The sequence below is a fragment of the Medicago sativa genome, chromosome 4 (genome assembly GCF_051527215.1).
Source record: "Medicago sativa cultivar Bolivia chromosome 4, Bolivia_mono, whole genome shotgun sequence".
NCBI lineage: Eukaryota > Viridiplantae > Streptophyta > Magnoliopsida > Fabales > Fabaceae > Medicago > Medicago sativa.
Window position 1 is genome coordinate 84,519,912 of NC_140752.1, and position 143,297 is coordinate 84,663,208.

General features: G+C 34.1%; 14 protein-coding genes and 2 long non-coding RNA genes across 21 annotated transcripts; 11 read left to right on the plus strand and 5 right to left on the minus strand.

Annotated features, from left to right (window-relative positions):
• Positions 1–346: 346 nt before the first annotated feature.
• LOC146932949 (glutamate decarboxylase 1-like) lies at positions 347–14,648 on the minus strand. 4 transcript variants are annotated; one of them, XM_085704677.1, is made up of 9 exons: positions 13,433–14,648; positions 10,936–11,856; positions 10,799–10,860; positions 2,691–2,895; positions 2,059–2,259; positions 1,700–1,914; positions 1,360–1,613; positions 1,202–1,254; positions 347–1,102 (listed from the first exon to the last, which is right to left on the minus strand). In XM_085704677.1, exons 4-9 carry the CDS (start codon positions 2,886–2,888, stop codon positions 668–670), a joined length of 1,356 nt encoding a protein of 451 aa, XP_085560803.1. In that variant the 5' UTR covers positions 2,889–2,895; positions 10,799–10,860; positions 10,936–11,856; positions 13,433–14,648; the 3' UTR covers positions 347–667. The 4 variants fall into 4 exon arrangements, with proteins under 4 accessions (XP_085560803.1, XP_085560802.1, XP_085560804.1 ...); XM_085704676.1 differs by having other exon boundaries at positions 10,799–11,856; XM_085704678.1 differs by lacking the exon at positions 10,936–11,856 and having other exon boundaries at positions 13,433–14,272.
• Positions 9,202–10,253, minus strand: LOC146932950 (protein FAR-RED IMPAIRED RESPONSE 1-like). Its single transcript, XM_085707793.1, has 2 exons — positions 9,712–10,253; positions 9,202–9,619 (listed from the first exon to the last, which is right to left on the minus strand). Exons 1-2 carry the CDS (start codon positions 10,251–10,253, stop codon positions 9,202–9,204), a joined length of 960 nt encoding a protein of 319 aa, XP_085563919.1.
• Positions 10,264–14,531, minus strand: LOC146932951 (pentatricopeptide repeat-containing protein At5g25630-like). Its single transcript, XM_085707794.1, has 3 exons — positions 14,357–14,531; positions 13,433–14,310; positions 10,264–10,476 (listed from the first exon to the last, which is right to left on the minus strand). Exons 1-3 carry the CDS (start codon positions 14,529–14,531, stop codon positions 10,264–10,266), a joined length of 1,266 nt encoding a protein of 421 aa, XP_085563920.1.
• Positions 14,649–16,277: 1,629 nt separating the features above from the next.
• On the plus strand, positions 16,278–21,652 carry LOC146932952 (protein NRT1/ PTR FAMILY 8.3-like). The gene is made up of 5 exons (XM_085704674.1): positions 16,278–16,560; positions 17,672–17,777; positions 17,857–18,074; positions 18,655–19,211; positions 20,644–21,652. Exons 1-5 carry the CDS (start codon positions 16,504–16,506, stop codon positions 21,464–21,466), a joined length of 1,761 nt encoding a protein of 586 aa, XP_085560800.1. The 5' UTR covers positions 16,278–16,503; the 3' UTR covers positions 21,467–21,652.
• A 6,189-nt stretch (positions 21,653–27,841) lies between these two features.
• Positions 27,842–31,680, plus strand: LOC146932953 (protein NRT1/ PTR FAMILY 8.3-like). Its single transcript, XM_085704673.1, has 5 exons — positions 27,842–27,911; positions 28,049–28,157; positions 28,373–28,590; positions 28,684–29,240; positions 30,384–31,680. Exons 1-5 carry the CDS (start codon positions 27,852–27,854, stop codon positions 31,204–31,206), a joined length of 1,767 nt encoding a protein of 588 aa, XP_085560799.1. The 5' UTR covers positions 27,842–27,851; the 3' UTR covers positions 31,207–31,680.
• A 1,825-nt stretch (positions 31,681–33,505) lies between these two features.
• On the plus strand, positions 33,506–37,606 carry LOC146932954 (protein NRT1/ PTR FAMILY 8.3-like). 2 transcript variants are annotated; one of them, XM_085704680.1, is made up of 5 exons: positions 33,517–33,778; positions 34,156–34,264; positions 34,478–34,695; positions 34,789–35,345; positions 36,488–37,606. In XM_085704680.1, exons 1-5 carry the CDS (start codon positions 33,776–33,778, stop codon positions 37,308–37,310), a joined length of 1,710 nt encoding a protein of 569 aa, XP_085560806.1. In that variant the 5' UTR covers positions 33,517–33,775; the 3' UTR covers positions 37,311–37,606. The 2 variants fall into 2 exon arrangements, with proteins under 2 accessions (XP_085560807.1, XP_085560806.1); XM_085704681.1 differs by lacking the exon at positions 34,478–34,695 and having other exon boundaries at positions 33,506–33,778.
• A 1,567-nt stretch (positions 37,607–39,173) lies between these two features.
• LOC146932955 (protein NRT1/ PTR FAMILY 8.3-like) lies at positions 39,174–43,270 on the plus strand. Its single transcript, XM_085704679.1, has 5 exons — positions 39,174–39,234; positions 39,931–40,036; positions 40,109–40,326; positions 40,416–40,972; positions 41,821–43,270. The coding sequence occupies exons 1-5, from the start codon at positions 39,181–39,183 to the stop codon at positions 42,641–42,643; spliced, it is 1,758 nt and encodes a 585-aa protein (XP_085560805.1). The 5' UTR covers positions 39,174–39,180; the 3' UTR covers positions 42,644–43,270.
• Positions 43,271–43,915: 645 nt separating this feature from the next.
• LOC146932956 (uncharacterized) lies at positions 43,916–44,771 on the plus strand. Its single transcript, XR_015007294.1, has 2 exons — positions 43,916–44,262; positions 44,362–44,771. It is a non-coding gene; the product is annotated as an uncharacterized LOC146932956 (long non-coding RNA).
• Positions 44,772–46,805: 2,034 nt separating this feature from the next.
• Positions 46,806–48,843, minus strand: LOC146932957 (uncharacterized). Its single transcript, XR_015008410.1, has 2 exons — positions 48,483–48,843; positions 46,806–47,084 (listed from the first exon to the last, which is right to left on the minus strand). It is a non-coding gene; the product is annotated as an uncharacterized LOC146932957 (long non-coding RNA).
• Positions 48,844–53,794: 4,951 nt separating this feature from the next.
• Positions 53,795–61,518, plus strand: LOC146932958 (protein NRT1/ PTR FAMILY 8.3-like). Its single transcript, XM_085704685.1, has 6 exons — positions 53,795–54,104; positions 54,834–54,939; positions 55,017–55,234; positions 55,335–55,891; positions 56,483–57,996; positions 61,404–61,518. The coding sequence occupies exons 1-5, from the start codon at positions 54,048–54,050 to the stop codon at positions 57,303–57,305; spliced, it is 1,761 nt and encodes a 586-aa protein (XP_085560811.1). The 5' UTR covers positions 53,795–54,047; the 3' UTR covers positions 57,306–57,996; positions 61,404–61,518.
• LOC146932959 (uncharacterized) lies at positions 60,508–61,230 on the plus strand. Its single transcript, XM_085707795.1, has one exon. It carries the CDS (start codon positions 60,508–60,510, stop codon positions 61,228–61,230), a length of 723 nt encoding a protein of 240 aa, XP_085563921.1.
• Positions 61,487–64,872, plus strand: LOC146932960 (protein NRT1/ PTR FAMILY 8.3-like). 2 transcript variants are annotated; one of them, XM_085704683.1, is made up of 6 exons: positions 61,975–62,095; positions 62,232–62,375; positions 62,497–62,599; positions 62,687–62,904; positions 62,995–63,650; positions 63,897–64,872. In XM_085704683.1, the coding sequence occupies exons 2-6, from the start codon at positions 62,322–62,324 to the stop codon at positions 64,726–64,728; spliced, it is 1,863 nt and encodes a 620-aa protein (XP_085560809.1). In that variant the 5' UTR covers positions 61,975–62,095; positions 62,232–62,321; the 3' UTR covers positions 64,729–64,872. The 2 variants fall into 2 exon arrangements, with proteins under 2 accessions (XP_085560810.1, XP_085560809.1); XM_085704684.1 differs by having other exon boundaries at positions 61,487–62,375; positions 62,995–63,551.
• A 476-nt stretch (positions 64,873–65,348) lies between these two features.
• On the plus strand, positions 65,349–68,837 carry LOC146932961 (histone-lysine N-methyltransferase ASHR2-like). Its single transcript, XM_085704686.1, has 2 exons — positions 65,349–66,921; positions 68,510–68,837. The coding sequence occupies exon 1, from the start codon at positions 65,684–65,686 to the stop codon at positions 66,899–66,901; it is 1,218 nt and encodes a 405-aa protein (XP_085560812.1). The 5' UTR covers positions 65,349–65,683; the 3' UTR covers positions 66,902–66,921; positions 68,510–68,837.
• A 3,646-nt stretch (positions 68,838–72,483) lies between these two features.
• On the plus strand, positions 72,484–74,515 carry LOC146932962 (XRI1-like protein). The gene is made up of 5 exons (XM_085704656.1): positions 72,484–72,708; positions 72,826–72,989; positions 73,091–73,175; positions 73,482–73,658; positions 73,889–74,515. Exons 1-5 carry the CDS (start codon positions 72,600–72,602, stop codon positions 74,203–74,205), a joined length of 852 nt encoding a protein of 283 aa, XP_085560782.1. The 5' UTR covers positions 72,484–72,599; the 3' UTR covers positions 74,206–74,515.
• A 41,517-nt stretch (positions 74,516–116,032) lies between these two features.
• LOC146932963 (uncharacterized) lies at positions 116,033–117,703 on the plus strand. The gene has a single exon (XM_085707796.1). It carries the CDS (start codon positions 116,033–116,035, stop codon positions 117,701–117,703), a length of 1,671 nt encoding a protein of 556 aa, XP_085563922.1.
• A 14,183-nt stretch (positions 117,704–131,886) lies between these two features.
• Positions 131,887–132,321, minus strand: LOC146932964 (uncharacterized). Its single transcript, XM_085707797.1, has one exon. It carries the CDS (start codon positions 132,319–132,321, stop codon positions 131,887–131,889), a length of 435 nt encoding a protein of 144 aa, XP_085563923.1.
• Positions 132,322–143,297: the final 10,976 nt, after the last annotated feature.

The following is a 143,297-nucleotide window of genomic DNA, read 5'->3' on the forward strand; positions in this document are numbered from 1 at the left end:
CTTCTTAAGATTTTTCAGGCATTGATTAAGAGTGTGGAACCACATTTTGGTGTTTCCTTCTGTTGTCATTGTCCTGATTGTTCTTTATATAACATATGAATATTCTGTAATTATGCACTTTCTTTCACTTGCAAAAGAAAAATCTGTGTTATCCCTTGTTCAAAACAGTCCATTCCTCATCTCGTGATTGGGAAATTGCAAGATTGCTTGCTACTTATTTATGTAGATTGACGCAGCTAATGCTCGCTTTCTCCACATTAGGAGAGTCACATTTGTAACTCTCAATGCTTGGCGAAAAAAGTATTCTAAGTAACAAAATTATGAATATTACAATAATGCATCAAACTAGATATATTTCTCTTCGTAATTTTTTTTTAATTTTAAATATCATCAAACAACTTCGTGAACATCAAACACAAATTGTTTGACACAAGAAGACAAAAAAATACAGATACAAATTAGATACTTACAAAATTTCATCAAACTTGTTACATAAAAAATCTACGAACACAAAACAATAATGAAATAACTCAATAAGGTTACTAATCTGAAAAAATGAAGCAAATATAGTTAAAGGTTTGACTGTTGATAGAGTTATAACAAAAACTAGTTAATTAAGGCTCTTTATTTAGTTGCCAAAGAGAACTAGATAACCGACAATATATATCTAGACAGCCATGATTTTCTGACGCTTGTTGGATTCTTGAGCAATGATTTCTCTGTGTTCATCCAATGCAGTGTCAACCAAGGACTTCTCATTGTTAATGTTGAGGGAAGGTTTATGAAGCTCATGCAGCACATTTTTTATGTCAAGCGCAAGGCGTTCAACAAGTGTGCGTGAAAAATCAGCTCTGATGACTGCACGAAGCACTTTGATGTGGTGAGCACCAGGTGGCATTGGATATGCCGGTACAACCCAACCATGGCGCCGCAACATCTTTGATATCTTGAATTCATCGTACTGGCTACTGTCCTTGAGAGAAAATGCTACCATAGGAACACCGTTGTCTTTTGAGAGTATGTTAAAGTATCCAGTTTCTTCCAAGTGTTCCTTCAGCACCATTGCATTTTCTCTGCAGTCCTCCATTATACTCCGGTAACCCTAGTGAATCAAATAAGAGCATATGCATACACAGTTTAGCGATTAATAAGAGAATGTGAAAAGTTTTAAGTCAAAATAAAATAGATTCCCTAGGCTCACCTCTTGACCTAGGCGAATTAGCTGATAATATTGAGCAATTATCTGACTAGAACCTGCAAATGGAAGGAAGGTCAATTTTAGGCTATGTGATAAAAAAGCTTACTGTATATGGTGTATGCAAAAGTAACCAAAGATCAAGAGACATGTTTTTTATTCACCTTTTGAAAAATTTAGGGTGAATGTGGGTTGGTCTGCTCCAAGGTAATTAATATGAAAGACAAGGTCTTCAGGCAAGTCTTCTTTGGTCCTCCATATTACCCAGCCAATTCCAGCATAAACAAGACCATACTTGTGGCCACTAACATTTATGCTCTTCACTAATGGGAGTCTGAAATCCCACTCTAGTTCTGGATATAGAAAAGGAGCTATAAATCCACCACTTGCAGCATCAACATGAATAGGTGTATCCCATCTACAAATTGATAAGTGTAGCAAATCAATATATTGATATTTGAATAGATGAAGAGACTGATATTTAGTGACTTGTGTAATTCTTACCCAGTTTGCTTGTTTTTTTCTAACAAGAGATCATTCAAGAGTTTGACATCTTCAAATTCTCCATTATAAGTTGAACCTAAGATTGCAGCCACACAAATTGTGTTCTCATCTACCATCTCAACAGCCTTGGCAGGGTCCATCACATAGTAGTCTTCTCTCACCTTCACTTCTCTTAATTCCACTTCGAAGTACCTAGCAAATTTCTCCCAACATACCTATATATAAATATACGAATTTCATGTCAGTAATTTTATATAAGTAGTTCAATCCACTGCCATTAATATTCCACTAAAATCTCACAAAATCAAGGAACCCTTTTAATGCCAAATTGATTATCATATATGTATGAAAGTGAATACCTGCACATTGGCACCAGTGACCATGTTAGGCTTATCATAAGGTTTACCCTCAGCCTTGCGTTTGTTCTGCCACTTCTTTTTGAATGCAAGCCCTGCCAACATTATGGCCTCTGATGATCCAACAGTTCCTGCACCAACTGCGCTCTCATTTTCTCCAATCTCAGCATTGAACAAACGCGCTATCATGTTCACACATCGATTCTGTTTTCAAACCAGTAAAACAAAACATAGATGAGATATGATTGATCACCTTTCATATTACAAAAGGAAATTTCTTCTTCAGTTTGGGCTCCTAGCTTTAATTTCCAACTAAATACTACTAAACCATACATATTTTATAAGAGTTTAGTTTATACGCGTGTAAAAATATTTCACACATGCATTCACCAAAGTGTTGCGACATGTTTAATGAGAATGACAAACATTGTGTTTGTAAACTCGTCAAATGATGTTGCAACACATCATAGGACGCATGCATACAATATTATTACACTAGTAATGTATATATAATATATTCATTTAAGAATTTCATTAAGAAAAAAAAAATAGTAATTAAAGATGGTCATTGAAAAACACATTTTGTCCAATATATAGCTAGCTATAACTAGAAGAATGGAAAAGAGGTGAAGTACATGAAGATCAGTGGTTGCTGGATACTCATCCATATCGACATAGTTCTTGTTGATAGATTCCATAATAAGCTTGTTGCATTCTTCCTCCATAGAAGTGGTCACAAAAGAAGCCAAATTGAGCTTTGGATTAGCATCCAACTGCAACTCATCGTGTATGTTCTGATATGCAACTTCCTTTGGCATTGAGTTCTCTGGCATGCTAAATCTGCAACAACACCAAAACTCTTCGTTCATTCCTTCCCCACCAAAATTTATTATATAGAGAATAAATTTAAAAAGTTGCACTTTAATAAAGACTAAAATTATATATTTAACTCAAACAAATGAAGTAATTTATATATTACCTAGGAAGAGAGTCCTTAGCATAACGAGAGGTAAAGTTAGAGTGAAGAATAAGGTCAGATTCAGAAGCTGGCTTTGGAAAAACCATGATGAAGTGTATAATATAATATGTTAGGAATTAATTATATGCAAAGATAGAAAAATGTGTTGTGTAAGGTGCTTATTTTCTTTTGGCCTTTTCTGTATGTTTGATTTGATGAAGAATGAAGAGGGTTGGAACCAACCTTGTGGTATTTATACACGTTCTTGGCTTTGAAAGTTTAAAGAAATTTTATTCAAACTTCATTTTTTTTCTCTTTTTTTTTTATTACTTGAATTTTCTAGAAGATAAAAAGAATGTAGGAAAAATCTTTAGTTTTATTTTTACAGTGGGTAAGGTGCCCCTCCAATTTTTACATGTACAGTAACACAATTTATTTATTTTTTCTTTCAGATTTTGGCACTTTAATTTGAGCAAAATATATGTCAAATACATGAATTTTGTTTAAGAGAATACATGGTAGAATAAAAATTCTATTGGCCAAAGAGTACTAATAAAGTACGGTGGGATTGATCTCATTTGATGGCCATATTTAATTTGCTACATCTTTGACTTGACTCTTATATGTCAAATTCTATTTATGTAGACCGATCATTTGAGAACATGTCAAATAGAAAAATATAGGGCAGGGGAAAGGGGGAACATGTATGATGTGTGTGTGCAAATTGAACATTGAGTAATAAATAAAAAGTCAATACAAAAAAATGTCCATATTTTGGGTTTAATATACACACACATCAATAAACTCCCCTAAAAAAAAACATCAATAAACTGTATTTAAAAAAATATTTACATGACGAATATTAGTAGTTAGTTTCCTTAAAAAAATTAGTTCTTAGATTACAATTTTACTCCTTATTTAGATTTGAAGTCAGATCCTACAACTCATTTATCCTTAGCTCAAACCATATTCATACATATAATTTGATTGCAATTTATCGACATTATAAAACATTTTTACATGTGTATAAACATCTTATTTTTTGACAAAATGTATATAAACAAAAGTCTTGAAAATTAATTCAAAAAGAGTTTAATCTATTTTTTATTTCGGTATTGTTGGTGATAAATTCTATTTCTTGCAGTACAGGGGGCTTATGCTTGTTTTGACTATTGTAGCGGGGTAGCTTTGATATGGTGCCATATGTTTTCCTCATATATCATGTGTATTCTGATGTTACTGTGGTGGCCATTGTGTTTTCTTTGTTGTACGATGTTACTAGAGTTGGTGTGCACATCTTGTGCTAGTTGCTCATTATCAATAAAAGTTTAACTTATAAAAAAACGAGTTAAATTTTGATATTTGCACATAGAAAGTTAATAAAATCTTGCATAAGATTTATCATATGTTATGGATCATATTAGTAGTAAGATGTTCAATATTAGCTGTAAGTAAGGATCAATTTGACATTGAGTTGTTAAATCTAAGGAGCAATTTGACAATTTACGTACGCTAACATGCATGGTATTTAAATATGGACATGTCACCAAGTGAAACATTGTTAATGAACAAAAGTGATATAAGTAGCGTTTGACATAGTTAGGGGCGTATTTAAAATATTCATAAATTTGAGAGTGCCTTGAACGGTCAAGAGGTGAATTTGATAATTTGTTCATGTTCATATTATGCAATTGTTCATCATCTTTAGCGTTGAAGTACGTACAAGTGCCCCCACTACCACATTATCACTTTAGATCTTTATTTTATTCATCTAATTAACTCCCTATTCGCTATGATTGAGGTCTAATTCAGATTATCATTCATATTTTGAAATCATTTTTATCTTTTAAAATTTGTGTGTTATGAATACTTTTATCTGAAATAAGTCATCTTTAATTTAGATTACTATGGTTGTAAATTCTCACTATCTCCTTTATACGACTTCTTTAATATTTATTCATTCTGACTTCTTTTTTTGAAAGGGATTCATTCTGACTTATTTTAACTTTTAAATTTTAATATTGATCACACGGTTTATAATATATTGAAATACACGTTACCAAAAAAGATACCGAAATATTGTAAAAAAAAAAAACCAAAATAAACACCTTTGCAAAAAAAAAAAAAACAAATTTATTGAAAAAGAAACATTCCAAGCTAAATGGTCCTCCCTAATTTAACACCGGTTAAAGTTTCATTAGTTTGGATGATTTGCCCACAAGTCAATTAGAGTAATCGTACTCGTAGACGTAAAATCCATGGCTATTGTGTCAAACATAAGAAACATTTATAATTCTGTCAAAAAAAAAAAAACATATATAACTTGTTCTTTGGTTACTAGGTGGTACTGACATATGCACTAAACTTTAGTATTTGTATGATGATGCTATGTAAAGAAAACTTCTGATCTTGGATATGGACCAAGTCCTAATAAGAATTTAATACCAGTCCGTGTTGTTAGGTAGTAAATTCTTCTAACATCTTATTTCTAATGACTTCGATATAAAAATATTTTCTTTTAGAGGAACAATATAAAAATACATATTTCGTGTGCTTTACTATGGTTTAATAACTGAGTCAAAAAAATAAATTATGGTTAATACTGCAAGAATGGTTATGCAATGTCCACTCAACAAAAATAAATAGCAATGCAGCAAGTAAATGTATATTCTTTGCGTTGATCAATTTGCCTAAGTCAACCAGAATATGGTAAGCTTGGATAATTTCTTCATGAGTTCAACAAAAGAACGTTGAAAAGGTCAATCAATTCACACGCCACAACCTTAGTATGAAATGGTGTTAATTAACACGGTTCTAAAGAGTTCAACAAAAATGTGCAAAAAGAAAAGTCCCCAAAAAACTTCCATCATGATTTTGAATTGAATTAAGTAGGGCCATTTCTTTTGGTTTTCGATATATTTTGTTTATTTTAATCAATTTTCCATTTTTATTAGATTGAACGATTTTTTTGACACCTCATATTGGGAAAATCAAGTGGTTTTCTTATATTTGCATGGTAGTATATTTGTAATATGAACTAAAACTTATGAATATTTTGATCTAATACATGCTTTTTGTGTTGTCAACCTAACCACCTCTTCTGTTGTTCAACTTCATGTTGGAATTTTATAAATCTTGTTTTTCATTTTCTATGCTTTTATTTAATCACTGATTTTCTCTACTTTTTTCTTTTTATCAATTTTCTTTACTTTTTCTTGTTTTCATTTTTTATTGAATTGGTCCGAGTCAAAATGTTCACTTTTTATTGCTCCAATTAATTCTCTTTGCTCTTTAATCTTTATAACTAGTCAGATTTAGATATATGTCAAAATTTTATTCTTTTGAACTTCAATTTTCAATTTTTTTGTTTTTGTTTTTTAGTATATAATATTCTCCCTTAGTTTCAATTTCTTCATTTCTAAAAAAAGTTTTATTTACTCATATGCTTATTTTCACGTTTGATTCAGGTAATCAAATTTGTGTTGTTCAGCTTAAGAACTGTACTATAGTTTTGTCAAACACAACATGGTTGATCCAAATGGTAGTTCGTCATGGTTAAAAAGTATAAATATTTGAGACACATTTGGGTTGAAAGATCATGGAGAATATGGAATTGTGTGAGCTATAGTCATAATATATAACAATGTATAATTGAAATATAATTCGGCATTTATCTCTCTGTATAACTATAAAAACAACATTATTTTATGCTATGATTAGATATATGTAAGGATTACTTATTTATTAGTCTAATTGGCTCTAAGTCATCACCCTATATGACTTGTATTATTTTTCACAATGATTAACTAATCTTCACTATAATGTTTTTTTTAGGTTATAATTTTAAAATGTTTACATATAGTGAAGCAATGTCGCCTCTTGATGTACATAGTGATACAGATAAGGTGGAATTTAATAGTGTTAATGATGTTGACACTAATAGTGATAGTGAAGATATAGAAGTCAACAGGGGCAACAATGTTCGTACTAATAGAGATGCAGACGGTGTGGAATTCAACCATGGTAATGGTGTTTGCAGTGAGCAAGGGAAAGAGAACTCCGATGGTTACAAATGCATCAATGATGTGACAGATGATGATGATGATGTAAGGGATATGGAATTCAACACAGAGGAAGAAGCTACAGAGTTTTATGTAATGTTTGCGAGATGCCACGGGTTTGCCGTAAGAAAGGATGAAGTGAAACGTGATTCTAATGAGAACATTATTATGCGTCAACTAGTATGCAATAAAGAGGGTGTTAATTATGAAAAAAAAAGAATGGCAGCCGATCTAGGACAACCATTCGAACTAACTGTTGTGCGAAACTTCGAGTAGTCTACAACTTTCTTTGTAAGAATTGGAGAGTTTCTATTTCAAACACTCTCACAACCATGAATTAGCTCTAGCGCATTTTGTTCATTTGATTCCTAATTACCGGAAATTGAGTGAAGTTGATAAACAAGTTGTTAGTGGCCTGCATTCACAAGGTGTCAGAGCATGTCATATCTTGGGTTTTTTTATCGGTGAAAAGGGTGGCCATGAAGGGCTTGGGTTTATCAGAAAGGACTTGTATAATTTCACGGATCATCAAGCAAGGGTTAAAATAAAAGATGGGGATACTTTTTCTACTTTGAGTTTCTTCCAGGGTTAGGTTGATACTGATAAATGATTCTTTTCAGAGTGTACATTTACAAATGATGGACGCCTAGAAATTTTTTTTGGGCAGATTCTTTTCAGAGTGTACATTTACAAATGATTCTTTTGACTATGAGTTTTTGGCGATATTGTTGCATTTGACACTGCCTATAGAAATAACAGGTATGGAAAACTTATTGTCATTTTTAGTGGATATAACCACCATGGAGAAACAACCATTTTTACCAATGCTTTAATTTATGATGAACCAATAGAGACATACAAGTGGGTTTTGAATTTGTTTTCAAAGACCATGTATGACAAACATCCAAAAGTGATGATTACTGATGGGGATAAATCAATGAGAGTAGATATCAGAGTTGTGTTTCCAAATACAAGGCATCACCTTTGCGCCTGACATTTGCATTGAAATGTTGGTCAACATGTGAAGAATTCAAATTTTTTAGAAGAGTTTAAGTCACTGATGTATTCTTCTTATACACCTGAAAAGGCTGAATATAAGTGAAGAGGGTTGTTGACAATTCTGATGTATCAAACAATAGGTGACTAAATAAAACTTATCAGTTGAAGAGAATGTGGGCAAGTGCATACATACGAGACCATTTTTGTGTGTGGTGTTAGAACGACATCATTCTGTAAAGGAGTGAATTCATTTATCAAAAAGTATATTTGACACAAAAACAACCCTGTGGATTTCTTGCATAATTTTGAAAGAGCTCTCAAAGAATAAAGACATAACGAATTATTATCTGATTTTAAGTCGTTCTATTATCATCCTATGTTGACAACTGCCTAGCCTATACCAAAATCTGGGGTGTTCCACCCTTTGTCTCCGTTGTTTTTACATCTCAATGAATTAGTGTATTTGCAAACATTTATTCGGTATGGGTAACAAAAGAAAACGAACACAAAATGACGGTGAATAAATATCAATCGATTCTGTTACATATCTATTGTCAAAACAAAATGATGATAAAAAGCCTTTGGATGAAGAAAATAACTTTTTTGTAATAGTGATATCAGACAAACAAAATTTATTTCTTTATTTCATCAAATTGTTTGATAAAGTGCTTATATCATTTTTGTATAGGCAATGAAGTTTACGAATTTATTTCATCAAATTGTTTGATAAAGTGCTTATATCATTTTGGTAATAGTGAAATAAAGAGATAAATTGTGTACCTGTCTGATATTACTATTACAAAAAAATTATTTTCTTCATCTAAAGGCTTTTTATTATCATTTTGTTTTAACAATGGAGATGTAACAGAATCGGTTGATCTTTCTTCACCGTCATTTTGTGCTCGTTTTCTTTTGTTGTCCATACCGAATAATGGTTTGCAAATACACTAATTCACTGTGATAAAGGGTGGAACGCCCCAGATTTTGGTATAGGCAAGACAGTTGTCAACATAGGATGATAATATGTCGATAATAGAACGACTTGAAATCAGACAATAGTTCATTATGTATGTATTCTTTGAGAACTCTTTCAAAATTATGCAAGAAATCCATAAGGTTGTTTTTGTGTCAGACATACTTATTGATAAATGAATCCACTCCTTCACAGATTGATGTCGTTCTAACACCACACAAAAAATGTTTTCGCATGTATGCACTTGCCCACATTCCCGTCAACCGATAAGTTTCATTTACCCACCTATTATTTAATACATCATAATTGCCAACAACCCTCTTCCATTCAAATTCAAACTTTTCAGGTGTATAAGGAGAATTTATCAGTGACTTAAACTCTTCTAAAAAAATTGAATTCTTCACACACTGAACAATATTTCGATGCAAATTCCAGGCGCAAAGGTGATGCCTTGTATATGGAAACACAACTTTGATAGCTTTTGTCATTGATTTATCCCCATCAGTAACCACCGCTTTTGGATGTTTGTCATAAATGGCCTTTGAAAACAAATTTAAAACCACGTGTATGTCTCTATTGTTTCATCACAAATTAAAGCACAAACAAAAATAATTGTTTCTCCATGGAGGTTATATCCACTAAAAATGACACGGGATTTTCCATACCTGTTATTTCTATAGGTGGTGTCAAATGCATAAACATCGTCAAAACACTCATAGTCAAACCTACCAGTAGAATCTGCCCAAAAAATATTGTTTGGGCGTCCATCATTTGTAAATGTAAACTTTGAAAAGAATGATGTATCAGTGTAAGCTTTACCCTGGAAGTAACTCAGAGTAGCAAAAGTATCCGAATCTTTTATTTTCACCCTTGCTTGATGATCCTTGAAATTTTGCAGGTCCTTTTTGATAAACCCAAGTCCTTCATGGCCACCCTTTTGACCCATCAAAAAACCGAAGATATGACATGTTGTGACACCTTGTGAATGTAGACCACTAGCAACTTGTTTATCAGCTTCCCTCAATTTACGATAAATAGGAATCAAATGAACAAAACGTGCAGGAGCTAATTCATGGTTGTGAGAGGGTTTGAAAACAGAAACTCTCCAATTCTTACGAACAAAGTCGTAGACTACTCGAAGTTTGGCACAACAATTATTTCGAATGGTTGTCCTAGATTGGTTGTCATTCTTCTTATTTTTTTCCATCATTAACACCCTATGTATTGCATACTAATTGACGCATAATGTTCTCATTAGAATCACGCTTCACTTCATTCTTTCTTACGATAAACTCATAGTATTTCGCAAACATTACATAAGACTTTGTGGCTTCTTCCTTTGTGTTGAATTCCATTTCCCTTACATCATCATCATCATCTGTCACATCACTATGCATTTGTAACCATTGGAGTTCTCTTTCCCTTGTTCGCTGCAAACACCATTACCATGGTTGAATTCCACACATCTACATCTCTATCAGTACGAACATTGTTGTCGCTATTGACTTCTATAGCTTCAGTATCACCATATATCAGTGTCAACATCATTAACACTACTAATTTCCACCTCAGTGTCAACATCATTAACACTACTAATTTCCACCTCATATGTATCACTATATACATCAAGAGGCTATGTTGCTTCACTATATGTAGACATTTTAAAATTATATATATGATGACTTAGAGTAAGTTAGACTATAAAAAATTAAAAAATAAGTAATCCTTAGAGAGAGAGAGAGAGAGACTCACAATTACGAAGGAGCGAAAACAAACTGATGCGATTCTGGAAACAACTATGATTCTCACGATACCTGGAATCAAACGGATGTCAGTGACGGGATGCAATTCTCAAATCAAACGGAAAAGACATTGATCCTAACACATACCTGAAATCAGAGATGCAATTGGAATGAAGGAGATGACTTTGAAATAACAGTAACAATTGATTGCAATCGCAAGAAGAAAGAAGAAGAAGAAAGTGGTAAAACAAGTATATAAAGAAATTGGAATGAATGGAATATGTTTGGACTCACACGCTCTGGAATTTAAGAAACATATCAATTTTTTTCTGAATGTAACCGATGGATTTAAGGATATTCAGATGAAAGAAACATTGATGTAAATTTTTAATTAATATAAGCTCTACAATGTAAATTCATTAAAATTGAACACTTAAAATACAATTAATTAAAAGTGTTAAAAAAAAGTAGGATTAAAATTGTCTCACATGTTTGACTATGAGGGTTGATTTCATGTCCTACAATTTGATTGGTTAAAATCATGAGGGATAAATTACACCCAAATCATGAGGGGGTAATGTAGGCCTCACCCTGATATACTAGTGTTGCATATACCCTTATAAGTTTTTTCTTGTATACTGAATTTCTATCATAAGTACAAAACATACATATAGGGAATTGAGACCACATGTCGTGAGTTGTGAACAATTTTTTTTGTAAATATTGAATTATTAGTATATAGGATAGAAAAAAATTCTTCCGAAAAACAACCCATTTAGTTATGAATTTAAAGATTTGGTGTATGGTACACTCGAGTTTTCGAGGGTACCATAGAATTTACCATAATACACAGGTTCATGATAAATATATTCTAGCAACTGTGATACCAAAATTAAATTTATGCACCATCTGTTATGACCAGATTTCACCATAAAACTCATTGTTTTAGGACAATTTGGTTGTTCTGAAGTGTGAATAGATGCATCAAATTACTGAGCAAATTTGGAGTCAAATAATCAAGAAATGTTGATAACAGTGAGTGTAACTATTTTGTCCATACAAAGCTATCTGCATAACATGATAATAATGTTATTTAGTTTGCCGCCCAGCTAGTAACTTGTGACAGAAACTTAAATTTAATCTCAATTTCCAATAACTGGTCTAATACATCATTCAGAAACATGATAAATGTAAAAGTGAATAAGTTTATTTCATAAATAAAATTACAGCAATGTTGGAATGACAACTAGCATACATAAAAGAAAGCCAGTCCCAAGAAATCAGAATCAGAAATGATACACAAGCTTCTATAGTGAAAACAATATGAGACAGTTTCAAGTAGCTTGTAGGAACTAAACTAATTCAAGGCAATCTCTAGGTTTATAATACTGCAGCAAACTTATATGATTGGACCCGCTATTCTACAGGTTTAGGAAATAAAAAGGCATGAAACAAATGTTGGTGACAGCTAGCATACATACAAGAGAAACAGTCCTGGGAAAGATATTTCAGAAACTGGAACCATATTTGAGCATCTGCGGTGAAAAGCAATATCAGAGCCCTCTATGGCTGGGATGCATCTCAAATGCTTAAAGGAACTACTGTTACATCAAATCAATGGTGGAATACATCAATAGAATGAGTCAAGAAATGGACTCTAATCTAGTTAAGGCACACAATCAAATAAGATTTTATGCTAACAACGGTGGAATACATATGCAGTAGGCGATTCAGCGATTGGGTCTACATGAAATTGCAGTCATGCAGACCAAAATCATTAGCCAAAAGGATGAATGAGAAACTCAATCCTAGATTGAATAGTCTATCGCCAAATCAATAAGATCATAGGACAAGTGGCTTATCAACTTAATCGTCCACCTAAGAGTGAGATTCGTCTCGTCCCTATCGAAGAAAACTGTCACACAAGTGGTGAATCCTCAATCTCTACTAAGCATGCCACTTAAACCTTTGATCATGTAGCCGACCCCATTTAGTGGGATAAGACTTGGTGGTTGTTGTTGTTGTTTGGGGGGACATTGTTAGTTGCAGACATACAATACTGCTGCTAGTGCTTGTAATAAATTTTGTATCAACCCCATTGCAAACTAAAATGCTATAATTGGCCGAAAGAAAATGTGACAAGGCAAGACAATCATAAGCATAATCGAAGAGCATATATAAAACAAGAAACATAGGCAACTATCTGCTTGAAGGACATATATTAGCCAAAACAAAGACATGATCAAATTGGAATACACTTATTAAACATTAATATTGTTCACACACTTGGAAGCTAACCAATAGAAGTGTGTACATAAAACAAAAAACATAGGCAACTATCTGCTTGAAAGATATATATAAGCCAACAAGAGACATGATCAAATTGGAATAAATTCATTGAACATTATTATGGTCCGCACGGTTGGAAGATTACCAATAGAGGTGCAACTGAAAGCAGAAGCATAGTGCATAAATTAGAAAACTAGAAAACATGGTAATCTACATTCAGGGAGAAGGAGTTCCTTCCTTCTTTTGCAGCATTCTTATTTTTTTATCTTACAGCATAATTATGAGGAATGCTAACGTCGAACAAGGCCACTCTAAATAATAATAATTATAACTGTGCAGAAAGTGCCAAGCTCACCTGTTCCACCTTTCTTGCAATCTTAACTCTTCCACCTTTGAATAGTCCACCAATCACAGACTGACAACTAGCAAGATTAGGTTTGACACCGCGTTTAATCAGCACAGCTATTGCTCTTTTAGCAGATTTCACCTCTTGTTCTGTAACTATAGTAGGAACACCGTAAGTATTTGGTTCAATGCATTTGGATGGCTTCAACTTGGTAACTAAACTAGGAAGAGGGGTACTTGGCTTCATGTCTCCCGATGGCTCCAATTCTTTAAACAAGGCAATTGCTTGTTTAAATTGACCAGTGATGCAATGGACATAGATTAGATGCGGATATGTGACAAGATCAGGCATAATGTTCCTAACAAACATTTCATAACATAAAGCATAGGCTTGGTTTACAAGTTTATCATTGCACATTCTGTGTATGACTGAGTTATGCAAGTCTGTGACAGTGTAAATGTCAAAATCATATGGCAACTGTCTCAACAAGGGTATGGCTAATTGAGTATGATCTCCTGTCTTACATAAACCAATGATTAGGATATAATAACTATCACTGTTCAACTGAAAGCCCTTTAATGTGATGTAATTGTAAAACACAAGTGCCTTACGAATCTGGCCTCTGTAACGTAAAGCGCTTAAGAGATCATTCAAAATGGAAGTACTAGGACGATGGCCGGTGTTGATGATTTTACGAAATAGAGAGAAAGCTGATGAGATGTTACCACCTTCGACACAATGAGATTGAAGGAGGATTGTCCAAGTATCAATGTTTTGAACAACATGAGTATGGGAATCCAATTGTTGAGCAAGTGAAAATAAAAGGGAGTAATCACCAGTATCGTAAAGGTAAAGATAAAATGGAGTTATGATAGGATATGGGAAAGCTATCAATAGAGAGCAACATATCGAACACAGTAGAAGCAGAAATGCCAGATTTGCATGCTTCAACAAATTTGCATGCTTCAACAATTCCAGGATGAATGTAAGAGGATGCTGTCATTGAGGAGAAGGAACGAAGGTATGAAACAAAAGGGCGAGGAGGAATAACAATGGAAGAAACAGAAACAGAGGTGGCACCAACATATCTTATTAACCTTGACAGCATTAGATTAAAAAGAAAAGAAAAGAAATATTAACAGAAATTCATGTCTGGCCGCCGATTGTTTCAGTGAACACTTTTGTCGATGGAGGAAGTTTTGAGAGGTGGCTAGGGTTTTGTGATGGAGTGTGATTTGTTCAGAGCAAGGCTTTATAACATCCACAGCGGAGACAATAGTTTATTTTACTCATTTATAATTTTTTTAATTTTTTTTTTTAGGAAATTTATAATTTTTAAATATTATTAACTAATAAGCCTTGACAAAAAAAAAATTAATAAGTATAAGTATACCTGAGTTGACTCTCGGATATATGTAGATGACTTTGACATCCTCTTAAAAGGTGAATTCTACCCTCTATTGTGGATCATTTTATGGTCGACCTATAAAATATGGATCTATGTAGATGACTTTGACATCCTCTCGGATATATGTAGATGACTTTGACATCCCCTATTATGGATCATTCTTTACCAATAAATCCATATTTTATTTTTACCTACTAACAAAAAATTCATAGTTTTTTTTATACATTCTCTCTTTCAATAATAAATTTGATGTATCATTTTTTTATAATAACAAACAATTGCGACCCCAATAAATTCATAACTTTTTGAACAAACAATATCTTTCCGATAAAATAGGTCCTCTCTATCATAACAAACCATTGTCAATTAACAAATTGTATGCAAACGAAATAAAATATTTTGTTTCGCCGGTTCTATTTTGCATTTAAAACGTTTAACAATATTTTTTTAAGGAAATTCAAAAATATCACTGACATTGTTTATAATTCTTCAATTGATTTACACATGAAATCGTTATTATAGGAAAATATAATTAAGTTTAAGCTTGTACATAACAAAAATAAATTTTTAGTTTCATTTGTTTTAGGGGAAATTTTTAGTTTTATTGAAAATAGTATGAATAATTGTCTTGGTGAGTTTAATTCAGTTGGTAGGGACAAAACATAATATATGCAAGCAGGGATGGAAATGGGTTAGGTTGGGCCGAACTTTGCAAGGTCTAAGACTGACCTACTTCAAAAAATATAGGTCTGAGTCTGACCTATTACCCGTCATAGGCTTATTTTCAAGGTCTAATCTAACATTTTTAAAGATCTGATAAAGCCTGGAAGCCTATTTAAAGGCATATTTTACACTAAGGCATATCAACACTTATAAGCCTACTACTAAATAGACCAAAACTTATGAAGGTCTAAAACACACGAATATGCTATTAAATAACAAAATCTTACGAATGTCTTTTTTTTTTGGTGGTGGCTTATAAGAGATGGAAAATTTGTTGCGTTAGTAAGTTATTGCTAGACTTTCGTTAATGAAATTGTTTTTAACGTCAAAAAGAAGAAGAAAAAAAAGAGTTGTAGATCCAATGGGTGTCATAAAAAAAGGAATATACTGTACGGTTGAGATGGCGTGCGTGCAGTTTTATAGGTAAAAAAGAGCAATGATATTCTAACAACCAAAAATCAACAACTTTTGTGACAACCACCAATTTTCAAAGGAAAAGTAGATAGTGACACGGAAACCAAAACAATAGAGAGAGAAAGTAAAAAGATAATGTGAGTATGAGAGATAAAGTTGTCACATAGGTTGTCACAAAATGGTTGTTAGAATATCATTTCTCGGTAAAAAAACAAGAAGAAGTGAAGAGGATGGGGTTTGCTTCGTTGGCCATGTTTCTAGACCGGATTCCAATATTTATTCAACTTGCATCTCTATCTATCTCTCTCTACACGCAACGCAACGCAACATTGTCGTTGGTTTTGTTGCTTATGCTTACGTTAAACAACAACAAACTAAGAAAGAATTGCGGCGTACTAGTTGAGACCCAAAATTGAGCATTCCAAGATTTTTATTTATTTTAATTAATCTATTTTCATTATCCAATTCCATCCATAACCATAAATAAATTGCAACCTCCTCCCTCAATTTAGAAGCTGAGCCAGGGAGGGAGAAAATGGGTTCCGTAGAGGAAGATTCATCGCGTACTTTGGAAGAAGCTCTTGTTGTTCAGGTTCAATTCTCTTTTTTCATTTTTCGCTTTTTTTCGTTGAGTCAACCCTCTATTTTTTTCTTTTCTTTCTATTGATTTGTTATTTATCACAATATTAACTATTCATTCGCTCAGTATGAATCTTCCAATTACTATACTTATTATTATTAGGATTAGGATTAGGATTAGGACTCCATTCTTCAATTAATAAAATTAACTTATATAACTGGAAGCTTCAATTGTGTGTTTAAATAAAACACACCTTATTCAACTCTTGATCATAACATAACAATCATTAAATAATCAAACACACAAATGGTGTTTTAATGTAACAGATAGGGTCTATTCAAAGTTAACATCCTAATATAGTGTGGACAATGAATAGGTCAAACTGTTGAGCTGTGTGAGCATGTAAAATTTGAACAAATCATTATTGTTTTCCGATGCGTCATTTATTACAAAGGTGTCGTCAAATTGCGGATATAGCACTTGAATGGACAGTTGTTTTCAGCGATCTGCAGTTTAAAACACTTAAAACACTGTCTTGTATTTGTTCTTTTTGAGATAGTGTTGCTGGGGTTTGTACCAATTCATGGACTCTCTGCTGCTTATGTGGATTGGTTTCCGCAGGATTCAATAACACATCTCCCACATGACAATACTATACCTTCTACTTTTGTCCAATCGACTTCATTTCCATACAATTATTATTAGGTTATTACAGCTGTAACTCATCCTAATCATAGTCACTATCTGATCTTCTCGTATGAACTGTTTTCAGTCATGTATATTGTGGTTGTAAGTTAGACATGATAGTAGATTTATTTCAATGTTTTTATTACTATTTGGGGACTACGATTGTTGGTCGATTTGGTGGATAGAATATCACTCATAACCAGATATGGAAATTACTCAAGTATCAACTACAGTACTTTGTTGTTCAAATCTACTTTATATTTAGTTAATTGTCAATACCCTGTTTTCCCTTTTCATATGCCCTTGATAGTTAAATGTCAAATAATTTTTTAATTTCAAATTGTGAAATAGCGAAATTGTTTTCTATAATCAGCATTATTTTTTTTTTTTTTTTACTCTTCCCTATGATGAACTATTGGTTATTTTTCATCTGAAGGATGAAGAGAGTAAGCTTTACACAGGAGATGGCTCGGTTGACTTTAAAGGGAGACCCGTGCTTAAGCAGAATACTGGCAACTGGAAAGCTTGTCCATTTATCCTAGGTAAGCCTTTTCATTTCACTTATGTAACAAATATTTATTTATTTTCTAAAGTTGAACTCATGTGTGATATGAAACACAGGAAATGAGTGCTGTGAACGTTTGGCATACTACGGCATTGCAACAAATCTTGTTACCTATCTTACTCGCAAGCTACATGAAGGAAATGTCTCTGCGGCAAGACACGTCACTACTTGGCAAGGCACTTGTTACCTTGCACCTCTCATTGGAGCAGTTCTAGCAGATTCTTACTGGGGACGATACTGGACAATTGCCATTTTCTCCATGATTTACTTCATTGTAATTATAAACCAAGATATTTTTATTCTCCTATTTATAAAATTCTCTACACACATTTCTCCTATGATATACTGCTGGCTATGCATTATATAGTATCCTACATAATGTAATTTGTGATGGTAATAGGATGTCATCAAACCATTTCTAAATCTTCTTTATATGGGGAAGTTAAATTCTTATAGTATCCTACATAATGTAATTTGTGATGGTAATAGGATGTCATCAAACCATTTCTAAATCTTCTTTATATGGGGAAGTTAAATTCTTTTATACATTTTATAGTTATAAGAAACAAATATTATGGTGCTGAAGAAAAATGGAAATGGGAGAATCCAAAAACCAGTTTTGAGTGTACTATGATCCAAACTTATTCCTTCTCGAGCACCGACTATAATACTCAAATTCATTCCCACATTTGAAAAGTTATAGGGTTAATATTAGGAACAGTAGGGGTCTGTATCTGCTTGATGGTATAATTGTATTCTCATCATTTTGTTTTTATGTGCATCATTTTCATCTACATGCTTTATATTCAAATGTCTTTACATGTTTTAATATGTAAAATTGTTGTCTCGTGCAGGGAATGGGTACATTAACTCTTTCTGCATCTATTCCAGCATTGAAGCCTGCTGAGTGTTTGGGTGCTGCATGCCCTCCAGCTACTCCTGCACAATATGCTGTGTTTTTCATTGGTCTCTACCTGATTGCGCTTGGGACTGGTGGCATTAAACCATGTGTGTCCTCTTTTGGGGCAGATCAGTTTGATGATACTGATCCCCGGGAAAGGGTTAAGAAGGGATCATTTTTCAACTGGTTTTACTTTTCTATCAACATAGGAGCCCTTGTATCAAGCAGTTTTATTGTGTGGATTCAAGAAAATGCAGGCTGGGGTCTTGGATTTGGCATTCCTGCTTTATTTATGGGATTAGCCATCGGAAGTTTCTTTTTAGGCACACCCCTCTATAGGTTTCAAAAACCAGGGGGAAGCCCTCTTACAAGAATGTGCCAGGTTGTGGCAGCATCTTTTCGGAAGCGGAATCTGGATGTCCCTGAGGATAGTAGTCTCTTGTACGAAACGGAAGACAAGAGCTCTGCAATTGAAGGAAGTCGGAAATTAGAGCATAGTGATGAACTGAGGTGATTATTCCCTTACTTTAAATTTAATGTTGTAATGTTCTCAACCTTGGTCACACTTGCAAAAAACAAGGGAGTATGTTCTGTGAAAAATAACTTATTCCCAATATTCCTGTTTAAGTGTTGCACGCCTTCCCACCAAATTCGTAGTTTATTGATTTAGAGTAATGTAATTTCAAATGTAAGCCCTACTCTAATGTTAAAAAAATGGAAGTTGTATATGTAAGGGTCCAGTTGGTCTTTAAAAAGCCTTGTCTGTCCCACCTGACAATGACTGATAGGATAGGATACCTAATATCATCTAACTTACTCTAGTGTTTGAAGTTCATAAACAGATAGCTGAACACTAACTATCCGACCATGCACTCTCATCAGATGATATCCGTATTGCACACTATTGAGCAATCATACCCTTTTATAACCCTTCCGGCGTCTCTTTTTCTTCTAAAGGGCACTCGCCATTATTGTTCCCCATAGGCTGATATCCCCTCGTTAAACTCTAGATCTGTCACAATCATCAAAGTTGGAGTACTATTTAGAGAGAACATGCAATTTGGTTTTACACATCTTTAGCCAAAATTTCAATGGTGCAGGTATTTCCCTAGTTTTTTGACACAAGGTTTTCACTGATTAAACTATCACCATTTTTGATTTTTTTTGGCTAATACCAGCAACCTACTGTTTCAAAATTTCACGGGGAACCCTGGATGGGATAATAACCTTTGGATGGTATAAATGTTGCTAGATTTATGATATTTCTTTCATTCACACATTCTGTATGAATTGCGTTGCTTTTGAGATCTATGATTTATTGGGAAAAAATTTCTTCTTTGCACTTATATTTGCCAGTGTGTTGCCGTATTTGCATTTTATATGAAAGCATATTTTTTTTATCCTGAAGACTGATCACTTGTTCCCTATATCAAGTTATTGTGTCCCCTAATTTTCTTGCCTAAACGATCACAATTAGACATTTATGTTGAACATTTTAGATTTTTCCTTTATCGAGCAACTTTGCACATAATCTACCTATCTGGATTGTGAGAATTTACTTTACAAGCTTTATTTACTTTCTCTCAAAAAGAAAAAAAGCTTTATTTACTTCGGACTTGCTATCTTTAATTACTAGACTGTTGTCAGGTTTTCTCTTTTGAGTTGGCTAATGGCTGATTCATTGTTTTCTTGCTTCTCTTTTTCCGTTTTCAAGGAATGTTATTGTCATGGACAGTTCTGTAGGATAGACTGCATGTAAACAATTTTCTCTTTGGAAGTCTTTAATAGGTTGAGAAATCCTCTGGTAAAAAATTTCTAATATTTAGCTTGTGTCCTAATAATAATTTGTGTTGATATCAATAAAGGCTTAAGTATGCTTACTTGCTTCAGAAGATTTCACACTCATTAACAGGGCTTTCTACTTTCCTTTGTTTTAATGAAGGTGTCTTGACAGAGCAGCTGTAGTCTCTGATGCTGAGAGGAAAAGTGGTGACTATTCTAACCTTTGGAGACTTTGCACTGTGACACAGGTGGAGGAATTGAAAATCTTGATCCGCATGTTTCCAGTTTGGGCTACTGGCATTATTTTTTCTGCTGTCTATGCCCAGATGTCAACATTGTTTGTGGAACAAGGAACTATGATGAACACTAGTATCGGTTCTTTCAAAATCCCACCAGCTTCCCTCTCAACTTTTGATGTAATTAGCGTTATTTTCTGGGTCCCTGTCTATGACAGGTTTATAGTTCCAATTGCAAGGAAATTTACTGGCAAAGAAAGGGGCTTTTCGGAGTTGCAAAGAATGGGAATTGGCCTTTTTATTTCTATCTTGTGCATGTCAGCAGCTGCTGTTTTGGAGATTAAACGTCTGCAGATTGCGAACGAGCTTGGGCTTGTGGATGAACCTGTCCCTGTACCCCTTACTATACTATGGCAAATCCCTCAGTATTTCTTATTGGGAGCAGCAGAAGTATTCACATTCGTGGGGCAGCTTGAGTTCTTCTATGACCAATCTCCAGATGCCATGCGAAGTTTATGCAGTGCTTTGTCACTTCTGACTACTTCACTGGGAAATTACTTGAGTTCTTTCATTCTCACTGTGGTAACTTACTTCTCTACACGAGGGGGAAATCCTGGATGGATTCCAGATAATTTGAATGGAGGTCATCTCGATTACTTTTTCTGGCTTTTAGCTGGACTTAGCTTCTTAAATATGTTGATGTACACAGTTGTTGCCAAAAGATACAAGAAAAAGAAGGCTTCTTAAGGCATTTGTTAGTAGAGGAACCTCGTTTTCATGTTTCTTCATGTCATTGTCATCATTGTTCTGTATGTGATATAATGAAATTGTGCAATTACGTAATTTTCATCACTTGTAAAGGAAAATTTGTGTTAAGCCCTTGTTCAAAGAATCAAAACAGTCCCTGCCCCATCTTGTGATGGCAGTTTACGATTCCTCTATACATTATTTATTACTTCTCACGACAAATGGTAACATCGTCAATACTATAAAAAGTTGTGCCAAATGTAGTGCATCCAATGTGGTGTGAACAACTAGTATATGAACTTAATACTCCCTCCATTTCAAAATGAGTGTCGTTTAAGGTAGGGCTGGGCAAAAACGGGTCGATCCGAATTAACCCGACGAACCCAACCCTAGTTTACACATTCGGTTCGGGTTAAAACAGGTTACGGGTTAGACGGGTAAATTTTACGGGTTAATATGGGTATATTCGGTTCGGTTCGGTTCGATGTTTTAGGCCCGTCGGAACCCGAAGGAACCCAACCAAACCGATATTATTATTAATTTAATAATTATATTATTAGTTTTCAGCTTAACTCTTACCCCCCTCAAATAAGTTTTCAGATCTAGATCTTTCTTTTTCCATTTGTTTCTCTCTCCACGATCTTTTTCTTCTCAGTGTTCCTTATTTCTTTCTTCTTCCTTCCTTAGCTTCCACCATTCTTCCTTCTTCCTTCTCTAATTTCTTGTTTAGGTTGTCACAGTTTTAAGTGAGGGTTTACAAATGCTTGTGTTGATCTAAAAGTGAATAAATGATTATGAAATCTCTGTTTGGACCTTTTTCTCTTTATTACTTGTGTCAATCTCTAGATTTGGTTCTCTTCTCTTGTTTTTGTTGATGCTGGATTGCTGGTTGTACAGAGGGGATATTTGAGGAGTGGTCATTTTTTTTTGAAGGATGAGGAGTGGTCATTGTCATGTTGTTTTTTTGGATCTATGGCTGCTACTGGAATTTTTATTAGCTTCATCAACCCGTTGATCCGAACCGAACCAACCCGGAACCCGATATACCCGAACCCGAAGTACCCGATTTGAAATTAAGGTGTAATGGGGTTGTTCCTCTCAACCCGTGGGTTGGCTCGGTTTTGGGGTTTGGGCCCGAACCCGAACCGATGCCCACCCCTAGTTTAAGGTGTTTACACACATATTAAGAAATGCAATGATTAAAAGAAAGAGAATGATTATTTTACCAAATTATCTTTATTAACTATTGGTTAGTTTTAAAATTAATACACCCTCCGGTCACTATTATAAGCAAAATTTCACTTTTTAGGTTCATTCATTAAATGATGTATGTGGTCTATTTAATGGACCACATACATCATTTATTGAATGAACCTAAAAAGTAGATTTTTGCTTATAATAGTGACTGGAGGGTGTACTTTAGAAGTAGTGTGCAGAATATTAATTGGAGGGCATACATCATTTATTGAATGAACCTAAAAAGTAGATTTTTGCTTATAATAGTGACCGGAGGGTGTACTTTAGAAGTAGTGTGCAGAATATTAATTGGAGGGTACAATTGAAAAGAAAAAATTATTATTGCATTGGAAACTGAAAGAGACACTCGTTTTGAAACAATTTTTTTTTTGCTAAAGCGACACTTATTTTGAAACGGAGGGAGTGCATTTATTTTATCTAAGTTAATAAAAAGACGGGACTTTTACAAATTGATTTGGAAGTTTGTTCTTGAATATTTGTTTACGTTAATCACATTATATCTATACTACATATCAAGAAAATAGCATGTTTCGACTCTTTTGAGTCGACTTTTTCTCTTTCTAAAATTACCATTCAATTTTCAATACAAATAGAAATTCAAATACTAAAAACTAAAGTGTAAGTTTTATTTTCTTAATTATTTAAAACGCGTAACGAACTAGATGAGTATATCTATATTTACCTTTTCATTATTCTAATTATACCCTTAAACAACTTTTTCCATAATAAATTGTTGTTGGTGTCATTAAAAAAATAAGAATTTAGATTATATTTTTATTATATTGTTGATGTCATTGAAATAGATAATCATAGTTTGATTTGTTACAATTTGAAAGCAAAAAACATTTATTTTTACTTTTAATCAAAATTAAAATTTCATAAAAATCACTATTTGTAATTTTCAAACATTAGCGCAATAAAAAGAGCGGAAAGACGGACACGTCTTTTCACTAGTTATGAATAAAAAAAGAAGGTTGATCTTCTTGAATATTTTTATGCAATCGATTTCATTCAACATTTCTGTTTTAATCAATAATAAGATTAATCCATTTAATTTTTATTGAGATAATACTAGTTAAAAATAAGATTTATTAATACATGAGACTTTTAAGCTTTGTTTGCGAGTTTGGAGGGGGATGTGGCAGAGGGATTTGGAAATAAAGGAATGAGCAAGTGAAAGAAATAGAGGACAATGTGAGGGGAGAGTTTTGGGGGAAATTGTTTTTTCATAACACAACTCTCCTCATTTAGGAGAATTCAAACATTATATTGGAGTAAGGTTTTGAAGGGTTTATATAAATTCTTCAAAATTTAATTTATACTGTTATAATATTATTAAAATTTAAAATATAGTAATCATAAGCATTAATTTATCATTATATATTAAACAACTTTTTTTGAAAAATGTGAAAAACAATCTTAATTTTTCTCTATATTTCTCACCCTCTAAAGTCTTCCATTCCCCTCCCCTCAAATCTCTCAAACAAAGCCTTAACGCGAAAAAGTTATAACATTTTTATTAATCCTTACATATATACCATATTTTATGTGAGATCGATGAGTTTGCGATCTCAAGTGGAGCTTCATGTCGATCTGCTCATGTCTTTGGAGCGTTTAAAATTCATATATAATTTATATATTTTGTTGAAATTTCAAAAAATTTGTGGGACAAATTGTTATAACATTCTAAATATTTATGAAAAAAATTTATTAAAAAATGCGAAGGGTGCATATCAGTTGACTTAAAAATAAAGATTAAAAGTCGTGACAAAAAAACTAAAGATAAAATTTATGCCAATTATAGGGATAAAAACATATTTAATCATTTATATCTATATTTAGTCTTTATCATTAAAACAAAAATACCAGTTTTTCATTTTTTATTCTTATCGTTTTGTTCTAGTCCATGCAAAATTTTGTCATATTAGAATTGATCACATAGAATAATTGATTTTATTCTTTCAATTAAGGATTAAAATAAATATAACATTGATTAATTTCTGTATGAACACGTTTCACAAGGACTAAAACAAAATAGCAATGATTAAAAACAATAATGTGTATGTTTTTTTTTTGACAAAAAAAACTTGAATATTTGAAAATGAAAGGACCAAAACAAAACATTTTTTTTTCAGGCGTTGGATTAAAAATTAAAATAATGGTGTATTTACGGTATAATAATGGTGTATTTACGGTATATTAAAATAATGGTGTATTTACAGTATCTTTGGTGGTGTTCGGGATTCGAATCCAGGACCTTGCATATTTTATGCATTATCCATACCAACTGAGCTAAGCTCACGAGGACCTATTTACAGTATCTAAAAACATTATTAAAGCAAAAGTTGATTATAAAAATAAAAAAATGTTTAAAGGCTAGAGCGATTGCCTATTTGCTTCGTTGGCCTTATTCTTTGAGGTACCGTTTGACCTGACTTTTTTTCAGCTTCTCTACGTTTTTAAGGAGAATCTAGACCAAACACAATATCAATTAAGTTACTTATTAAAAAAGTACTTTTTTTATGCATAAAATTGAATGGAATGAGCTTTAGCCAAAGTTGTTGAATTTTACTTCAAAAAACTACTTCTCGACAATTTATTTCACAAGCACCTCTTTTCAACCTACACTGGGAACATTTTTTTAATTTTTTAATATTTATATTTCAATATGCTTTTATCTTTCATTTAATATTAATTTTTGGACCGGTCCATTTAATTATTTTTTTTGAAGTATGGTCCATTTAAGTTTATTATCTTTTTTTTGAAGGAATTATATTATCTTTTTATCACTTATATATTTAATTTCAATATCGTTTAATCATCAAAACTTCGCTCATATTTTTATTCACGCTGTTATTGAATGACACCAAATATTTTTATTCCCTTTCTTCAACCTCGCAAATATACACACACACATTAGAGTTTAGAATAATACTTTATGTTCGTTTGTCTATTTTTTTGTTACGCTAATGCATATAATTTTTTTTAGTGTTGCATAATATGTTCGTCTGCCTCAGTGAAAGAATTGTGGTGCTGAAGAATATATCTGTAATACGTATATGGTGTGTGTATATATAAAGAGAATAGTTGGTTTTTTCTTTTCCAATTATACTCTATAACAAATTTGGTTATAAGAATACCATATTGTTGGTGTCATTCAAAAGATAAGAATTCATATTATATGATATTATATTTGTTACAATGTTGGTGTCATTGAAACAGATATGTTTAGTTTTTTTAATAAGAAAAAGATATGCATAGTTTGTTACAATATAAATGTGCAAAATATATATAAGTATAATTTTTTTGGGCATCTATACCTGTACTTTTAATTAAAATCAAAATTTTATAAAAATAATTATACGTAATACACAACACTAAAAAAAATTATAAGCATTAGCGTAACAAAAAAAAAAACAGACAGACGGACATAGAGTATTACTCTTATCGCTAATATGTGTGTATATATTTTTCAGGAATAAAAATATTTGGTGTCTTCAATGACAACGTGAATAAAAATATTTGATAGGTTGTGATAATTAAACGATATTAAAATTAAATATATAAGTGATAAAAAGATAATAAATTCCTTCAAAAATAGATAATAAAATTAAATGGACCCTCTTTAAAAAAAAATTAAATGGACCGGTTCAAAAAAAATTAAATGGAAGAAAAAAACATATTGAAATATGAATAGTAAAAAAAAAAGTTCCCAGTGTGATTTGAAGAGAGGTGCTTGTGAAATAAATTGTCGAAAAGTAAGTTTTGTACAATATTTTGCCAAACAACTTTTAACTTAAAAATAACTTTAAAACTAAAAAAAATAGCGAAACCAAACAGCTTTAGCTTCTTTCTTAAAGGACTTTATTTTAACTTTGTTTTAAAGGAGCTTTTAGACCGTAAAAAAGCCTGACCAAAACTATACCTGAGTCAGTGATTTTTTTGTTTGACGAGTAATGTCTTATCGTGATAAAATAAAGGAATGGTATATTCTTTTTCTAACAGTATCTTTATACTAGCTCTTTCATTAAATGATATTAATGTTGGTTCACATTTGGGAATGAATTTTTTATTTTTTTTTGGTACAATTTGGGAATGAATCTTATATGGTAAAACGATAAAAATCCATATTGATTTCACCTAATCGAAAATTTAATGTTAGAGTTGAAAAGAGAATGTTGAAAACATTTTTCATACATATAAATTATATTTTATGAATTAGTATAATATTTTTTTGTCCAAAAAGTTCTTTGATTGAGATCAATTACTACAGATTTTGTATCCATAATATCTTATCTTATTAAGAAAAACTATATTAACTTTAAACTACTACTAAATATATTTGTTTATTTGTTTAGATGATAAGGTTGGAAGCACATGAGAATGGAAAGTGACAAATGTTTGAATTAAAAGGGGTATGAAATGAAGTTAAAAGTTAAAGTTTATCTTCAGAGTAATAAATTATTGAACGAAGACTCATCGTATTTCATAATTTTCGCGCCGATCAATTTAGTCATTAAAATAAATTTTTAGATTAGAACCTTGACCCGTGATTTTTTTTTTTTAGATTAGAATCTTGACCCGTGCTTAAAAACAATAGTTAAATATCAATAAACAAAAATTTTATTTTAAAATATAAGTTTTAACTTTTAAGTATTTGTAAAAATTGTCACAAAAATTGTCATAAAATGGATGTTCAAATATCATTTCTCTTTAATTAAACTTGGTTATTTTGGTTATTTAACTTGGGAACAAAAGACACCGTTTAAACATTCACGTTGATTATGTCGGCTATATCACATGTAGGGGTGGCATATGAACAAAACAAAAATGATTTGTTATTCCCTTAAGAAAGAAAATAAGTTATTGTGAGCCACGTAAAGGCTCTCAAGTCTCATCTAAACCACAAATGATAAAAATCTCAACTGATAAAGACCCACGAACCGGTGTGAGACCGACGCGAGTCCCAAGGCTTTTGTTGTTTCATATAACATTGGTGGGGCCCGCATCATCAATATAATCTTCTTCGTACGCATTGATAGAATAGAACAAAATGAAATAATTCTTTATTTTCCATCCATCCAATCCATATACATCGCTTAATTGAAAATAATACTCACATAATATCATGGGTTCCGTTCACGACGACCACATTCCGGTACACGATCACGAACAACCTCTTCTTCAGGTTCTCTTCTCCTTCCTTATTCTTTATCATTTCTTCGCTTAATTTATTACCTTCATATCATATTAGTAATAATAATTTCATTTCATCTCTTTCTCACGTATTTATATATTTATTTATTTATATTTATATTTTCAAAGGATGAAACGAACGAACAAGAATACACAGGAGATGGTTCAGTTGACCATAAACAAAGGCCTGCTCTTAAAGCCAATACTGGCAATTGGAGAGCTTGTCCATTTATTCTAGGTATCTTTTATTTTATTTTTTACATAAACTGCCCTTATATTTCTGTTATGTTTTAGATTTATTTTTCATTTTTATTCGTATCTTAGAATTTGTGGCTGGGCCCCACAAAACCCCCCGCTTGTAAGGTGATGAAGAGTGTTCAGGCAATCTCTCATCAAATTTGGGACTCTTTTAACATAGTGTCATGCTATCGCGTTTATGTATGTAAATTACAGGCAATGAATGTTGCGAACGTTTGGCTTTCTTTGGTATTGCAACAAACCTTGTTACCTATCTTACCACAAAATTACACGAAAGTAACGCGTCTGCTGCAAGAAATGTCAGCATCTGGCAAGGAACTTGTTATCTTACACCTCTCATTGCAGCTATTCTGGCCGATGGTTACTTGGGAAGATACTGGACAATCGCTGTTTTCTCCATGATTTACTTTGTTGTAATGCACCTAAGATACATACATTTCTTCTCCTGGTCAATAATAGTCTTTACATGTTTTAATATGTGATACTGATATGGTTGTTTCTTGCAGGGGATGAGTATTTTGACTCTTTCGGTATCTATTCCACTGTTGAAGCCAGATGAGTGTTTGGGTTCAATGTGTCCTCCGGCAGCTCCTATGCAATATTTTGTGTTCTACTTGGGTCTCTATGTAATTGCACTAGGGACTGGTGGTGTGAAAGCGTGTGTGCTATCTTTTGGGGCAGATCAGTTTGATGATACTGATTCCAAGGAAAGTGCCAAGAAGGCTTCCTATTTCAATTGGTATTACTTTTCTATATACCTAGGTGCCATTGCATCCTGCAGCCTCATTGTGTGGATTCAAGACAATGCAGGATGGGGCCTTGGATTTGGAATTCCTGCTTTATTTATGGGATTATCCGTTGGAAGTTTCATTTTAGGCACCCCTCTCTACAGGTTTCAGAAACCAAAGGGTAGCCCTATTACAAGATTGTGCCAGGTTTTGTTAGCATCTGTCCGGAAGCAGAATCTGGTTCTGCCTGAGGATAGTAGTCTCCTGTATGAGACGCCTGACAAGAGATCCGGAGTTGAAAAAAGTCGCAAACTGAAGCATCATGATGATCTCAGGTAATGTTTTTACTTTGAGCTTTCGTTTCTGCCTTAATGTCATTGGATTTATCCATTGTTCCAATATAGACAAAGGAGTATCTTGTATATGTTGGATTTCTATCTGATATTCTTGTTGATGTGTCATTTGTCTGATATCAAATGTGGAATTGTTTGTTTATGAGAAAATGTGTGATACGAACCCTGCAAAATGTTATAGGAGTTATTTATGTTTGGGTCTAATTTGGCAGCTACAGATTAGTCATACTTTTAGTTTTAGGACCTGTTCGGAACATCGAAATAGGGCTAAAAAATAGGATCAAGGTAGTCAAATAATATATACCAATGTATGTATGTGTGTGTTTGTTTGTGGTGTTTGGAACATAATGGATTGCAGGGCATTTGCCAGTTGCCTCCTTTTAATGATATAATTGAACCCTAATTTATGTATGATGTATACTAATTTTGAGATCTACATGGATACAGAGACTCTTGTGCTTTTCACTTTGTCCGTAAGTTTACATTACTTGTTACTTATAATCATTTGATGAGGAAGGAAGTATGTATTTTAATTCCGATGACTGGTTGCCAGTTGTGTATCATGTATTGTATCACATATTTTTAGAAGTCATGATTAAGACAAGAGTTTGAGTAAAATAATTTTTTCCTTTAATGACTCAATTTTTCATATAATTGACTCCTAATCTGGACTGTTTGAAATGATTGTACAATCTTTACTATCTTGTTTACTGCATATAATCTGTCCATGAACTAGTTTTATTCAATCAATTTTTTCCAAGGGTGAAAATTATTTGAGATTTATGGCAAGATTGATCCTTCCAGTATACTAAAATCAGATTTTTTTGTTTCTTGTTTCTCCTCTCCTCCACTGAACGAATATTGTCATCTTTGACAGTTTTGTAGGGTAGATTGCATGTCAAATTATTTCTAGTAGACTGTCGTTATTGCACTGAGAAATTGTATTCTAAAATTTGAAGTGTTGACATTCTTTATAGAAAAAGTTTTCCTACTAATAATAATGTATTGTTGATAATGATTTAAGTATCCTCCCTAGCGTAAGAACACTTTTAACTACAACAGGGCTTCCTATTAACGACCTTCTAAACCTCCTTTTTTGTCTTTTCTTGGTGTTTTGAAATAAAGGTTTTTTGATAGAGCAGCTGTAGTATCCGATTCGGAGAGAAGAAGCGGTGACTATTCTAATCCATGGAGGCTTTGCACCGTGACACAGGTGGAGGAATTGAAAATCTTGATTCGCATGTTTCCAATTTGGGCTACTGGCATCATTTTTTCTTCTGTCTACGCCCAGATGTCAACATTGTTTGTGGAGCAAGGAACTATGATGGACACAAACATCAGTTCCTTCAAATTATCCCCTGCTTCCCTCTCAACCTTTGAGGTGGCAAGTGTTGTTTTGTGGGTCCCCGTCTACGACAAGATACTTGTTCCTATTGTAAAGAAATTTACAGGCAAGAAAAGGGGCATTTCTGTGTTTCAAAGAATAGGAATTGGCCTTTTTATTTCTGGGCTTTGCATGTTAGCAGCTGCTGTTGTGGAGATTAAGCGTCTGCAGCTTGCAAGAGAGCTTGACCTTGTTGATAAACCTGTGGCTGTACCCCTTAGTGTGTTATGGCAAATCCCTCAGTATTTAATATTAGGAGCAGCAGAAATATTCACATTTGTTGGGCAGCTTGAGTTTTTCTACGAAGAATCACCAGATGCTATGCGGACTATATGTGGTGCATTGCCGCTTCTTAATTTTTCATTGGGGAATTACTTGAGCTCTTTCATTCTTACTATAGTAACTTACTTCACAACAAAAGGAGGAAGGCTTGGATGGATTCCAGATAACTTGAACAAAGGACATCTTGATTATTATTTTCTGCTTTTATCTGGACTTAGCTTATTGAATATGTTAGTGTTCATAATTGCAGCCAAAATATACAAACCAAAGAAGGCTTCTTAAGATTTTTCAAAAATTTTGTTGATCTTAGGAGTGGAGGCATTTTCTGATATTTCCTTCTTTCATTGTGGATATTTTGGATTTCGAAAAGTAGATGAAAATGTGGATAGTATGGGTTTTTTTTTAAACTTACCATGTTATAGATAATTATTTTAATGGGAGAAATTCTTAGTGAGCAATATACTTTGTACTCTCAACTGTGAAAGCTGAATCGCTGGCATTGAAAGGCATATTCTTTCGAATAAAATCTACTTATAAGATCATTCAATGGCATGATGATCAAGCAGATAGGAAGTCAACAACTTATGGTTCATTTAGCTTCTCAAAAGCTCAATGCTTTTGGTTGGAAAGTAATCATTGAGAAATCTTCGCTCAAAATGTTCAACTAATGTGTACTCCCTTTGTCCTTTATTAAGCGAGTCTTTTTGTAATAAATATTGTTTTTAAATTAATTGATCTATTTCACTTCCAATTCAATATATTTCATTTTGCATTTATGATAATGGTAAATGAATCAATATTTGACAAGAGCATTTAAAACTAAGGGCAGAGTCCTTCATGGGATGGGGTGGGTATTAAAAAATTAATGATTGTATGTCTATTTTGCGTGATTTTAAACAATTTTACGGCGGTTTTAGTGTTCGACGGACCTAAATCTCCACTAATTGGTGTAGTGACCCACCTATAAAATAAAAAAATTAAAAATCATGGGTCTATTTTACGAGTTTTTAAACAATTTTTCAACTGTTCTAAAAGTGACATGTGATTTTTGTCGTGCTTATACTTGGTTAAGTAGCGGAGGTTTACAAACCTTCTATTTTTTTGGGTTTCAAAACTCCTTTATAATGTTTTGTCAATTGAAAATTTCTTCAATTAATAGTTGTATTACATAGCCGACCCCACTTAGTGGGATAAGGCGTTGTTGTTGTTGTTGTTGTAATAGTTGTATTACAAAAAAAAAAGATTTATAATTTATAGTAGTAGTAAACTATGTAATTTATTTTTTAAAGTATAGTGCTTTTTAGTCACACTTTTATTGGCTCACCCAAACTATTTTTTCTGGTTCCGCAACAGTTTAAAACCATTTTTTTTAAAGGAGTTTAAAACCATTTTTGTCTCTCCTCACTAATACATTTTTTTAATAAGTGTGAAATCAACAAAAGACTCATTTAAAATGTGTTAAATTTAGACGGGAGGGAGCATTTTGCAAGAGCGTGTATCCAAGTATAATTTATGGAGAAATGATAATTGTACAACTATTTTGCAAAAATACATTGAAGGTCTTTTATCTTATAAATTTGTAACACCTTGATCTTTTATCTATTTGTTTTTTCGTTTAAGTCTTTTATCTCTCATAAAAACACGTAAATCTTTTTTCTCATTTTTTAAAAAAAAAATCCATAATTTTATTTTTTAAAATATATTTTTATTAAAATTAAAAAAAAAAAAATTCCAGAAATAAGATGAACATATTCATCAACTTCATCTTCTTCCTTTGAATCTTCATCTTCTTCATTTGAATCTTCATCATTTTTCTTAAATCAAATTTAATTTTACACAAATATATCTCCAAATATCATCAAACTTATATTTACCTCAAATCTTCTTAGCCGCAGGTGCATTTACAAAAGCCGATTTTGAACAACCAAAACCAAGTAGAAAGACTTGACACAAATGAAAATTACAATGAACCATAACAATAGCAAAATCTGCAAATGCAGCACTTCGATCCACATAGCAAACTAGCAAAGCATAGAATGACAGTCCCTACGGAAGCAAAATTATGCCTTCACACGCGAGAATTCCAGAAGAAAAAGACAATCATGAATTTGAATCATCCGGTTGAGAATTTGAGGTTCTGAGATCCATTAATAATATTTTCTCTTTTTTAAAAATCAAAACAACCAAATTTGAGGGTTTTAATTTTTGTGTTTAGAAGAAGATTTGAAGTAAACATAACATAAATTCATGTATTTGGAGATATATTTGTGTGAAAAAATTTTGAATCAAGAAAAATGACGAAAATTCAAACGAAGAAGATGAAGATTTAAAGGAAGAAGATGAAGATTCATCTTATTTCTGGAATTTTTTTATTTTTATTAAAAATATATTTAAAAAAACAAGATTATGTATTTTTTTAATAAAAATGAGATAAAAGATTTATGTGTGCTTTTATTAGAGATAAATGATTTAAACGGAAAAAAATAGATAAAGAGTGTTACAAATAAATAAATAAAAAACCTCTAATGTAATTTTTATTTTTACTTGTAATGTAACATGTCATTACACCCGGAAAAATGTTAGTTGTAGTTGGGTGTAAACAAGTACGGTTACGCCACCTAATGGTAGAACTTGTTTCTGGTCTACTTTAAAGAAAATGTATACCGGGAATTCTGGAAAATCACGACTGCATTATATGGTCCATATGTATGAGTCACCATACAATTTTAATCAAGTTTTCCTATATTGTAGCCACTAACAAGTACATATACTATCGATTCTTCTAATTCTAATTTTAGGCCATAAAATCTGAAGTGAAAAAACAGTTACAACTCCTTTTCAATCTCGCAAAATGGTACTGGGGATCACTCACTCTTTTACCTACCACTCTTTCGTCTGTTCTATTCCATTGTCCTTTCACGTCTTACTGAGATTTGTTTTAACAAGTGACGTCTTTGTCTTTGATAAAATAATACAACAAATAAACTCAATTTCAAGAATAAAAACAAAAACATATATATATATATATCTATTCCTTCTATGTTCTATCATTTTATTTTATTCATATGCTTTTTTTGTCTTCGCCTCGATGGCTGATTCTGCAGCTATTTGTTTCCCCATGGGCCTTTAGTTGTCTTTTCCCTTGAGCTTTTGCCCTGTAATTTCATCTCCTTTTCACGTATTTTGCTTTGTCATATTATTTATTTATTTATTTATTTATATATTTCTAAGGATGAATCGAACGAACAACAATACACAGGAGATGGTTCAGTTGATCATAAACATAGGCCTGCTCTTAAGGCCAATACTGGCAAATGGAGAGCTTGTCCATTTATTCTAGGTATCTTTTATTTTTTACATAAACTGCCCTTATATTTCTGTTATGTTTTAGATTTTTCATTTTTGTTAGTATCTTATAATTTGTGGTTGCTAAATCGGCTTTTAAGGTGAAGACTGTCCGCACTTATAAACAGTTGTTCAGGCAATCTCTCATCCAATTTGGGAAACTTTTAACATAGTATCATATTATTGCATTTATGTATGTAAATTACAGGCAATGAATGTTGCGAACGTTTGGCTTTTTTCGGTATTGCAACAAACCTTGTTACCTATCTTACCACCAAACTACACGAAAATAACGCGTCTGCTGCGAGAAATGTCAGCATCTGGCAAGGAACTTGTTATCTTACACCTCTCATTGCAGCTATTCTGGCCGATGGTTACTTGGGAAGATACTGGACAATCGCTGTTTTCTCCATGATTTACTTTGTTGTAATGCACTTAAGATACATACATTTCTTCTCTTAGTGAATAATAGTATTTACACATTTTAATATGTGATACTGATATGGCCGTTTCTTGCAGGGGATGAGTATTTTGACTCTTTCGGCATCTGTTCCACCGTTGAAGCCAGCTGAGTGTTTGGGTTCACTATGTCCTCCGGCAGCTCCTATGCAATATTTTGTGTTCTACTTGGGCCTCTACATAATTGCGTTAGGGACTGGTGGTGTAAAAGCGTGTGTGCTATCTTTTGGGGCAGATCAGTTTGATGATACTGATTCCAAGGAAAGTGCCAAGAAGGCTTCCTATTTCAATTGGTATTACTTTTCTATCTACCTAGGTGCCATTGTATCATGCAGCCTCATTGTGTGGATTCAAGATAATGCAGGATGGGGCCTTGGATTTGGAATTCCTGCTTTATTTATGGGATTATCCGTTGGAAGTTTCATTTTAGGCACTCCTCTCTATAGGTTTCAGAAACCAAAGGGTAGCCCTATTACAAGATTGTGCCAGGTTGTGTTAGCATCTGTCCGGAAGCAGAATCTGGTCGTGCCTGAGGATAGTAGTCTCCTGTATGAGACGCCTGACCAGAAATCCGGAGTTGAAAAAAGTCGCAAACTGAAGCATCATGATGATCTCAGGTAATGTTTTCACTCTGAGCTTTCTTTTCTGCCTTAGTGTTATTGGATTTATCCATGGTTCCAATATAGACAAAGGAGTATCATGTATATGTTGGATTTCTATCTACTATTCTTGTTGATGTGTCATTTGTCTGATATCAAATGTGGAATTGTTTGTTTATGAGAAAATGTGTGATATGAACCCTGCAAAATGTTATAGGAATTGTTTGTTTATGTTTGGGTCTAATTTGGCAGCTACAGATTAGTCAGACTTCTAGTTTTAGGACCTGTTCGGAACATCAAAATAGGGCTAAAAAATAGAATCAAGGTACTCAAATAATATATACAAATGTTTGTATGTATGTGTGTGTTTTTGGTGTTTGAAACACAATGGATTGCAAGGCACTTGCCAGTTGCCTCCTTTTCATGATATAATTGAACCTTAATTTATGTATGATGTATATTAATTTTGAGATCTACATGGATACAGAGACTTCTGTGCTTTTCACTTCGTCGGTAAGTTTACATCACTTATTACTTATAATCATTTGATGAGGAAGGAAGCATGTATTTTAATTCCGATGACTGGTCGCCAGTTGTGTATCATGTATTGTATCACATATTTTTAGAAGTCATGATTAAGACGAGTTTGAGTAAAATAATTTTTTCATTTGATGACTCAATTTTTCATATAATTGACTCCTAATCTGGACTGTTTGAAATGATTGTACAATATTTACTATCTTGTTTACTGCATATAATCTGTCCATGAACTAGTTTTATTCAATCAATTTTTTCCAAGGGTGAAAATTATTTGAGATTTATGGCAAGATTGATCCTTCCAGTATACTAAAATCAGATTTTTTTGTTTCTTGTTTCTCCTCTCCTCCACTGAACGAATATTGTCATCTTTGACAGTTTTGTAGGGTAGATTGCATGTCAGATTTTTTCTAGTAGACTGTCGTTATTGCACTGAGAAATTGTATGCTAAAATTTGAAGTGTTGACATTTTTTATAAAAAAAGTCTTCCTACTAATAATGTGTTGTTGATAATGACTTAAGTATCCTCCCTAGCTTAAGAACACTTTTAACTACAACATGGCTTCCTATTAACGACCTTCTAAACCTCCTTTTTTGTTTTTTCTTGGTGTTTTGAAATAAAGGTTTTTTGATAGAGCAGCTGTAGTATCTGATTCGGAGAAAAGAAGCGGTGACTATTCTAATCCATGGAGGCTTTGCACCGTGACACAGGTGGAGGAATTGAAAATCTTGATTCGCATGTTTCCAATTTGGGCTACTGGCATCATTTATTCTTCTGTCTATGCCCAGATGTCAACATTGTTTGTGGAGCAAGGAACTATGATGAATACAAGTATTGGTACCTTCAAATTATCCCCAGCTTCCCTCTCAACCTTTGAGGTGGGAAGTGTTGTTTTGTGGGTCCTCGTCTACGACAGGATATTTGTTCCTATTGCAAAGAAATTTACAGGCAAGAAAAGAGGTATTTCTGTGTTTCAAAGAATAGGAACTGGCCTTTTTATTTCTGGGCTTTGCATGTTAGCAGCTGCTGTTGTGGAGATTAAGCGTCTGCAGCTTGCAAGAGAGCTTGACCTTGTTGATAAACCTGTCGCTGTACCCCTTAGCGTGTTATGGCAAATCCCTCAGTATTTAATATTAGCAGCAGCTGAAATATTCCAATTTGTTGGGCAGCTTGAGTTCTTCTATGAAGAATCACCAGATGCTATGCGAACTTTATGTGGTGCACTGCCGCTCCTTAATTTTTCATTGGGGAGTTACTTGAGCTCTTTCATTCTCACTATAGTAACTTACTTCACAACACGAGGGGGAAGGCTTGGATGGATTCCAGATAACTTGAACAAGGGACATCTTGATTATTATTTTCTGCTTTTATTTGGACTTAGCTTATTGAATATGTTAGTGTTCATAGTTTCAGCCAAAAGATACAAACCAAAGAAGGCTTCTTAAGATTTTCAAAAAATTTGTTGCTCTTAGGACCGGAAGCATTTTATTAGATTTCCTTCTTTCATTGTGGATATTAAGGGTTTGGAAAAGTGGACGAAAATGTGGTCAGTATGGTTTTTTTTATACTTACCATGTTATAAATAATTATTTTAATGGGAGAAGTTTTTAGGGAGCAATATACTTCGTACTCAGCTGTGAAAGCTGAACCGCTGGCATTGAAAGACATATTCTTTCGAATAAAATCTACTTATATAAGATCATTCAATGGCATGATGATCAAGCAGACATGAATTCAACAACTTATGGTTCATTTAGTTTCTCAAAAGCTCAATGCTTTTGGTTGGAAAGTAATCATTGAGAAGTTTTGCTCAAAATGATCAACTCTTGTGTATTTTGCTAGAGCAGTGTATCCACATATAATTTATTTTTTACTTGTCATTACACCTGGCAAAAATGTTATTTGTAGTTGGACGCCACCTAATGGTAGAACTCGTTTCTGGTCTACTTTAGGAATTCTGGAAAGTCATGGGGCTCTGTCTGTATTCATATAGACTGCATTATATGGTCCATATGAATATGAATACATAGAAATTCAGTAGAAGTGGTCGAATCGAAATTATCAATGTCAGAAGTTGGTTGTGGCTCAAAGCAAGAGTTGGACAGTTAGTTATCCCTTTGACCCTTTATATGAATGGTGATCATATATTGTTATGTATGTCATTTTATTTTAATGGCTAAATTACCTATTTAGTCCCTTAATTGATTTTTGTGTTTTTAGTCCTTACAGATAAAACATTTTTGTTTTTCTTTGTATTTGTTTTGTTTAAACCCTTGCAAAATTTTATCATATTACAATTGTAATACATAGAATATTGCATCTCTCTTTCAAAATAAGGATTAAAATGAATATTATAGTCTCAATTTCGATAGTAATAAATTTTGCATTACTAAAACAAAATAGCAACTATCAAAAACAAAATGTGCTATATTTGCAAGGAATAAAACCACATTTTTGTGTTGTAAATGTAACTTGATTGGTAGCTTCGTGAACATTGTGGTATGTAAGGGCTGAGTTTTATACCACATATTCCCTGGTTCTCCACACTTATAATACCACATATTCTTCGGTTCTCCACACTTATAGTAACAAAAAAAAAGAAGGAAAAACCGTATTTGTTTAGTAGATTAACAAATAACCATTGAGACTCACACACACAAGTGGATGGATGAGATTCGAATCTCGTTCTCAACGTCCGGCAAAGAAATTTTGGTATTTTTACTCGTTGAACTAGGACTTATGGAAGAAGAAAAACGCACTCTTAAATAGGGGCTAAAATAAAAAATTGATTATTAAAAGAACTATTTAAATCAAAGGTGATTTTTTAGAGGTGGCTAAAGTGAATTTTTTTTTTGCGACCTCGCCCTTTGTCGGCTTACTAGATAAATAAAAATAATTTGATGGAATACAGGTATAAAAATATTTTATTCTGTCATCGTAAAAAAATTAATCACTAACTAATTTGAATCGAATTTGTATACATACATCAACAATGTAAATTTTATTTCTTCAAAAAAAAATCAACAATGTAATTTGTTTTTTTTACATCTAATGAAATTACTTTATAATACAAATAGCAACTTTTTAAATTAATTAGTAAATTAACAATGTGTGAATAAGTCCTGTTAACCTCAATTGAAATGAAATAAATAAATCTCTAACCATAAAAAAGTTGGGCACACCAGAAGGTTGAAATTACGTGAAGAAAAAGAAATGGTGTTTGAAAAGTGGGTTTGAACTGTAGTTAAAAGGGACACTTCAGGTAGCATATAGTCACTACTTCTAAGTTCTAACTTCTTACTCTTCTTGCTCATAATGGCTTCTGTTGACAACGACGACATTCTTGAACTTGAACAACCCCTTCTTCAGGTTCTCTTCTCTTTCTTCTTCTTCTTCTTCTTTTTTTTCTTTGCTTAATTACCTTATTAATACTAATTCTGAGATATAATTCACGGACAGTTAAGATTGTTTTTATTAAATTTAATTTTAATACTTTTTATTTTATTATAGTTATGAAACATTAATCCGTTTCATTTTTGTTATACTCGTTCATTTGAATTCATAAATTAAAGTTGCTTAAAACAAAAAGATAATATGCGAACACCCACCCTTACATACATCCATGTTAATATAACAGTATGAAAACAAAATATGTTATATATGACTATGTTCAAATGTTCAAAATTTCCATATCCGTTGCTTCATGGGAGTACGTTCTTACTTCACCACCTGTTATATGCTGTATAATAATACTAATTCTAATTACCGGCATAACAGTCTCGTATGAACAATCAATCATCTGTTTTCTAGTTTTCAACCTGTATTTTGAAGCTAGCTCCAACACTTTGTGGGATCCAGTTCTACAATGGTGGACCAATTTTCAAACGGGTGGGTGGGACGATGATATCCCTATAATATCTACCTTTAATTTTTAAATTAACGGTTGATATTATTCACTTTACACTCTAAAGTGAGTTGGTCACTTTAGAGTTTTGTTATTTTATTTTAAGACTGTTTTGCTAGGTATTTTGCTTTGTGAGATGATTATTTATTTTAATTCTCTAGGATGAAAGGAGCAAACAATACACAGGAGATGGTTCAGTTGATTATAGACAGAGGCCTGCTATTAAGCACAATACCGGCAATTGGAGAGCATGTCCATTTATTCTAGGTATCATTTTTTTACATTGCGTTTTAGGTGATCCATTTTTGTTATTATTACATTTATGTATGTAAATGACAGGCAATGAATGTTGTGAACGTTTGGCTTTCTTTGGAATTGCAACAAACCTTGTTACCTATCTTACCACCAAACTGCATGAAGGAAACGCCTCTGCTGCAAGAAATGTCGGCATCTGGCAGGGAACTTGTTATCTTACACCTCTCATTGGAGCTGTTCTGGCAGATGGTTACTGGGGACGATACTGGACAATTGCCATTTTCTCTATCATTTATTTTGTTGTAATACACTCAAGCTGCATTTCTTCTCCTAGTCAATAATTGTCTTTACACGTTTTAATATGTGATACTGATATGGTTGTTTCTTGCAGGGGCTGTGTATCTTGACTCTTTCTGCATCTGTTCCATTGCTGAAGCCAGCTGAGTGTTTGAGTTCGATATGTCCTCCGGCTAGTCCTATGCAATATTATGTGTTCTACTTTGGTCTCTATGTAATTGCACTAGGAACTGGCGGTGTAAAAGCATGTGTTCCACCTTTTGGGGCAGATCAGTTTGATGATACTGATTCCAAAGAAAGGGCTAAGAAGGCTTCCTTTTTCAACTGGTATTACTTTTCTATCGACCTAGGTGCCATTGCTTCATGCACCTTTGTTGTGTGGGTTCAAGATAATGCAGGATGGGGTCTTGGATTTGGCATTCCTACTTTATTTATGGGGTTATCAGTTGGAAGTTTCTTTTTAGGCACCTCTCTCTATAGGTTTCAAAAACCAATGGGTAGCCCTATTACAAGAATGTGCCAGGTTGTGTTAGCATCTGTCCGGAAGCAGAATCTGGTCGTGCCCGAGGATAGTAGTCTCCTGTATGAGATGCTTGACAATAAATCTGAATTTGAGAGAAGTCGCAAACTGATGCACCGTGATGATCTCAGGTAATTTTTTGCATTGAGTTTTCTTTTCTCCCCTAGTGTTATTTGCTTTATTCATTTTTCCAATATAGGCAAAGGAGTATCTTGTATATGTTGGATTTCTGTCTACTATTCTTGTTGATGTACAATTTGTCTGATTCGAAATGCGGAATTGGTTGTTTATGAGAATATGTGAGATATGAACCTTGCTCCAATAATATAGGAGCTGTTTATGTTTAATTTGGCAGCCACAGATTAGCCAGACTTCTAGTCGTAGGCCTTGTTCGGCACACCAAAATAGGGTTGAAAGGATAGGTTAACTGATATTATCGAAATAATATATGTGTGTGTGTGGTGATTGAAACACACAATGGATTGTAGGGAAGTAGCCAATTTTCTCCTTTTCATGATAACTGAACCTAACTCATGTATAAATTATATTGATTTTGTGATATACATGCATAGAGATACCTGTATGTTTTTCACTTTACTTTGTCTGTAAGTTTACTCATAAGCATTTGATGCAGAGGGAAACATATATTTTATGCTAGTGACTGATCGCTAGTTGCGTAAGCGTATCACATATTGTATCACATTTTCTTATACGTCATGATTAGGCACGTGTTTGTGTAAAACATATATTTTTCTCTAGTGGACCGTCTTTATTGCACTGAGAAATTGTGTGCTAAAATTTGAAGTTTGGTCATTTTTTTTATAAAACTTGGCTTCCTACTTAAGTCTATTGTTGATAATGACTGAAGTATCTTCTACAGCTTGAAAGTATTTCAATTTCTACAAGGCTTCCTCTTCACGACCTTCTAAAACTCCATATATTTATTTTTTTTGCTTTTTCTTGGTGTTTTTAAATAAAGGTATTTTGATAGAGCAGCTGTAGTGTCTGATTCAGACAACAGAAGTGGTGACTATTCTAATCCATGGAGGCTTTGCACTGTGACACAGGTGGAGGAATTGAAAATCTTGATTCGCATGTTTCCAATTTGGGCTACTGGCATCATTTTTTCTGCTGTCTACGCCCAGATGTCAACATTGTTTGTGGAGCAAGGAACTATGATGGATACAAGTATTGGTACCTTCAAATTATCCCCAGCTTCCCTCTCAACCTTTGATGTGGTAAGTGTTGTTTTGTGGGTCCCCGTCTACGACAGGATACTTGTTCCTATTGGAAAGAAATTTACAGGCAAGAAAAGGGGCATTTCTGTGTTTCAAAGAATAGGAATTGGCCATTTTATTTCTGGGCTTTGCATGTTAGCAGCTGCTGTTGTGGAGATTAAGCGTCTGCAGCTTGCAAGAGAGCTTGGCCTTGTCGATAAACCTGTCGCTGTACCCCTTAGTGTGTTATGGCAACTACCTCAATATTTCTTATTAGGCGCGTCAGAGGTATTCACATTCATAGGGCAGCTTGAGTTCTTCTATGACGAATCACCAGATGCTATGCGAACTTTATGTGGTGCACTGCCGCTCCTTAGTTTTTCATTGGGGAATTACTTGAGCTCTTTAATTCTTACTATAGTAACTTACTTCACAACACAAGGAGGAAGGCCTGGATGGATTCCAGATAACTTGAATAGTGGACATCTTGATTACTTTTTTCTGATTATATCAGGACTTAGCTTATTAAATATGTTGGTGTTTATAACTGCAGCCAAAATGTACAAACAGAAGAAGGTTTCTTAAGATTTTTCATGCATTTATTGCTCTTAGGAGTGGAAGCATGTGCTTACATTTCGTTCTTTCATTGTGGATATTGCTCTGTATATTAAAGATATATGCTAATAAGGAATGGAGTTTGGGAAGACGGGGTTTTGGAATGGAACTTTCCAAGTTACTATGTTGTACATAACTATAGTAGAAGAATAGCCGAATCACTGGCATTGAAAGGCAGATTCTTTCAAATAAACTCAGCTTATGAGCTCATTCAGAGACAAAATGATTAAGCAGACTGGAAGTCATTCAACAACTTATGGTTCAGATTAGCTCCTCAAAACTTACGTCATTCATAAGTGCGGTGCTGAATCCACAAATTTATTTTTTACTTATGCGTCATTCCATTTGGCAAAAATGTTATTTGTAGTTGGATATAAGCACAGTAACACAAACCTAATGGTAGAAGTAGAATTCATTTCTGGTCTACTTTAGGATAGGAATAAAGAAATGTATATAAGGAGTTCTGGAAAATCATATGGGGCTTTGAATTCTTATGGACCGTATGAATGCATAAAAATCAGATTTGTTCCCATTCCATACGACTATTCAGTTATAGTTGTAGAAATGATCAATGTCTGAAGTTGGTTGTCGCTCAAAGTAAGAGTTTGAGATTCAATATTTATCCCTTTCTATGAGTGGTGATCATATCTTGTTCTATGTATGCCTTCTTATTTTAATTCATTGGAAGAAATAAAATACGAGTAATCACAACTCGGAGAATGGAAACTTGGAAATCTTGTTATTTCAAATTTTAAAGATTGATACAAATACAAATATACAGGCTCTATATAAGTAATTTAAAATAAAAATAAAAAGCGTACACAAATCAATCATAAAAATGGAGCTCTGTTGGTGGCTTCATGAACATTGGTTTGTAAGGGGTCAGGGTTGGATTTCCCCACTTCTCCACACGTATGGTGTGTGAGTCTAGTCACTAACCACTTGACAAAAAAAAAAAAGTACACAAACCAAATCTTAAAGCTTTTATCATAAACTTTAGGGTCATGTTAACTTGTTGTGCCCTAAGGGCACATGTTAAGGAACCCAAAATGAACAACTTATAGGGACCAAACTTATTTACCTTTATATAAGTTATTTTAGGTGGAGGCTAACATGAGGGAGCCAATAGGTCCCTCATCTAGTGAGGGAGTAAAGATGCTTTTTTTTAACCTTAGGATTAAATAAATGGATTGGATCTTCTCCACATCAGCAAGAGAACACTTACATCTCTCCACACTCAATCACAACACATCATACACTCTCTCTCTACGCATCTCTTCCAAGTACAACAAAAATCTGTTCCTACAAAACCAATTGACAACAATATTAATCAATTGACAACAATATTAATCAATTAATGTAGCTTAAACTAAACCAATTGACCAAGATAGGAAAATCCATATACGTTTTCACTGAATCCAGCAAGAACTCAAAATCCATCTACTAAAATCATATCCATCGTCACCCTAAATTGTTCTCTGTTTCAACTTTCATAGATCAAGATCCAATTTCTTTCCCTTTTTCAAACCCCATATTTCTCAATCCACAAAAGAAGAACACCTTGAAAGAAGAATTTGTTGATGATGAAGGTATCAAACATGAGGGTATCAAATTTGTTGATGAAATAGTCATACTCTGTGATGTTTTTCCCTTGTCTTTCTTATCTATCCCGTGTTTGATTTTTTCAGATCTGTGCAAGAAAGTATCGACCCTTCTCAAATTGATCTGTGCAAGAAAATTAGTTCTCAAATTGATATGGGTTTCATGGTTTCATGGATGCTGAATCGAAATTGTCCGATGTTATAGCGAAAAGTTGTCAATTCGGTGATATAGAAAGATTCAAATGCGGTTTTTTTTTAAGAACCAAAAAAAAAATCTGCGATTAGCTTGTGGATTTGAAAAATAAGCCTGTGCATTCTTCATGGCATTCAATTCCGATCAAAAGTGCGTAAAAATGAATTTCATTGTGTACCATGGGAGATCCGGCCGGGTTGATTCGCGGGTCAAAAAACCCGTTTTACAGGATACGGGTAAAGAAGATGACATTAAAAAAAAATTAAAAAAAAATATTACCTATGCAGGAATCGGAAAAAAAATATTACCTATGCAGGTTACCTATGCAGGAATCGGAATCGAACTGGCACCCTATGGCACTTAAATCTTAAAACACAACCAACTGCACTGCGCATACAATAGCTAATAGTTTAGATTTTTAGTTTATTTATTTACTATTACCAGTTTTGAATTGTGAGCAAAAATCAATGATTTAATTCATTTTATTTTAGGTTTCTATATAAAGCAAATCTTATATAGACATAAGTCTAAATAAAAATTATATGAACACACGTACATTAATGATAAAATTTAACAAATGAGACGATATTAAGTGATGTGACTAAATTATTATTATTTTTAAAATTTTATCATCGTTGTGTGTGTCCGGATTTGATTATATAAAGCAAATCTTACATGAATTGGGAGGAATATGAAATTTGATTATTTTAGCATAAGAGGGAAAGTGAAATTGAGTGATATGAATCGGCCAAAAAAATAATTAAAGTGAAATTAACTTTTTTTAGTTAATATTCAATTCATTACATTTATTCAAAAAATAAATTATACCCATATTTATTTATTTTTTAAAAAAAAAATCACACCCTTTTATTAATAAATATTCTCGATTTACATAATAAATAATAGTACGCAAACGTATTTACATTTACGTTCACGTAAACAAATTTTCTACAATAATTGGAGCTAGTTGACTAAGCTTCTGAAGGGATAGTTTGTCCGGTAGACACGTCTCCTGGATTCCGATCTGAGAAATTCCAGTTTCTGCTTCCTTCTAACTCTGTGAGGGTCACATCCAACGGTGGGATCGACCAAACATGATTCGGTTCCAATGTTAGACACGTTTCAGTCTCCGGGGAGTTGTCCTTCCTAGTTGACTAGGCTTCTGAAGGGATAGTTTGTCCGGTAGACACGTCTCCTGGATTCCGATTTGAGAAATTCCAGTTTCTGCTTCCTTCTAACTCTGTGAGGGTCAAATCCAACGGTGGGATCGACCAAACATGATTCGGTTCCAATGTTAGACACGTTTCAGTCTCCGGGGAGTTGTCCATCCTAGTTGACTAGGCTTCTGAAGGGATAGTTTGTCCGGTAGACACGTCTCCTGGATTCCGATCTGAGAAATTCCAGTATCTGCTTCCTTCTAACTCTGTGAGGGTCACATCCAACGGTGGGATCGACCAAACATGATTCGGTTCCAATGTTAGACACGTTTCAGTCTCCGGGGAGTTGTCCTTCCTAGTTGACTAGGCTTCTGAAGGGATAGTTTGTCCGGTAGACACGTCTCCTGGATTCCGATCTGAGAAATTCCAGTTTCTGCTTCCTTCTAACTCTGTGAGGGTCACATCCAACGGTGGGATCGACCAAACATGATTCGGTTCCAATGTTAGACATGTTTCAGTCTCCAGGGAGTTGTCCTTCCTAGTTGACTAGACTTCTGAAGGGATAGTTTGTCCGGTAGACACGTCTCCTGGATTCCGATCTGAGAAATTCCAGTTTCTGCTTCCTTCTAACTCTGTGAGGGTCACATCCAACGGTGGGATCGACCAAACATGATTCGGTTCCAATGTTAGACACGTTTCAGTCTCCGGGGAGTTGTCCTTCCTAGTTGACTAGGCTTCTGAAGGGATAGTTTGTCCGGTTGACACGTCTCCGGGATTCCGATCTGAGAAATTCCAGTTTCTGCTTCCTTCTAACTCTGTGAGGGTCACATCCAACGGTGGGATCGACCAAACATGATTCGGTTCCAATGTTAGACACGTTTCAGTCTCCGGGGAGTTGTCCTTCCTAGTTGACTAGGCTTCTGAAGGGATAGTTTGTCCGGTAGACACGTCTCCTGGATTCCGATCTGAGAAATTCCAGTTTCTGCTTCCTTCTAACTCTGTGAGGGTCATATCCAACGGTGGGATCGACCAAACATGATTCGGTTCCAATGTTAGACACGTTTCAGTCTCCGGGGAGTTGTCCTTCCTAGTTGATGTAACACCCCGTTCTCCCAACAAATTAATATTAATAAATAAAATCAGAGTAATCACACAACGGAGTGTCACACTACTTTTCAAAATTTCATAATAGAAAATTGTCTATTTATTTAAAAACCGACATTTAAATTATCTTACAAACTGCAGCGGAATAATTCTTTAAAATATAAATTCAACCAAATTCAACATCAATAAAAGTCTTGGCATAAGGCCACAACATAATTCAACTTTATTCCAATAGCAAGTCTTTTCCAAAATATGTGATACATAAAAGAAATGAGAAGACACTCGCGACGATCCCCATCCTAATATGTATCAGAGCCCTAGACACTTGAGCCAATCAACCTACAAGCCATCATTACCTGCACATTACCCACGGTCGAGGCAACATATACGCAGAAGGGGTGAGAAACTTATCCAATAATGATAATATATAATTCATCAAATTAATGAAAATAGCAATATATCACAACATGCATCATTAATAATGTATATAAAGAATACATATAACAACAACATAATCATTTTCGGCAACAAGGTACAACAACAACAACAACATTATCCACAACGACACCGATAACTCGACAATTCGACAACGACAACAACTCGACAATTCGACAACGACAACAACTCGACAATTCGACAACGACAACAACTCGACAATGCTACAACGACAACAACAACTAATGCATCATGCAGGTGGTACCAATCTACGCGCGTTGAATGCTAAGCATTCCAGGCCATAAGCCCCCAACAAATTGGATGGTTAAAGCATCCCAGGGCATAAGCCCCCAAAGGTTGAATGATAAACATTCCAGGGCATAAGGCCCCAACGGTTGAATGATAAACATTCCAGGGCATAAGCCCCCAACAATTGTGAGTATGCAAATGGACTCAACTTGTGTATATCAACATACAACTTCAACAGCGACTGCAACAACAACATATGTGCCTAAAACAATTATGACACACTCCCCAACTTCGACATCAGATGATACAACGACATCAACAACGGAAATCAACAACATAACATATATATAAATCAATTACATTCATCTCAATGTCTAAAACATCCCCCAAAAGCAATTAAGTTTTGATCAATAGAACATAAGTCAAATATCCATAAACACCTCAACTAAATCCCTAACACTTAAGTTTGAAGTTGGGAAACCAACCATAAGTTTTTGGACTAACTAGAGATTAATTATGCTAAGTTTTCTTAAAATTTTCTGAAGACCCACTTGGACTATTTTCATCATAACTCTAAATCTACAAATAATTTTCTAGTCACTCCAAAGCCATTAGAAAGCTAACTCAATTATCTACAACTTTTATGTTTACACCTAAAGCTAATTCAAAATAGAAACGGGTGAAAAAGACACAAGAACGCGAAACAGAAAATGCTGTCACTGGACAATTTCGCTAATAGCGAAAATTGAGCTAATAGCGTACCTGTTCCAGAGGGTTACGCTAATAGCGAATTTCTGGCGAGTTTTTCATCTACTGTTACGATTTTAACACCATTTTCACCCCAAAAACCCATTTTCTGATCCCCTAATCACCCAAAATGAATTAGAACAATGTTTACAGGTTCTATATACAACATAGTAACTAAAACAACATAGAAACATGCATCAAACAACACCATTCATCATATTTTCTTCAATTAACATAAAACTTCTAACCCTAAAACCAAGAACAACAATTCATCAAATTTCAGAATTATATACCATGATTATTGAAAGGAATCCCACCCTTACCTTAATTCAGCAACACCAAACGTCAAGCTACCGCAATCGATTCCTTCCTAGCTCTCTCTTGGCCTCTTCTAGGTTTTCTCTCCAAAACCAGTTTTCTTCTAATGTTTTTACGTGAAAATGTTTCTCTCCCTTTTTCTTTCTTTTACTTCAAAAATATCTCTCTTTTCTTTTCTCACCCAACTCCCTTAATTTCTATTAATTTCCACTTAATTCCCCTTAACCAAAAATAAATACTATTTCTATAATATTTCTATTTCTCATATTATTTCTATCCAATAATAACAACATTCATTTAAATAATACACAACCCCAATATTCATATAATAAATAGCATCATAACATATTTCATATAAAAATCATATAAAACATATATTTCACATAAAATCATATATATATAGCAATTAAAGTCATATAAAAATATTCCCACATCTACTAAAATATTAGAATAAAAATGGGGCGTTACAGTTGACTATGCTTCTGAAGGGATAGTTTGTCCGGTAGACACGTCTCCTGGATTCCGATCTGAGAAATTCCAGTTTCTGCTTCCTTCTAACTCTGTGAGGGCCATATTCAACGGTGGGATCGACCAAACATGCTTCGGTTCCAATGTTAGACTCGTTTCAGTCACCGGGGAGTTGTCCTTCCTAGTTGACTAGGCTTCTGAAGGGATAGTTTGTCCGGTAGACACGTGTCCGGGATTCCGATCTGAGAAATTCCAGTTTCTGCTTCCTTCTAACTCTGTGAGGGTCATATTCAACGGTGGGATCGACCAAACATGCTTCGGTTCCAATGTTAGACTCGTTTCAGTCACCGGGGAGTTGTCCTTCCTAGTTGACTAGGCTTCTGAAGGGATAGTTTGTCCGGTAGACACGTGTCCGGGATTCCGATCTGAGAAATTCCAGTTTTTGCTTCCTTCTAACTCTGTGAGGGCCACATTCAACGGTGGGATCGACCAAGCATGCTTCGGTTCCAATGTTAAACTCGTTTCAGTCACCGGGGAGTTGTCCATACTAGTTGACTAGGCTTCTGAAGCGATAGTTTGTCCGGTAGACACGTGTCCGGGATTCCGATCTGAGAAATTCCAGTTTCTTGTTCCTTTTAACACTGTGAGGGCCATATTCAACGGTGGGATCGACTAAACATGCTTCGGTTCCAATGTTAGACACGTTTTAGTCACCAGGGAGTTGTCCTTCCAAGTTGACTATGCTTCTGAAGGGATAGTTTGTCCGGTAGACACGTGTCCGGGATTCCGATCTGAGAAATTCCAGTTTTTGCTTCCTTCTAACTCTGTGAGGGCCATATTCAACGGTGGGATCGACCAAACATGTTTCGGTTCCAATGTTAGACTCGTTTCAGTCACCGGGGAGTTGTCCTTCCTAGTTGACTAGTCTTCTGAAGGGATAGTTTGTCCGGTAGACACGTGTCCGGGATTCCGATCTGAGAAATTCCAGTTTCTGCTTCCTTCTAACTCTGTGAGGGTCACATCCAACGATGGGATCGACCAAACATGCTTCGGTTCCAATGTTAGACTCGTTTCAGTCACCGGGGAGTTGTCCATACTAGTTGACTAGGCTTCTGAAGGGATAGTTTGTCCGGTAGACACGTGTCCGGGAATCCGATCTGAGAAATTCCAGTTTCTGCTTCCTTCTAACTCCGTGAGGGTCACATCCAACGGTGGGATCGATTGAACATGCTTCGGTTCCAATGTTAGGCACGTTTCAGTCACCGGGGAGCCGTCCTTCCTAGTTTACTAGGCTTAATAAGGGATAGTCTGTTCGGTAGACACGTGTCCGGGAATCCGATCTGAGAAATTCCAGTTTCTGCTTCCTTCTAACTCCGTGAGGGTCACATTCAACGGTGGGATCGACTAAACATGCTTCGGTTCCAATGTTAGGCACGTTTCAGTCACCGGGGAGTCGTCCTTCCTAGTTGACTAGGCTTCTAAAGGGATAGTTTGTTCGGTAGACACGTGTCCGGGAATCCGATCTGAGAAATTCCAGTTTCTGCTTCCTTCTAACTCCGTGAGGGTCACATTCAACGGTGGGATCGGTTAAACATGCTTCGGTTCCAATGTTAGGCACGTTTCGGTCACCGGGGAGCCGTCCTTTCTTGTTGACTTGGCTTCTGAAGGGATAGTTTGTCCGGTAGACACGTGTCTGGGAATCCGATCTGAGAAATTCCAGTTTCTGCTTCCTTCTAACTCCGTGAGGGTCACATCCAACGGTGGGATCGATTAAACATGTTTCAGTTCCAATGTTGGGCACGTTTCAGTCACCGGGGAGCCGTCCTTCCTAGTTGACTAGGCTTAAGAAGGGATACTTTGTTCGGTAGACACGTGTCCGGGAATCTGATCTGAGAAATTCTAGTTTCTGCTTCCTTCTAACTCCGTGAGGTTCACATTGAATGGTGGGATCGACTAAACATGCTTCAGTTTCAATGTTAGGCACGTTTCTGTCACCGGGGAGTTGTCCTTCCCAGTTGACTAGGCTTCTAAAGGGATTGTTTGTTCGGTAGACACGTGTCCGGGAATCCGATCTGAGAAATTCCAGATTCTGCTTCTTTCTAACTCCGTGAGGGTCACATTCAACGGTGGGATCGACTAAACATGCTTCGGTTCCAATGTTAGGCACGTTTCAGTCACCGGGGAGCCGTCCTTCCTAGTTGACTAGGCTTCTGAATGGATAGTTTGTCCGGTAGACACGTGTCCGGGAATCCGACCTGAGAAATTCCAGTTTCTGCTTCCTTCTAACTCCGTGAGGGTCACATACAACGGTGGGATCGATTAAACATGCTTCGGTTCCAATGTTAGGCACGTTTCAGTCACCGGGGAGCCGTCCTTCCTAGTTGACTAGGCTTCTGAATGGATAGTTTGTCCGGTAGACACGTGTCCGGGAATCCGACCTGAGAAATTCCAGTTTCTGCTTCCTTCTAACTCCGTGAGGGTCACATACAACGGTGGGATCGATTAAACATGCTTCGGTTCCAATGTTAGGCACGTTTCAGTCACCGGGGAGCTGTCCTTCCTAGTTGACTAGGCTTAAGAAGGGATAGTTTGTTCGGTAGACACGTGTCCGGGAATCCGATCTGAGAAATTCCAGTTTGTGCTTCCTTCTAACTCCGTGAGGGTCACATTCAACGGTGGGATCGACTAAACATGCTTCGGTTTCAATGTTAGGCACGTTTCAGTCACCAGGGAGTCGTCATTCCTAGTTGACTAGGCTTCTGAAGGGATAGTTTGTTCGGTAGACACGTGTCCGAGAATCCAATCTGAGAAATTTCAGTTTCTGCTTCCTTCTAACTCCGTGAGGGTCACATCCAACGGTGGGATCGACTAAACATGCTTCGGTTCCATAGTTAGACATGTTTCAGTCACTGGGGAGGTGTCCTTCCTAGTTGATAAATATTCAGAATTTTGTTTTTAGTCCCTACAAAATAAAATCACACTTTTTAGTCCGTGTGATATTTTTCTTAAGCATTTTAGGGAACAAAAATGTTGATGAAATTTTTTTGGAGTGATTAAAAATGCTGATGGAAAAATTTTATAGGGACTAAAAATGTTGATGAAAAAATTTATAAAGACTAAAAAGTGTGATTTTATTTTGTATAGTCTAAAAACAAAATTCTGAATATTTATAGGGACCATTTACTTAATTAACCCTAAATTAAATCATTGATTTTTTCTCTCAATTCAAAACTGTTAGTAGTATGTAAATAATATGAAAATCTATGAACGCACAATTGGAAGCGTAGTGCAGTTGGTTGGGTTTATGTGGTAAAATGTGTCATAAGTCGCCTGTTCGAGACCTGCGTGCTCGTGTTTTAATTTTTTTTTATGTTTTTTTTAACTCATCTTCTTCGCCCGTTCACTCTGAAACGGGTTTTTTGACCCGCAAATTGACCCGAGCGGATATCCGTTGGTTCACAATGAAATTCAACGATTTTTAAGCAGTTTTGATCGGAATTGAATGGCACGAAGAAAACACAAGCTTATTTTTCAAATCCATAAGCTAATCGCAGATTTTATTTTTTTTAGGGTTCTATAAAAAAACGAATTTTTATTTTTTATCAAATTGATAACTTTTCACAGTAACATCGAAATTCATCAAGTCGAGTTTTTTGTTCGTGAAGAATCATTTATTCGGTGGCGGTGGTGGTGCTGCAGAAGAATAAGTCAAAACAAAAACCCACCCTTAACAGACTCGCCAGGTTTCTTCTTCTGCCAACCTAACGAAATGGTAACTTCCCATTCCATAATTTCCCTCTTTTTTATTCAATCTTTTCATCAATCAAACACATAACACACCCAATTGAACTCAGCGATTCTGTTTCGTTGTTGAGTATTGCTTTGATGATTATCAGAGAATGAAACCACTGGTTGTAATGGGGAAGAAACTTAGAGAGAGAAACAGAAGAGAAGATAATGAATTAACAGAGGGGAGAGAAAATCATGTTCAGAGAGTGTATGATGTGTTTTGATTGAATGTGGAGAGGTACATGTGCTCCCTTGCTGAGGTGGAGTAGATCCAATCCAATGTTATAATCCTAAGGTTAAAAAAAAGCATCTTTTGCTCCCTCACTAGATGAGGGACCTATTGGCTCCCTCATATTAGACCTCGCCGTTATTTTAATTAAACAATCACATTTCTAATATCTATACTTTTACATAAAAATACTAAATTTTTGTGTAATATTTTTTCTTTTAATTTTACCCTTGTTTATTGATTTTTTGCATTTTATCCTTCCTTACCGATCAAACAATTTATTTTTAAATAATCAAATACAACAGACATATAACTAACTAGTACCAATACAACATCCACAAGACAAGATTTATTAATTCAATTCATTTAAAATTGGGTTAAATATGTTTTTAGTCCCTATAAAATTACAACCTTTTAAGTTTAGTCCCTACAAAATTTTTATTCACTTTTAGTCCCTATTTACATTTTATAGATACTATTTAGGAGGACTAAAGGTGTCCATTTTTTGTAAAAAGTTTTCAAAAATTCTTACAAACTACAATATTTTTTTTTTTTGACAAATACAATATTTAGGAGGACTAAAATTACCATTAAAATTTTATAGGAACCAAACTTAAAAACTTGTGACTTTGTAGGGACTAAAAACATATTTAATCCTTTAAAATTTTGTTAATTCAACTACATAATCATTAATTAATCATCTACTCAATTGAATTAATCCTAGTTTTACATTTGATTAATAAGATATCGTGGCGTGGGTGTATGAAAAAGTTAGAGTAGATCAAACATGTTTTTATTACTATATATGAACTCTGAAACTGCCCAATCTTTGTCTCTCTCCAAAAAGTGAACCACAAGGTTGAGCTGTGAAGTTCAAAGAGACATGTTGTGTTGCAGTTTATCAATTTTGTCAAAACAAAAAATTGCAGTTTATGATCCAATAATAAATTATTATTATCGTGTCAGCAATGACATAATCTTTGTACGTACGTATTCTAAGAATAATTGAAAATGAAGAAGATTCTTTATTCTCCATATACCATTGCTTGCTTCACTACTTCTGACATATATTGGAAGTAAGAAGATGAATTCTGTTGACGACGACGACGTTGTTCTGGAACTGGAACAAGGTCTTCTTCAGGTTCTCTTCTTCCTGGTTCACACTTTTCTTTTTCCCATAAATAGATAAAACATCTTTGCTTCGCTTAATATTTTCATCTCCTTGTGTTGGAATCCGTTTCATGAGAGTATGCTCTCACCTCACCACGTGTTAGTTAGTTATTGATATACTTATAACATAACGGCCTTCTAAGTACAATCTGCCTATCAACTGTTTTCACTTTCAAGGCCGTTATGTTATAATCAATTCTAGAGTCGAAATAAATTTTAATTGAGAACCTCCAAACACACCAAAATCAATTTTAAGTCTCCAGAATCACTTTTGGCTCTACCAAAAGTGAATCCAAACATGCCCTTTTCATCAACATGTTTTTACTTTTAGCCCTTGATATACTTTGTGGTTTTCTCATATTTGTTTTATTTACTGTCATTAGAACTGAAATGCTATTTTTTATCAATATTAAAGTAAAGGAAAGAAAAAGTGAAATGCTTTTGAATGTTATTGTCTTTATTATCTGAATCCTTAAAAAGGGATTTGGATTCTCTGTTGCAGCAATTCTAGGCTCTAACTGTCCGTTAGATGAAGAGGATTCTTATTTTTAGTTGTATTCTATATCCGATTTGGTGAAGTTAAAATACGAGTCAGTCAGTCTTCATCAAACGCCCTAGATCCATTGACGGTAGCGATCCTTAAAAATGTGGTATTCTGCTTTGTGATATGGTTATTTACTTATTTCGTTTAATTCTGAAGGATGAAGTGAGCAAACAGTACACAGGAGATGGCTCAGTTGACTTTAGATGGAGGCCTGCTATTAAGCACAATACTGGCAATTGGAGAGCTTGTCCATTTATTCTAGGTTTGATTTTTTACATCGGCATCATGTTTTAGATCATCCATTTTTGTTAATATAACATTTATGTTTGTAAATTACAGGCAACGAGTGTTGTGAACGTCTGGCTTTCTTTGGCATTGCAACAAACCTTGTTACCTATCTCACCACCAAACTACATGAAGGAAACGCTTCTGCTGCGAGAAATATCAGCATCTGGCAAGGAACTTGTTACCTTACACCTCTCATTGGAGCTGTTCTGGCAGATGGTTACTGGGGGCGATACTGGACAATTGCCGTTTTTGCTGTGATTTATTTCGTTGTAATACACATATTTGTTCTCTTTCTTAATAACTTTTCCACAACAGTATAATTGTCTTAACATGTTTATTATGTGATACTTATATGATTGTTTCTTGCAGGGGATGTGTATCTTGACTCTTTCTGCATCTGTTCCATCACTGAAGCCAGATGAATGTTTGGGTTCGGTATGTCCTCCGGTTAGTCCTATGCAATATTATCCGTTCTACTTTGGTCTCTATGTAATTGCATTAGGAACTGGTGGTGTGAAAGCATGTGTGCTATCTTTTGGGGCAGATCAGTTTGATGATACTGATTCCAAAGAAAGGGCTAAGAAGGCTTCCTTTTTCAACTGGTATTACTTTTCTATCGACGTAGGTGCCATTGTATCATGCAGCTTCATTGTGTGGGTTCAAGATAATGCAGGATGGGGTCTTGGATTTGGCATTCCTGCTTTATTTATGGGGTTATCTGTTGGATGTTTCTTTTTAGGCACCTCTCTCTACAGGTTTCAGAAACCAAGGGGTAGCCCTATTACAAGAATGTGCCAGGTTGTGTTAGCATCTGTACGGAAGCATAATCTGGTTGTGCCTGAGGATAGTAGTCTCCTGTATGAGATGCCTGACAAGAAATCCAGAGTTGAAAGAAGTTACAAACTGATGCATCAAGATGATCTCAGGTGATGTTTTTACTTTAAGTTTTTTTCCCTCCTAGTGTTATTGGCTTTTTGTTCAAAATAGCAAATGAGCATCTTGTTGATGTGCAATTTGTCTGATGCCAAATGTGGAGTTGGTTGTTTATTATGAATTTATGATAAAATGTAAGATATGAGCCTTGCTCCAATGCCATATGAGTTGTTTGGGTCTAATTTGAGACCTACGAATTAGCCAGACTTTTAGTTTGTCATTCTGTGCATACCAGCATAGGGCTAAGAGGATAGGATAAACGATAATATCCGAGTAGTATCCTTCCATTATTGTTTCTCCCTTTCTCTACTGGAAGAATATCGTCGTGATTGACAGTTTTGTAGGGTAGTTTGCATGTCAACATTTTCCTTGTAGACAGTCTTTATTGCATGGTAAATTGTATGCTAAAATTTGAAATTTTTACATTTTTATTTATTTTGTTCCCTACTAATAATATACTGTTTATAACGATGAGAGTACTTCCCCTGGTTGAGAATGCTTTCAACTGGAACAGGGTTTTTTTTTTTTTTTTTTTTGACTTTCTAAAACTCCTTTTTTTTTTTTTCCGGTGTTTTTAAATGAAGGTATTTTGATAGAGCAGCTGTAGTTTCTGATTTTGAGAAAAAAAGTGGGGACTATTCTAATCCATGGAGGCTTTGCACTGTAACACAGGTGGAGGAATTGAAAATCTTTATTCGCATGTTTCCAATTTGGGCTACTGGCATCGTTTATTCTGCTGTCTATGCCCAGATGTCAACATTGTTTGTGGAGCAAGGAACTATGATGGACACGAACATCAGTTCCTTCAAATTATCCCCAGCTTCCCTCTCAACCTTTGATGTGGTAAGTGTTATTTTGTGGGTCCCCGTCTACGACCGGATACTTGTTCCTATTGCAAGGAAATTTACAGGCAAGAGAAGGGGCTTATCCATATATCGAAGAATAGGAATTGGTCATTTTATTTCTGGAATGTGCATGTTAGCAGCTGCTGTTGTGGAAATTAAGCGTCTGCAGCTTGCAAGTGAGCTTGACTTTGTTGATAAGCTTGTTGCTGTACCCCTTAGTGTATTATGGCAAATCCCTCAGTATTTCTTATTAGGAGCAGCAGAAGTATTCACATTCATTGGGCAGCTTGAGTTCTTCTACGAGGAATCACCAGATACTATGCGAACTTTATGTACCGCACTACCGCTCCTTAGTTTTTCATTGGGGAATTACTTGAGCTCTCTCATTATTACTATAGTAACTTACTTCACTACACAAGGGGGAAGGCTTGGATGGATTCCAGATAATTTGAATAAGGGACATCTTGATTATTATTTTCTGCTTTTATCTGGACTAAGCTTATTAAATATGTTGGTGTTCATAATTTCTGCCAAAATGTACAAGCAGAAGAAGGTTTCTTAAGATTTTTGAAGCATTTATTGCTCTTAGGAATGGAAACATGTTCTCATATTTCCTTTTTTCGTTGTGGATATTTCTTTGTATGTCAAATACATATGCTAATTAGGAATGGAATTTGGGAAGGTGGATAGTATAGGTTTTTGGAGAGACCGAGTTTTGGAATGGAATTTTCCAAGTTACTATGTTGTACATAACTATAATAGAATTTCAGCTGAACCACTGGCATTGAAAAGCAGATTCGTTCAAATAAAATCAGCTTATAAGCCCATTCAAAGGAACGATGATCAGGAAAACAGAAGTTATTCAACAACTTATGGTTAAATTTAGCTCCTAAAACACTCAATGCTTTTGGTTGGAAAGTAATCATTGAGAAGAGAAGTCTTTGCTCAAGATGATCTACTCATGTGTGTTTTGTAAGAGCGGTGCCGAACTCACATATAATTTATTTTTTACTTGTATAGTGTCTATGCATTTGCATTTGTGGGTGTAAACATGATTACACCACCAAATGGCAGAACTCATTTCTGGTCTAATTAGGATTTGTAGAAATAAATGTATATCAGGAAATCTGTAAAATCATGTGGGTCTGCATTATATAGTCCATATGAATGCATAGAAATTAAATTTGTTCCCATTCCATACAACTGAATTCAGTTGAATTTGTAGAAATGATCAATGTCAGAAGTTGGTTGTGGCTCTATTGAGACTGAAAATATGTTCAATATATTATGTGGGCAGAATATACAGTTATATATAGGCAGGAGCCTCCTAGTTAATCCCTAATCAATAGGGAAGATTAATCAATAGGGAAGATTAATCAATACAATAAATAAGGAAGATAAAACTAAACAGTCACACCTATTCAATATCTCAACACTCCCCCTCAAGGTGGTGCATACACATCATATGCATCCATCTTGTCACATATGTAAGTTATCCGAGGACCTCGTAGCGATTTAGTAAAGATATCAGCGAGTTGATCCTTGGAATTGACAAAGGAGGTTCTGATGATTCCGGTGATAATCTTCTCTCTAAGAAAGTGACAGTCAACTTCAATATGCTTTGTCCTCTCGTGAAAAACTGGGTTGGACGAGAGGTGCAACGCTGATTGGTTATCACACACAAGTTTCATTGGACCAATCTCACAAAAATGAAGTTCCTGAAGTAAATGCTTCAACCATAAAAGTTCACATGTGGCATGAGCCATGGCTCGATACTCAGCCTCTGTACTTGATCGAGCAACAACGTTTTGCTTTTTGCTCTTCCATGAAATTAAATTTCCACCAAAGAAAACACAATAACCAGACGTAGACCGTCTATCACTTGCATCTCCTGCCCAATCAGCATCTGAATATCCAATGATATCGGTGTTGCCTCTATCAGTAAAGACAAGCCCCTTACCAGGTGATCCTTTAACATACTTAAGAATTCGAATAACTGCATTCCAATGGTTGTCACAAGGAGAGTTGAGGAACTGACTTACTACACTAACTGGAAAAGATATGTCGGGCCGAGTCATGGTGAGATAATTTAACTTTCCGACAAGTCTTCGGTATTTGCCTGGATCAGTATAGGGCTCCCCCTGATTAGGAAGAAGCTTCACATTAGGATCCATAGGAGTCTCAACTGGTTTGCAGTCCGAAAGACCTGTCTCCTCCAAAATATCAAGAGCATACTTCCTTTGAGAGATAGCAATACCTGACTTTGATTGTGCTACCTCAATACCAAGAAAATAACGAAGAGGACCCAAGTCCTTAGTCTGGAAGTTTTGAAATAAGTGTTGTTTTAATGCTTTGATACCCTCATTATCATCACCTGTAATCACAATGTCATCAACATAAACCACTAGGTAGATATATTTATTCGATGAGGAACATTTCGTAAAAACAGAGTGATCAGCCTCACAACGGATCATCCAAAACTGTTGAAGGACTTTACTAAATCTTCCAAACCATGCCCGAGGAGATTGTTTTAAGCCATACAAAGACTTACGTAATTTGCATACCAGATCACACTCCCCCTGAGCAACAAACCCAGGAGGTTGCTCCATGTAAATCTCTTCCTCCAAGTCACCATGCAAGAATGCATTCTTGATATCCAACTGAAAAAGAGACCAACGTTTCATTGCAGCCATGGCCAAAAAGAGTCGAACAGATGCCATTTTTGCAACTGGAGAAAAAGTATCACTATAATCTTGACCATGGACTTGAGTATATCTCTTCGCCACTAGGCGGGCTTTCAACCGATCTACCTGTCCATCAGGGCCAACCTTAACATTAAATATCCACCTGCAACCAACAATAGATTTCCCAAAAGGAAGTGGAACAAGCTCCCAAGTGTGATTAGATTCTAAAGCTGACATTTCATCAAGTATGGCTTGCCTCCACCCTGGATGGGACAATGCTTCCTGAATTGTCTTAGGAATAGAAACAGACGAAAGTGCAGAAACAAAAGCACAATAGGTGGGAGATAAACGATGGTAAGACAAAAAATTATATATAGGATACGGGTTACGGGTTGAACGATTACCTTTGCGGATGGCAATGGGCAAATCAGGAGATGCAGGTGGATCCGGAGCAGGGGTGGAGACACTTGGAGCAGGAACTGAAGCATGTGGTCCAAACCTTCTCTCATAAGTGATGCCATACCGATTTAAAGGTGGTGGAGAATCAATTGACGAGGTCGTATCTGGTACGACTGGTGGGACAGAAGATATATGAGTGGACTCAACATAATCAAAATAGGGAATAGGCAAAACCTGATCCAACTCAACCGAAGGAGCATTTGAATTGGCAAAGTATGGTATATCCTCAAAGAATGTAACATCTGCAGATGTGTAGAAGCGGTGTGTAGAAGGAGAGTAACATCGATAACCTTTTTGGACACGAGAGTAACCAAGGAAGACGCATTTGATAGCACGAGGAGACATTTTATCACGACCTGGAGATAAATCGTGAACAAAACAATTCGCATCCTGCGCAGCGATAATGCAAAAGAATATTTCTCTGATATCACAACAGAAAAATTGAATGGTAAGAACTACTTGAACTGGTATTCTTCAGTGGAGATATGGTTTTTGGGCCAACGTCTTTCCGATCATCTTACTAAAAAGGTGTCAGATATTGATGCCAAGTTGAAAGATGAATGGGAAGCGGCTGATTATCAACTTGTATCTGTGTTGTGGAATTCTATTGAGCCTAAGCTGATGGCACATTTTCGTCCATATAGGACATGTTATGAGGTTTGGCATAAGGCTAAAAATCTTTATGCTAATGATATTCAGAGATTGTATGAATCTGTCCGCAACTTGGCTACCCTTCAGATGACTGACCATGATTTATCAGAATATTTGGCTAGAGCTCAGTCTACTATTGATGGCCTCAAACTTATGCTGGTTGGTGATGATCTTGAGAAGGTATTAGAGAAGCTTGACAATATGTTCATGGTGTTTATCCTTTACAGTCTACCTAAAGAGTATGCTGCTGTTAGAGATCAGGCTTTGACAAATACCTCCATTCCAACAGTCGAAGAGCTTATTGATCGTCTCACCCGAGTTTCTTTACCAGGTGATGATACACAGACAAACCCCGAGTCCTCTGCTCTTATTTCTAATTCTAGTGATGGTAGTAGCGGAGGTCGTGGACGTGGCAATGGTCGAGGACGTGGCAATAGTCGAGGACGTGGTAGAGGGGGTAGAGGTAACTCCCGTTGTACTTACTGTAAGAGAGATGGGCACACCCAGGATCAGTGCTACAATTTACATGGTTTTCCAAGCAAAACTGCCAACGTTGCTCAAACCTCTACAGACTCTGAGTCAAAGGCTGGATCTGAAACTACCTTGTCTGCCAATGAGTATAAGGAGTATTTGCAGCTAAAGGCATCACAACATGCAACTTCCTCAGCTACTGTTGCTCTGATACCATATTGAGACTGAAAATATGTTCAATATATTATGTGGGCAGAATATACAGTTATATATAGGCAGGAGCCTCCTAGTTAATCCCTAATCAATAGGGAAGATTAATCAATAGGGAAGATTAATCAATACAATAAATAAGGAAGATAAAACTAAACAGTCACACCTATTCAATATCTCAACAGGCTCAAAGCAAGAGTTGTAGATTCAATTATCTCTTTCCATGAGTGGTGATAATATCATGTTTTATGCATGTCATTTTATTTTAATTCTTCAATAAAATATTGATGTTTTTGGTAAGAGTACCGTATAGGAAATATATTTGTTAAACCGAGAAAAAGTATATGCTGCTGGGAAGAAATAAACTAGAGGGTAATCACAACTCAGAAAGAAAAAAAACTTGGGAATCCTGTTATGTCAAATTCGAAAGTTTGAAAGGAATACAGTTAATTATGTATACTTGAGTGAATATGTCCTAAATAATTACAGAGAAATAAAATATGAAATAAAAAGCATACACAAATCAAACCATAAGCTTATATACATTTTATAGGAATCTGTAATTACTATGATAAATGTAATAATAAACATTTGTATTTATTGATTCCAATCCATACAATATAGCAAGTTGTGACTGACTCATTGTCTACAGGTGAAAAGTTATTTTTGAACATGTGTTTCCCCCAGTTTTTGGTCTCAACTGTCGTGCTTTTACCACAGGATATGCTTGATTGCTACAGCCGCGTTTATTGTGGAGTGTTAGCAACTATTGGACTAAGTCGTTCATTAAGGCCGTATAAGCAATATTCTCTTTTATGCTTTGGTATCCTCAGTATACAGTTGTAATCAAGTTTTTGTATATTGTGGCAATTGACAGGTTCATATATTATTGATTCTTCTAATTTTAGGCCATAAAATGTGAAGTGAAAAAACACTCTCAACTTCTTTTCAAACTCACAAAAGGAATATTTCAGAATGGTGGGTATTAACTTTTTACCTACCATTCTTTGTAGGCATTATGATTATAAAAATAGAATGCAGATGAGTGGCTCTCAAGAGACATAAAAATTGGCCCCATCAATTTGAGACAGTAGAGACTAACAATGGAACATTTAGATCAACCTACCAGATTACTTCTGGAAGATGGTCTTCTACAGGTTCCTACTTAACCTATCATCTCTACATCATAATGGCATGCAACTTATTATAGTCTTCACACAAGTAGTAGCTAACTTGTAGTATTATCGTTATGCTGTTATTTATTTTTATTTTTTGCAGTCTGAAGACAGTGTTCACACAGGAGATGGATCGGTGAACATAAAGGGAGAGCTTTCTGTCAAAAGGGAAACTGGGACATGGAAATCATGCCCCTTTATTCTAGGTGATTATATGTTCCATCATCTGTTTGTTGTTCTAACAAACAATATTTTTCTTGTGTTTGACGCGTCACATATCTATTATAATACAGGTACTTTCTTTTGTGAACGTTTGGCGTACTATGGGATTGCTACAAATCTTGTCACTTATCTCACCACGAAAATACATGAAGGAACTGTTTCTGCCGCAAAAAATGTCACCACTTTTCAAGGAACTTGCTATCTTACACCTCTCATTGGATCCTTCTTTGCTGATGCTTACTTGGGAAGATACTGGACAATTGCAGTGTTCTACGGAATCTATCTCATTGTAAAATTTAAAATTATGATTTATGAGTTTCTCATCATGAAGTTACCATGAATCTGATAGTATCCATAATGGTACTTTTAATTTTCACAGGGTATCTGCATATTGATTCTTTCATCAACCATTTCTGCATTGAAGCCAATGGAATGGGTGTGTTCTGTCTGTCCATCAGCAACTTTAGCTCAAAGTGCCGTGTTCTTCCTTGGACTATTTTTAATTGCAGTAGGGACTGGTGGAATAAAGCCATGTATTTGGCCCTTTGGGGCAGATCAGTTTGATGATACAGATAATAAGGAAAGAGAAAGTAAAGGATCATTTTTTAATTGGAATTATTTCACTAGTAACATTGGTGCACTTTTATCAGTCACAATATTGGTATGGACTGAAGAAAATGTTGGGTGGGGCATTGGATATGGAATTTGTGCATTGTTTATTGGTATTGCAATCATAATTTTCTTTCTAGGTTCACCAATCTATAGAGTTCAAAGGCCAGGTGGAAGTCCTCTTACAAGAATTTTCCAGGTGATTTCTGCTGCTTTATTCAAGTGGAAATTGGAGGTTTCCCAAGAGAGTTGTCTCCTCTTTGAAAAAGCAATTAGGAATTCCTCCATTGAAGGAAGTTCTAGACTAGAGCATAGTGATGATTTGAGGTTATCTCATAGCTTCAAACATCTTTCATATCCAATTAGTATTGTTTGCTTAATATGTATTGTATCCCAAAATATTTGGAGATTTTTGTCATTGAATATGTAAGTCACTATCCCTATAGTATCTGAATGTGTATTTTGTTAGTCAGTTTGGTCCTGGTATATCTGTTTCTTTCGTTGGTCAGGTTGGTCTTTGGAAGTGTCTTTTGCTAGTCAGTTTGATCCATGAAATTACTAACAGCATACACACCTGGGAATGTTTTTGTAATTTCGATGCACTCAGGGGCTATAGTGACGCTGCCTCACACATTTAGGGACTAAAACAACTTATTACTCTACTTTGTGCAGGTTCCTTGATAAAGCAGCAGTGATATCAGATGCAGAAAAAGAGAGTACCGAAGCGACTAGTCCATGGAGGCTTTGTACAGTTTCACAGGTTGAAGAGTTAAAGATTTTGATCCGCATTTTTCCAATCTGGGCATCAGGAATAATCTTTTGTGCCGTTTATGCACAAATGTCATCACTATTTGTTGAACAAGGAAAAATGATGGACACAACTATTTCTTATTTGAAAATTCCTGCAGCGTCTCTTTCAACATTTAACATCATAGCTGTCATTATTTGGGTTCCAATTTATGATAAAGGGATTGTTCCAATTGCAAGGAAATTCACTAACAAGGTAAGAGGCTTTTCAGAATTGCAAAGGATGGGAATTGGCCTTTTTCTCTCCATTATTTGCATGTCAGCTGCTGCAGTAGTAGAAACCAAGAGGTTGCAAACAGCGAAAGAATTTGGTTTGGTCGACGAAAATGTCCCTGTACCACTTAGTATATTATGGCAGATACCTCAATATTTCTTGCTTGGTGCTGCTGAGGTATTCACTTTTGTTGGACAGCATGAGTTTTTCTATGAGCAATCGCCGGATGGCATGCGCAGTTTCTGCAGTGCATTGGCACTTTTAACAAATTCTTTAGGGAATTATTTAAGCTCTTTGATTGTCACTATTGTTGACTATGTTACAACAAAAGATGGAAATTCTGGATGGATAAGAGATAATCTGAATGAGGGTCATCTTGATTACTTTTTTTGGCTTCTAGCTGGACTTAGTTTTGTTAATATGTTGGTATACATTGTTTATGCTAGACAGTACAAACAAAAGAAGGCATGTCACATCACATGAGTCTTCTTCCTTAAGCGCAGTGTTTGTAACTTTGAAGTAGAATTCTTATAGGCATTATTTTTCCCTCAAGTGTAGAGTTCCTAATGTATCATACAAAATTAATACGTTAATAGAAATGAAAACTTTCTTAAGGCTATAACCAAATGGAGATTGCAGTGAACATTTCTTCCTGTACCATTTATCTTTAGTGTATTGACTTTTAAGTATGTAAATAGACTTCAGTGAAGCTATAAAGTTATATGTTCCTTTTTTTGGTATCGGTACATAACATTTGATAGGTTTCATTTTTATTCGTATTGGACGATATCTTCTTGTAAGTTTATTTCTAGTTTTTTATTGGTATTGGACGATAGTTTCTGATAGCCTTATTTCCCAATTTCAAAGTGAGTCTCCAAGCCGATCGGAACATATCTTTTCATAGTTAGCGACTGGAAGATAACTTCTTAAAGATATATGTGTAGAGGCATTTTCGATATTTTGGAGGGTCTATGAGCAATGTAAGGGCCTAAACAGCAAATTCAAAACAAAAAACTAAGACAAACCCAATCCACTTCCACTTTTTGAGGTGAGGCCCATCATTCACTAAAGACAAAATCAAACACATTTTCATTTCAACAATTAAGCAAAACCCTAGAACCTTTGTCAACAATAATGTAAAACCCTAATTCAACAAATCCATCACCTTTACCATTGTTGCATTCTATTAGAAACAAATCGGAGTCCCAACTGAACTCAACTAACTCGCCGGGAATCGCAGCCGGAGTTTCTCGTCAGCCACCAGAACAGAGTAAATGGTGTAGTTGGTATGTTGTTGTATACTGTTTGTGTTCATCCTAAAATCCTAGTTTATTCAAACACCCCTTTTCATCCCATTACTGTTGTTATTCAAATTGATTCTATAGAAACTTCATAAAAATTGTATTTTTATTTTTGGGTATTAGAAAAATCAATATCAATGGCTGTTCCAAGTTCTGTTTTGAAGGTAGAGGAAATTCAAGGTAGAGGAAGAGGAATTGTTGCATCTCAACCTCTCAAAGCTGGTCAAATCATCCTCACAGATTCACCAATCCTCCTTTACCCTACCACCCCTTTTTCTCATCACTCTTCTTTATTTTGTGATCATTGCTTCAAATCTTTACATTCATCTTTTGTTTCATGTTCTTCTTGCAACCGATATCGATTTTGCAATTCAACTTGTCTCTCAAAATCACTCAACTCATCACATTCCACATGGGTTTGTCAAGCATTATCTCAGCTCCAAAGCAATCCTCTTTTGCTTCAACAACCCCTCGAAAGACAACTTCAAGCACGTTTTCTCATTGCTGCTTACAATCTTGCTATTACCGCCCCCTCAATTTTTCAAGTTTTGTTATCTCTACAAGGCTCTCCTGATAATGATGAAGCAGCAAACTTCCTACACCACATTATTGCATCCCTTTTTTCGCACCCTCATAATGAATTGTTTTCGTTACAACTTACTTCTTCGCTGCTTGCTAAAGATAAGCTTAATGCTTTTGGATTAATGCATCCTTTCTCTGAAACTGATGAAAATAGGTCTGTTAGAGCTTATGGCATTTACCCTTATGCTTCGTTTTTCAACCATGATTGTCTTCCTAATGCGTGTAGATTTGATTATGTTGATGTTAATCCACCTTATGATGTCGCGGCCGGTCTTAGTAATACTGATTTTGTTATTAGGATGATTCATGATGTTCCACAAGGTAGGGAGATTTGTTTGAGTTATTTTCCTGTTAATGAAAACTATTCTAGTAGGCAGAAGAGATTGTTGGAAGACTATGGTTTTGCGTGTAATTGTGATCGATGTAATGTTGAATCGAATTGGTCTGATAATGAGAGTGTTGAAGGAAATGTGGAGGAGAATGAAGAAGAGGATATGGCTATGGATGATGAGGAGGAGGAGGAGGAGGAGGAGCAATGTGAAAATATGGAACCATCAGAAACTGACAATAACGATTTCCCACATGCTTATTTCTTTTTGAAATACATGTGTGATAGAACAAATTGCTGGGGAACTTTAGCTCCTTTACCGCCACAAGGTGATACATTATCTAATGTCATGGAATGTAATGTCTGTGGGAAATTGAAGAGAGACGATGACGACTTGAATGTTGATGATAAAGGGCAAAGTGGAGAAGTTCACATGGAGGACTGAGCAGTTAGGATGCAACTTCTGTGAGTCTTTCTGCATTCCTCTAGATGTTTTAGATTAAATTTTATTTTTTAACTCATTAATTCTCATTGCATCATCTTTTGCCACTCCTATAGCTCTGCATTGGCCTGCCGACATAAATGTTTGGGTTATTATTGTGATCATATGCATACACATGTATATAATTTCATAATTCAGCGAGTTATTGTTGCTAGCGCCTCTGTTTGAATATTTGGAATCATTTCCCTATGTCATAGGTAAAGCACACGTATAACAAACTATAATGTTATAGCTCCTCTCTTTATACTATAGTGAGTTCATTAATTTAGAGGATTTAAATCCTAAATTTTGTGAAAACGTTTCTATCTTCATTTCTTAAAAAAAAATTTAATTTTACTTGCTAACAAAGAGATACTTGACTTTTGAAGTGAACAGCAATTGGTGTGCATCTTTTGGAAACAATGAAAATGCCAAAAGCATTGTTTTCATTATCTCCAAAAATACATAACCCCTAATTAGCATTTCACTTTCTCTCCACCACAATGGTTCATTTCTAGAGTCCTCCATCTTATTAGCTAGTTAAAATGAACACATATTTTAGAACATGAAAACAGAAAATGTTTCACAAAGTAAACGGGACCTACACTTTTGGCAGTATGTTTACAAGTGAATAATTGGTAGGTTTTTTTAGCAGTTGAAGAAAACATATGGAACTATTTCAGTTGTAGAACTTGTTTTAGGAGATTGGAACATGTTCTTCTCTTAAAGTTTTGTCCGTGGACTTTTTGATGCACGATTTTGTTTTTTGTATAAAATATATCTACTTTGGTTATTTAAGATAAGTTATTGGTTGCCAAAGAAGAAAGACCAACTAGTTTTCTGGTCTGATTTTGTTCCTATGTTACAATTCCTTCTTGTTTGACCTATATCTTTTAACGGTTTTAACAAAAATTGCTGTCAAACCGTTAGTCTTGGGTCTCTGATATGTTCAAGTCATGTCTTAAGGGAAAGATAATGCATGATGCTTAATTATTTAATAATCATAACAAGGGAAGAAATGAAGAGTAGGAAGGAAAGAATTGGAATACATGCCATGGCATGCCGAAAAAAGAAAAGAAAATGTAACCCTTGTGCTGAATAGTTTGCTCATTGAGTTTCAGTAATCAATTCAAATGCAAAGTTTTCATTTTTTTTTCCTCCTTTCATGACCCCCTTTCATAGCCTATGTTTGGTTCTATGTTTGGAGCAGCCAGCATTGATTCTCGAGGTGTAAATTTGATTTTGACATGTTTGGTTGCTCTTGAGTAGAATTGATTCTAACTTGAATGTAGAATTTATAGTTTTTGAGTCTAAACGTGATTTGTACACTAAAGTTCGTTATTGAACTCATTTTTATGTTAATGTATCCAAATATAAATCAATTTTACAATATCAATTTTTGTCATGTAGAACCAAACATGCACGTAATATTTAGAATTTCAAAATGTCTTGCCAAACTTTCAATTTCTTCTTTATTGTTACTGATGACCTCATACTCTTTGAATTTTATCAGTGTTCCATTACTTGTATGGCTCACCCTTTTCTCTAATTGGATTATGGGGTTATTTGCAGCATTGATGTATTGTACGCGTTGTTGCATGTAGATGGAGGGAATTCTTCAAGGATTTTCTGCATATTATACTAAATTCAATCAGAGACAAATGCTCAAAGCTCAGGAATCAAATGATACTTTTACTTATGTTGGTTGTTTAAGAGTTCAATGTTCTGTTTTATGCTCAAGTTTGTTGCTTTATTCCAAATTCTGCTGTAAAATTTTGCCGGTAAAATATTAGGATCTCCGTTTTGAAATATACTTTTGTTTGGATAATGACAATAGTCTCTTGCTTGAGAGTATTATTTTTTTCTTGTGATTTAAATAAATTAAGTTTATTTGTCAAAACATTGGCAAAATAATTTAATATAACTATATTAAGTCAACAAGGGTCGGTACCTTCTGTTTGCACCAACTGTAATTTGGGTGTGTTTTTACCGTCCTCATATTGGTAGCTTAAATTTCATCTTAAATTCTTGCAAAGGCTGATGTTTTTATCCTACCTTACATGTGGTGTGTCTCCTTTTTTCATAAAAAAAGGTACTATTTTAGTTTCAAAAAATAAAGCATGTAGGTAAAGTGAGATATTTTAATTTCAAGAAACAAAGGATGTCGATAAATGAGATATTTTAATTTCAAAAAATAAAGGATGTGAATAAATGGACACTTGCATGTCTTTGGTAAAGTTTAAAGAATATGTTCTTTTCCTTTAAAATTTTTATAATTGCTTATTTTTTTACATTCAAAAATTGCTTTCTTTAATTCTATAGTGTACAAATTAGGCAAATTTTGCACCATGAAATAAGTTTGTTTCCACCGCAATTTTACTATGTTGTTGGATCAGATGTAATATCATGTGATTTGTTGATTAAATGATAGAAAATAAATCCGTGCATGGTGCACGACTAAATTTATTTGTGCATATTAGACAAAACTTCTAATAAAATCAATATTGTTTAGACTTTGGAGACTTGAAAAATTGTGTACGATCGCTTGAAGCTTAATGAAGCTCAAAGGAAAAGTTTTATGGTTTCGTTTTGATAGAAAAAGTATGTGAAACCTTCTTTCCCCGTATGTTTTATGGTCTTCTACTATTTTCATAAGAACCTGGTGGGAAATCAACGTTTATCATTTCTGCAACAAGGACAATCTACCAACTCTTACCAACTTGCACTTAAATTCAAATTCCCCCAAATTCCCCATTTGATAGATGGCTTCCCCCAAATTCCCCATTTGATAGATGGCTTAATTGAATTCCCAAAGGAAAAAATCCATTTTGCATTAATACAAAGTAACTTACCAGATAAAAAATAGCAATTGCTTTAATGATACCAAATCTTTAAAATATTTAATTCTGGGATCATTGTATCTCTATGTCACACTATTCATATATTGACCCATAATTTCTATCATCATATTAGGTCAAAAACTTTGTGAAAGAAAATTAAATTGAGATGTACATGCATTCATTTAAAGGAGTTATTATTCTAAAAAGAAAAGGTTAAAAACAAAGATAAAATGTTGAGTACTTATTCATGAGGGTCTTAGCATGCTATTTACCTTTTTAGGTTATTTTTAAAGGTCTCTTTAGGGTTTGTAGTGTAGTGTGTCTTTTTTGGTGCATGATATCAATTAATGTTTTTTAATGAAAATGAGATATAAAAGAAATTATTCTTTTATGTTCTATTATTGCAAGCAGTTAAAATAATTTCCTGTGTTGTTAAAATTTGATTCCACGTTTTGAATTCAAGTAGCATAATCTCCCAACCCCATGATGCCTGCCTGCATTGAAGCATTAAATTTTTTCAACATCATAATTGTTTGCCTGTTTTATCTAAGTACTTGTAAAATTTTGCTGCGAATGTAAATAGAAATTTTGTTTTTGAAACTTATAAGAATTCAAATTTGCACTATATCATTTATGGAAAATGCTAGATATCAAGAATGAATTTTCTTGATGAATTCAAGAATGACATGGCAAAATAATCACCCTTAGATTTTAATCTTATTTATTAAAGTTTCATAAAAAATATATATATAACACCCACCACCCCATGATTTCCGGCCAGGCTGAGATTTTATTGGCTAACATTAATTTCGGGACAATTTCTTGATAAAATCTTTCTTGATAAATAGCATTGCTCATCATTTATTCTCTAGTCAACAAGTGTACATAGACGTTAAAGATGCACATTCTTCCAATAATATCTTTTTCATTAAAAAAATAATTATTTATGAAGTGATCGTTAAGTGGTAGAAGCCTTTTCATTAACAAAAAAATAATTGTTTATGAAGTGATAGCTTAGTGATAGAAGTTTGTTCTCGTAGTATCAGGGTATAAAGTTCAAATCTTCATATCCATCAGTGTTATTTTATTAATTAATAAAAGATTTCCATTCTCCATATTTTTTTTTTAAAATAACCGAGTTGACACAAATAGTTTTGACCTTTTGCTTGATGATGTTAACTATGATTTGTGTTAGAATCTAGATTTGCTTTGTTAGATTATAAGTGAATTGCATTTAAATCATTGATGATGTTGGTAATTTTATGTGACTTGCATGGGTGTCTCTCCCTTATTCTAATTATTTTTGTTCAAAAAATAATAATGATTCTTTTATACACTTAAACCTAAATACTTAAAAAAAAAAAAAACCAAGTTTCTTCCACTTGAATGAATACATATTGGTATCGTTTCACTTGAAAATAACCGATTTGAATATAACGAAAGTGTAAAGTAAGAAAATCGAAAATCATTATCTCCACAAACTCATAATTTATTATCTCCATAATTTGTTATTATCAATTATTGTTGATACGTAGTTTACCCTCAAAATTCATTTTAGAAGAGTTGGATCTCTATCTTATTATAACGAGAAACTATTCTCCGGGCTAGTAGGTGTTTATGATAAAAAATAGCTAAAAAATAATAATATTATGGTGAACAGAAAGACCGTTAAAATTCAATCAATTTTGACACAAATAACCATACAGATTTAGGCATAGGCTGGCATTAGATTGTGAGTGCAACAATCAATTTCCACACAAACTACAATGCCTGTTTGTGAGTAACAAAATTCCACACAAACAATTAAAACAATTCAAACCCCAAGGATCAAAAAGATGGTCCCTAAGACCAAAACCCATGATTTATTCCATCTTCTTCTTCTACTCATCTTTTGACATGGCATGGCCCCTCGTCAGCATGCCATCTTAGTGGGACCATTTTCTTGTATTACACACACCCACCAAGAAGATTTTTCCATGTGGTGGAAAATATATTAACTGATATGACCCCCACCAATGAGTGAGAAAATTTGCAACAAAAATAAACAACAAATATTCTATTCCATAAAAGATGACACATTTGTTCATCTTATGAGTACTAAAGAAATAATATAAATGTGATAAATGCAATAACAATTTTAATAAATTACTCCCTAAAAAAAATTATTAAGTATATGATTGGATTGATAGTTTGGCTACAATTTTAACTTTTAAGTATAACTTTTGCTAAAATTACGGCTCAAATCTAAATATGCATGTGTTAGTGTATTTATCGTTATCATAAACATAGAAGATATTAAATTGAGAGGAATTCATATAGTATAAATAATGTGACTTTGATTGCATACCATAGTAAAATAAAACAAAAAAGAAAAGCAAGGTCCCATTTGAGAAACAGTTGGTAACCATACAGTATACACCATACAAAAGGTCCATGTCAATGTAGAAGGAAAAAAAAACACAAAAGAAAAAGCTGAAATTTGAATTATGTCTCTTTGAGGTGTGTCTTTTTTCACACACCTAATGTATTGCTTTTTCATTTAAGACCAGAAACACAATATGATAACCATAGCAATTATTTAGTCCCCCACATATGTAACCAAATGAAATAAATTTAAAAAATTAAAAATAAAGTAGATACTACATTTTCAGAATCCCAAGAAACATTCACTTTTATATATCCTAACCCTTGGCCTGCATTGACTGACTCCAACTATACTAAACTCATTCAAGTTTCCATATGCTTTTTCTATTTTCTTCCATAACTTGTACATAAATAGACCACTCCTCATCATTTTTTGTCACACACACTGTACACACAAAATGAATGATCTTCATTCCCTAGCTTATACTAATAGCCTCAGCTATGGTTCTTCCCTAGGTTGGGATTATCACAATCTTGGACTGCTCAATTCAGACAATATGTCTTTAAGTACTATACTTTTCTTTCTCTTTATATATTTCATTAAGTACACAATTTTAAATGTAGTAGTATATAGTTTTGCAAATGTAATGATTAATGTTGATATTGAATTATATGATATGGTAGTTATGGATGCAAGTGCAGCTTCATTTTCAACTCAAGAGTCTGATTTCTCAACTGGTTATCTTGAAGATGCTTTGGTTGAGTTCGGTGAAAGTTCTAAACGTAGACGCTTGCTTACTGACGATGAACAAAGCAAGAATACTATTTCCATTGATGATTTTGATAAGGTATACATAGTTGAATATGTTTTTTTTTTCCTTTCATTTTAAGTTTGAAATTCTTGTTGTTCTTGGAAATGAGACTGATTAATATATGTAACTATATATAGTTCTGGAATTTCAACCCTATATGGCACCAACCAGTGGAGAATTTCTACTGCATGGATCAGATAGAAAGGATTTGTGGATTTTCAGGTATTTTTCTCTGCTTTTTACATGCATTCATTTAGATATATTATATGACGTGATGATCATTTTGGTTCAAAAGGTTGTTATTGCAATTCAAACATAAAAAGTTATTGTTTCTTTTGTAATTAATTGATTGAGAATTGAAAAAGGATCCCAAAGAAATCAAAAGAAAAGAATAAAGGAAAAGTACAATGTGAATAATTAATGTCTCATACTGTTTCTTATTCTATTATTATTATCATTATTATTATTATTATTATTATTATTATTATTATTATTAATTTACTAATTGGTATATGATGATATAATTAGATGAACATATAAGCACATTGAGGAGTAGAATCATTGAGCAACCAAACATTCTTCTAGAAGACACTAAAACAACAGAAGAGACAATATCAGCATCTGAATCTCCAAATTCCTCCTCATCTTCATACAAAGAATTATTACCATTAACAATATCCAAAACCAGCAGAGACACCCCACTTGGTATACTTTTATATACTCTATTACATATGGTTTTAAATTACAAGTTGCAGTCACAATTACGCTGCGGACTTTTATATTAATGTAGTAAAATACGGACCACAATTGCGGTTGCAATGTGCTCTACAAAGACTTCGTAAACTATAATGTTGCGACCGCAATTGCAGTTGCAAACCATAAATTAAAACTATAAATATATCATATGGTTAATTATTATAAATTATTAAAAACAGGAAGTAGTACTACTACTAGTGATGAGGTGATGAGAAAGAAGAAAAAGGTGGTAAGGACAACAACAACAAGAGTGGTATATCCATTTGCATTAGTGAAGCCAGGAGGAGAAGAAGGTGATGTGACATTGAATGACATAAATGAAAGGATCTTAATGCCTCCAACAAGGCCAGTAAGGCATCCAGTTGGTGACTTTGCATGTCGGCCATGCGTATCTGCACAAGGTCCAGGCCTTTCAGGCAAAGCAGTGGTGGCCCTTACTAGAATCCACACTCAAGGAAGAAGAGGCACCATCACTATTATCAGAACCAAAGGCTAACATTCACAGTACTCTTGTGATGAATTTTGTTATCATGCATGTTATGGCTAATTTAGCTTTTACTACTTGTATTCTACCAGCTTTTTTAGCCTGATTTGCTTTGTTTTCATCTCCTGCTAAATTGTAAAGATCGAAAGTGATGTGTAATATTTTTGTATTCTATCTCTATAATATATTATACACCATGTGTATACAATATAGTTTCAATCTTATGTATATATGTTTTGTTAAATTAAAGCTGTACTCTTATCAAACATTCAGACCAACACATGCATGTACAATTATTTGAGCTCAACCGATTATTTTCAAATATTGTCTATCTAGGAAATAGTAATTTTATAAAGTAACATATATATTGGAAACAAATAATAAGATTGCACAATGGAATTTAGCTTTTCAGCCACTATTTGGGACTTTGATAAAGACAGAACCAGAATAGGTGGCATTTGGTGACATTTTTCTGCACACTGATCACTTTATTCTTGGTGTTGGAAGGTAATATATATGTGTCACCCTACTATAGTACATTATATTATATTAATCATATGGTTGAATTAAAGTAAGGTTGAGATTTCAAATGCATTCACATCTTAATTACATCAGGTGAAATATTTAAAATTGGATTTGCCAAATATAACATATAAGCACTTATCAATTTAATCTGAAAATCACACTACTAATGAACACTTAAAAAAGTTTAGTGTCACCCTAACAAAATGCCAAATAAATATAAGGAACAAGAATATATGATTGCTGAACATAGAAGCAAGTATTCTTTCTCTTTTATCTTTTTTATTTTTTTCCTTTTCTCTTTATTGATTAGATAATACTTTTATGTTCAGCAATTTAATTTTATAATAAAGAATAACTTATAATAAAGACAGAAGAGATTATAATGCGCAGACCTATACTTAATTACCAACTTCAAAGATTTTAATTTGACTTTTTGTAATATAAAGACAACTTATAGCTGCCACAAGACTTTTACCTTTTCTTAATTAAGAATTGAAGTTAAATCTTAAATTTAACGCCATGTATAACTAATCTTTCTTATTTTAGCTAAATTATATAATGTGCTACACTATAATCAAATTCAAATGTTTGTTAGAAGATATTGACATAGATTCTCACTAGAGAGCAACAACATATGACAAATTAAGAGAATAGTCTCTCTATCGAATCTAGTAAACTGACACTTCCATCATTTGTGGTCACATAATATTTTATCATTTATATGTAGTGGTTTGAAGCACCAAATTTTCTTCATGCCTAGTTTTGTTTTGATATGTTGTGGCATTTTCCACACAGGTCAAACACTAAAATTTCAAACATTAAAATTTTAAACATTGCAGATTGTAGAGTATCTAAAACGGGTCCCATGAAAGAATAATTGAATTATTAGTACTAATTTCTAAATCAAATTTGCATATGTACTCACAATCTCTGCATGCTATTGCTGTGTAGATCCACCACAATATATATTACCTCCATCCCGGAATAACTGACCCATTTTCTAAAAAAAAGTGTCCCAAAATAACTGACTCATTTCAATTTTCAATACAACTTTCATCATTCCCAATACAATATAACACTAAATAATACTACTTTTATCATTCCCAATACAATATATTCTACTTTCCTCTTTATTTATACATTTTTCTTAATATGTGTGAAAAACAAAATTGTGTCAATTAAATTGGGACGGAGGTAGAATGATTTAATATTTATTCTTTTGGTAGTGTTTTGGTGCTGCAAAATCAGATTAATTTGATTGGCACATACAAATATTTAGTGGTAGACCTACCTCAATTGAAAGGAACAATGTCATAGCTGTACGGCAAAAGTATTCTCACTCCACATCTAATCAGACCTTTATATGTATTTGGTGGGGATCTATTATGTATGGTTTTTATTTATTTATAAGATATTATTATGTATGGTTTTGTCTCCTATAGCAACCATATATTGTCATTGTTTAGATGAAAAAAGTTGACTTAACTTTTTCCCTTTTATATTTTCTTCTTGGACCATCTTTGTTTAAGCAATTTTTTGGACCGTTTGTCGTGTGAATTTTATACATGTCTTTATAATCATTAATATTATCAGTTTAAATGTAGTGTGAACTAGCTAGATAAATAATTTTTCAGTGATGATTGGAAAATTTAGCATTGTGTAGTTGAAACTCCCAGTTAAATGACTAGAAAAATAAAAATACAAATGATGAAATGAATCATTTGCTTGGGTTATCGCATGGCAAAAGAATGATATAGACATAGGTTTTTTTTTATTTTTTATTTTATACATATTTTAAATTGAATGAAATTATCAACCTAATTTTTAAAATTATTTAGAAAAAACTAATTATTACTGCATACTATAGAAAGAAAAATAGGAAAGATTGAATAAGCTTTTGTACGTTTCTCTTGAAATTTAAAAGTCTTCAAAGTTATGATGATGTTGTAATGTAATCACTTTCCTGGATCAACCATCAAACTCATTGGTGGACAAAAAGTGAGGATTCATTCGTTTGACAACTGCAGCTTTTCTTGGATTTGGAGTCAAACATTGCAAACCTACCAAGAATTCGTGTTCAATTTAACACATCAATGATTTCACTCACACACTGCAGTCATGTAATGTCTGTGAAACACATTATATGTTCCTAAAAAAAATGTACGAAAAATGAAGAGTATTGTGTATCTGGAGTCAAAGATGGCAAACCAACCAAGAATTTATGTACCAAAAAAAAACACAATACTTTTCATTACACAATAATTGAGTACATGTAAAAAATTAATGTACAGGAGTTGTTTAGAGGAGATATGGAAGGCTTTGTGTAATGGAGATGAGCCACACAACAAGGTTTACATCCAAGTAATTCAGCTAATGTAAGAATCATACATAGTATGCATTGATGCATGGTAGAGAAAATTGCAGGACAAAGTTTTTTTTTTTCAAATAATTTAGTGTTTAGAAATTCATCTTTATAAGATCAATAAGTGGGGTCTCATGGGTTCATATTATACAATGTATCTGTCAACTTACTTTCCCCGTCCCATACCCTACTCTCAAATATTTACCTGATACCGTATCCATACCCAACGGGGATGAGAAATCGAATCTCGTTCCCGTCTCCGACGGATTCGGTTATCCCCATCACATCCGCATCCCCGCAGTGGATAATTTTTTTAATAAAAAAAAGATGTATTTTTCAGCCGCAAACGCAATGTTATAATGCATTATTCAACAAAGAGATGATGTCGATTAATGGTTATGGTGCAAAGGAAATAGGTGCAAAGATTGAGTGTGAGTTTGCTTAATTTATCTACCGTCCATTCACCGATTACTTATGATAGTGAAACCTATTAGTGAGGTCTAGTTGTTAAAATGAATCTCATTAATCTTCTGTAAAAAAAAAATATGAATCTCATTAATCTATAATGTGTGTTTGTTTCTCTCATAAACAGACAGTACATTAAGAATGGATAATTGAAGCAAACCCTGATACACAAAGATTATCCCATATTTAAAAACAGAAACAGAAGTTTAACAAAAATGTAGCTTACTTTTTTAAAACGATTTTTTTCTCACATGTTACTATTATTACTCGAGATAATCATAACCGTCCTCGTAAGCTTAGTTCAGTTGATAGAGACATATAAAATATACAAAGTCCGAGATTCGAATCCCGACCACCACCAAAAAAAGAGATAATCATAACCAAAACTTGTTAAAAACTCGGATGAAAATCTAGTTCATTCCGCTAGACCAAACTCGTTGGTAAAGAGTTAACATAGAATTTTAATTAAAACATTTCAAAATGTTAATAAAAATTATTTTATTTTTAGTAATATTTTATTATTATGAATCAATTTCAATTTCAGTAACTTACCATTTGGATATTCAAAAAATGTTTTTTTTATCACAAACATGAAATTTTGATTCAATTGCATTAAGAATAGTTGCTCTGCTTTTCTTAGTTATAGTTGTAAGTAGTCACACATATGAGATGTTTCCAATCATTTACTTTCTTCTGGTGTTCTCTTTATACAAATGGTGTGTATAAACTATAAAGAGTGATCCATATTATTACTCCGTAACTTTATAGGACACTCGCAGATAAATTTTTAAATATTTTAAAAAGGTTCGTGACTCTATTAAAGGAGTTGTGCTCGTGAACTTAACTCAGTTGATAGGAATGATGCATAATATATGCAAAGGTCGATGTTCAAACTCCGGCCACATAAAAAAAAGGAGTTGATACATTGATTTAGTTTTACATTTATTAAATTACTATCAATTTAGTCACTGTTATATTCTTTAAAAATTAATATGAGTAAAATTTAACAGAATCAGAGATATTTTTTTAAATCAGAGATATTTTTTTAAATCTTTGTAAAGTTAGTGACCTATTTTTTAAGGAAGTTGGTGACCTATTTGAGCGTTTTACAAAGTCACAAACTAATTTAATAGTTTATTCATTCATAAGATAAATCGTAGGAAATAAAGTCTTCAAAACATGTACCAAAAAAAAAAAAGTCTTCAAAACAAACAAAAATCCAAAATATGCGTGACTCAGTTGATAGGAATGATGCATAATATATGCAAAGGTCGATGTTCAAACTCCGGCCACATAAAAAAAAGGAGTTGATACATTGATTTGGTTTTACATTTATTAAATTACTATCAATTTAGTCACTGTTATATTCTTTAAAAATTAATATGAGTAAAATTTAACAGAATCAGAGATATTTTTTTAAATCAGAGATATTTTTTTAAATCTTTGTAAAGTTAGTGACCTATTTTTTAAGGAAGTTAGTGACCTATTTGAGCGTTTTACAAAGTCACAAACTAATTTAATAGTTTATTCATTCATAAGATAAATCGTAGGAAATAAAGTCTTCAAAACATGTACCAAAAAAAAAAAAGTCTTCAAAACAAACAAAAATCCAAAATATGCGTGAGAATACGATCTTATGCTTTTTCTTTTTCAGAACCTTTGCGTTTGCGGTGGAAAATGGTTTCCTTCACTTTTGATTTTGATAATGGTCTCCAGAATTAACACTCAAAAAGAAAGTTCTTCGTAAAATAAACAAAAATCTATCAGTGACGTGTGAAACGTCTTACATGGACGTCACTCACAGAAAGAAGAAAATTGAGAATTTTAATTTTCATTTTGTTATTTGTTTATTTTATTAAAGTCAAAGGTATAGGACTTAGGTGGGTTTTGGTCCCAAAAAAATAAGGACGTATGCATGTCGACCAGTGAAGCACAATACATGATACGATACAGTATCTATACGCTTTTTTGAACAAACAAAAATGGATTATATTAACACTGCTATAGCAGTCCTCTCAGCATAAGATGCACTAAAAAGACTACTAAAAACGAAACAAGCAGTTCACAAATATTACAACAAGTGGTTAACCAATGTCTAAACACGACAATGGATTCAACAACCACATCTGATCACCAAACATAAATACATCCCATTTGGCTTTCATCCACCACACTGAATGATATTTTACTTTATCTAATAATTGAACTATGGAACTTTCTTTTTGCTTAAAGTGCCTCTTATTTCTTTCATTCCATATAACCCACATCGTAAGTAACCAAATAAGCTGAAGAAATGATCTCCTTGATTTCAAGCCACCTGTGTAATATGAAAAATGAGCACAATGATTTGAAATATCACAATGATCGACACCATCAAAGCCTATCCAAGACCTCACTAAAGGCCATAATGAACCAAAGAATCTGCAAGACAAAAATAAATGGCGAGCATCTTCCACAAGACCACACCCTGACACACATAAGCACGCCTCTGATGTTTAGGTATTGTTTTTTATTATTTGCAGTGGCGCAGCAAAATAAAATGCATCAACAACAGAAAGAAGATAGAGGCGATGCATGATGACGATACCAAACCTATCATGAATGCACGGTGGTGGCAAGCCAGAATGCAGGGCTCCGATCGTGGTTGGCTTCAGGATACCAGCTATGGCCTGATTGACCACGAGCTGATATTGTTGGAACAAAATGTGTTTAACAATGAACCTTAAAGGGTTTTGATGATAACAAGGTATTAAAAATTGTAAATTGGACTAGCTAATATTTGTTCAAGTGTACAGGACCATAATTATAAAGTTACATCATCATTGGTTCTGAATGAGCAAATAAAGAGCTATGGAAACAACAAAAATTTGAAGCTTGGACGCTCCTGAAGGCAACTTGCTACTGAAGAGAAAAAGCGCTCCTGAAGTCAAGCTGCTCCTGAAGAAATAGCGCTCCTGAAGTAAGCTGCTCCTGAAGAAAAGTGCCTCTGAAGACAAGAGGTCCAGAAGCCACATCATCAGAAGCTGCGTCATCAGAAGCTGCAGAAGTCATATCATCAGAAGCTGCATCATCAGAAGCTGCCTCATCAGAAGCCATTTCACCAGAAGCTGAATATCAACTGGATTTGCAAAGAATCAAGAATTGAAGAATTATCAATGCAAAAGCTGTCTATTGGATTCGAAAACACAAACAAAGGATTAGTGGAGTTTGCAACGGTCATTTCAAAGGTGTTTGAAGGCGTGTGTTTGCAATTTGGACGAAAGCGTTGACATTGTACTTTGTACGAATTGTACAACCACGTTCTCCACTACTCTGTTTTGTGTCCACGCTACAGGACAAGAAAACAGCTCCAGAATACGGTTTCGCCTGCATAGATGTTCCTTTGGATAAGGAATGGATTTCAAATTTGTTCTTCATAGGACAACAACCAAATCAGGCAATATATCATTGGTGAAAGATCAAGCTTCAACAACGACTCTTTGGTGCGCTGGCAATTTCACAACGTCTCTTTCACACCTCTATATAAAGGAGTGAAGACCTAGAGATTTGGTAATGCAAGAACGCTGAACGAAAGACTCACAAGATTTTCACAAGTACCAAACCTCTGCTGAAATTGTTCTGCATTCACTTAGAATTTCTGTGTCTCAAGTCATATCTTAGAAATTCTTAAGTCCATTGAGTCTGTATCTGATTTGTATTGTGAGCACCTCTGATTGTATATCAAGTGTTCAACCTTAAACAATTTTCTGTGTAATTTTGTTTAGTTAGGAAGTCTCTTGCAGTTGTGCTTGAGCAGGAAGTCTCTTGATTGTGTTCTTGAGCAAAGGAAGTCTCTTGCTTGTGTGCTTGAGCATTGGAAGTCTCTTGCTTGTGTGCTTGAGCATTTGTAATCAGATATTACTCATAGTGAAATCTCCTTGGAAGTGCAAGGGGGACTGGACTACTTCCGGATTGTGGAAGGAACCAGTATAATTGCTTTGTGTCGTTCTTCTTCCCTCTCTCTCTGTTTTATTCCGCTGCATTTAGATTCTGATTATCACTTCAGAAGCTGTCTCACTTAGCTTCTGATCAGTGTGTTCAGTTTTTAGGAGAAACGAAGAATTTTTCTAAAACACAATTCAACCCCCCTTCTTGTGTTTTTCTCACCTTCAATTGGTATCTAGAGCCTTGGTCTGTTGTGTAACACTTAACCGTGCAACAGTCAAAGATCTGAGAAAAACATGACTACTCCTCCTCCTAATGGTTCTGGTTCTAGTGATACTAGCTATAAAAATGTTTCACATGATTATAGTGATAGTAAGAAAACCAGTATTGGAAAAGTTCCAAAGTTCAATGGAGATGCTGAAGAGTTCTCTTGGTGGAAGACCAACTTTTACAGTTACATCATGAGCCTAGATGAAGAATTATGGGATATTCTGGAAGATGGTGTTGGTGATTTAGTCCTTGATGAAGAAGGAGCTGCTGTGGATAGAAAGAAACATACTCCAGAACTGAGGAAACTTTACAAGAAGCATCATATTATCAGAGGAGCTCTTGTCACTGCCATACCCAAAGCAGAATACATGAAGATGAGTGACAAATCCACTGCTAAAGCTATGTTTGCTTCTCTCTGTTCAAATTATGAAGGGAGCAAGAAGGTTAAAGAAGCAAAGGCTCTCCTGCTTGTACATCAGTATGAGTTATTCAAAATGAAGGATGATGAAACTATTGAGGAGATGTACTCAAGGTTTCAAACCTTAGTTTCTGGTCTACAGATTCTAAAGAAGAGCTATGTTGCTTCTGATCATGTAAGCAAGATTCTCAGAAGCTTACCTGCCAGATGGAGACCGAAGGTGACTGCCATTGAGGAAGCTAAAGATTTAAACACTTTAAGTGTCGAAGATCTTGTTAGTTCTCTCAAAGTTCATGAGTTAAGTCTTAATGAACATGAGTCTACTAAGAAGAGTAAATCAATAGCTCTTCCATCCAAAGGCAAGTCATCAAAAGCTCTCAAAGTGGTTGAATCTGAAGAGGAAGAACAGTCAAGTTCAGATTCTGAACCAGATGCTGCAGAAATGGCCATGCTCTCAAACAGACTTCAATATCTGGCCAAGAAGAACAGAAAGTTTCTCTCCAGAAGGGGTAACTCCAGAAGCTCAAGGAAAGAAGATCAGAAGGGATGCTTCAACTGTAAGAAGCCAGGTCACTTCATTGCTGAATGCCCTGATCTTCAAAGAGAAAAGTCAAAGGACAAGTCAAAGAGGTCTACACTCAAACCAAGCAAATTCAAGAAGCAGATTAAGCAGAGTTTAATGGCAACCTGGGATGATTTGGGTAGTGAATCTGGATCTGATAAAGAGGAAGCTGATGAAGATGCAAAGGTAGCTGTTGGGTTGGTAGCAACAGCAACTTCAGAAGCTGGGTCAGATTCAGACTCAGAAGATGAAAACGAGGTATATTCCAAAATTCCCAGAGATGAACTTGTTGAGTCACTTAAAGAACTTCTTACACATTTTGAAGTAAGAACCAATGAGTTGAAGGATTTAAAAGAAAAATATGCTGATTTGGTACAACAGCAAAAATCAACTTTATTGGATCTGAAAGCTTCTGAACAAGGACTTAGGGGCTTTGACTTCATGTGTAAAACATATGAAGATCAGCTCAGGTTCTTATGTCAGAAGCTACAAGAAAAGTGTAATGAAAAACCTTTAAGTAACCATGAAATTGCTCTTGAAGATTTTATTATATCTGGCATTGACAGAAGCAGAGTGGCTTCTATGATTTATAGCATTTACAAGAACAATGGCAGAGGAATTGGCTTTCCAGAAGTGAAACTGGAGAAAACCAATCTAAAGTCTTGTTGTGAATGCATCAAGGAAGGTCTGAAAACATTCTTTGTACCAGAAGGGGCTGAGTTGGAAACTGTTGTTCAATCAGAACCTGAAGCTTCTAGTTCTAAGGCTAAGATTACTTCAAAGCCAAAGAACTCTAAGTCAAAGGCTATGATCAAATCTGATTCCAAAACTTCAAAGGTTAGGATCCTGAAAAGATCAGAACCTATTCCTCAGAGTCTGGTGAAACCAAAATCTGGGGTTCTGAAGTCTAAGTTTCAGAAGAAGACAGTTACTGCTTCTGAAGTACCAAAACCTAAGGTGATGGTTAATCAGAAGCAACCCAACTCACAGCACAAGGTACAAGAAGTGAAGAGTAAAGCCTTAAGTACTAACCTTCCAGGACCCATAGAACAATGGGTACCTAAATCTAAAAATGTCAATGATGCAGGTATGTCTAAGAGCAGTGCCAAAGCAAAGATCATGGTACCTAGACAGTGGTTGCTCAAGACACATGACAGGAGACAAGTCCATGTTCCTCAGCCTAACAATGAAAGAGGGAGGAAATGTGAAATTTGGAGGCAACCAGTCAGGCAAGATCATAGGTACAGGAACTATTGGTAACTCCTCTACCTCAATTAATAATGTATGGTTGGTAGATGGTCTTGAACATAACCTTTTGAGCATTAGTCAATTTTGTGATAATGGTTATGATGTGCTTTTTGAAAAACCCAACTGTACAGTAATCAACAAGGAAGACAAATCCATTGTGTTCAAAGGAAAGAGAGTTGACAATGTCTATAAAATCAATTTTTCTGAACTGGCTGATCAGAAGGTGATGTGCCTACTATCAGTGAATGATAAGAAATGGATGTGGCACAGAAGGTTGGGACATGCTAACTGGAGGTTAATCTCTAAGCTTAGTAAGTTACAACTTGTGAAAGGGCTACCAGACATTGACTATCATTCAGATGCACTCTGTGGTGCATGTCAGAGAGGGAAAATTGTGAAATCATCTTTTAAAACCAAAGACATTGTTTCAACCTCAAGACCTTTAGAATTACTCCATATTGATTTATTTGGACCAGTGAGTACTGCATCCCTATATGGAAGTAGATATGGATTAGTCATTGTTGATGATTACAGCAGATGGACTTGGGTGAAATTCATAAAGAGTAAAGATGTTGCGTGTGATGTATTCAGTAGCTTCTGCACTCAAATTCAATCTGAAAAAGAATCAAAAATTTTGAAAGTCAGAAGTGATCATGGTGGAGAATTTGAAAATGAGCCATTTGAAGCTTTTTGTGAAAAACATGGAATTTTCCATGAGTTCTCTTCTCCTAGAACACCACAACAAAATGGGGTTGTAGAGAGAAAGAATAGAACCTTACAAGAAATGGCCAGAACCATGATTCATGAAAACAATTTACCAAAACATTTTTGGGCAGAAGCAGTGAATACAGCATGCTATGTTCAAAACAGGATCTATATTAGACCTATTTTGGAGAAAACAGCATATGAACTCTTTAAAGGAAGAAAACCCAATATCTCTTACTTTCATCAATTTGGATGTACATGTTACATTCTGAACAACAAGCTCTACCTAAAGAAATTTGATGCCAAGGCCCAAAGAGGAATCTTTTTAGGTTACTCTGAAAGGTCAAAGGCATACAGAGTGTATAATTCAGAAACACTTTGTGTTGAAGAATCTATGCACGTTAAATTTGATGACAAGGAGCTTGAAGATAAAACTTCAAAGCAAGGTGAAAGTTCTGCAGAGATACAGGTTCCTGAAGCTACTCCAGAACCTGATCAGATAGCTGAATCTGAAGATAGTTCAGAAGCTGAACCCACATCAGAAGCACAAGATGAAGCTGCTTCTGATGAAGCACAAGATGGCTCACATCAAGCAGATCCTCCCAGAAACACATTCAAACACAAGTCTTCACATCCTGAAGAGCTAATCATTGGAAACAAAGATAGTCCAAGAAGAACAAGATCACATTTCAGACAAGAAGAGTCAATGATTGGACTAATCTCAATGATTGAACCTACAACAGTTGATGAAGCACTTTCAGATGATGGATGGATCCTAGCTATGCAAGAAGAGTTGAATCAATTTCAAAGAAATGATGTGTGGGATCTGGTACCCAAACCTCAGCATAAGAACATTATTGGAACAAAATGGGTATTCAGAAACAAGCTGAATGAGCAAGGTGAAGTAACAAGAAACAAAGCCAGACTTGTTGCACAAGGGTATAGTCAACAAGAAGGCATTGATTACACTGAAACGTTTGCTCCAGTTGCAAGATTGGAAGCAATCAGGTTACTTCTTTCCTATGCAGTTAATCATGGCATAATATTATATCAAATGGATGTCAAGAGTGCATTTCTAAATGGTGTCATAGAAGAAGAAGTGTATGTCAAGCAACCTCCTGGATTTGAGGATATTAAATATCCTGACCATGTTTTTAAACTGAAGAAATCACTATATGGCTTGAAACAAGCTCCCAGAGCTTGGTATGATAGACTAAGTAATTTCTTAATCAAAAATGATTTTAAAAGAGGACAGGTTGATACTACACTCTTCAGAAGGACCCTTGAGAAAGATATTCTTGTTGTGCAAATATATGTTGATGATATAATATTTGGTTCTACTAATGCATCTCTTTGCAAGGAATTTTCTGAGTTAATGCAGGATGAATTTGAAATGAGCATGATGGGAGAGCTGAAGTTCTTCCTGGGCATTCAAATCAATCAATGCAAAGATGGAGTCTATGTTCATCAATCAAAGTACACAAAGGAGCTTCTGAAGAAGTTCAAACTTGAAGATTGTAAAGTGATGAACACTCCAATGCACCCTACATGCACCTTAAGCAAAGAAGATGAAGGAGCTAAAGTAGATCAGAAGCTGTATAGAGGTATGATTGGTTCTTTGTTATACCTCACTGCATCTAGGCCAGATATTTTATTCAGTGTATGCTTGTGTGCAAGATTCCAATCAGATCCTAGAGAATCTCATATGACTGCTGTCAAGAGAATCTTCAGGTATTTGAAAGGAACGACCAATCTTGGACTCCTTTATAGGAAATCCTTAGATTATAAGCTAATTGGATTCTGTGATGCTGATTATGCTGGTGATAGGATTGAAAGAAAGTCAACCAGTGGCAATTGTCAATTTCTGGGTGATAATCTTATATCCTGGGCTAGCAAAAGACAAACAACTATTGCTATGTCTACAGCAGAAGCAGAATACATTTCAGCTGCAAGTTGTTGTACACAACTACTTTGGATGAAACATCAGTTGGAAGATTATCAGATAACTGCTAACAGTATTCCCATTTATTGTGATAATACTGCTGCTATTTGTTTGTCTAAAAATCCAATTTTGCATTCAAGAGCGAAGCACATTGAAATCAAACACCATTTTATCAGAGATTATGTTCAAAAAGGAATTTTAGATATACAATTCATTGATACTGAAAATCAATGGGCTGATATATTTACTAAGCCTTTAACTGTTGAAAGATTTGATTTTATAAAGAAAAATTTGAACATGCACTTTGTATCTGATTAAATGCTTGCTTGCTCCTGAATAGGATTTTAGGTTCTGAAGTTAGTTCAGAAGCGGTAGTCCATCAGAAGCTCTTTATTGAGGTTCTGAGGAAAACTCGCTTCTGATGATGACGTCAGCATCTGAAGTCCAGAAGCTGGATTTGTTGCTTCTGAATAGTTGAATTAGTGGAAACGTTGGAAGTTACCTTTTAAAAAGTAACTTCTGGCCCACTAACTTGGTAGTTACTCTGTGAACTTCTTACGTGGCCTGTATGTGTTGGTGTATAACTAAAAGGGCAATGATGATTTAAAAGCTTTGAAAGTACTTTTCACGCGCCCCCAATTTTGTCATTAATGTTATGTTTGTTTGTCTCTTTTGAATTGCAATCGTTTTACTTTTAACACTTTGTCAATTCACACACTACTCACTCGCAACAAACACATTTGCTCTCAAACCTCTTGCGAAGTAAACGCATTCTCTCAACCTTAGAACCCTAAAATCTTCATCTTCTTCAAATCTTCGTCAATCATCAAATGGCATCATCAAGCTCAAAAGTTTCAGAATCTACATCAAACAAGCAAAGCGTATCAGAATCTGGGTCCATCTACAAAGAGAAGACTATGGATATTCCATGGAAATCCTTAATCGTCCAAGTAGAATCACCAGTGGACTTCACTTCACTCAAGAAGTACGAAGTGGACATGGAAGGCTACGTAGAAACTCAGAAACTGTCTGGCTACTTCAACATGCTAAATGGGCCAACATATGTGAACTTGGTCAAAGATTTCTGGTTAAGGGCTGAAATTGTCAATAGAAAGTCTGTGAAGGCAGCAGATAAACCAGCTGGGTCGAAGAAAGGAAAGAAAGAGATTGAGTTGAATCCCACTTCCTTCAGTAGCCTTGAGATAAGGTCTGAAGTGATGGGTATTCCCGTAATCATCGCAGAGGAGATTGTTGCTAAAGCTTGTAGAATGGATGCAGAAGGGAGGTTTCAAGAAATTGTTAAGAAGGATGATGTCCTGCTGCAAAACTACTACAACACTCTTCTGGGTGGTAACAAAGATGCTAAGCCTTCTGAAATGGAGATTCACAATAGAATGTTGGTGAAATTCAGCAACGATTGCTTCTTTCAAAGAGCAGGTGGGTCTGATCAACCCAACAACCAACAGAAGCTAGCAATCTACTTCATGACCAATCTGGAAAAGATAAACTTTCCAAGATATGTATTGGATCATCTCTGCTGGGCTATTAATGAAAGCACAGTCAAAGGAAGGAAACAAGTGCCCTATGGAAGATTGCTCTCTGAGATCTTTTATCAAGGGAAGGTGCTGGATTTGTTGAGAAGAACAAGGGATGCTTCTGATAAATGCTTCGAAGTTTCTACTGCAGAGAAGACTATCAGTAGCAAGACTTTGCATTCAATGCACTTTTTCAAGACAGCTCCTAAAGATGAGAAATGGTTGGAGTTGACCACAGAAGAATCTGAGATTATCAGGGACTTTCCTTCCATAGTTAAGGAAAGTAATCCTGAACACTTAGCTAGATTAGTAGCTGAGTACGTCTTGGAGGAAGATGCGAGGTCTCAGGAGGAAGCTGCTCTTGCTAAAGGGAAAGGCAAGAAGGCCAAAGCAGTTGCTGTGTCAGAAGCTGCTGTTTCTGATGCACCTAAAGGGAAAAGGGCCAGAACTAGTTCTGAATCTGATGCTGCTCCTACTAAAGGAAAGAAGGCCAGAACTAGTACTGAGTCAGAAGCTGCTAAACCTGTTTCTATCAAGGAAAAAGGAAAGATGCAGAAGGTTGGTGCTGCCTCTATTCCTCAGAAAAGAAGAAAAGGTAAGGCAGATTTGGTAATCACCCAAGAGCAGCTGGAGGAAGCTCTTGAAGAAATGGAGAAAGAAGAGGCTGATCCCAAGCTGAAGAAGAAGAAGGCTCCCCTTCAACTTGTGAGTCCTATGGTTGAGATGACTCCAATAAGGAAAAGGATGGCAGATGAACGTGCTTCTGATCTTATATCAGACAGAAAGGAACAAAAAGCACAATACATTCATCAAAGAGATGAAAAGCTCAAGGCCTTGGGATTGGAAGATTGTGATAGGTTCTACAAAGATAAATTGGCTGAAGTAAGAGCCATTGCTGGTAAGCCTACTGAAGACAATGAGGAAGACGATATGATGCTCATTTTTGAAAATGCTCCAGAAGAGGGAACTTCAAAAGTAGTTCCTCAAGCTGCTGATCCACAAAAGATCACTTCTGAAGCTGGCCCTGCAGATCAGGTAATTCAGATTCCAGTCACCTCTCTCCCCATTTCACCCTCTTCACCATCAGCACCTGAACCAATAGAAGACACTTCTGTCTTAGACAATCTTGCTCTCCACTACTCAGGTGAGTTACCCATAGACAGATTTACTTCAGAAAAGGCCTCTGAAGCAACTCCAGAAGCAGCTGCTTCTGAAAATGTTGTTTCAGAAAACCCCCATCAACAAACACCTGAACCACATAAACCCACAACACCTCCACAATCACCAACAGCTACCATTGACCCCCAACCCAACACTCAAACATCATCTTCACCACAACAACCACCAACTGAAACTGAATTTCAACCTTTACCTGAACACTCCCCAGAACCAACTCCCATGGATGTTGACATCTCTCTAGTCAATGTTCAAGCCTCAACCTCTACCACTCACATTGCCTCTGACCAGCCTTCATCTTCAAACACACAAACACACTTTACCATTCCAGTTTCTAACCCTGTTCAAGATTTGGAAATCAGTGATTCTGATCTTGAAATCCTTGAACAACCACCCTCAAACATCCTGGAATCTAGATATATTAATTCTGAGCTTCTCTCAATCCTGAGTCAGTTGCATAATCTTGTGGATCAACGAAGGACAATTGATCTCACAAGTGCATATGATGACTCCTGGGCATCTCTTCAGAACCGGGCAACTGAGCTAATTGAAAGCATAAGGGCTAAGTGCATCAGAAGCAAGGAAGCTTCTGTCAGGAAGTTAATGGAGCATCTGAATCAGAGTCTCAGAGTAAGAAGTTCTACACTGCTCCTGGCAAACCAGCCTTTCTTCTCAGAAACGGACTACTTGACCAGAGAAGCCAGGTTGTGTAAGCTTCTGAAGAAACAGATGGCACAGCAGCAGCAAGAAGCTAAGGAAAGGGAACAGGCTCTTCTCCAGAGGCAACAACAGCTTGAAGAACTGTTGCAGAAGAAGATTGAAGAAATGGAGGAGATGAAGAAACAACATCAAACCAACCCTTAGTTGCACACCCTTGTGTTTTTCTTTTTGTTTGTTGTTTGTTTTAAATTCCTAGTCCTTGCTTCTGAAACCATTCTGATTTAATTCTCTTTGCTTCTGAATGCTTACTGATTCTGACTGTTTAGCTGCTTCTGACAATTGATATACATGTTCATATATTTTGCTCTGACTTATTTAGTTCACTTTCTTTTATACTCTCTTTTGTTTGAGTTTTTCTCAAATCTTTTTGTCTTTTATGCTTATTTTAATTTTTTTTGATAATGACAAAAGGGGGAGTATATGTGACAAGTATTTAAAGGCTCTGAGCCCCATTAATGGCATTTGAAATTTTTGAAAAACTTCTATCATTTTTTCTTACCTTATTGGTATAAGCTATGAACGAACGAAGGAGTATCAAAATTCAAGTAAAATTAATTGAACCATTCTTCTTATCTATAAGTTAATTCTTTCAATGATTCAATTTTGTTTTTAAGCTCTGATAATTTTATTGCGCGAAAAATGAATTTAATTAACCTGGATAGAACTTAGGGGGAGCTTACAAACCTCACCTTAAAGACTATCAGACTCAGGGGGAGTTTGAGCTTACAAACCTCAGATTCTGAGCTTACAAACCTCAGAACCCCAAAGTCAACTTGTTAATTAGATTAACAACAATTGATCAATTTTAAATACTTTTGTTTGTCATCATCAAAAAGGGGGAGATTGTTGGAACAAAATGTGTTTAACAATGAACCTTAAAGGGTTTTGATGATAACAAGGTATTAAAAATTGTAAATTGGACTAGCTAATATTTGTTCAAGTGTACAGGACCATAATTATAAAGTTACATCATCATTGGTTCTGAATGAGCAAATAAAGAGCTATGGAAACAACAAAAATTTGAAGCTTGGACGCTCCTGAAGGCAACTTGCTACTGAAGAGAAAAAGCGCTCCTGAAGTCAAGCTGCTCCTGAAGAAATAGCGCTCCTGAAGTAAGCTGCTCCTGAAGAAAAGTGCCTCTGAAGACAAGAGGTCCAGAAGCCACATCATCAGAAGCTGCGTCATCAGAAGCTGCAGAAGTCATATCATCAGAAGCTGCATCATCAGAAGCTGCCTCATCAGAAGCCATTTCACCAGAAGCTGAATATCAACTAGATTTGCAAAGAATCAAGAATTGAAGAATTATCAATGCAAAAGCTGTCTATTGGATTCGAAAACACAAACAAAGGATTAGTGGAGTTTGCAACGGTCATTTCAAAGGTGTTTGAAGGCGTGTGTTTGCAATTTGGACGAAAGCGTTGACATTGTACTTTGTACGAATTGTACAACCACGTTCTCCACTACTCTGTTTTGTGTCCACGCTACAGGACAAGAAAACAGCTCCAGAATACGGTTTCGCCTGCATAGATGTTCCTTTGGATAAGGAATGGATTTCAAATTTGTTCTTCATAGGACAACAACCAAATCAGGCAATATATCATTGGTGAAAGATCAAGCTTCAACAACGACTCTTTGGTGCGCTGGCAATTTCACAACGTCTCTTTCACACCTCTATATAAAGGAGTGAAGACCTAGAGATTTGGTAATGCAAGAACGCTGAACGAAAGACTCACAAGATTTTCACAAGTACCAAACCTCTGCTGAAATTGTTCTGCATTCACTTAGAATTTCTGTGTCTCAAGTCATATCTTAGAAATTCTTAAGTCCATTGAGTCTGTATCTGATTTGTATTGTGAGCACCTCTGATTGTATATCAAGTGTTCAACCTTAAACAATTTTCTGTGTAATTTTGTTTAGTTAGGAAGTCTCTTGCAGTTGTGCTTGAGCAGGAAGTCTCTTGATTGTGTTCTTGAGCAAAGGAAGTCTCTTGCTTGTGTGCTTGAGCATTGGAAGTCTCTTGCTTGTGTGCTTGAGCATTTGTAATCAGATATTACTCATAGTGAAATCTCCTTGGAAGTGCAAGGGGGACTGGACTACTTCCGGATTGTGGAAGGAACCAGTATAATTGCTTTGTGTCGTTCTTCTTCCCTCTCTCTCTGTTTTATTCCGCTGCATTTAGATTCTGATTATCACTTCAGAAGCTGTCTCACTTAGCTTCTGATCAGTGTGTTCAGTTTTTAGGAGAAACGAAGAATTTTTCTAAAACACAATTCAACCCCCCTTCTTGTGTTTTTCTCACCTTCAGATATGTGCTTTTGTGGAGAGGTGGCACGAGGAGACTTCCAGTTTCCACCTTCCGTTTGGGGAGATGGCAGTGACACTTGATGATGTGTCTTGTTTGCTGCATCTCCCCATTGATGGCATGCTTCTGTCCCATAGTACTATCACACGGGATGAGGCGGTGGAGTGGATGGTGGAGCAGTTGGGGTCTGATTCGGGTGCAGCTGTACCTGAGGTGACTCAGACCAAAGGTGCACATTGTCGATTCGGCTGCTTGAGGAAGATTGTTGGAGCAGTTGGTGTTGGAGACTGAGTATGGTGTGACTTTCAACGGGGTGATTTACACATTTCGTAATACATAATCCGGAATTTGTACAGAATTCCGGATTATGTACTCCGAAACCATCTATTCAAAAATGGCACCAACATCCATCAGGGTGGTTGAAGTGCCAAAATCCATGAATTTGTCCGGAATTTAGTTTCCGGAAGTTGTTCGGATTTTATAATCCGAACCAGTGGGTATTTTTGGAAAAAATAGGGCGCGCGAGGAAAGTCATAGGGTGGGAAAAGTAAATCTCAAAAAGAAATCTCCACTATTTCTCTTCAGTGGCCCATTCAAATTTCTGAACCCAAATTTTTGACCTAACACGTCATGCCATTCAACAATAAATCAATGACATTGCTTTTTGCACTATTCTCTTTAATTACACGTACTCACTTCTTGCATCCTTTAAGTTTTTCTTCTAAAATACTTATATTGAAAATTAATAATCAAGATCATAATTGTTATTTTCAACACTTCATTTAATTTCAAAATACATTAGAATCGAATTTTCAAAATTAACTGCAATTCATGTGTAGATAAGGGTGCCGTTTAAGGTGGGAAGGATGACTAATTTTCCCATGATGGGAAATACATCATCCAACCATTAATACATTGTTCACATATGCAATGACTTAGATTTAACATGGATTGCCAATTACCTATTGTATTGTAGCAACTCTCAAGTTAACTGCAACAATTTTAAAAATTGTTTAAATATTTAACCAGTTTTTTTATTGGCCCGAACCTTTAATAGTTTATGTAACGTCCAGTTTCTTAAAAAGAAAAATATAAAAAACTTTTTCAAAATTATTTATAGAGATAGTAATGCGGGATGTTACAGTTTATATAAATGTTTTTTTAACAAAGTTTATATAAATGTTGTACTATGAAATATATACATCGAAAAAATAATTAAATATGTTTTTGATCTCTACAAATATATAAACTTTTTGTTTTAGTCATCTTCAAAAATATTCTTCGACTTTTAATTCTCAAAAATTTTCAATCGGCACTTTTTGTCCCTACTTTTAATTAAATATGTTTTTGATCTCTACAAATATACAAACTTTCATATTTTTTAATAAAATAATAAAATTCCTTAAAAAAAATAAAATTTAATAAAATTGTATAGAAATATTTAAAATATTATAACAATCTCTCTCAAAATAATTCCACGAAATATTTGTATCATAAATTATTTTATATCGGTGTAGCAGTCAATACATAATGAAGCTATGGATGATTTTCATTTTACTTAAGATTTTTGACGTTATTATTAATATATATGTCATTAATAATAAAATAATTGTTTTCTTAAAAAAAATAATTAAATAATTGTTCAATAATTTATTTTTGTAAAACAAAATTGTTTAATAATGTATACTTCAATATTAAAGGTCTAGTCCACTACCAAAAAAAAAAAGGTCTAGTCCAACACACCACCAAAAAATAAAGGTGTAGTCCAATAAAAAAAACTAGCTGAATATTTAATTAAGTTTTAAATAGACTAAATGTATTTAACACAATTTTTAAACTGCCACAATTAAGTTGAGATTGGTACAATACATGTGCTAATAGTTAATCCTGATTAAATCTAGGCCATTGCATATGTGAACAACATATCAATGGTAGGATGGTGCATTTCCCTGATGAAATTTTAGTGTTTAGCCATATTTTACTAGATACAAATTATAGCATATCATCAGTAACAAAGAAGGAACAAAAATTGTGTACCTTTGAATTAGGTCGATGAAGGATAACCGTAGACAACGCCAACAACTATGAGAGGGGTAACTACCCTCATTCCGTCTAGCTCTAGGTTTTCTCACCAATCTTCAGAATAATTAACCGTCTAATGGGATGACGTTTAAATAGCTAAACGGCTGAGGGCAGGGACCTCTCATTGGGCTTATCTAAATGGTCCAACCCATCACGGTCCATTTAGTAACAAAAGTCCAATCACTCAAATTCATCATATAATTAGTGCTTAACACAATAGACCATAATTTATATTATGACATCAACTTATAATAATTGATTATTGTCAATCCATAATTGATTAATTAAATAATTAATCCAACAATCTCCCACTTGGATGACAATACTCAATTACTGAAAAAATAAAAAAAATTCACTTGTCATAAAGAATTTAAAAATTTAAAATTACATGTATGGTCAAAGCACTAATCATTCAAAAGAGAAGTAACCTTTAATGCTGCAGAAATTGAATCCGATAGGGAAAACAAATCATACAGATCAAAGACTCGCTTTTCTAACAAATGATGAATCTATAGTGACACGTTTGAATTAAAAAGAATATGTCACTAAAGAATAGCCCAAGCATTTTAAAAATGCTACAACAAACTCCCACTAACCCAAAATAACATAGACTTAATCAAATCATTATGAGTTACAATACTCATATATAAGTATGTGGTCAGTGGTTCTGCCAATGAGTTTTCAATTCCATAAAAGTCATATATCCACATAGGTATAAGAGTAGTAATTACTTATAGGGATAGCCTATAAAGAGATAGTAATTACATTTAGTCAAAGTCGATAAATGTTCTATGACATTCAATTAATCCAAGTTTTATAAAAAAAAATGTGACTATGAAAATCCATAAAAGCAAAATAGGAAATTCAATAATCCCCAAATTGGATTAACATAGACACGTAGTTTAAAGAAAAATATGTGGATTAATGTGGCCACTAGAATGTCAATAACAAAAGAACATTTATGATTATCTCAAATTATAAGTACCACAAGAACACAATATCATACTCGATAGGAGTATTGATATTATACATTGTACTTACTATTTATGACCTCAAAAATGTGAAATGTTGGTAACACAGAAACACAATGTATATTTGCATGCCAAGAAGTTATTGTGCATATTCCAACAAAATTGACTTAAGCATCCAATTATGATGCTCATTGAGATCGATAGAATTTTAACATATATCTCAATATAATAGAATGAGACTAAAGTTTAAAGTCTCTTAAGCTATGCCATATTTTATAGTGTGCACAAGAGAATATGGCGATAACGACAATAATATTGTGTACACATTTCTCTTGATCTCACACACACATATATATATATATATATATATATATATATATATATATATATATATAAACAAGAGTGAGATTTCTCATTTGAGCTCATAATATATAATATTGTGTACACACTCCCACTGATCCCACATATATATAAACAAGAGTAAGTGGAATTCTCATTAGTGATCACTGATATAAATATTATAATAATGTAATATTCAACAGTGGGATACTCAATTACTAGTGCAAGATCATCAACATAAGTGGTTATATAATTTTAGCCAATAGAGTTTCATGAACTCAACCACATATTTTGCACATGAGCATAGCAGAATTATTAACACAAGTGGTAACTCAAAGATAATATGAAACCCCATAAATACATATTTTATCAATGGCAGATATTATCAAGAATTGGGTTTCGTAGTTAACCACATATTCTGCATTTACAATTAAGGAGAACGTAAATTTTCATTTAAGAATTTTATAACACAAGATCTCCTTTTCACAATTAAAATTCCACAGAATTTTATAAACATAGTAACCGTTATATGACAGAGTATGATGATTATATAAAAAAAAAAAAATTTATCATCATATGAGTGAGATGAGTCTCTAAAAATAGGATATAAGACTCTGTTCACGATTTTAATAACTCACTCAAAACTCAAACGCTACAATTATACTTACACAAATTTGAGAAACAATTAGGTTACAAGCAGCGGAAATACACAAGACTTATATTTTATTATTATTGAGGATATAAGAGAAAATAGTCATAAGCTTCCATAAGTATTAAAGAATAGCAATAACATAATTAATATCCTCAATATAAGTCTCTATTTCATATCTAAAATATGAAAACAAATAAATATATTTGTTTATGAGATATAGTTAGTTGGCATGTAGAATTTTTCTCACTTGTTGAAGAATGATAGTTAAACTGTCTTACCCACAAAAGGATGATTATGTTAAGTAATGTCATACCGATAGGGTATGTCCATCACGTTACACAATACATAGCAATGATTCTCCCACTTGATAGAGAATAGACAATGATAGTTGAATTAAAAAGTTTTGAAAGATATTTTATTTAAAATATTCAACTATTTCTCTATCACAAAATGATATGTTAAGTAACGTCACACCGATAGGGTATGTCCGTCACTCAAATAACAAAGGGATAGTAGCAATCCGATATATATATATATATATATATATATATATATATATATATATAAATCACATTTAGGTAGAAATTTAATTCAAAATGTAATAATATTGGATTGCAAAATTTATACAATTTTCTACATGTCTTTTAACAAAGTAACTTACTTATATTAATCTCATTCAAGGTTCTTAACGATAATAAGTAAGAACTATATCATCACAATGTACCACTCTTATGTCTTACAAAATTTAAACATTGATAGAGTATTCTAATTATAATTGACATGAGTATAAACATTTTAGGTACATTGAATAATAACAATTATATTAATAACAACACACCGATAGGGTATGACTGTTACCAATATAATGCTAATCTATTTAACAAAATTTGCATAATTGTACCCACGATAGGTGAGATTACAATTATACAAATAAATAATGTTTATGCCTAAGAGAATATGATACAATAATATCATGCATAAACAATTATACTTAAATTTACTCAACTTCGATCATATTCAAATGATAGAAAAGTGTGCTTAACAATATTTTAAATTAGCACATCATAAATATGACTTTAGAATTTCTTTTATATGAAGTAGTATAATAACAAAAGTTGTTATTTGGAATAGAAGTGTGTCAAATAGTTTTCTAATTTATCCAGAAAAGAACTCTTAGAATAAATTTTTTCAATACTCCCACTATAAATTAGAAAAAACACAAATACAAAATGGAGCATTATAGTAAGAAAATGGTATATAACAACAGAGTTCTGTTTAGAATATTCTGAAAAAGGATTTCACTTCTATATAGGATATCATAATTGCACAACAAAACAGAAGAAGAACTAAATTTCTTCATATGTGCAATAATAAGCAATAAGTCACAAGAGGATAAAATAATTAAATAACAACTTACCTTGCAGAGTGTGACATTCATCCTTATACTTAGAGCCACTGAATTTTGATGACTTAACGAGAATATCTTATAATATAGTCATCTCAAAAATATTCATCAATAGAGAATAAGCAATTATAAATAAGCATATGTGAGACTCTAATTATAAATCAATATGATTTATATAAGAATTCAGATGTAAGGATGATACATATTTCAAAAAATGCCTCCATTCTTCATAAGTTGTTTTGATAATAATTAACAGATAAACAACAAAGAGGCTTACAAATTTTAATTCATCGTTATAATTTTAGCATAAAAATGCAATAGTGCATTATTTACTATATACAAAAATACATAGTTTAACATAATTGTGATCCAAATACTTAATTGCGACAAGACACACTAACAGTATTTATCACAAAATTTAGAGTAATAAATTACGGGTCTAGACTAGAGAGTATAGCAGAAAGCATAATGTATATTAAAGAAAAATATGTCAATATTATATTCAATTAATATAAATGACATATATATACAACTCACTATACTCATTTTGAAAACTTGTCAAAAAAAAAATACTCATTTTGAAAACAAAATATTATGAGGACCCTTCAAAACAATTTGTGACAAGAATCAAAGACAAGTGTCTTAGTTTAAATATGTTGCCAAAAGAATGATCAATTAGTGAACTTTGGATCTTTATGCTAAGACAATATGAATTCAAGAATATCTTACATTAGAATATTTATAATGCCAAGAATATTTAAAATCGTAAAATATAAATTAATTATACTTGACATTAAAATTAACAAAATTGAGCCTTCTATAAATTCACAATAGTAAATATAAGAGAGAATTTTCAAAAACAGTTTAAGCTCAAATATTGAGAATACATGATTTGAAATAAATTATTCTCAATTTAATCGATATATGATCTTTTCAAGATTTGACAAAATTTTGAAATCCATGCATCAAAAAAATATAATATCAACAATTCTCAAAAATATATTAGTTTATACAAGATATTTGAGACAATAATATAAGACTGAGTCTAAAGATTCTTCACAATACTAACACTTTAAAAGAATAATTTACATAAGTGTTATATTTTAGACTCAAATATGAAGAATGCATGATTTAAAAGAACATATGATTTTCATATCAATTTACATCAAAAATTTAGAGATTTCAAAAATAATTTAAATCCCAATTTTTATGGGTACAGAATAAATCAAATCTTCTTAAGAATATTTTCGGTGGAAGAAAACATATATTTTTATCCCAAAATAATATAATATTTACTAATTAATTTGGGGATGTAAAATTTTCCATTGACACATTAATCACATATGAGAAAGTGAGATTTCTCATAGTGTCAAATAAGAGTAAGGAAACTTACCATAAGAGAATATGATATTTTAGGAAACAATTAATTCTCTAAATAATAATATATAAAATATTTATAATTGTCAAAATAATACCAAAATTTATGCCCAATTGATAACGCATAAAATATCTACTTCAGGAATTCCAAAATTATGTCAAAATAATGAGAATGGAATAATAATAATTATTTGGCATAAAATAAAATGAAAATTGGAATTATATAAACATATACGCGCTACACGCGCCTAACACGCGTGTGGGTACGAAAGCAGTTTATTCGCGCGTGTGCGTCACACGCTCATGGCTTCTTCTTTGCCCGATTTCAGGAATACGGGTCCTTTGACCCGCGACTTAACCCGGAGTGATCCTAGTGCTAAAATCAACGAAATTCATCGATTTTTATATCTATTTGATCGAAATTGGGAGAAGGAAAGAACCCATACATCGATTTTGAAGAATATTGACCGAATCACATAATGGAAAAATTAGGGTTCATAGAAAATTTAGACTCAAATTCGATTGGAATTGAGTTTGCTTCGGAAACAATCGATTTAGAGAATTCCTCATTCGATTTCATGAATCATTAACACAATATTGAGAAATTTTGGATCGAAAATGGGGTTCAGGGTAGATGACTTGAATTTGTTAAGGAACACAGTCGCTTTGCGTTGGACAAGGAAAACCTTTTAAGAAATTTGTTAATACCATGTATTGAAATTCATCGATTCAAATAGCCATACCCATATATGATTGAAAACTAATTTCAAGTCATGCCACATACAAATAAAATAATAAAGTCATATACGACATACACAAACCCCTAATTTAATATCAAGACTAATTGACTCGATTTATACACAACAAATTGTGATTCAACCAAAATAGGGTTCATACGTGATAGCCATAATTGTATCTATTTGGCTCTGATACCAATTGATGAAATTTTAGTGTTTAGCCATATTTTACTAGATACAAATTATAGCATATCATCAGTAACAAAGAAGGAACAAAAAATTGTGTACCTTTGAATTAGGTCGATGAAGGATAACCGTAGACAACGCCAACAACTATGAGAGGGGTAACTACCCTCATTCCGTCTAGCTCTAGGTTTTCTCACCAATCTTCAGAATAATTAACCGTCTAATGGGATGACGTTTAAATAGCTAAACGGCTGAGGGCAGGGACCTCTCATTGGGCTTATCTAAATGGTCCAACCCATCACGGTCCATTTAGTAACAAAAGTCCAATCACTCAAATTCATCATATAATTAGTGCTTAACACAATAGACCATAATTTATATTATGACATCAACTTATAATAATTGATTATTGTCAATCCATAATTGATTAATTAAATTTTTTTTTAATAAAATTGTATAGAAATATTTAAAATATTATAACAATCTCTCTCAAAATAATTCCACGAAATATTTGTATCATAAATTATTTTATATCGGTGTAGCAGTCAATACATAATGAAGCTATGGATGATTTTCATTTTACTTAAGATTTTTGACGTTATTATTAATATATATGTCATTAATAATAAAATAATTGTTTTCTTCAAAAAAAATAATTAAATAACTGTTCAATAATTTATTTTTGTAAAACAAAATTGTTTAATAATGTATACTTCAATATTAAAGGTCTAGTCCACTACCAAAAAAAAAAAGGTCTAGTCCAACACACCACCAAAAAATAAAGGTGTAGTCCAATAAAAAAAACTAGCTGAATATTTAATTAAGTTTTAAATAGGCTAAATGTATTTAACACAATTTTTAAACTGCCACAATTAAGTTGAGATTGGTACAATACATGTGCTAATAGTTAATCCTGATTAAATCTAGGCCATTGCATATGTGAACAACATATCAATGGTAGGATGGTGCATTTCCCATGATGGGAAAATTAGACACCATTCCCACCTTAAACAGCACCGTAGATAAGTTGCTCTACATGATGTGCCTGCCATACTGCATAACTACCATCAGGCAATTTAAGTTGAGTACCAATAATTCTTCTATTGTATAAAATCTCGCAAGATGGAACTATGATTTTTTTTTCTTCAGATAAGCAATTATACTATTTTGCGGAGATTTGGATCTCTATCGAAAACTAACCGTTGCAAAATTGTTTAAAATATTACAAAATAGATCTATAGTTGTTAATTTTTTAATTTCTCTAGGTCGGTTGTGGCCCACCTTAGCCCATGAAGAGCTCCGCCCAGAGAAATTGTTGGTGTTGGAGGATAATTGAAGTGGTATTAAGAAGCGAGTTTTTTACTATCTTTGGAAATGCTCGCACCTTACAACGTGGTGGCTTTTTCTCGAAAAGTGCTGCTTGACTCAATTCCTACAAGAAATAACTTTGCTAAGCGTAATGTTCTCCACAGGGAAGTTCAGGCTTCTTGTTGGTTATGTAATGGTGAAGTTCCGGAAACGTCATTCATCTATCTTGTCTTGTCGATGGGTGTTGAAAAGGCTAAAGATTCCTACATGCTTATACTAATAGTGATCTTGAAATCCAAGATATTAATTGAGGCAGCCTATCTTCCAAGGTAGGGGTTTAGGTTGTTTTGTGCGCTTTCGGTTGTCGTTGGTGCATAGAGTTTAGGTGGTGGTTTTCTAGGCGTCGTTGTTTTGGAGGTTGCCGCCTATAAAAGGTGCCTTGTTTTTGCATGTTCGTTTTTGGGCTTGTATTTCTTGTGCAAGCGTTGAGTTTTTGGGCTTGTATTTCTTGTGCAAGCGTTGAGTTTTGAAATAAATTTTTTCCGTTTCAAAAAATATACTCCACACAACAAATTTAGATATACTCCCTCCGGTCCTATTTACAAGAAACAATTTACTTTTTAGATACATTAAATAATTTATGTATTTGGTTTAGGTTCTTGACTAGATACATACATTATTCAATGTATCTAAAAAGTCAAGTTTCTCTTGTAAATAGGACCGGAGGGAGTATTAGTCAATCATTTGATTATTTCCTGTAGATAAGAAAAATATTTATATAAAAAAGAAATAGTTATACTCTTTTTAGAAGAAAAAAAATTATTATACTTATACAGTTTTATTAAATTACTTTTATAAACTTTTTTACCATTTTATTAACTATGATCATAAATGCAAATTTGAACATATTGACTCGAAAATGATGCTAGCAAATTAACTAGAGTATACATTAAAAAAAATTATTTTTATAATTAAAATGATCATTTATTTATTTTAAGACAAATCATTTTTACAATTGTAACAAAAACAAACCATCTATCTACTAACAATATATAAAAATTGAAGTACAGCAAAATTTCATAATTGTCCTCTTTAAAACTCATGATCTCCTTAATTTTATGTGGATAATTGTTATTTTACAAAATTTAAAATTTCATAATTGTCCTCTTTAAAACTCATGATCTCCTTAATTTTATGTGCATAATTGTCATTTTACAAAATTTAAATTAATTTTTAAAAAAATTAATTATGGATAATGGTCATCACAACTGTCACAAATTTCCACGGATAACTATGAAATTAATTAATTTGTTAAAAAATTATGGATAATGGTCGTCACAAGTTTAACAATTTTTTTACGGATAACTATGGAATCAATTTATTTATTTTTTAAAAATGACTTAAAAACAAATATTATAGAACTATACACGCCTATTTGTTTTATGTGATGCAAAATTAACAAGTCTCTGGAATACTTTTAAAATATTATTTATTTTTTAATTAAAAACAAAAATGTGTAGCCAATTTTTTTTTTGACACAAATAAACGATATTCATTCATTCAAATTGATAGAGTACATCGATACAATGAAAATTTGCTAAAAACCAAAAGGATGAATATGTGAACAAACTCACAACATCCATGTTAATAGCATAAAACGGAAAAGTACTAAAGCCTACACATATGACTATATTTAAGTCTCCGGAATCCCCATGTATCCCGATCTGCAACGTTGACGACTCCAAAGTCATTGATTTGATCTGCATTGGATCGAAGCTGATCTGACAATCTAAATCGAACAAATACCTGAACGAAACAAGAAAGACAAACAACATCACACAAAGACGGCGAACAAAACAACGTCGCACTAAGACGACGAAATCACAAAAGAAAAATCGAAATAGATGTGAAAATCACTTATTTCAATAAAAGGGAAATAGAAAAATGAGTTAGAGGAGTGATTTTGGGTCAAATTGACCCTAAATCACCCCTCTTTGGTGAATGAAGGAGTTGAAACTAGGGTTTTGGTGACAGCCGCAAAAGAGAGAAGATGGATGAAACTATTACTTGAAATTAAGTTCGTAGCCAATTTTTTCTACACAAAGAATTGTAACTAATTTGCACTTCCACATATAGGTGGATATAACAAATTTCCACCCATATTTGTTTTTTTGATGTAAAATTAATAAGTCTTTGGAATATTTCTAATTTAATTTTTTTTAATCTACTAACAATATATAAAACATTATTTAAAAAAATATAAAAATAGAAATCCAACAAAATTTCATAATTGTCCTTTTTAAAAGCCAATATATTATCATGATAATTTTGGACGACTGTCTTTCCAATATATTATCATGATAATTCCACACAACAAATTTAGATATATATTTCTACTACTAATCTCCTACTACTACTAATATAAGGAAATAAAAAAATCTTGCTCCAGTAAAATTTCATAATTATCCTCGATTAAAATCATAATCTTTTTAATTTTATGCGTTCAATCGTCATATATGTTGAGAACAAAATCTTCATCCTATGTTTTAATTATAACAAACACATTTATTTTAATTGTTATCTACTAATACTTTTTGTGAGATTGTTTCATGAGAACATTTATGAGAACATTCTGACCTCACAATGATAACAAGATATCTTCATCAAAGCAACAAACAATGCAAGGGACAAATATGAGCTTTTGAGCTAAAAGTCAAGACTTGCACAATTAAGCTAAAGAATAAATGTCATTCTCTTTGTCCCACCAAGAATAATCATAAAGCATCTATATGATTAAAAAGGCTTTAAATGGCAAAAAGGATATATTAATTGCACATGGGCCATAAGAAGACAAATCTGCCAAAAGCCCAAAGAAGAAGAATTTCGATCCATTAAGGAAAGAAATGAAGGAATCTTTGGAAAAGTGAAAACCTTGGATGTAAAGCATGTGACATCATCAAGATGACATCATCATGATCACACCAGGTCTAATCAACTTGCTGGAAGAAATTATCAACTCTCAACAGCTCATTACAGCTAAGCAAAAGCGTGTGAAATTTCTGCCAAGTACAACTGAATGCAGAGAACGTTCTGCAGAACGTTCTGCAAGTGCAAAATTTCATACTTTCTCTCCAAGCTTCATTTTGGAGCGCAAATCACATTTGAATTAAAACATTACAGCTGTTTTATGAAGTGGGGATCAAGTCTCTCTATCCCTATAAATACAGGAAGGCTGTGAAGAAGGAAAGCAAGAGTTTTGATAAAAGCTTTGATATATATATCTCTCTCTCAAAGCTAAAGAAATCAATCTCTTCAAAATCTCTTTCAACAAACACAAAGCAAACTCCATAATCTTTCACTATATTTATCATCTTTATCTCATTCATTGAGATCATCTTTTTGAGTTTGTATTTGTAAAAGGATAGTTTGTTTGAGACACAAAGATCCAAACAACATCCTACATATTTTTGTTTGAGACGCTAGATCCAAACAACATCTTTCTTATTTTGTTTGAGACATTAGATCCAAACAATCATCCTACAAAGTGAAACCTAGATCTCAAGTCTATTGGGCTTAATAGTTTGAGATAGGAAAGATCCAACCTTTCTTGTGTGATCAAGAATTGTAGAAGCCTGCTGAGGTTGATAATACAAGTGTACTAGACTGATCTGGTGTGATCAAGACCTTATAGTGTTGGTTAGAAGTTTCTACCAACTGTATACTATAGTGGATAATCTCACACGAATTGTGGGGACTGGAAGTAGCCGGCTTTGGTGAACCAGGATAACTCTCCTGTGTTATTCTTCTTTCTCTTTCTCTTTCTCTTTTATTTTTACACCATATACACACACTATCACTTCTAACTAACTTTCCAGAGTTCTCTGGTCACTTTATTACTTTATTTATTCCAGTTATATATCCAGAGTACTCTGGTCACTTTACTGCTTTATTTATTTCAGTTACTCATTCCAGAATCTTCTGGTCCTTGTATTACTTTATTCATTTCAGTTATATAATCCAGAGTTCTCTGGTCCTGTTCATTTATTACTTAATTATTTATTTAAGTTATATTATTACCTGCTTAACCCTTACCAAGAATTTTCTTGAGTAATTATTTTCTTTCAGAATTAAAATTAAAAAGGGTCACAATTCAAACCCCCCCTTTCTTGTGACTATTTCTTCCACTTCAATTGGTATCAGAGCTTGGTCTCTGAAAAGGATATAGCACTTAACAGTGCTAGAGGAAAAGATTCAGGAAGAAGTGATGTCAAAACTTTCAAGTCAAAGTTCATACTATAAATGGAACGAGCTCGTCCATTTCAAAACTAAAGAACAAAGAAGATTCTTTTGTAAAAAGAAATCTATGATGGCAACTCGAGTTAACTTTGATAACTCAAAAATAAAAGAAGAAACCAGCATGTGTCTAATAGCACACAAAGAAAATGAAAAGGTAGTAACTTTTAAACCTTGTCATTTATGCACAAAAATGGAAGATGATTTTGATAATCTTCTATATGATTCAAACATTCTATCTGAGAAATGTATTTTATTAAAAGAACAAATTTCTGAGATAAATAAAGAAAAAGAGAAACTACAAATCTTGAATGATGAATATCTTCAAACTATTCAAGAATTGCAAAAATCTCATTTTAGAATGTCTGAACAACAAAAGATTCTTGATGAGAAAAATCTCGAAAATCATCCTTCAGAACGTTCTGGAACTCAGGACAAAAATGTCATTTTAAAAATAGAAGTCGATAAATTGAAAAATAGTTTAACCAAGTTTGTAAAATCCACTAAAGCCTCTCAAAAGATCATTGGATCTGAAATGGGGATATTTAACAAAATTGATATAAATTTCAAAACTTCTCCAAAACAAAAGCTTTATGAAAACCTTTTTGCATCAAAAAGGAAGGATGATAAAATTAGAAAAAGATGTTCATACTGTAATAAATATGGACACCTCCACTCAAATTGTTATCATAAGAAAAAATTTGAGAAAGTTAAAGAAGAAAGTTCTTATTATAATAAATTTAATCATCCTAGATTAGAACGTTCTTGTAAAGAAAAAGTTAGGAAGGTTAGAACAAAATGTTTTTATTGTAACAAATATGGTCATCTTGAATCATTTTGTTATCATAAGAGAAGACTTGAAAATATTATATTTGAAAAGTCTTTTCATAAAAGATTTGAATCATCTTTTCTCACTAAACCACAATGGTCTCAAAAAGTTGAGATTGGTGGAATATATTCTTCTTACAACAAATCTGATCATCCTAAATCAGAATGCGATCGTAAGAAAAATTCTTTTGAGAAGATAAACACTAACCTCCAAGGACCCAAATCACTATGGGTACCAAAATCATTACAAACTTGTGTTGCAGGAATGTCATCTAGCTATCAAGAAAGATCATTGATGCTTAGAAAATCACTGCTCAATACATATGATCGGAAAGATGTGATGTCCCCTCTCATTACAAAAATTTGGAGGATATGCAATCTTTGGAAACTTTAAAAAGAATTAAAAGGTACATGTATCATTGATATAAAATGATTTTTGATATATAAAATATATTTGATATGTGAAAGATTTAACTCATAACTTACTTAGCATTTGTTAAAATGGTTTTGAATTGAAACACTTCACATATTTGAAGAAAAAAAAAACATTAATCCTCATGAATTTTGTTTTAACAATCTTTATTGATTCATATTTTTTTTATTAAAAGAGGAAATAATTTTAATATAAAATCTTTTCATCTAAGTTTGAAAACTTTTGCAAAAAGTATTCAAACTTCATCTTGAAAGAATTCTTTCGAAAACTAATTTTGAAAAGATTAAATTATGTGACGTTTGTTTTCAATTTTATATGACTTTGTTTTCTACAATTTGTATATGATTGTTTTCATATATGACAGTCAATGTATTGTTGTGTGGTCTCTATATGACCTCTAAATATATGAGCAAAAATGGTGGATATTGAACTCTAATAAAGCATGCTTATTTCATCTATCGTTAGCTTTTTTTTTTTTTTTAATGAATACAATAGGTCCCTTCATAAATCTAAGGGGAAGTGTGTTGTGTTAGTGTAACATGAATATGGAAAATAGGTTGGTCCCACATAAATCATTATGCACACATTTACTAATATATCCTTAGGTAAACTCTATGGATATCATGCATACCTTGGAAAATGATTTTACACATACCCTGAGTAGTGCTCTTGTAATGGCTTGATATGCTTAGAATGAGAATTCTTTTGTTTTGAGTGTTCATCCAAAATTTTGTGTTTTCCTTCTAGTAAGAAATATTCTTCATGTGACTCTTGTGATGTTTTTACTATATATCTTTTTCAGATGCAAAAGTATCAGGTCTGTAGTTAAAGTCTATAGTATGTATATGTTTAAATGTGATGGTTAAAACAAATTTGTTTAAACTTAAATAAATTTTCAACAAAACCATGTTTTAAGGTATTTGAAAGTAATTAAAAATGTGACGTTGTTGTTCTAAGAAAACAAGTCAAGAGTAATTATTTTTTTTTAATCAACTAAAAATCACTTGATTCTCTTAACATTGATTTATTTATGATCTTATCAAAACTACAAGTCTTATGGCCTTGTAATAGATAAGTATTTTTCAAAATTCATTTGAGTTTATTTTTTAAAGCTTAAGGATGATTCCTTAAAATTATTTAAAAAAATTCTTTATTTAAGAGTTGGAAATGAAAAATCTCAAATATCATTTATGTAAGAAATGATCATGAGATTATTTGAAAAATCATCTTTGAAATCACTCCCTAAAAGAAAATCATTTTTGATATGATTTATCTTGTTCAAAAACCTTTTCATCAAAAATAGAGTTTTTGAAATTTCTTTTAGAGAAAAGTCATGAACAATGCATCTTTAAATTTTTCACTTTACCTTATCCAAAGCATGTCAAGGTTAGTCCTATGACGCGTGATTAAATGACCAAGCTCTCAAAAATCTATCTAAAAGAGCTTACATGAGAAAGGGAAGAACAAAGGTCACTCTTATGACATGAATATGATGATAATTCTAAAAAGGGAGCAAGATCAGTATATATCTAAAGGTCATATTACTTCTCACTCCTATTTTAAGAAGTTGGAAGCTTGTAATGGAGAAGGCTCCACTCAGCCTACTATTGTTGAAGTAATAGAAAAAAAAATTGTTGATGCTTCCCTCCTAAAGTATTATGATGCCCATTTTGACATCATTGGAATCTCTTATAAAGACATCATAAGAAGGAGAATAATACAAAGCCACTAATTACCAACCTGCTTCAAGAGGTTATACTTATTGATGTTTGGAATTCTCCATCTGAAAGGGAGAAAAATCCGAGAAAGAGAAACATGTTTTTCTCATTAAATCTCAAAGGAAAGTCATCTAAAAGGTACACTTATTTATAAGCTTTAAAATATTTGAAAATTAATATGCAATGTTTTGTTATGAATGATTGGATGCTCTTAGAAATGCACGATAAAATTATTTCAAAATAGGTGTGACTTCAAACCTTAATTGTATGAATTAATTTTTGTGATGTCTAATATATGAATAAGTCTAATTCCTAGCGTAAATGCAATAAATCTTTCATTATTGTTTCTACTCCTTTCATAAAGATATGATATCCATAAAAATCTTTATAAATCATATTTGATGATTCAAATTGTTGCATTATGTTTTATGTTTGATGAAGACATGTTAAGAATGCATTTAATATGAATTTGTGCGTTCTAAATTGAACAAGGAGTTGGTGTTGTGTCAAGAACAACTTTTGCATAATACTCTTTATTTTCACACTCATCTCTTATGGAATATCTTGATGAATATTAAATGTTTCAACATCATTTTGACGAAATTCATCTCTTGACATTCTTAAATGAAATTATTTTGATGTTCTTAAAATACATTTCTAAATAAATTATTGTCATAAAATCCAACTTGAATCATTTTCATTTTTAATGGTTCATCTAAAAATTGGTTCCTAAAATGACATATCATGATATGTCTTATAATTGGATCATAAAAATATCTTAATTGTAAAATTTCATATCTGTATGAAATTTGATAATGTTCATGAAATTTATTCTATTTTACTCATTAACATATTCATTTCTTGATTCTTAAGTGATACATTTTGAATATGGTTTTTGCAAATATTTTAATATGGATTATGTAAATGTCATTCTCCAATCATGTTTTAAAATGGATCCTAATTTAGGGTTTATCTTTGAAAGATTTTTAAAAGAAACACAACATTTGTTCTTGAACTTTTTAAAGTGTTGAGAATGTTCTCATCACAATGAACAATTAAAATTTTACATGTAAAAAGCCAAATGAATTAACACTCGTGTAAGTTCATTTTTTTTTGGAAATGTTTTAAATATATATTGATTGCATTATTGATCAATATCTTTCTATGTCAATGTCTTGTTGTATGCTTATTCTTGATCATGACATGAATACTCTAAAAGTAAATGAGTTAGTCTCTTAATCATAATGCATGATAAACTTGAGATTCAATACAAGAAAAATATCAAAATATCATGCTTTTGATAATTAAAATACAAATCATATGTTGTTCTCACACTAGTATGATATTTAAATATGTATATTCATGAATTGATTTATGATATGTCTTGTCTAAAAATCATGCTTCAATTTCTTTTGAAAATGAATATTCTAATTTAAGATTTATTGTTGAAAGAATTTCATCAAAGAAGTCTATAATTGTTTTATAGGAGAATGTTTTATGTGATTCAAAATTGGTCTAAGAAAAGATTTGCATATTTTGTACCTAAACTAATATTGAACATGTTCATGACATGAAAATTTAGTTTAAGCATTGTTAAATGTCTATCTTGTTGCACTTGCAAAACATTGAAGACATAAATAGAGATGTATACATCAATGGTGCATCACTATATGTTTGTGCATAAATATGTTGCATAAATACTTCTTTTCAAACTCATCTCATGTGTTTAGAATTCTTTTATGAATGATAACTTGAAAGATAAGTATCTAAGAGAACTAACACTTGCACACATACAAATAAATTTAATCATATACTTGATTGAGAACTTGTGTGTCTTTCAAATTATTGTGAATTACATGTGATAGATTTCCAACAGAATGAGCAAAGACTCTTCTATAGATTAATCATTTAAAAAAACTCAATATTTTAAGAGAGAATTTTTTTGACATTGTGTCAAATCACTCTGATTTTATCGCTTCCACTAAATGAATTATCTTCTCTCGTTTTAAAATTTTTTTTTAGATGAAAATGATCAATTGATCATAATTGTTATTGTTCATGAAATGATAAATTGAAATGCATATTAATCATGACATGAGCTTGATTAAGTTTGATAGAAGAATATGACTTCACAATAAAACATGATTCTTATGTGCAATATCTTTTTGTTGTTTCTTCCCACATCTGTACTTCATTTTTTTTCATACCCAATACTTTTTGATAGATGCAAAAAGGGGGAAAGATATATGTGGTGAGAGAGTAACATAGGATGGGGAGAAAAATCCAAGATAGATTTAATCAATGAAGAATGTAAAGAATTAATCTCTTGCATATGTTTAGGAGAAGTTTAATTAGAATGATAAAAACTAAACTCTTTCATGGATTACTGATCTGAATCTCAATCCAGAATCCATCTGTCAAAAAATTCTCAAACCAACAACCACTGAACTTATCTGTTCAAACCTTCAGAAAAACCCCAAAATGTTGAGTCTCTTAAGTCAGCACAGTCTTGTGCCTAGATGTGGAAATCATGGGGCTGTAACAAAAAATGATTTGCTGATCATTTATCATTTGTTTTTCAAAAAACAAATTGTTTCTTCCTCATGTGATTATTCAGACACATGATAGCTGCTGCTAGGGATACACACAAGAACCATTGCATGCCCTATGGTATGATGCTCACAAAAATCTTTCTGAAAAAGAATGTTCCGTTGGATGGGGAAGAATTCATTCTTGAGTATACCAAGTTTACTCCCAAAAACATCAGTCATATGAAGTCTGAGCCCTTCTCATCTGAACCTGCTCCTCCCTCTGATCAACTTAAAAAAAAAAAAAAATGAGCCAGCAAAGGCAGCTGCAGAAGCAGCTGAGGTTCCTCCAGAATGTTCACCAGAACGTTCTGCAGAACGTTCTCAACAGCCTTCTCCTGTCTTGGAAGAACATCAAAACCTGCTTGCAGAGTTTGGTAATCAAATCTCTTCCTTCTCTGCATATGGAGCAACAGAGGTACTTAGAGGTTTCACCTCAAACCCTTCTCCACCAATTTAGGTTTCACAAGCTGCTGACCTTTTCATCTCTTCTCCAAAAACAAATTTTTCTGAACTTTTTCGTCCTAACTCAGTGAGCAAATTTTTTAATCAATTTCCAAAATTTGATTCATCTGTTCCTTTGGACTCTTTTAGGACTATTCATTCATCTGTTCCTACTTTGTCGGGCTTGTTTTATGAAACTTGTCCATCTTTTCCTTCTTTCAATGAAAGACCTTCTAAGAGGTCTAAAGTTGAGGAAGAAACTAGCAAAATCTAGAAAGAGATTGCTAGGCTCTCTGCTGGACAGCAAGCTATCATCCATCGCATGTAGTATGAATCCATTGAAAATCAGTGTCATAGAGAATGGGTATCGCAATCCTTGAACAATAGCTTTAATTTGCCTCTTCCAACCATGCGCCCCTATCAACCTCCAAGGCTTGACATTCTAATTCCAGATGCATCCTCTTCTTCTGATGCATCCTCTCCAACTATCCCTTTTACTTGATGCTTTCTGCGCACCACCTCCTTTTTGCTGAAACAAAGGGGGAGAAACAAAGGGAATGGAAGGGTGGTAATAGAAGGGAAGCAAATCTAGGTTTAGTCTTAGCTTAAAAATCAATTGCTACTGCTGCCTTCTTTTCTTTAAGTTACTGCTACTGCCTTCTGTTATTTTGATCTGCTGCTGCAGATTCCAGATTTTATCTTATTATGCTTTTTTAGCTTTTAGATATGTTGATGAACTATATCTTTTAAAATATTATGCAATGAATGACAAAGATATTTTAGTTCATAAAATTATTCATGCTCTCAATTTAAAGTTATTAGTCTTGAATGCTAAAATTGAGGGGGAGATTTGATAAAATTATTATTTAAGATATTATCAAAATAAATCTCTTTTAAAATCAAAATAAATCTTTGTATGTTTGTTATCATCAAAAAGGGGGAGATTGTTGAGAACAAAATCTTCATCCTATGTTTTAATTATAACAAACACATTTATTTTAATTGTTATCTACTAATACTTTTTGTGAGATTGTTTCATGAGAACATTTATGAGAACATTCTGACCTCACAATGATAACAAGATATCTTCATCAAAGCAACAAACAATGCAAGGGACAAATATGAGCTTTTGAGCTAAAAGTCAAGATTTGCACAATTAAGCTAAAGAATAAATGTCATTCTCTTTGTCCCACCAAGAATAATCATAAAGCATCTATATGATTAAAAAGGCTTTAAATGGCAAAAAGGATATATTAATTGCACATGGGCCATAAGAAGACAAATTTGCCAAAAGCCCAAAGAAGAAGAATTTCGATCCATTAAGGAAAGAAATGAAGGAATCTTTGGAAAAGTGAAAACCTTGGATGTAAAGCATGTGACATCATCAAGATGACATCATCATGATCACACCAGGTCTAATCAACTTGCTGGAAGAAATTATCAACTCTCAACAGCTCATTACAGCTAAGCAAAAGCGTGTGAAATTTCTGCCAAGTACAACTGAATGCAGAGAACGTTCTGCAGAACGTTCTGCAAGTGCAAAATTTCATACTTTCTCTCCAAGCTTCATTTTGGAGCGCAAATCACATTTGAATTAAAACATTACAGCTGTTTTATGAAGTGGGGATCAAGTCTCTCTATCCCTATAAATACAGGAAGGCTGTGAAGAAGGAAAGCAAGAGTTTTGATAAAAGCTTTGATATATATATCTCTCTCTCAAAGCTAAAGAAATCAATCTCTTCAAAATCTCTTTCAACAAACACAAAGCAAACTCCATAATCTTTCACTATATTTATCATCTTTATCTCATTCATTGAGATCATCTTTTTGAGTTTGTATTTGTAAAAGGATAGTTTGTTTGAGACACAAAGATCCAAACAACATCCTACATATTTTTGTTTGAGACGCTAGATCCAAACAACATCTTTCTTATTTTGTTTGAGACATTAGATCCAAACAATCATCCTACAAAGTGAAACCTAGATCTCAAGTCTATTGGGCTTAATAGTTTGAGATAGGAAAGATCCAACCTTTCTTGTGTGATCAAGAATTGTAGAAGCCTGCTGAGGTTGATAATACAAGTGTACTAGACTGATCTGGTGTGATCAAGACCTTATAGTGTTGGTTAGAAGTTTCTACCAACTGTATACTATAGTGGATAATCTCACACGAAGTGTGGGGACTGGAAGTAGCCGGCTTTGGTGAACCAGGATAACTCTCCTGTGTTATTCTTCTTTCTCTTTCTCTTTCTCTTTTATTTTTACACCATATACACACACTATCACTTCTAACTAACTTTCCAGAGTTCTCTGGTCCTTCTATTGCTTTATTTATTCCAGTCATATATCCAGAGTTCTCTGGTCACTTTATTGCTTTATTTATTTCAGTTATATAATCCAAAGTTCTCTGGTCCTGTTCATTTATTACTTAATTATTTATTTAAGTTATATTATTACCTGCTTAACCCTTACCAAGAATTTTCTTGAGTAATTATTTTCTTTCAGAATTAAAATTAAAAAGGGTCACAATTCAAACCCCCCCCTTTCTTGTGACTATTTCTTCCACTTCAATATATATATATATATATATATATATATATATATATATATATATATATATATATATATATATATATATATTTAATTAATTTCTTTGGTTTATCACTACGAAGCTTACAACTAATTCCCTATATTTTGCAAATAAAAAAAGTCAATTTGTTTCTTCTTTCTTCTCCTTATTATTTGATTCTCTAATTTTTAAATAAATTACCCAAAAAAATCCTCGGTTAGACTTCTAGTATCACTAATTTAATGTGTTTCATGATCAGTTTTGCTATTAAATAATAGAAAAAAATAGTGCATTATAGCATAAATATACAAAAATAGTATATTCTCATCTCTTTTAATCTCTTAATCTTACTGATTTGCATATAATTTTTTTAAGGTTAATAGTGTTTTAACCCCTGTAACATAGGTCATTTTCGGATTTACACCCTGTAAAAAAAATTATTTACCCCCTGTAAAAAAAATCTTAAAAATACCCCTAATAGGCCATCCAAAAACCAAATTTTTTTTCCAAAAAAATTCGTTTTTGAATGGCCTATTGAGGGGATGTTAACAATTTACAGGGGGTAAATAAAAAAAATTACAGATGTAAACCCGTAAATGACCTGTATTACATGAGGTAAAGCCCTATTAACCATTTTTAAAAAAAAAACAATACATTAATGGTAATATTTTTTAAATAATCATTATTTTTTAAAATTTAAGCATATCAACTTTCTCATTTAATTTTGGATATATAAGCACATAAATTCTACAATGAGTGCGGTGTAAATATTTAACTGTATTTTAGAGAAACAATACAGTGATGCTGATATTTTAAAAATAGTCACAATTTTTCCAAATTTTATCATATCGACTATCACATGTTGTTAAATGAAAAATTTCTTCTACATTATAAGCATATAAAATCTTCAACAAATGTGGTGCAAATATTTAACGGTGTTTTAAATATAAAATAAAAAGTTTTTTTTTTGAAGAGACTACGTAAAAAGTTATCACGAGTATCCAAATAGAAACACTACATTGATGTTGATATTTTGAAAATAATCACGAGTATCCAAATTTTATCATATCGATTTTCTCATATATGTACATAAAAATTTATTTATGCTTATATAAGCACAGAAAATCTGCAACAGGTGTGGTGCAAACATTGAACAATGTTTTGCATATAAAATAATAAGTTATTCAACATAAACTTTATATCAATGTTTATATTTTGACAATATTATTGAGTTTTCACAATTTTATCATATAAATTTTCTCATATATTCACATAAAAATTTGTTTCTGCAGATAAAACGCATAAAATCTGCAACGGGTGCGATGCAAACATTGAACGGTGTTTTACATATAAAATAAAAAAAATATTTAATAGAAACATTACATTAATTTTGATATTTTGAAAATAATCATGAGTTTTAAAAAATTTATTTTATTGAATTTCTCATATATGTATATAAAAATTTGTTTCTCATATTTTGATAGTTTGAGATAGAGTATGAATTAAATTGGTTTTCCCCCTCTGCTAGGGTTTCTGCGCGAGGTTCTTCTTCTCCCATGCTTCAGAATCGATCCTGTCTTGTTTCTTCCCATTGAATTAGTGCAACCGTGTTAATGCAATTGTGTTACAAAGATTGAACCACACTTAATTCATCCCTAGAAACTGGCACCATCGATCTGCTTCTCCTTCTTACCTTTTTCATCAATTTTGCTATTTTCTGTCTTCACGTACTGACTGTTTTCACAAGGTTTCTGCCATGCCTTTCGACTGGCAGGCAGAGCTCTCATTGCCTGCAACTACTACAGCCACAGCCGCACCTTCTCCCATGGTATCTGCAGCGGCAGTTTCAGCTCCTACTCCACCACCGCGTTCCTTTGCTCAAGCTTTGGTGGCATCGCACAACAATGTTCAAAAGACCGTAATGCCGCAACCTACCATTCGTGGTGATACACTCTCCATTCGGATTTCTCAGCCGGTATATGAAAAGGGGGTCAACTTTTGTAATAGGAATCTCCGTGGCAGATTGGTTCTTAACAAAGGCGACAAACCCTATGCATCAAAGGAAATTGAGGAAAAACTTAAGAGACAGTGGAAAACGGTTGCTCCATGGACATTACTTTCCCTTGGTAGGGGTTATTATGAATTCTTTTTCTCCAATGAATCTGATATGAAAGTTGTTTGGGCGTTGGGAACGGTAAATTTGAAGCCGGGGTTGCTACGTTTATTTGAATGGACCGTTGATTTTGATATGCACAATCAGAGAAACACCCATGCCCAAGTATGGATCCAATTGATGGCGCTGCCACAAGAATATTGGATGGAGCAGACTCTCCGTGAAATTGCGAGTGCGGTTGGCACGCCGCTTGTTCTTGACAATGCAACACTGAAAAGACTCTTTGGACATTATGCCCGTATACTTGTAGACATTGACTTTTCCAAGAGGATCTTTCATGAAATTCTTGTGGAAAGGGAAGGTGCTTCTTATCCTGTAGAAGTTGTTTATGAACGAATGCCGGATTTTTGCTCGCATTGTCAGACACTTGGACATGATGTTACTAACTGCCGTTGGTTGTACCCAAGGAAGGATGTCATGTCTAAGGAGAAAGTTGCAAAGGGGAAGACGCAGATTCCAGTCACCAAGCCTAAGTGGGTGCCTTCTAAAGAGAATCCATCTGGTGTAGGTTCATCCAAAGCTTTCGAAGCACCTACTGCTCCTGCTGTGCCTCAAAAAGCTATGTCTGCTGCTGAGGTGCCCACACCTGCGGCTCCAACACCAACACAGACAGCCCCCAGCGTGTCTGATGAGATTCCTCAAAGTTCTTTGCCTTCGCACCCTGTGTTGGAGTTAGTTTCCCTTGATGATGTGCACATTGACGTGCTTTCGGATGATGTGGAACAAGTTCATTCGGAACCACGGGAGGAGTTGGAGGTTCCCCGGGTTCAGGAAGTACAAGTACCACACCCATCCTTGGATGCCCAGGTTTCTGAGCATTCTTCACCGGTTGACTTGGAGGCCTCCGCTTCTGCTAGGGAGATTTCTCCACCTCAACTTGATATTGTTGTTGCGCACGATGACGTGCAAACCAGTCCCCCAGTTGGCCCCCTTGTTGTCAGATCCATTCCGGACGACACTGCTACTTTTTTAGAGATGGAGAGAATGGTCCAAAATTACACGGTTGAGAATCAGGGGACTGATGCAAATGCAGACCGCATTTTGACTCTTGAACCGCATATCAATCAAAATGTTCAACATGACTTGGACCTTTGGCTGCGTTTTCGTGAATATGACAAAGCCAATGCGGAGTTGCCTTTCACCCCGGTTCTATCAAAGAAACAAAAACAGCAAGTTAAGAAACAACTTCAGATTGGTAAGCCACCGCCGTATAAGACCCGTTCTAAGGGAGGTTCGAATTCTGATTCTCAATGAATTTTCTATATTGGAACGTTCGCGGTTTTGGTAATTCTGATACTAAAATTGCGTTAAATAATTTTTATTTGTCTCATAAACCTTCTATTATTTTTTTGGCGGAGCCGATGATTACATTTGCACAAGTTCCATCTTGGTATTGGCACAGTATTGGTGTTACTAAATATTGTACAAATGTTAGAGATAATTTGATGCCGAATCTTTGGGCACTTTGGGGCTCTGAGGTCATTGCTTCTGTTATATTTGTGTCGTCTCAGTGTATTGCTTTGGAGCTTACTGTGCAGCAATCTTCTGTCTATATAGCGGCAATATATGCTAGCAACTCTCATATTATTCGCCGTCAGTTATGGGCTGACCTCACTCACTTGCAGGGCTGTTTTCAGGGTCCTTGGTTGTTTGTTGGGGATTTTAACGCGGTGCTCGGTGCTCATGAAAAAAGGGGCCGCAATCCTCCTTTGCGGGCTTCTTGTTTGGATTTTGCTCATTGGACTAATGCCAACTTATTGACACACTTACCCACTTCAGGTCCTCTCTATACTTGGAATAATTGTAGATTTGGTACGGAAAATATTGCCCTTCGTTTGGATCGGTGTATTTGCAATGAAGATTGGATTTCTTTTTGGAGGTTGAGTAATTGTAGTGCTCTGGCTCGTCATCAGTCAGATCACCACCCTCTTTTATTATCCCTTGATGTTAATGTTGTCCGGCATGCGGTCCCTTTTAAATTTTTTAAGGCGTGGACAGAGCATGAGGAATGTCGTAGTTTGGTTAGTAACAATTGGGGGCGACATGTTAGAGGTACTGGAATGGTTCGACTACAGTTGAAGTTGAACAATTTGAAATCCACTTTCAAGACTTGGAACCGCACAGTGTTTGGAGATGTGGATAGGCAGGTGCGGTTGGCTTTAGAGGAAGTCAATCGTATCCAACTTTTGATTGATTCTGAAGGTTACTCTGATGTTTTATATGCTCAGGATCTTGAGGCACAACAAATTCTCACTAAAGCATTGGCTTATCAGGATATGCTTTGGAGGGAGAAAGCTAGAGACCAGAATTTTATCAAGGGAGACCGCAACACTTCTTATTTCCACAGGATGGCCAAGTTAAGGGCAGCCGCTAAACCTATCACTCTTCTTTATGATGGGGATATAGTTATTACAGAACCTGCTGCAATTGAGGTACATGTGCTCAATTATTTCCAATCTATTTTCAGCGTTGATAATAATTGTGTGCAAAATGATATGGTGGATAGAGCTATTCCTTGTTTGGTTTCGGAGGAGGACAATCATAGTCTCCTTAGGCTTCCTTTGCGTGAGGAAATTAAAGGGGCTGTTTTTGATTTGAATGGAGATGGAGCCCCCGGTCCCGATGGATTTGGGGGGCACTTTTATCATACTTTTTGGGACATCATCGAAGTGGATGTTATTCAGTCGGTTCAGGAATTTTTTACCACGGGTGTGCTATCGTCTAATTTTAATTCAAATATGTTGGTCCTTATTCCTAAGATCACTGGGGCGCAGGCCATGGGTGACTTCCGTCCTATAGCCCTTGCAAATTTTCAATTTAAAATTGTTACGAAAATTTTAGCAGACAGGCTTTCTCTTATCACCATGCGTATCATTTCTCCGGAGCAACGGGGTTTTATTCGTGATAGAAATATTTCAGAATGTATTCTTATGGCATCAGAGGCGGTTAATATGCTTGACAAAAGACAGTTTGGTGGCAATGTTGCTTTGAAAGTTGATATTAAAAAAGCATTTGACACATTGGATTGGGATTTTTTGGTTGCGGTGCTTCGAAAGTTTGGTTTTTCTCCTATGTTTACCGACTGGATTCTTGCTATATTGCATTCAGCAAGGCTTTCTATTTTAGTGAATGGCAAGGCAGTGGGTTTTTTCTCTTGCTCTCGGGGTGTCAGACAAGGTGACCCGTTATCTCCGCTTCTCTTCTGTATTGCTGAAGAGGTTCTCAGCAGGGCGATTTCCATGGCTTCCAATGCGGGCAAGATTGTGCCTATGTTTTATTGTCGTGGAGCTTCTATTCCGACTCACCTTTTGTATGCGGATGATGTGTTAATTTTTTGTGCAGGTACTAAACAAAATATTAGATGCTTGCTGAATATTTTTAATGCCTATTCTGAGGTCTCTGGGCAGCTTATTAATAACAACAAAAGTCGGTTTTATGGGGGAGCTATGACAACCTCTCGTTCTCAGATGATTGCGGGAATGTTGGGGTTTAGTGCTGGTAGCATTCCTTTTTCCTATCTTGGATGCCCCATTTTTAAAGGCAAACCGAAGGGCATATATTTTCAATCCATTGTCGACAGAATCAAGGTAAAATTTGCAACTTGGAAAGGTACTTTGCTATCTATTATGGGTCGTGTACAGCTGGTCAAGTCCATTATTCATGGTATGTTGGTTTACTCTTTTCACATTTATATGTGGCCAAGACGTCTACTTCATCAATTAGATTCTTGGATAAAAAATTTCATTTGGAGTGGTGACATTTATACTCGTAAAGTGTGCACGGTTTCTTGGAAGGTTATGTGTCGAACATGGGCAGCTGGTGGTCTAGATATTAAACCGACTCGTCTCATTAATGAGTCCTTGATTTTTCTTCTTGCTTGGCAATTCTCAACGGAAGACTCTCAATGGGCAGCGTTGATGCGTCATAGATTCCTCAAGAATGGCACACCGCTACAACACTATTTTCAATCTTCGGTGTGGACGGGCATTAAGGAACATTTGTCTACTATCTCTTCGAATTCTCTTTGGATTGTCGGGACAGGTAAAAACATTAATCTTTGGACTGATAATTGGCTCGGTATGCGTTTGGTGGACTTGTTACACATTTCTCCAACTCTTCACACAAAATTCCGAGCTTCGGTGGCTGATGTGGTTGTAAATGGAGCAGTCTTTCTTCCAGCAGCAGCACTTGCTGTTCCAGAAGTTGCTAGCCGTGTTGCTAGCATAGTTCTTCCAACCGATCCTTTGTCCGATGAGCTTGTTTGGCTGCACTCGTCCGATGGTAAATTAACTTCGAAACTTGCCTTTAATTTTCTGAATCTGGTATCTGTTTCTTTACCTTGGGCTGCTGCTATATGGAAATCTTGCATTCCCCCTTCTCATTCATTTATTATTTGGCGCATAATGCATGGAAAAATGCCCACGGACGAAAACCTTCGTCGTCGTGGCTGCATCATTGTTTCTATTTGTAGTTTCTGTATGGTTATGGATGAGACATCTGAACATTTATTTCTACATTGTTCCTTTGCAACTGATATTTGGCTTTGGCTGGGTGGTATTTTACATATTAATTTTAATTTGGCATCCTTTGAGTCTCTGATCAGCTCCATTCCACCAAATTGTTCTTCCCAATTGCGTGACATTTATATGGCAGCATTGGTTCATTCTCTTCATGACATTTGGTTGACTCGGAATTCTTTGCGTTTCACTAATATGACATCTTCAGTGCACTCGACAAAGGCGCGTATCCATGCGGCGATTAATTTTAGTGGTAATATTTCCACGGGTAAATGCATTGCTTCTGATGCAGACATTCTTGATGCATTCTCAGTTTCTCCTCATAACCGCCGTGTCAGTGATATTTTATCGGTGGTTTGGAAGGCTCCATCGGCCCCATGGATAAAAGTGAATACGGATGGCTCTTTGATTGGTTCTCTTGCGGCTTGTGGTGGATTGTTCCGTGATCACCTTGGTTCCCTTTTAGGTGCTTTTGCTTGTAACATTGGCCACTCTACTGTTTTTTATGCGGAGGTTTATGCTTTCCTTCTTGCTATGGAGTATGCAGGCCAACATGGTTGGAATTATATCTGGTTGGAGAGTGACTCGACGAGCGCTCTGATGGTCTTTACACGCCGTTCTCTTGTCCCGGTTGTTCTTCGTAATCGTTGGTATAACGCTTGCAACCAAGGTATCCAGGTTATCACTTCTCATATCTTTAGGGAGGGTAATTGTTGCGCCGACTCTCTTGCGAACTTGGGTCACTCGATTCAAGGGAAGGTTTGGTTTTCGGTTTTGCCTCAGTCTATGCAAACAGATTTCTTCTTGGACCGGACCGGGTTTCCTCGCTCTAGGCTGCCGTAGACAGATGTTATTTTTATCTGTTGTTTCTCTATTTTTCTTTGTTATCTGTTTCTTCTTTGTTTTTGTTTTGTTTTTTGAGGGTTTTGGCCTAGTCCCCCCTCTTGTATCTTTTCCCCCTTTTTTTTAATAAAATTTTTCTCTGAGTTTGGCGACATAGGATGGGGGTTCTGCGGGGTGCCAACCTAGTTGGGATGTCGTTGCTTCCCCCTGATGCCTGTCCATTCTCCTGGCTTAGCAAAAAAAAATATAAAAATTTGTTTTCTCATACATAAGAAAATGAAATCTACAACATATGAGATTAAAATATTTAACATATTTTTCCATATATAAGAAAAAATATTCAATAGAAACATTATATTAATGTTGATAATTTTTATTTAATATATCTTTAAATATTTGATAATATTAACAATATAATTATTTTTTGTATGATTACCGCAATGTTATACGACCCGTGCTTCCGCACGGGTCTATTAATAGTTGGGTTAATTAAGTTTTTGGTCCCTATAAATATATGCAGTTTTGTTTTTAGTCCCTATAAAAATAAATCACACTTTTTAGTCCCTATAAAATTTTCTGTTATAGCTTTTAGTCCCTGCTGTTAAGTGAGCTTTAACGGTGCTGACGTGGCACTGACATGTCATTATTATATATTTTTTTATTTAAAAAAAAAACTTCAGAATTTTTGTTTAATGGATTTTTCCAAAAAATTAATGGGAAGTTATGAAATTACTAAAGTACCCTTATTTAATTAAAAGACAATCATTTCTCTCTTCTCTTCTTCACCTGCGATGCCTTCTTCTTCCATTCCAGATTTCTTCTTCATCGTCAACTTCTTCTCCCCCCACCTTCTTCTTCTTTCCATCAAAACAAAACCTCAAATTCCATTTATCATGTTCTTCTTCTTCTTCTTCTCTAGAATTAATTACTCTTGGTTCCATTGGTAAACAGAATTACACGACAAAATTAATTACTCTTGGTGATGTTGAAATGATATCAACATGTTTTGTTGTTAATGAAAATAGCCATGAATACGAACTCAGCCGCAAAGTACTACTTCGTCCTCTTCGATTTGTTCTTTCTGATTCTGCTTCGTCGTCTTCGTTCGTGTTCATATTGATTCGTTCCTCTTCGTTTTCGATTTCCCACCATAACCGTTTCAGATTTCGATTTCATCTTCTACTTCGATTTCAGATTCAGACTTTGTTTGATTTCAGATTCAGACTTCGTTCGATTTCGGCGTTCCTGCGTTTTGACTTGTTCGATTCCCCCAAATCTGGATTTTTAGTGTTTCTGTTTTAAGTTTTAATTTTATGTTATTTTATTTCTTATAATTTAACTTTATCTCTTAATTTAATTACTGTAATTTAAATGTTTAATAATCAAACAATTCCAACGTTTTTTAAACAGAAATGCAGAATTTTTTTTCCCTAAAAAAATAAAAAAATCCTGATTTTTTTTTTAAAAAAATTAAAAAAATATAATAATAATGACATGTCAGTGCCACGTCAGCACCGTTAAAACTCACTTAACAGCAGGGACTAAAAGCTATAACAGAAAATTTTATAGGGACTAAAAAGTGTGATTTATTTTTATAGGGACTAAAAACAAAACTGCAGATATTTATAGGGACCAAAAACTTAATTAACCCTTAATAGTTTTTACATATGGACCATTCATTGTGTGTAGAGGAAAGGGAGCATGACTATTCGTTGGGTCCCATGTGGAAAAGTATTTCTCTCCAAATTGGAAAGAAAACCGAATAAAGACCATCAATATTTATCATTTGGCTAGAATTTGACCCAGCTTTATAAAATGCTACACTACTTGTTGTCTTATTCATGTTGTCAATGTTTTGACCTAACCATTGTTAATATTTTCTTAAAAATCTATTTTGGGTTCTGAGTGTTCTTGTTTATTTTTTATTGTTCCTACTTTTTAATAATTAAAGTCTGCATTTTTTCCATTATTTTATTATACTAAATTTTTGTTTTAAGGATATTTTTGCCATTTTATAATTGTATATTTTTACTATTCTCACTTTACTAGTTTTTACCAACTTTTACCTTTCTTTCCATTCACTTTTTCTCACATGGAAAAACTAGAAAATTAAGTTTTTACTCTAAATCTTTCATTCTGCTTTCTTTCCTCCCTTTAATTTCTTCTTTCTACTTTCTTTCACCAACCAAAACCGGGTGGATTCTCTCGTGTGAATAACTAAGAGGCAAGAGCTAAATAACGTTCAAAATTAAGAGAAATAATATTTGTGCAACCATTTTCTAACAATTTTTTGATAATTTTCTTTCTCATACTCACATTATCTTTTTATTTTCTCTCTTCCTTTGTCTTTCTCTATTATTTTTAATCAATCAAAAGAGAGAAAACCAAAGTTATCATAAAAGTTGTACAAATATCACTACTCCAAAATTAAATGGAATTGGGCGTTACATCACACTGCAAGTAGAGTATGTTGCCCCATATGTGATATGTGACACTACCGATCATTCACACCTCACTTGAAACGTGGGGACCTTTTGGTTTGATTATTAAATTTGTAGTACATATTCTCAACACTCAATAGAAGTTTTCTCGTCCATATTTTTTGAAGGACGAAGTTTTCTCATCCATATTTTATATTCAATTTTTAGCATAGTTAAGTAAGTCATAATGCAACCTCCAAATGTAGGTAGAATCAAGAAAAATACTCGAGAGACAGAGAATCATTTTAAGATTAACATCAATATTGAGCATATTAATTTCAGTTATCCACTCACAATCACATTTCTAATTCTAACAACTAGATTTCCCTGAGTCCCGACTAACTAGTATTGTTACAATACAATGAAATACAGTGAGAGAAACAAACATTGGTGAACAAAATTTGGTGTGTGCGTTACAACAGCAGTAAAAAGAAAAACACAAAATGCACACAAAATATTTTTAAGACTATACTAGAAAAACTTGGTAGTATAATATTGTCCATTTTGACGAGTTATTATGAATGATCATGAATCAAGAACGTGAATCTGCTGGGAAGTAATGAACTCTTTTAGTTTTGGTAGAGGTGGATGATGCAGAAGAAGCAGAACACAAGACAAAAGATAGCACCATTTTAAAGACCCTTTTTAGAACTTGACCTCTTTCAGGTATCAACCTTGGCGATGAAGTAGTTGTAGCCATGTATTGTTGATGAGAAAGGGGAATGAATAATGATGAATAATGCAATGAGTGAAATGTTTGATTAGTGCCGACGTAGTTTAAATATAAATGTGTAAAGACCGCGTAAACCGTGTAAGCGAAATTCAAGCGTGTTTCAAGAGGACTTGTAGTTGATGTGATATATAAATATAGGGGTCCCCAATATTTATTAGAGTATAAAAATTTCTAAATGGGTTATGCTAGGCAAAGGAAAAAAAAAAAAAAAAGGAATTAATCAATAAATGCACAAGTTAAAAAAAATAAAATTTAAAGCTTTTAAAATTAAGGGTCATGTTAACTTGTGCTCTTAGGGCACATGTTAAACAACCTAAATAGATCAATTTTGCATTGGAAAACACAATATAACAACTTTTAAGAAGTTGAATGCACGCATTTTGATATTTGTATTTCTATAATGAGTATCTTAACATGTGCATTGAGGACACAAGTTAACATTAGCCTAAAATTAAGAATATATAATTTTTGAGATTTTCTTTCTATTTTTTGGTTTCTTTTAAAATAAAATTTTTGAGACTTTCTTTCTATTTAGGGCACAAGTTAGCATTTTCATTTCTAAATAGTCATTGATTATATACTTTGTTAATCAAAATAATCTTTAATATTAAAATATTTTGTTAATATTATTATATTAGTCCCTAATATATTTATTATTGTCATTTTAGTCTTTATATGTATTTAATTACTTTCATACTTTCATATCGGTTCCTATATGAAAATAGGTATTGTGAATATTGAGTTATTATTTTAGATTAATGAATTATTTTGACTAACAAATTGTACAATCAAAAATTATTTTAAAATTTTAATATATTAAGGGACTATTGTGATTGCTATTACATAATATGTAATGTTGGTAGTATGTAAGAACAAGAAGAGACGACTCATTCTAATGTCCTTTTTTTTCTATTAATTATTAGTAGTACTATACTTTTTTTTACCTAAAAGGAAAAGGTTGGTTGCTAAATAAACCATGCACTATGAGGAGGACCATTACCTTTCCTTGTTCTTGTTTCCCTTCCTTGATGCTCATTTGAATTTGAATGGGTCCTGTTTCATCTAATTGGGAAATCAAGCTTTTTAGTGTCTCCACCAAATTCAAGAGTCTCTACATACACGGTTACTTTTTACATCAATTATTAAACAACACGGTAGTCATAACTAATCTAGATTGTACTACGTGGAGTTTGAACAAGTCATGCCTTTTCTCTTCTATCTTCTCAACAAATCAACATGGTATTTGTTAATTAATCAATAGAATAGATAATCTTATTTTATCTGCTTGATGACATAAGTAGATAACTAAAATACTTTTAGACTTATTTTATATAGAAAGTAAAGTAGAATTATAATTATAAAGGTTTCATTCCTCAAAAAAAGAATTATAAAGGTTTCATAAGTTGTGAGCTTTCACTATCAAGTGATATTTTTTTATTAATTTTTTTTTTTGTTGCTATTATTTGACCGTATGATTATTTATTTATATACTTTAGCAGCAGTTGGTTGATTCGTCGTGGATGTGGTTTGGGATACATGATAGCTGGACACAACATTCTACTTCACTTCACCGACCAAATCAATTTTACACTAAGTAACTCCGAACTTGAACAACATGGAGACTCATCGTACTTACTTTTGATATTTACAATCACCAAGTCAATTACATCATCAAGCATGCATGAATTTTGACAATGAAAGTAAAAGCTACGCAGTATCAATTTTTTTGGGATAAATTATGAAATTTATGTATTGACCTTAGGGTTGAAAATAAGTCGAGCCAAGTCGAACTTGATTCACCTTGATTAGATAAGAAATGAATCTCAGTGTTCGAACGCCGGTGACCACAAAAAATATAAGAAATGAAACAGTTTGAAACTCAATTCGAGTTCGTTATAATTTTTTTTTTGTTTGAACTCCACTCAATTCAAGGTCGCGAGCAACTTAGTTCAATTCGATAGCCCGAATCAAATGAACCAAAATTGAAAGGAAAAAAAAAAACTATGAAGAACTAATGTATTTCTTCAACTTTAAACTTGAATATCAATGGACCGGTATATTTGAAAAGACCCCAAACTAGGCATTGAGATACGGGCGACAGATAAGCAGCGTGTGGACGCCCCAAACTCTAAGCCTGAATATAAGGGATAAAACGCCATTTATTCTCTTCCATTCATCCTCATCCAAGAACCGTCCATAAAGCAGGGCGTACAAATAAGGATAGAGCTCCCAAGCGAGCTATCCAGGATAATGATAAACCTAAATATTGTGTCCTTCTTTATAGGTCATTCATCCTCATCCAAGAACCGTCCATAAAGCAGGGCGTACAAATAAGGATAGAGCTCCCAAGCGAGCTATCCAGGATAATGATAAACCTAAATAATGTGTCCTTCTTTATAGGAATTGACTCACTAAATTTAGAAAACTATAGCTCAGGTTTTTGGGTGAAGATCCTCTCCATTTATTATCCTCTCCATTTCTACCATTTGGAAAGATAAAGACACATAAAAAAGTCAAAAGTAATTAATCATGGTGGGACCCACTTTATGGTAGGACCCACTACCTATTTTATGTGTCTATCTCTCTCCAAATTGCATACTTCCATTTATTTTCTAAATGGAGAGGATCTTCACCCAGGTTTTTAGGACCAAAAAGGGAACCAAAACACTATAAATATAGATCTCGGGATCATTCCCAATCATCACTTTCACAAATCACATAAAACTAGAGCCTTTGCTTGGCATCATTGCAGACAAGGTATCTACTATTGTACTCTCCACAAGTAATATATATATATATATATATATATATATATATAGGGGATGTATCAAGTGAGAGGAGTTTTAATATGAGAGGTGAGAGGGTTAAATCACAGCCCTTAGATTGATCTTTACCATGATATCTCATTTTTACAAATGCAGCGGAATTTCATAACCTTCAATCCTGATACCCTTCTTCTTTCTTTACAAGCACAGTCAGATTCTGGTCACCAGAATTAAGCAAATTGCATATTCAGGAGATATTGTTATACATGTGCTTCCATTAATCATTGCCGAAGAGGAAAAATATAGTCATATTTCTTTTATTTCATGAACACATCTTTTCTTGTTGAAGATTTGCACACGAGAAAACGGGTGGCACTTTGGTGACATAATGTCACACATACAACACATCTGGGCCACACAACACAACCCTTTGTGTGGCCCAGATTTAATGTCACGGTGACATTATGTCACCAAAGTATTACCCCGAGAAAACAAACCCATTTACCTCTTTTCTTTATTTTTTTTTCTTTGCTTTACAAATCATAATTTTTGATACCTACCTATAAAATTAAGCTAAAAAATTATTATAGAAAATCCAACGCGGAAGAAAAAAGGGTGTTTAATTGAGATGACCAAAACTATATATAAATGGGTTTCAACATGATAAAAAAAATCATGGATTCCCGATCTGGAATTGAAGAGAAAAAATACATGGCAGCTCATGATAACGAATTGAAGAAACAGGGGGTAAAGATGAACAGTCGATGAAGATTGAAGGGATAGAGGAAACGTTCTTTCAGAAGAAAAAAGAAAGAGAAGAGCACGCGTATGCTTGTGTGTGCCGATCCTATTTTAGTGGAATTTGATCTGGACCGTGTATTTTGATCCAATGGTTGCTATTATATCCTCTCATCTCTCATTTTAGTTACTCCTCTCATTTGATATGTCCTCTATATATATATATATATATATATATATATATATGTATGTATGTATGTAGCCACTTAATCGGCTGGAATCATCTATTTTATGAATTTATCAATAACACTATAGTTTGATTTCAAATGATTATGATTGTGAGATTCACATTGTTCAAATTACAAATTAAGAACCAACCCCTAACGAGTAAATAACAAAAAAATACATCAAGATAATCGAGGATACTCTGCGTAGAAACCTTAATATGAGGTGAATAGACACCCACCACAAGCACAATCAAGCGAACACGATGTTAGGCAGGAAACCAATATTGAGAAAAAAATGACATGTGAGTGTTCCTCATAGATCAAAACGGGCAAATGAACTCTTTTGCCAACATGAAAAAGATTCACAAACCAATAACTCACTACATTGACAACAACGACATTCAACGACATCGAATCGACCTGAAACACATAAATGTATACATACTACGAAGCCTAAGCTTTTTTGAGCAAACAATCAAAAGTGATCAGACATGGTGTGACAATGATGAGCACAAAGCAATGACAACTTCTCTACAAAACCAATAAGAACTTGAACAGAACCAGATAAGAGCTTGCAACAGTACCAATACTAATAGATCCAACCCAACAAAGGCGCAAAAGCAATCTCAGATCATGAAAGACCATATTGAAAGCCACAAAAAACAAAATCAACATTACCATGAAATTGTACGAGATCAATAACGACAATAGCACCAACTACGTAAACCCGTGTGCGAACGTGAGAAAGAAAGTCAAATCCAGTTCGATATGAACCCAACACCCAGAAACAGATCGAGTGTCAAACTAGAACAATAGACTAGCTTGAGAACCCATACGTAATTGTCGCTAGAGATGGTGGATGCTTCGAAGGCAACCAACCTTAAAGGGTTAAAGACAGCCCCTAGTCGGGGTTTGATAGTGATGCAACCTTGAAGATCGATCGCACCACCATGAAGCTAATGTTACATCACAAACAATTGGTTTAAAGTTTGGGTGGAAAAGGTGGCGGGCGGCAGTGGTGAAGTTTCAAGAGAATACAATTATAAAAAAAAATAATGTTGTATTGAAAATTGAAATAAGTTGATCATTTTGGGATAATTGTTTTTGCACTTAGTTCAGTTACCTTGTGATGGAAAGAGTATTTCATTTTTTAATATAAAAATTATTTAATTTTTTTCTTTTTGAGAAAAGTTTATGCACAAAAATAACTAAAACATAAAAAATGTTTTTTTTAAAAAAATTCTTAAACATAAGGTACCAAAATCAAGTACAACAGTGGAAGGACGAGACTAGAGCAAGTAACTGTTGGGCAAGATAGATTATTCGGAGCCAAGTAGATTACAAAAAAAAAAAAAAAGTACTTATATTTACAACCTCAAATAAATATCATTTAGGCATATTCGAAAAGAAAACAAAGAAAAATGCATCTTTAATTATTTTTAAAATACATATTATGTTAATAATTTCTTCTTCTATTTTTTTTTTGGTTTGTGCTTGTGTCAAAATAATGGTTATTTAAGTCTTTACCTTGATTTTGTTACTAATGTTTATTTAAGCCATTCCCTTGATTTTGTTACTCTATGAAGAGGTCAAAAGATCACAAAAGCTCAGGATAGATTGTCATTTTTTATAATTTGTGTATGATGGTTTATTTGAATAAATAAAACTACATAGGTCCTTTTTAGTTGGATTAATTAAGAAAGTGAAACCCACTCAATGGGAATGAGTAATTTAGGCTATTAATCTTAGAGTATTACTTTTCTCACCCTACTGCCTTCTCGCGCGTCCTGCAAAAATTCCAAAAATGCCCCTGGCCCGGATTACATATTCCGAACCAGATTGTTAGTGTTTCCGGATTATAAAATCCGGACAAATACGATATGAATATTTTGTGTTTTTCTTTGATGTCAAGGGTCTCTGTTGACCGTTATACGACCCCCGCATAAGCTGAAATGCAATTGCAGGGGTCGTATGAGCGGACAACAATGACCATGACACCACAAACACTCCTAAAAGCTACCTAAAAAAACTAATTTTTTTTGAAGAAAATGTAAGAAAGGAGGTGAAGAAGAATGAAGGAAAATGTTGAAGATCCAAGCCTTTTTATAGCCTTATATACGTCATAGGTCTTAATTACAGTCAAATAAAACGTGTTTCACATTCAAAACCGTAAAAAAATGCATTCAAACTCCACTAACCGGCCAAAGCTTTGGTGAAACGTCACAGGCCAAATTTTTACTGAGTGGTTCCAGATTATATAATCAGGAATGCACGAAGTATTTCCGGATTATATAGTCCGAACCGCACCAGAATAACATAAATGATGAATCTTTTGGGAAGGTGGTTCGAAGAGGAGCTTTTGAACTCGATCCTGCCGGCCTGCCAACTGACATGTTACGATCTGCAGGCTGACATGATCGAGTTCATAAGAACCTCTTCTTTGGAGTCAGATCTGCAACACAATGATGAAAGGCAAGGTGTTTTCAAGAGGATTTCTTTGAGTTAGATCCTGCTGCCTTGCCAAATGACATATTCATCTGGCAGGCAGCAAGATCTAACTCATAGAAACCTCTTGATATTTTTGAGTTATCTATCTATCAAGGAGGCATCAAGGACTATCTATATATTTTTGACAGCATGTTGAGGATCTTCATCATGCCGTTATATAGAGATCTATATATTTAAAACAGCATGAGAAAGATCCTCAGCTTGATGACAAAAATTTGCATGGTTTGCTTTGGTGTGTTTGTGTGTTTTGCTGGTATTGAAGATCAAAACCGGAGAGGGTGTATTTATAGAGGTCCTTGGATGTTGTGGACCACATAAACTCTTAGTGTAATGTGGTCCATACAAAAGAATCCTATGCTGAGGCATTCCGGATTTCGTTTTCCGGAATATACTTACGCCCTGTGTTTTCCGGATTTAGTAATCCGAAAAGCATATATTTGGTTATTTTATCGATTAAATGAACATCTTTGCCATAAATTAAAACATAATAAAACACGCAATTAAATTCAACAACATATAACTAACACGCAATTAAAAGATAATGCAACAACTTAATTCAACAACACATAACTAACACGCAATTAAAACAACATAAAACACGCGATTAATTAAAACATAACACATTATCACGAATCATCTAAACTAACTTCTTCCTCCTCTGGTCCCTCCAGCAGAGCCCTGATCTCTTCGTAGTTCCTGGGCCGGTGCAAACTTTTCAGAATTTGTTCAGTAGATCTAACCAACGAAGCGTCCAACTCGATCGGTCCTCTAGCGCTGTGCTGACCAAAGACAGAGAACATGGTTCTCACGTCGCCGTCGTTTGTGAGTTTCATCCGACTGAAGCGTAGAGATCCGGCTGAGTCGGACAATGGACATCGATATTCAACACCGACCACCCTCCTCGTGTCTCTGTGGTTGAGTTGACGGTTGATTTGATCCAGCTCATCCTTCAGCCTGGAGAGGGTGACATCGTCGCGAATCCTAAACAGATGGGGTGGTGTTCCACCGTTGTAGTAGACTGCCGCTAGCTTGGTGTTCAGATCAAAGCCAGGGAATTCCATAACTTTTTTTATCCTGGTGTAGTTTACTTGTAATGAAATCAGGGACCCCTATTTATAGAGGCATTTGGGCGCTGTGGACCACAAAAATTGTCGGTACAACGTGGGCCACATAGAAGAATCCAATGCTGAATCAATCCGGGTTCTAAAATCCGAACCAACCCTCACCATACACAAAGGCGGAAGTTCTCCTTTGATTCACCCCATTATCGGCTTTTTCCGGAATATATATACCGGAATGTATGTGCATTCCGGATTATATATTCCGGATTGCATCAGAAGCTTTTGGCCGGTGGTCTGCACCACAAAGAAAACGTTTTTCAAACGTTTTGGGCTGCGGTCACCGTGTAAAAACGTGTTTTTACACGTTTTTTGACTGTAATTATGGCTAAGCACACGTTTTTTACTTTCCCTCCCCTATAAATAGGCTTCAATATCTCGATGCAAGTCACACATTCTTCTTTCTCTTCTTCTACAACGACGTGTTTCCATCGCTGGCCTTTCATAGAAAGAGGCCTCTTTGGAAATCCATCAGGGGTCATATGATCGGTCAATAGGGTAGGGGTCAGTCTGAATCTGAGGTTGGTTTGCCTGGGTGTCATGTTGACCATCATGGTCTCTTGTTCCCTAGAGGCACCTGTGCCCCCTCTGTCTCCCCACCAACAGCATTTCTTCTTCCCTGCCATCTTCTTTCCTCCCACCCTCTTTCCTCTCCATCAGTGGCTGGAGTTAGAGCTGGAGCCACTGGTATAGCTTATGTGATACGATAGGATTAGAAATAGTTTTAGGATGTAATAAGCTTAAAAAACCTGAAAGCTTGAAAATTATTGTAATGTATTGTTCATATATTAATAAAATGATTTCTTTTTATGCTTATGTCTTTTTCTTTCTGTTTATTATTTTTATTCGCATTTTATTTTATTTTTACTTCTGGTAAAACATTATTCCGGAATTTAAAATCCGGAAACATCTGCAAAATTCTAACAATGTAATCCGGAAAACGTAATCCGGAGCAGGGGCAAAATTGGAAAAAAAAAATAGGACGCGCGAGGAAAGACATATGGTGGGAAAAGTAATACTCTAAATCTTATTTCTTCACTCCTCCACTTATATGATACTTATATGATAAATTAAGGTTGGAATTGGATGTTAGTTTTCAGTCCCAATCAGTAGCTGATAGCAATGCTGATGCTGATAGGCCAGGACCATATGGGCCTTGGCAAGAGAATGTCACACAATACAAGCTCAATTAGTTGGAGAAGTTTGCTATATAGGCGCTACAGTTTTACTCAAAAACTTCTTATTTTATCTTCCAATCGGTTTTTTTACTCAAAACCCACTGGAAGCTATCTTTCGATTACATTTTTTCATGCATGAACAACCTGGGGATGAGCATCCTCCATTACTTGAAAGACTATGTCTCACGCTAGGAGGAAGATATTTATCCCAATATGATTGTAAATTTAAATGAGTGTTTAAATGGATCTCACGTGAAGTCTGCTTGTACATATCACTTATGAGCTGATAAGGTACTGCATCTTTTTATAGATTATTGAATGTAGTATTATAGGTACTCTCAACGACAGAGGAATTTTAGTACTTTCTTTATTTTCATAGATTTTTTATTTTGATGAATTTATTTTCTTAGATTAGATAGTAGTACTTAGTTATATTCATCACCCATCAGTAACACTAATTTATTAAAAAGAGAGGTTTAATGAGAATCAAATCCCCCAAATGCTATGCTAAATTGCATTAAAGGTTATAAACAGTGAGAGATCGGTTGTCTTGTGAATATATTATAGGCAAATGTTAACTTGTGCCCTTGAGGGCACATGTTAAGGAACTCATTATAAAAATACACATATCAAAAGTCATGTAGTCAACTTCTTAAAAGTTAAAATATTATGTTTTCCAATGCAAAATTACTCTTTTTGGGTTCCTTAACATGTGCCTTTAGGACACAAGTTAACATGACCCTATATTATATTACATGGAACATGACCAAAAGCGCCCAAAGAATAGTGATGGACAGAGGACCAAATAATAAAGCAATGGACAAGAAATTTATTAAAGTTGCAACCAACCAGTGAGATTCTGAGAATATCAATAAGACGTTTTGCAACAATAAATTGCACGACAGAACAATTCAAATCACATGTAGGGAAAAGACTATTATAAAGCACTACAAGTGAGATTAAACCAGATTGATTTGAACCAATAGTCGACTGGTCCAAGTCGATAAAGGACTTAAACCTCTTAAACAAGTGATCATGTACTCGATTTTTTATTTTTTTTGTTATGGTGAAATGGTCAAAACTAAAAACCAATAACATGACAAAGACAAAAAAAAAAAAAAAAGGTTGATTTCGAATTTCCAAAGCCAAGCGTGTGTCAATTATTGTAAAGACATGTAGACTAGAACCTTAATTAGGTGAATATCCACCACTATTTTTATAGAAAGACGGAGAAGTTGATTCTAAGAATTGCAACATATCTTTCCTTCAAAAAAAAAAAGAATTGCAACATATCTTACAACACTTGATACTTGATGGCCCTCCCCTAGCAGAGATCAAAGGTTACTAGTAGGAAGAGGCATAACCAGACACCTTCTCAAGATATACATGTCATAATATTCGCTACCCAACGTCACATCTTGTTCTCTAGCTAACTTTTTTGAATCAAAATCGTAATGTTTGAAATGAATTTTTCCCACACCATTACTGGGACATCACCAAACATGCATGAAATAAATATATATATTTTTGTTCAACCATATTATTTTGGGGAGGATAACGATGATTGTGGTACTTGTCGCGGTGATAGTCATGACCAAGAAGATGAATTTGCACCGCTACAAAAGGATGAAATATGGTGGTGCCCAGATCAAGTACAAAGAATGGAACACCTTTGAGGTTAAACTAATATGTAACAGAAGAATCTCATCACCTCAATATCAAACATCACTAGGCTTATATATATATATATATATATATATATATATATATATATATATATATATATATATATATATATATATATATATATATATATATATATATATATTATCAATAAACATGGTATTTTTTAATTACAATATTCACGTGTCTTTTACTTTGTTATTTTTTAAAATGCTTTCGAAAAGAATCTCACTACTTAAATATAAACTAAAATATTTTTACAAATAATATAACAAAGTAAATTTTTTTTTTGAGGGAAACAAAGTAATATGTCTAGGTTTTATATTATTTTTTTATATTGTTGATATATGTTTTTAAACTCTAATTATACATAATTATAAATTCAACCATTGCTATTTATCAACCTAAGTCAAATTCACACAAATTAAAAGAAAGATATTCTTACATGTAAAAGAGCTAGTCATTCTTAATCTTACACACAAAAATCCATATAAGAATGTTTATTTTCTAGCCTTGTAAAGCAGCCTCAAATGATGGGATTTTTTTTTAAGGAAACAAATGATGGGATTTTTTTTAAGAACCACCACCCTCCATCTTGCCCACAAAAAATCATAAGAACATCCTTTTCTGTGGCTATCTTAATATGCATTATATGAGTTTGAAAAGCTTACTTAAAACAAAATGCACAAGAACATGCGTTTGTGTCCTCTTAATTTCTTATGACAACAAGGATGAACATATATTTGGAGGTTTTTTTTTTTTTTTTCTGTATTACTCTTTGATGAATCGGGGATAGAAACTCATATAAAAGAAAAGTCTTATTTTCTTCATCTTTATTCTTATAATTAGTTATTATTTTCATCTCAAAAACATTAAACTTTTTTTTATCTCTATTCAATATGTGTTCTCCATCTTGTTCGTTCCACAATAGAATCGTATTTGTCATTAGGGGTAAATTGTAACACCCCGTTTTCCCAACGTAAAAATTTCATAATTAAAAATCAGAGTAATTCAACTTTAAACGGAATGCACTTCTTAAAAATTCATAAACTGAATAAATAACAATTTATTCTTCAAAATCATTTAACATAAGTAATTCAAAACTTCGCAGCGGAATTAGTTCATTCAACATAAAAAGTCTTTGGCACGCAGACCTCATCATAAAAATCTCAAGTCTTGGTTCAATATTTATTCATAAAAGTTCATAAACAATACGTAAGGAATAGAAGTAAAGTCAAGTCTCATCCCGTTACGTATCAGAGCACCTAGACACACATGTGAGGAGTCCACTCACGACGCCTCTAATCTTGATTACCTGCAAGTTACCCATACGAAGAGCAACATTTCCAAGCAGAGGGGTGAGATTTCTCAAACAATAATATTAAACATATAAATCATATAAAGTACATTCAACAACTTAAACATCTTATAATTCATTAATCATATCTAACAACTTAAACTTCCTTAACTAGTGTCATTATTCTTCCTACATTAGTCATATACTTCATCAAATAACCTCAATTATTAATCATAAAACATCATCACATGTCATCAAATAATAGTCACAAACACCTTATCATAAATCACATAACATCTTATCATAAATCACATAACATCTAACATCAATAATAATCATAAGCATCAACATCTAACATCAAATATAATCATAAGCATCATCATGTAATTCACATAAGTATCATTATCAATACATAGCATTATCGAAAACAACTTCATAATCAAATTCATCATCATTAGATCATAATCATCGAATCACAATCAAACTTCATAATCAAACCTCACTTAACTCGACAATGTGACTTAACTCGACTATGCAACTCTTAACATCTCAAATCATCTTAGCATCTTAACAACTTAACAACTTGACACCTCGACAACTTTGAAGGTGAGAAAAACACAAGAAGGGGGGTTGAATTGTGTTTTAGAAAAATTCTTCGTTTCTCCTAAAAACTGAACACACTGATCAGAAGCTAAGCGAGACAGCTTCTGAAGTGATAATCAGAATCTAAATGCAGCGGAATAAAACAGAGAGAGAGAGAAGAAGAACGACACAAAGCAATTATACTGGTTCCTTCCACAATCCGGAAGTAGTCCAGTCCCCCTTGCACTTCCAAGGAGATTTCACTATGAGTAATATCTGATTACAAATGCTCAAGCACACAAGCAAGAGACTTCCAATGCTCAAGCACACAAGCAAGAGACTTCCTTTGCTCAAGAACACAATCAAGAGACTTCCTGCTCAAGCACAACTGCAAGAGACTTCCTAACTAAACAAAATTACACAGAAAATTGTTTAAGGTTGAACACTTGATATACAATCAGAGGTGCTCACAATACAAATCAGATACAGACTCAATGGACTTAAGAATTTCTAAGATATGACTTTGAGACACAGAAATTCTAAGTGAATGCAGAACAATTTCAGCAGAGGTTTGGTACTTGTGAAAATCTTTGTGAGTCTTTCGTTCAGAGTTCATGCATTACCAATTCTCTAGGTCTTCACTCCTTTATATAGTGGTGTGAAAGAGACGTTGTGAAATTGCCAGCACACCAAAGAGTCGTTGTTGAAGCTTGATCTTTCACCAATAATCTTTTGCCTGATTTGGCTGTTGTCCTATGAAGAACAAATTTGAAATCCATTCCTTATCCAAAGGAACATCTATGCAGGCGAAACCGTATTCTGGAGCTGTTTTCTTGTCCTGTAGCGCGGACACAAAACAGAGTAGTGGAGAACGTGGTTGTACAATTCGTACAAAGTACAATGTCAACGCTTTCGTCCAAATTGCAAACACACGCCTTCAAACACCTTTGAAATGACCGTTGCAAACTCCACTAATCCTTTGTTTGTGTTTTCGAATCCAATAGACAGCTTTTGCATTGATAATTCTTCAATTCTTGATTCTTTGCAAATCCAGTTGATATTCAGCTTCTGGTGAAATGGCTTCTGATGAGGCAGCTTCTGATGATGCAGCTTCTGATGATATGACTTCTGCAGCTTCTGATGACGCAGCTTCTGATGATGTGGCTTCTGGACCTCTTGTCTTCAGAAGCACTATTCTTCAGGAGCAGCTTACTTCAGGAGCGCTATTTCTTCAGGAGCAGCTTGACTTCAGGAGCGCTTTTTCTCTTCAGTAGCAAGTTGCCTTCAGGAGCGTCCAAGCTTCAAATTTTTGTTGTTTCCATAGCTCTTTATTTGCTCATTCAGAACCAATGATGATGTAACTTTATAATTATGGTCCTGTACACTTGAACAAATATTAGCTAGTCCAATTTACAATTTTTAATACCTTGTTATCATCAAAACCTTTTAAGGTTCATTGTTAAACACATTTTGTTCCAACAATCTCCCCCTTTTTGATGATGACAAACAAAAGTATTTAAAATTGATCAATTGTTGTTAATCTAATTAACAAGTTGACTTTGGGGTTCTGAGGTTTGTAAGCTCAGAATCTGAGGTTTGTAAGCTCAAACTCCCCCTGAGTCTGATAGTCTTTAAGGTGAGGTTTGTAAGCTCCCCCTAAGTTCTATCCAGGTTAATTAAATTCATTTTTCGCGCAATAATATTATCAGAGCTTAAAAACAAAATTGAATCATTGAAAGAATTAACTTATAGATAAGAAGAATGGTTCAATTAATTTTACTTGAATTTTGATACTCCTTCGTTCGTTCATAGCTTATACCAATAAGGTAAAAAAAAATGATAGAAGGTTTTCAAAAATTTCAAATGCCATTAATGGGGCTCAGAGCCTTTAAATACTTGTCACATATACTCCTCCTTTTGTCATTATCAAAAAAAAAATTAAAATAAATTTAAGCATAAAAGACAAAAAGATATGAGAAAAACTCAAACAGGAGAGAGTATAAAAGAAAGTGAACTAAATAAGTCAGAGCAAAATATATGAACATGTATATCAATTGTCAGAAGCAGCTAAACAGTCAGAATCAGTAAGCATTCAGAAGCAAGAGAAATAAGACAAGATGGTTTCAGAAGCAAGGACTAAGAAATTTTAAAACAGACAACAAACAAAGAAAAACACAAGGGTGTGCAACTAAGGGTTGGTTTGTTGTTGTTTCTTCATCTCTTCCATTTCTTCAATCTTCTTCTTCAACAGTTCTTCAAGTTGTTGTTGCCTCTGAAGAAGAGCTTGTTCCCTTTCTCTAGCTTCTTGCTGCTGCTGTGCCATCTGTTTCTTCAGAAGCTTACACAACCTGGCTTCTCTGGTCAAGTAGTCCGTTTCTGAGAAGAAAGGCTGGTTTGCCAGGAGCAGTGTAGAACTTCTTACTCTGAGACTCTGATTCAGATGCTCCATTAACTTCCTGACAGAAGCTTCCTTGCTTCTGATGCACTTAGCCCTTAAGCTTTCAATTAGCTCAGTTGCCCGGTTCTGAAGAGATGCCCAGGAGTCTTCATATGCACCTGTGAGATCAATTGTCCCTCTTTGATCCACCAGATTATGCAATTGACTCAGAATTGTCAGAAGCTCAGAATTAATATATCCAGATTCCAGGATGTTTGTGGGTGGTTGTTCAAGGATTTCAAGATCAGAATCACTGATTTCCAAATCTTGAAAAGGGTTAGGAATTGGAATGGTAAAGTGTGTTTGAGTGTTTGAAGATGAAGGCTGGTCAGAATCAATGTGAGTGGTAGTGGTTGAGGCTTGAACATTGACTAGAGAGATGTCAACATCCATGGGAGTTGGTTCTGGGGAGTGTTCAGGTAAAGGTTGAAATTCAGTTTCAGTTGGTGGTTGTTGTGGTGAAGTTGATGTATGAGTGTTGAGTTGGGGGTCAATGGTAGTTGTTGGTGATTGTGGGGGTGTTGTGGGTTTATGTGGTTCAGGTGTTTGTTGATGGGGGTTTTCTGAAACAACATTTTCAGAAGCAGCTGCTTCTGGAGTTGCTTCAGAGGCCTTTTCTGAGGTTTTGTCTATGGGTAATTCACCTGAGTAGTGGAGAGCAAGATTGTCTAAGACAGAAGTGTCTTCTATTTGTTCAGGTGCTGATGGTGAAGAGGGGATAGAGGTGACTGGAATCTGGATTACCTGATCTGCAGGGTCAGCTTCAGAAGTGATCTTCTGTGGATCAGCAGATTGAGAAACTGCTTCTGAAGTTCCCTCTTCTGGAGCATTTTCAAAAATGAGCATCATATCGTCTTCCTCATTGTCTTCAGAAGGCTTACCAGCAATGGCTCTTACTTCAGCCAATTTCTCTTTGAAGTACCTATCACAATCTTCCATACCCAAGGCCTTGAGCTTTTCATCTCTTTGATGAGTGTATTGTGCTTTTAGATACTTGTTGTCTGAAATAAGTTCAGAAGCACGTTCATCTGCCATCCTTTTCCTTATTCGAGTCATCTCAACCATAGGACTCACAAGTTGAAGGGGAGCCTTCTTCTTCTTCAGCTTGGGATCAGCCTCCTCTTTCTCTATTTCTTCAAGAGCTTCATCCAGCTGCTCTTGAGTGATTACCAAGTCTGCCTTACCTTTTCTCCTCTTCTGTGGAATAGAAGCAGCACCAACCTTCTGCATCTTTCCTTTTTCCTTGATAGAAACAGGTTTAGCAGCTTCTGACTCAGTACTAGTTCTGGCCTTCTTTCCTTTAGTAGGAGCAGCTTCTGATTCAGAACTAGTTCTGGCCCTTTTCCCTTCAGGTGCCTCAGAAACAGCAGCTTCTGACACAGCAACTGCCTTGGCCTTCTTGCCTTTCCCTTTAGCAAGAGCAGCTTCCTCCTGAGACCTTGCATCTTCCTCCAAGACGTACTCAGCTACTGATTGAACTAGGAAATCAGAGTCACTTTCCTTAAAGATGGGAGGAAAGTCCCTGATTATCTCAGTTTCAGCAGTTGTCATCTCTAACCACTTTTCATCTTTAGGGGCTTCTTTGATGAACTTCATAGAGCATAAGCTCCTGCTACTAATAGTCCTTTCAGCAGTAGAAACTTCGAAACATTTATCAGAAGCACTCCTTGTCCTTTTTAAGAACTCCAGCACCCTTCCTTGATGAAAGATTTCAGAAAGCAATCTTCCATAGGGTACTTGTTTTCTTCCTCTTGTAGTGCTTTCGTTTATGGCCCAGCAGAGATGATCCATTACATATCTAGGGAAGTTTATCTTTTCAAGATTGGTCATGAAATAAATTGCTAGCTTCTGTTGGTTGTTGGGTTGGTCAGACCCTCCTGCTCTTTGAAAGAAGCAATCATTACTGAATTTCACCAACATTCTGTTGTGAATCTCCATCTCTGAAGGCTTGGCATCTTTCTTCCCACCCAGAAGAGAGTTGTAGTAACCTTTTAGCAGGACATCTTCCTTCCTGACTATTTCTTGGAATCTTCCCTCTGCATGCATCCTACAAGCTTTAGCTATAACGTCCTCAGTGATGGTTATAGGAATGCCCATCACTTCAGACCTTATTTCTAAGCTATCAAATGATGTAGGATTCATATCCATGACCATTTTCCCTTTCTTTGACCCCGCTTGTTTGCTTACGACTTTTGCAGGCTTTTCATTGTACACTTCAGCTTTTAACCAAAAGTCCTTGACCAAGTTCACATATGTTGGCCCATTTAGCATCTTGAAATACTCAGACATCATCTGAGTTTCTATCAAACCTTCCATGTTTACTTCATACTTCTTGAGTGAAGCAAAATCCACCGGTGACTCTACTTGAACTATTAAGGATTCCCATGGAATATCCATAGTCTTCTTTTTGTAGATGGACCCAGATTCTGATACGCTTTGCTTGTTTGATGTAGATTCTGAAACTTTTGAGCTTGATGATGCCATTTGATGATTTACGAAGATTTGAAGAAGATAAAGATTTTAGGGTTCTAAGGTTGAGAGAATGCGCTTACTTCGCAAGAGGTTTGAGAGCAAATGTGTTTGTTGTGAGTGAGTAGTGTGTGAATTGACAAAGTGTTAAAAGTAAAACGATTGCAATTCAAAAGAGACAAACAAACATAACATTAATGACAAAATTGGGGGCGCGTGAAAAGTACTTTCAAAGCTTTTAAATCATCATTGCCCTTTTAGTTATACACCAACACATACAGGCCACGTAAGAAGTTCACAGAGTAACTACCAAGTTAGTGGGCCAAAAGTTACTTTTTAAAAGGTAACTTCCAACGTTTCCACTAATTCAACTATTCAGAAGCAATAAATCCAGCTTCTGGACTTCAGATGCTGACGTCATCATCAGAAGCGAGTTTTCCTCAGAACCTCAATAAAGAGCTTCTGATGGACTACTGCTTCTGAACTAACTTCAGAACCTAAAATCCTATTCAGGAGCAAGCAAGCATTTAATCAGATACAAAGTGCATGTTCAAATTTTTCTTTATAAAATCAAATCTTTCAACAGTTAAAGGCTTAGTAAATATATCAGCCCATTGATTTTCAGTATCAATGAATTGTATATCTAAAATTCCTTTTTGAACATAATCTCTGATAAAATGGTGTTTGATTTCAATGTGCTTCGCTCTTGAATGCAAAATTGGATTTTTAGACAAACAAATAGCAGCAGTATTATCACAATAAATGGGAATACTGTTAGCAGTTATCTGATAATCTTCCAACTGATGTTTCATCCAAAGTAGTTGTGTACAACAACTTGCAGCTGAAATGTATTCTGCTTCTGCTGTAGACATAGCAATAGTTGTTTGTCTTTTGCTAGCCCAGGATATAAGATTATCACCCAGAAATTGACAATTGCCACTGGTTGACTTTCTTTCAATCCTATCACCAGCATAATCAGCATCACAGAATCCAATTAGCTTATAATCTAAGGATTTCCTATAAAGGAGTCCAAGATTAGTTGTTCCTTTCAAATACCTGAAGATTCTCTTGACAGCAGTCATATGAGATTCTCTAGGATCTGATTGGAATCTTGCACACAAGCATACACTGAATAAAATATCTGGCCTAGATGCAGTGAGGTATAACAAAGAACCAATCATACCTCTATACAGCTTCTGATCTACTTTAGTTCCTTCATCTTCTTTGCTCAGGTTGCACGTAGGATGCATTAGAGTGTTCATCACTTTACAAT

What these genes read in the sequence shown, in the direction of transcription:
- LOC146932949 (XM_085704675.1), bottom strand. Translation starts at nt 3,120, where the DNA reads ATGGTTTTTCCAAAGCCAGCTTCTGAATCTGACCTTATTCTTCACTCT. An exon ending in CAGCAACCACTGATCTTCAT is followed by an intron (nt 2,260 to 2,690) that starts GTACTTCACCTC and finishes GTTTGAAAACAG; the next exon opens with AATCGATGTGTGAACATGAT. An exon ending in CACCCTAAATTTTTCAAAAG is followed by an intron (nt 1,255 to 1,359) that starts GTGAATAAAAAA and finishes TTCCATTTGCAG; the next exon opens with GTTCTAGTCAGATAATTGCT.
- LOC146932950 (XM_085707793.1), bottom strand. Translation starts at nt 10,253, where the DNA reads ATGGAAAAAAATAAGAAGAATGACAACCAATCTAGGACAACCATTCGA. An exon ending in ACCACCTATAGAAATAACAG is followed by an intron (nt 9,620 to 9,711) that starts GTATGGAAAATC and finishes ATGAAACAATAG; the next exon opens with AGACATACACGTGGTTTTAA.
- LOC146932951 (XM_085707794.1), bottom strand. Translation starts at nt 14,531, where the DNA reads ATGCTGTCAAGGTTAATAAGATATGTTGGTGCCACCTCTGTTTCTGTT. An exon ending in TGTTGAAGCATGCAAATCTG is followed by an intron (nt 14,311 to 14,356) that starts GCATTTCTGCTT and finishes CTCTATTGATAG; the next exon opens with CTTTCCCATATCCTATCATA. An exon ending in TTGCAAGAAAGGTGGAACAG is followed by an intron (nt 10,477 to 13,432) that starts GTGAGCTTGGCA and finishes TGGTGTTTGCAG; the next exon opens with CGAACAAGGGAAAGAGAACT.
- LOC146932952 (XM_085704674.1), top strand. Translation starts at nt 16,504, where the DNA reads ATGGGTTCCGTAGAGGAAGATTCATCGCGTACTTTGGAAGAAGCTCTT. An exon ending in AAGAAGCTCTTGTTGTTCAG is followed by an intron (nt 16,561 to 17,671) that starts GTTCAATTCTCT and finishes TTTCATCTGAAG; the next exon opens with GATGAAGAGAGTAAGCTTTA. An exon ending in AGCTTGTCCATTTATCCTAG is followed by an intron (nt 17,778 to 17,856) that starts GTAAGCCTTTTC and finishes TATGAAACACAG; the next exon opens with GAAATGAGTGCTGTGAACGT.
- LOC146932953 (XM_085704673.1), top strand. Translation starts at nt 27,852, where the DNA reads ATGGGTTCCGTTCACGACGACCACATTCCGGTACACGATCACGAACAA. An exon ending in AGCTTGTCCATTTATTCTAG is followed by an intron (nt 28,158 to 28,372) that starts GTATCTTTTATT and finishes TGTAAATTACAG; the next exon opens with GCAATGAATGTTGCGAACGT. An exon ending in AAGCATCATGATGATCTCAG is followed by an intron (nt 29,241 to 30,383) that starts GTAATGTTTTTA and finishes TTTGAAATAAAG; the next exon opens with GTTTTTTGATAGAGCAGCTG.
- LOC146932954 (XM_085704680.1), top strand. An exon ending in AGCTTGTCCATTTATTCTAG is followed by an intron (nt 34,265 to 34,477) that starts GTATCTTTTATT and finishes TGTAAATTACAG; the next exon opens with GCAATGAATGTTGCGAACGT. An exon ending in TCTCCATGATTTACTTTGTT is followed by an intron (nt 34,696 to 34,788) that starts GTAATGCACTTA and finishes CGTTTCTTGCAG; the next exon opens with GGGATGAGTATTTTGACTCT.
- LOC146932955 (XM_085704679.1), top strand. Translation starts at nt 39,181, where the DNA reads ATGGCTTCTGTTGACAACGACGACATTCTTGAACTTGAACAACCCCTT. An exon ending in AGCATGTCCATTTATTCTAG is followed by an intron (nt 40,037 to 40,108) that starts GTATCATTTTTT and finishes TGTAAATGACAG; the next exon opens with GCAATGAATGTTGTGAACGT. An exon ending in ATGCACCGTGATGATCTCAG is followed by an intron (nt 40,973 to 41,820) that starts GTAATTTTTTGC and finishes TTTTAAATAAAG; the next exon opens with GTATTTTGATAGAGCAGCTG.
- LOC146932958 (XM_085704685.1), top strand. Translation starts at nt 54,048, where the DNA reads ATGAATTCTGTTGACGACGACGACGTTGTTCTGGAACTGGAACAAGGT. An exon ending in TTGCTGTGATTTATTTCGTT is followed by an intron (nt 55,235 to 55,334) that starts GTAATACACATA and finishes TGTTTCTTGCAG; the next exon opens with GGGATGTGTATCTTGACTCT. An exon ending in ATGCATCAAGATGATCTCAG is followed by an intron (nt 55,892 to 56,482) that starts GTGATGTTTTTA and finishes TTTTAAATGAAG; the next exon opens with GTATTTTGATAGAGCAGCTG.
- LOC146932959 (XM_085707795.1), top strand. Translation starts at nt 60,508, where the DNA reads ATGGCACATTTTCGTCCATATAGGACATGTTATGAGGTTTGGCATAAG.
- LOC146932960 (XM_085704683.1), top strand. Translation starts at nt 62,322, where the DNA reads ATGGAACATTTAGATCAACCTACCAGATTACTTCTGGAAGATGGTCTT. An exon ending in TGGAAGATGGTCTTCTACAG is followed by an intron (nt 62,376 to 62,496) that starts GTTCCTACTTAA and finishes TATTTTTTGCAG; the next exon opens with TCTGAAGACAGTGTTCACAC. An exon ending in ATCATGCCCCTTTATTCTAG is followed by an intron (nt 62,600 to 62,686) that starts GTGATTATATGT and finishes ATTATAATACAG; the next exon opens with GTACTTTCTTTTGTGAACGT.
- LOC146932961 (XM_085704686.1), top strand. Translation starts at nt 65,684, where the DNA reads ATGGCTGTTCCAAGTTCTGTTTTGAAGGTAGAGGAAATTCAAGGTAGA.
- LOC146932962 (XM_085704656.1), top strand. Translation starts at nt 72,600, where the DNA reads ATGAATGATCTTCATTCCCTAGCTTATACTAATAGCCTCAGCTATGGT. An exon ending in TTCAGACAATATGTCTTTAA is followed by an intron (nt 72,709 to 72,825) that starts GTACTATACTTT and finishes ATGATATGGTAG; the next exon opens with TTATGGATGCAAGTGCAGCT. An exon ending in CCATTGATGATTTTGATAAG is followed by an intron (nt 72,990 to 73,090) that starts GTATACATAGTT and finishes AACTATATATAG; the next exon opens with TTCTGGAATTTCAACCCTAT.
- LOC146932963 (XM_085707796.1), top strand. Translation starts at nt 116,033, where the DNA reads ATGCCTTTCGACTGGCAGGCAGAGCTCTCATTGCCTGCAACTACTACA.
- LOC146932964 (XM_085707797.1), bottom strand. Translation starts at nt 132,321, where the DNA reads ATGGAATTCCCTGGCTTTGATCTGAACACCAAGCTAGCGGCAGTCTAC.